Source organism: Pholcus phalangioides, unplaced genomic scaffold, assembly GCF_987345545.1.
Source record: "Pholcus phalangioides strain wild (caught in Gottingen) unplaced genomic scaffold, Ppha-v1.0 ptg000016l_1, whole genome shotgun sequence".
In the NCBI taxonomy this organism is placed as follows: Eukaryota; Metazoa; Arthropoda; class Arachnida; order Araneae; family Pholcidae; genus Pholcus; species Pholcus phalangioides.
The window spans coordinates 10,901,535-11,023,894 of NW_028301609.1; the positions used below are offsets into that span (position 1 = coordinate 10,901,535).

General features: G+C 38.8%; 2 protein-coding genes across 2 annotated transcripts; one reads left to right on the forward strand and one right to left on the reverse strand.

Annotated features, from left to right (window-relative positions):
- The first annotated feature begins 44,781 nt into the window (after positions 1-44,781).
- On the forward strand, positions 44,782-74,010 carry LOC149075036 (CD63 antigen-like). The gene is made up of 7 exons (XM_089246052.1): positions 44,782-45,032; positions 51,506-51,694; positions 60,658-60,732; positions 64,789-64,881; positions 67,456-67,575; positions 69,604-69,687; positions 72,627-74,010. The coding sequence occupies exons 1-7, from the start codon at positions 44,970-44,972 to the stop codon at positions 72,690-72,692; spliced, it is 690 nt and encodes a 229-aa protein (XP_089102178.1). The 5' UTR covers positions 44,782-44,969; the 3' UTR covers positions 72,693-74,010.
- Positions 74,011-78,823: 4,813 nt separating this feature from the next.
- Hr38 (Hormone receptor-like in 38) lies at positions 78,824-108,724 on the reverse strand. Its single transcript, XM_089246055.1, has 10 exons — positions 108,408-108,724; positions 102,297-102,625; positions 101,171-101,627; positions 99,172-99,643; positions 97,688-97,877; positions 97,424-97,553; positions 94,878-95,038; positions 92,106-92,308; positions 91,772-91,950; positions 78,824-88,202 (listed from the first exon to the last, which is right to left on the reverse strand). Exons 1-10 carry the CDS (start codon positions 108,550-108,552, stop codon positions 87,946-87,948), a joined length of 2,523 nt encoding a protein of 840 aa, XP_089102181.1. The 5' UTR covers positions 108,553-108,724; the 3' UTR covers positions 78,824-87,945.
- Between the last annotated feature and the right edge of the window lie 13,636 nt (positions 108,725-122,360).

Consider the following 122,360-nt stretch of genomic DNA (forward strand, 5'->3'; position numbering starts at 1 on the left):
GGGCCTTCCACTCACATAAAAGAAATCAAACGGGCCGCGGACTTCCAAAGGTTGAGGACCACTGAGATAAGCGATTAGCAACTTCAGTTTTTCCGACGGAAAAACGAGTGAAGTATAAGCAGCCTCTTGACTTCTGGGGGATTGTCAGTGGGTGTCTTTAACATGGATATTTGGGGGGGGGGGGGAAGGGCAACCAAGCAAAAGTGTAAAGGGAGCCTATTTTGAGAGCCCCATTACATATACAGTCGAATATCGTTATAGGTGAGGAGGTGATCGGTGAGGTGCAGGTGCAGGTGATAAAATCGAGCAGGTGAGTCTGGTGTCCTGTGCACTAGGGTCGTCGAATTCACCCTGTAACTGCTCCTTCCACATAATACGGGGAGAAGGGAGCAAAATGAGTGCTTTTCATGGCTGATAAAGTATCTAGTTGCGGCCCTGGGGTGTGGGGGGGGGGGCCAAGTCAAACAGCTTTCTCTCAAGGATTCTTATCAACACGAATATGAGAACTCTCTAACATGTGACAGAGTGACCCTGGGAAAACACTACTTTTTGGGAGCCCCATTACATATACAGTCGAATATCGTTATCATGGGTGGAGATACGGGCCGCACCCCCCCCCCCCAGCATCAAAGGTGAAGCTGACTGATCTAATGTATATATGCATATATGAATTGACATCATCATCAACGTGTCCCCCCCCCCCAGAAATAATGACCGTGCCTCCACCCCAGACTTCCAAGTCTATCTCCGCTTATGATCGTTATAGCGAAAATCTCGTTTCAACGAACACTTTTCTAATTCCCCCGCAAATAAGTTAACATAGGAACAATGAAAAAACCTGGAATTCCTTTGTAAAGAAATTTTGTTATAATCGTTATGACAGTGATTTCTCCGGTCTCTTGAGTTCGTTACAACGAAATTGAAGCAGAGGCGTACGCAACATTCCGTACGGAGATAGAATTGAAAGTCTGGGAAGGGAGCACGATGATGATGATTGCTGGGGGGGGGGGGGGCATGATGATGATGTGATGATGATGATGTCCGTTCACATATATATACCGGTATATGCATATACATTAGATCAGTCAGCTCCACATTTGACGCTGGGGTAGTCTCCGTGGCCCCCACCTCCACCCACGGTACGCGGGGGGGGGGGGCATGGACCGTCTGTGTCCCATCCATGGCCCCCACATCCTGAACCAGGGCCCCCTAGGCTGGGATCGTTCACGGGACCCCCTTAATTTATAGCGTGAAAAAACAAAAAATGATTAAAATCCTCCCGGGCCCCAGGGCTGGAGCCTTGTCAGCCCACCCCTTGTGGGGGCCATGGTCCCATCCCCCCCCCCCCCTCCAAGACAATCAAAAAACAATGTAGAAAAAAAAAAAACATCGACAGAAGATGCCAATTTTGGCATCCGCGTTCCCCCCCCCCCCCCCGAAAATTTGTGGGGGGCCCTTCGCTCATGAACTCTGAAAGAAAATAATGACAGCAGTATTATATTTAATTTTGAGATGGGCCCATCCCCAAACACTGCATCTGTCGATTTGGCTGAAAATGGCGAGCGGAGGGGGGGGGGGAGCGAGAGAAAACATCCTATCGCCATGATGGGAGAAGAGACTTGTTTTGTGTAACGTGCTATCACTCTCTCTCTCTCTCCCTCACACCATGCACAACAGGACAGGGGTGAGGGGGGGCCACAGAGGGCCCCACAAACGATCCCCCCGCCCACCCTGTTCGATGTACGTATATGATCTAGGTATAGTACTACATCGAGGGACAAAAAAGAAGAATTTCTGGTAACTGGGTCCCCATTCTCTATTCATCATGAAGCTACATGAAGCAATTTCCGCTCTGGTAAATCCTTCTTCTTTGGTTTTTTTTGGACATTGGGTACCGGGAGGGGGGGGGGCAGGCAAGGCAAGGCAAGGCTGGTCTAGGCCGGGCTCTTTTTCACCCAGCTTTTGGTATGGGGTTTCATTCATTACAAACGGGAGGAGGAAGGATGTAAGGGGGGCCCCACTCCCCTCCCTAACTAACTAACGACTTCGACTTCAGTGCAATGACGAATGACAGATTTGAGTGATTAGCTGCGAAAGAAAAAGTGCCAGTACAAGAGGTTTCCCATTTCAAGGAAGTCGGTGTCCACCCTACCGCCCCCCTTTTCCCCCCCCCCCAGAATGGCTTCTGCTACTTCGTGTAATGTCAATCAGTTTGGGGGGGGGGGGTGGAAGGGCAGGCATATCTCAGATTAAAAGGACCCCCATAAAGCTGGTCCCAAAGTCCCAACTTTGGCGGGCCATTAACCGACAATAATTAATATCTTAATAAAGCGGAATGATAGTGAGATTTATTGTGGGGCATGGGGTCCCCATCCTGCTGCAGCGCCCCCACCCCCTCCCATACAGGGCTTGTTTCCCTCCCACATGAGGTATTTTGTATTTTAAACACGGGCTCATCCCCCCCCCTTCCTCCTTCTGCGTATGCCTCTGTCTCAAAGAACACCGTAATACAGGGATCCCGCTTATAACGTATTTCATAAAACCGTCAAGAAAAAAGTGTTATCAGCGGGAAAACGCTTTAATCGGTAAATCTTAATGAGAATTAGCTATAGCAGGAACCACGGAAATAAGTCATATTAAGTTGGAGTACGTTCTAAGCGCGAACGTTATAAGCGGGATCAAGACCCCCCCCCCCAAAAAAATTCATATTTGCCTAGGGTATGAACTTATTTCATGCCCCCCCCCCGAAGGCTGGGATCTGTGGCAGGGCGAGACTTTCCACGGCCTTTTAAAAGTGATTTTTTTAGTCGGGAAAAAAAACACAAAATAAGAATCACCCATGCCCCCCCATAGGCGGACAGAGACTTGGAAGTCTGGGGAGGGGGCATGGTCATTGCTGGGGGCACGATGATGATGTCAATGCATTAGATCAGTCGACTCCAGCTTTGACGCTGGAGGGCGCCCCCTACGCCCCCCATATCCTCGCCCATGGTCCCCCCCGGGCTGGAGCGCTGTCAATAATATACAGGGTCTTTATAATTTAAGTTCCACTTATATTATAAAATTTCAAAGTGGAACTTCTATAAGTTCCACTTTGAAATGGCCATAAAAGGAAAACTACCGGACAAAATGTTATCAAACTTGGTGATAGTTCACAGGAGGTCATGGCAAGGGCGTAGCGTGGGGGGGGGGGGGGACTTAAGGGTCTGGTCCCCCCCCCCCCGAAATGTGAGAAAATAACCAAAAAAGGGAAAAAGATGGCCAAATCTATTGTTCTACCATTTTGGTCTCCGCCCCCCCCCCCGCACTAAATTTCTGGCTACGCCCCTGGGTCATGGGAATGGCACTGCATGCAATATAGGACATGAAGACATCGGCTTAAAATGCTTTTAATCGTTTCAAAAACGAAACTGTGGGGGCTACGGCAAATCGCAATGGTTACATGGCTCTTACGGCAGGAGGATGCGATACACACCGACATGTCCGTAACATTCCTCCTGATACGCTACTGTTGAGAACGCAGTAACGCGATTTAACTTGCTTTCAGAAAATAGTGGATGCCACATTGAACATGCTTTGTAACACGTTTCGAAAACGATTAAAAACATTTTAAACCGGTGACTTCATGTCTTATTTCGTTCAACAATATTTCATACAGCGCCATTCCCCGCTGGTGGTGAGTTTTTGAACTTTTTTTTTTTTTTTGCGGAAAATTGAATCCCACTCCTGTAAACTATTACCAAGTTTGATAACATTTTGTTTTCTTTTTGTAGCCATTTCAAAGTGGAACTTTAATTGTAAAGACCGTGTATAACAAAGTTATATTCTGGCAGCCCCTGCCTGGCTTGAAGTGCTTGCTGAATTTACATACGGGGAAAATATTATCAACTCTCGAAAAAATTATTATTCCAAACAGCAATATCACGAGGTCTTCCATGCACCTGAGGGCCTCGCGCAGGTAGTTAAAACTTCCCTGCTGGAGTCTTGTTGGTATCTCCCCCATGTTGGGGCCCACCAAATACGTCTATTATTCTCGTATACCAGTGGTTCTCAACCAGTGCTCGTTGTGCACTCTCCAGGGGCTCCGCGGCAGCTCGAGGGAAATTTAAAAGAAGCAGTAAAATTTAAAAAAATAATTATAAATACTTTTAAGTAGTAAAAATAAATCAGTAACTTTGATGAATAATTCAAAAATTGGCCTACGGGGCTCCGCCATAGAATTTTCTTACTAAGAAAGGCTCCGCGAGTCAGAAAAATGTTGAGAACCACTGTCGTATACAAACATTTTTACTATTTTATGCCCCGCCCTACAAATACGGATGGGAGCCCCCCCCCCCCCACTTCCCAATTCTCTTGGCCGTGTCCGGGTGGACCTCGGACGTGAGACGATACTGGGATTCTGACCAAAGCCGCTTGAAACTCTTAATGCTGCTTTGGATTCTGACACTTCCAGTTTTTTGAGGAGGGCCCTCAGAGCAAATTCATTTCCCAGGGGCAACGTGATTTCGCGACGGCACTGCCTGCAGGGCCGTCTTAAAAGTATCATGGGCTCCCGGGCCAAGTGGTTTGTCGGAGGCCCTATCTGGTAAATCCTAGAAAATTTGAACTGGATTTCATTTTTGTGAGGCCCCTCTTCTCTTGAGGCCCCCCGGGCCGTGTCCGGGTGGGCCCATGCGTTAAGACGGCACTGACTGCCTGTCAGTGTCTCTATGGGGGAGGGGGGGGTCACCTTGGAAACTTGAAGGAATAACACCGTTGTGAAAAGATACGAAACGGGACGATCAAGCTTATCTTTGAAAGACGGACAAAGGATGAAATACCCTATTTACTTCTCAATAGATGAGCCTACGGGACCCCGCCTACCCTCCTTCTGGAACTGGCTCAACATCTGTTGAAAATCCTCTCCCAATGGACAATTGGACTTTTGGATAGGGGTGGGAGGTCACACGGATGACCGATCTGCATTGACTTCTCCGGCATCAAATGGACCCATCAAGCCATCAAATGGACATTTACCAAACCCCAAAGCCGCTTGAATGTTTGGTAGACCGTATTGGTAAACGTTTGAGCGACGAAGTGAATTGTCAGTTGAGTAACCAAGTCAGTGACAGTATGAACGATTAAGCGAGTGAGTGACTATGAATGTTCAAGTGACTGACCATATGAGTAATCAAGTGAGAGTGACCGTATAAATAATAGGGTGACTGTGTCAGTGAGTGGCCGTATGAGTAACCAAGTGAGTGTGTGAATGACCGTATGAGTAACTAAGTGAGTGTGTATGTGACCGTGTAAGAGACCAAGTGAGTCATGGCATGCGTGACCGCATAAGTGGGTGACCGTGTGATTGAGTGAGTGACCGTATGAGTAACCAAGTTAGTGTGTGAGTGACTATAAATGATCAAGTGAATGATCATATGACTGGTCAAGTGAATGTCCGTATGAGTGACCATATGGTCACGCACTTGGTCACTCATCCGGCCACTAACTTGATCACTTATGCGGTCACTCAATTGGTATCTCATATGGTCACTCACTCACTCACGTTGCCACATACGCACTCACTTGTGTACTCATACGGTCACTCACGCGATCACTTAATCACTCATACGGTCATTCACCCACTAACTTCATCATTCTTACTAAAACGGTCAGGGCAGGCGAAATTCCAAAAAACCAATGTAACCGACATTGAATTTTTCAATTCATTTAAAGTATGAAAAATACAATCAGATGCAATCAAATACATGAAGTTTGTAGTTTCACTTATTTGATCACATTGACCATATTTTAGCGGAAGAAAATGGTAAATAGCGAACATAAATATGGAACATCGCTAATTTTCACCGAAAATATTGACGATCAGCGGTGATCTTCAGCTTTGATCAAACCCTGACTCGTTTTCCGTTGGCGCGGGAAAAATATAAAATGAACCCCTACTTTGTAGTTATCATATGAGATGTTCGTGGGCTTCCACACTGATATATATCTAGCCTGGGGGGGGGGGGGGGGGTTAAAACTTTTATATTTTGTCAATGTAAAGTTAGATGACCACAAAAAATTCGGATCTATGAGAGGAACAAAAACACCCGACCAAGACGGGTGCTGAGGTTACTCTTTTTCCGTTCAAAATAACGGGGATGGGGACGCCAAAATGTATACTGCCCCGGGCGACCACGACCTCCTATGTAGGAAGTTATATAGGAGGTCAAGGGGCGACGCACACAGAGTAAAGTTTCATTTTTAGTTGCGGTTATAGCTTAAGGATTGAGGCCCCTGGGATGGATGCATGTGCTGTTGGCAAGCGATCAAAAACACACTCCAAACCAGGGCCGCAACTAGGGGGGAGAGGAGCAGGCCGGTCTCGTGCCCCAGGCGCTGGACCAGAGGGGGCGCAAATTTTATTCTTAAACCTCTCCTTCAACATTACAAGGGGGGTGCCAAAATGCGCACTTGCCCCGGGTGACCAAACATCTAGTTGCGGCCCTGCTCCAAACTGTGGAGTGTGTATCCCGGAGCCAGGCCCTATGTTCTGGGATCTTTGGTGGGCTCCATTTTAGAGTTTCTCACGGGGGCCCCTCTGCAGTGAATTTATTTTAAATATGACTGAGAGAAAATATAATGGTGTTCATCCCGAGCCCCCTAGACCTGTCTGCAACGCTCTATTGCAGCGGTTCTCAACCGGTGCTCCGCGGAGCTTTTGGGGCTCATTGTGCACTCTCCAGGGTCTCCGCGGCCGCTTGAGGAAAATATGAAAAAAGCAGTAAAATTTAAAAAATAATTATAAATATTTCTAAATATTAAAAATAAATCAGTGACTTTGATGAACAATTAAAAAGTTGGCCTACGGGGCTCCGCCATAGAATTTTTTAATTTAAAAGGGCTCCGCGCGAGTCAAAAAGGTTGAGAACCGCTGCTCTATTGTATAGGAAGAGGGAGGGCATACATTAAACAAGAAATTATTTGCATGCATTAGAATCATGCCCCCCCCCCCCCAAGAGTGAGCCCGGTAGACCGAGATAATTCTTATAATATTTTTGTTTTTCACACTATAAATTAACTGGTCGGACCAGTGAAAAATTTGATCAGGCCCCACAAATTTCCTAGCCTAGGGCCAGGCTCCATATTCTAATGGCAGATGCAGAGACGGATTCATAGTTCAAGTGCCCTCACTTTTTTTTTTAGTTGAACTTACTAACTACTCACCTACCTCCTCCTCAATTTTCAAAATCTGCCACCCTTACAAACTTGCCACCCTAGGCTATGGCCCGCTTACTTGCTCCCGCACCCATCTAAATACCACTGAACGAATGTTGAATTCCCCCGAAAAGGATGTAGGCTATATCCTCTGGTTCCCACGTACAGCCTAGGGAACTGCTCCATGATTGTGGGCGTACCTCATCAAATAGCATCAAGGGTTCGAATCTTCCCCTCCCAAGCCAAATATCTTCAAATTTTCCGAACCCATGACAGACCTCAGATACGCCACTGACCACAATGGACCATTCAATGGTAGGCCATTGAATGTAGGAGGCCATAGAATGATCCTCATTGAAGGAATTGTAAACGGAAGTTGGACAAGGCCCAAAGTGGGCCCTTGAAGATACTGACTTATGTCAGGATGAAGTGTTTGTGTGTCTGAATGGAGTCAAGAAACCCGACACTTCAAGCCGAGCCACTTTAGACCTTCATTCATTTCAAGTGGCATCTTCAAACATGGCACGTATGAATGGATGCTACTGTTTTGATGGCTTCCACAAGATGGCGGTGTTACAGCGCCCTGTTGCGTATTATTAGAGGTCAAATTATTTTGATCATATTTCGAAGAATCGAAGCTTCGCCCCCCGAATTGGATCTAGAGTTGGGTCATCGCCCCTCCCAAGAGCCTGATAATATGAGAAAAATGTCTGACCCGTTTTATAAGAGATGGAGTCATCCTTCTTGACACATCGTCTTGGATCCGCACCTGCGCAATATTTCAAAAGACTTTTTACGATGGAAAGGGGGCGTCCAGAGCAAAATTGAGGAAAGGGGCCACAAAAAATTCACACTGATTTTTTTGCATATTTCTTTGAAAATTTTGAGTCTCTTGTTTGAAGTAATCTTCAAAATGAGAGGAGAAGGGTTCAAACCCTGCTTCCCCCCCCCCCTCAGCATTTTGTCATCAAGGAGCCTCCAAGAAAGATCTGTTTCGGGGGCTCCCGAGAAGACACGCCTGTTGCCCGAAGAAGATCCCCCCCCCCCCCCCGTCAGGCCTGTTGGTTGTATTACAGCAAGGATTCCTCAAACTTATATTTTACTTGATGGCACCCTTGGAATAATAATGTCCATGGCAATTCGGTGACACAACTCGAAATCAATCACATCATATGCAGCCTGTGTGCACCCGGAAGCCTAAAATATTCCGCGGTATCCTTGCCCATGTCTCCGCATCCTTCATAATGGCCCAAGTCTGGGATCTTTGGCGGGCCTCTCTCTAATAATGAATAAATAGTATAGAAAAACAAAAATAATAATAATAATAATAATGTGGGGGAGGGGACTAATCCCGGACCTCTGACTGGAGACCTGTCAGCCTTTGTGGGAGGAATTAAATCAGAAATCGCAACTTCTTGCTTCAATTTTACTCTGGGCACCAAGAGATCTGGAAAACTTGCGGCGCCTATGGTACCAGAAGTATGAAGTGGTCATATTGCTATTTTTCCATGGATCCAATTGGTCAGGGGCCGTCCGATGTGTTTTGGAACTTGCTCATACTGATCTTTACGTAGAATCAATTCAGTGCGGGTGCTTTGACCCATGCCATAAATTACCGTGCTTGTTCGAGCACCGCGTAGACCTTCCCGGCTCCGACGTCACTGCAATTGGTCGATGGCGTTCAAGTCCCAACCGAATTATTCCTTGGGGAATCCCATCAGGAGTGTCGTCTTAACGCATGGGCACGGCCCAGGTCTGGTTCAAATTTTTAAGATTAAGCGTGTTAATTGGTAAGTAGGCATTTCTAACCAGGTGGGGAGAGGGTTCAGAAAAACACTTTGCCCGAGGGGGGCTTTGAGACGGATCAAGGAAATTGCTAAACCTAAAAGGGGGCCCTCAGAGACAAAAAGACGAGAAACACCAGAGAATTTTACACTCGCCTATTTATTGAATACATTCCGCCTCTGTGCATACTTATCTTGCACTGATACTGGATAAGCCACAAGTCAAGTCTGATGATCATGATGGCAATTTCGTGCACACATTCTGCCCAAGTATTTCCGCGAGTATACACCAAGTACGCCATGTTGTATGTCTTACTAATACAACAATAAAAACAATGATTATAAAAAAAAATTGCGTCCCAGGAGGATGATGATTATCATGGTGAGTGCCCAAGAAAGTCTGTGGCCCCTCCTTTGATCCTCCCTGTTGATCTGGGAACACGGAGTTTATTCGGGGACCAGCAGCATCGGCACGGATTCGGCTCTCCTGCTGTACCTGATGCGTCCCTTGCAGAGCTCGCAGCGACGCTTCTTGGAGGTGAGCTGCCACTTGACGACGCACTTGCGGTGGGTGTGCATCATGGAGCCCTTGCAGAGGCAGGGCCGCCTCAGCACCGACAGGTCACATTCCTCGAGGCATATCCTGCAGATTCCTTTCGGGCGGTTTTCGTTCGGTGCCGCTGCTTCCTCATCGCCCATGATCGATCCGTCTTTTACGTTCTGGGTTCAAAAATCGAATTTCCTGCGGAAGGACCTTCCAATCCCCAACTAAGACCAATCGCTGTCGTCGGCGCTAGTACTGAAATACGGCGCTGGTGGTGGTGCTCGAAGATGGATACTACGCTAACGTCGTCGGTTCGGTCGCGCCGCGAGAGACAAATTTACTTGTTTTATTTCTTTTTTTTGCTGTTGCAGGTACAGCTTATGGGCCCCCCTCACCTTATTAACTAAAAAAAACTATCTCTGTTGATGGGAGTACCACTGTTGGGGTTTTCTTGTAAGGCATACGCCACTGTTGCGGTCGTCGACAATCGTGGTCGACATAATCCAATGTTGGTTATAATCGATAATTTTTTTATCAGTCGATTCAAGATCGATTCTCTACTACTATTACTTAACCATTCATGCACTTCATGCTCAGTGGTTCTCAATCTAGGGCCATATGCGCCCCCCCCCCCCATGGCCCTGCGATGTTCCACGGGTGAAAATCAGATGAAAGGGGACCCATGAAAAATGGTGAAAGGGGGGGGGGGAGGATCATAGAGAGATGGGAAGAAATAAAGCTTTCAAGTGGAAAAAAAATGTGACTACAGTCGAATCCCGTTTTAAAGAATACAGTTATAGCGAAAATCTCGTTTTAACGAATACTTTTTCTAATCAATCAGTTTCAGTAAGTTTACATCGGAACTATACAAAAGAACCAGGAATCCCTTTACGCAACGAAATTTAATTATAAAGAAGTGATTTGTCTCTTGGAGTTCGTTATAGCAGGATTTGACTGACGATTCTGAAAAATATATATATACATATTTTCAAAATCCAGAGCAGAGCCCATGGAACCTGGGCCATCTCAACTCATGTGGATACGACTTGGTGGGGGAGGGGGGGGGGCAGTGTCCTCATATCCATAGGGAGCCTACATGATATCTGGAGTGTAGTGTGCCTTCTCTGGGTCCCGGGGCAGACCTGAAAGGGTTATTATGCCAAATGAGGGAAAAAATTTGTTGGGGACCTACCTCTATTTTCGGCTCGGGGCCAAAGAACAGTGCTCCGGTTGCCCCAGCGTAGTTACGGTCCTGATGTAAGCTCTGTTGCGGTTATCCTAATGTATCTAGTTGCGGCCATGGCCCAGGGCAACAAATTTGAAGGATTAGTGGCCAAGAAAAGTTTGTAAAATGGGGGGAGGGTGGCAAAATTTGTATAAATCTCAATAAATTCGCCTCTGCTCAGACAGCAAGGGACAAAGTTAGGGAGTGATCAAAAGAGTGGCCTAGGAAGTTTGCAAGCACACAAGTGAGCGAAAGAGTGACTTAGAGTGATGTGAATAGCCAAAATAAGTGATATACAGATACTCGCACTTAAAGGCAAAATAAAGTGATCAGAAAACGTGACACGGGTCGCTTGAGTACTCTGAAACTTTGCCTTGGCGAACCGTAAATATGCTGCGGGTCACTTGAGTGACCTGGAAATGAGCAGCGAGCAACTTGAGCGGCCTGTAAGTGTGTCGCAAGCCACTCGAATGAACTTTGAATATGCCACGGGCCACTGATGTAAGCGCTATGTAAGTGCAGTGTGGGCCACATGAGTGATCTGAAAATGAAAAACGTTCAACTTCACTTTTAAAAAGTCGTGTTTGAGGTCACAGGCGGAGAGGAGGGCCATATTTGGGCCATGGGGTGAGAATGTATGATCTAAATAAACTAAAGCAATATTTATTAAATAATAACTGAAATAATTTTTAATAATTATAATTGAGTATAATATGCACAGGATATAATTCATAAAGGATATTATTATTAGAGCCCGGAAGTTTAGGCACTAAAAATGGTCGAAATAGGCTCTAAAAATGCCTAAAATAGGCTCCAAAAAAGGCATTTATAATTTATGGGGAAAAAGGAAAAATAACTAAAACTTCATACTAAGTTAAAGGAAAAACTTCAAAAAAGGCATTCTTACCAAAAAAGTTTGAAAATAGGCAAAAAAAAGGCATTTATATGCAGTGCCGTCTTAACGCATGGGCCGACCCGGGCGTGGCCCGGGGGCCCCAAGTAAAAAGGGGCCTCACAAAAATTAGAACCGGTTCGAATTTTCGAGAATTCGCCAAGTATGGACTCAGAAAAATCACTTGGCCCGGGGGCCCATGATGCTCTTAAGACGGCCCTGTTTATATGGCGTTTTGCCTGAACTTCTGGGCTCTGGATAAAATGTTTTTAAAAAATTTATGTATTAAGGATTGTAACTGGATATTATTTGATAAAATTTAAAAAAAAATACGCAATTAAAATGCAAATTATTGTTATCTCGATTATCTAATTAAAATAATATCAAATTATAACACTCTATTAAAGAACTTCGGGGGGGGAATAAAATTCATTGCATTCTCCGAAATGGCATATTCGAACCCCTGGGCGTTTACAATAACTAAAAGGATGTAAAACGCGAAATTTATGTGTAAAGTTAGTGCTGACATCTATGAAGAACAATTCAAAACAATGACGATAGATATGAACAATTTATTGATTTCAATGAATTTGAATATTGATATTATTTTCCAGCTTAAATAAAGACTTGCAAATAAAGTTCATTATTAATTTAAATAATTTTTTTATTCGTTACGATTATGATCAATTAAATGAAGTTTTTCCTCACTAAAAGATACTTTAGGTAGGGAAAAAATATAATTGATTAATTAAAATCATGGGAAGTCAAGTTTGTTAAATTCATCATAGATGGCAGCACGTCTCATAAATTGACGACTTCGATCGTTTAGTATTGATTCGGGAAATAGCGCATTTCCGTATCGATTCGCTGCAGCTAGGGTTGCAGCCGTTCCTCCTTTAGAACAGTGTTTCTCAACCGCTGGGCCGCGGCCCGGTACCGGGCCCTGATATCATTCGTACCAGGCCGCGAATGGTTAGCCGTTTCATTTTCCGTTGGTCGTGTGTTTGACAATGCCTTCGACTCACAGAAATGAATAAAACCGGGCCGCGGGCTTGAAAAGGTTGAGAACCACTGCCTTAGAAGGACACACATTTCGTATTTTGATGTTATTTCAAGCGTCCTCCGACGTTTTAGAAAAAATTTCCTTCTTTCCCGATTTTCAAAATTATTTTCCCTTCTTTTCACTCTTTATTGGCATGAGTGTGTGTGCTTTTTTACCAACAGACACAGAGAGTGGCGCGTTTACGGAGTGGGGGGGGGGGGCTTAGCAGCTCTAGCTGGTGTTGACTTCGCGGACTATAGCCCAGGGCAGGGCCACGACTAGGTGTGAGCAGGCGGGTCTGATGCAGCTGGCGCTGGACCAGAAGAGGGGGGGGGGCAAATTTATCATATTTTACTGCTTCTTCTGCATGCAAGGAGGAGCCGAAATTCTATCTTACTCCGGTCAACAATGCATCCGGTTCTGGCCCGGGACAGCAAATTTGAAATATTAGTGGCGCAGAAAGTTTGTAGAGTGGGAGAAAATTTGTATAAATCTTAATGAAATTCGCCTCTGCCCAGACAGCAAGGGACTAGGTTAGGAAGTGATCAAAAGAGCGGCCTAGAGAGTTCGCAAGCACATGAGTGAGCAAAAGAGTGACTTAGAGCTTGAGCAAACTTGTGAACAACCACAAGAGAATACAGAGCCAGGGTAGAAAACTAGATATTTTGTCACCAGCGGCATTTCGGCTCCCTCGCCATGTAGAAGAAGAGGTTAAAGAGTGAATTCGGTGTCTTTTCTGGTCCAGCACCTGGGGCACCAGACCCACCTGCTCCCCTGGCCCGGTTTCACAACTCTGTGACCCTGTACAGAGCAAGGGACTAGGACCTAGAGATTGCGAAAGCATGTGAATGACCAAAAGAACGACCTAGAGCATTTGTAAACATGCAAATGATCAAAAGCGTTACCCATAAAGCAAGGAACCATGTCAGCGAGCGACCAAAAATGTGACTTGGAGAGTGTGTGAGAGCAGAAAATCAGAGTAGAATCGGAGAAGGGTGGCCAAATTCCTATATACCCCACAGGCGGTAAACCATAAATGCACCTTTGACCACACATGTTCACATGCTTTGATCAATCGCATTAGTGTTTCAAGCGAGGGTGCAGTGCACCTGGGTGGCAGCGTATCCTCCAGCGTGGCTTCGTTAACCGCTTATGTCCTTATCTTGGGACAGAGTGGGAGCCATGTTCTGGTTTGGTGGGCGGCAGCGTAGGCTTTAGTTAGACATAAACTTTTAAAGAAATCTTTTGAAAGTTTAAAAAATTGACCGCTTTGAGCCGTACCTGGACAACGGAGATGTTGAAAAAACTTGAGGGAATAGGCAGGGTCTGAAACCATAATACGAGAAACAGCAATGTAATCTATCAGGGTTGGCTCCAGACAGAATCTGTACATGTGCGAGACTTATTTTTTGCGCTTTCTGCCTATACCCTCCCCATGGCACTCCCTTAACTTCATGCGTAAGGGCCCCCAGGTTGGAATCCTTCGTGGAGAGTGACCAAAAGTGTGACTTAGAGATACATGTATACTCGCAGGAGGGGGGGGGGGGGAGAAGTGGGTTATAGCACAGGGTGTGAATTTGAGGAATGAGTGGTCAAAAATCTGTAGCCATTTCCAAAATGACGCCCGCCATCTTGGAATGTCGTCGTCACCTCAATTTCCAGAGTCACATTTATGGTTTTGTCACATGTGGGCTAGACGAATTTCACCGCCCGATTCTAGTCTAGACGCCCGCCATCTTGGAAATGGCTACAGATTCTCTGATGTGTAACTTTCATAGACTCCCTCTATACACGCTTTATGTCAAAATAAAGTCCTCTTGATGACGGGCGAGACCAGCCCCAGCTCGTCAAGTGCCTTGTTCACGCGTCAGAGTCGGTTAATACCCAACCTACCCAGGGTTAGAGGGTACAAAGGAGTGTTGGTTAAAATTCAATGAGTTTGTTGATGTAAAAAAGAATAGCGTAGAAGTGCTCTTTGAACCTTCCCTCACAGGTCATACGTTCGCCATTTCGGAGGGTTATCATTACCGTTTCTGTTGTTGGCCGAGGATGAGGAAAGCAGCTGCGTTGTCTTTCTTATCTTATCGACAGAATTCTCTGATACGGACGCACGGTGTATCGGGTTAACGCGTGATTCCGCGAGAGTGGGAAATAAAATGAAATCACGTAGCTATTAATACATACCGAAAAATTAATCGTTATCGTCTCAATTAGGATTAAGAACCGAATTTGTCGCTTCTTGACCAAAAAAGTGTGCAAGCACGAGAATGACCGAAAGCGTGACTCAGAGAGCAAAGACCTGAAATAGTATACAAGCATTTGAGCGACCAAAACTCCAGCATGTGTGAATGACCAAAAGAGTGACCTATAGATTTTGTGTGTGATCGTGGGAATGACCTGAAGAGTACGCAATTATTTGAGCAGAGGCGCATTCACGGTTTATCCGTATGTGGGCTGCCCGAATTTCGCCGCCCTTTTCCCACTCTAGTCTAATTTTCTTTCCTCGAATTTGCCTCCCTGTACCCGCTCGACCTCTCCCCACTCCAGCGAGTGTCCCAGTCCCTAAATCACTGTTTTGGTCACTCCCATTCTTACACACTCTTCAAGTCGCTCTTTTAGTGATTCACTTGCTTGCCCACTGTTTTCGTTCGTCACTCACATGCTCACACATTGTTTTGGTTAATTATAGTTTACTTGCACAAGCAGTAGGTCACTATTTTGATCATTTACACATTTATACATGCTCTAGGTCATAGTTTCCCAAACTTTTTGTTCCATCGTCCCCTTCTTCAGAATTTTTTTTTTCTCATCGTCCCCTAATTCAAGTGAACCCATAGGATCCTATGTTATACTCGTTGCTTCTATCGCCCCCTGGACCTGGATGGATTGCCTACTTTGGGAAACACCTGCTCCATCTCTCTCTTTTGGTCATTCACATGCTTGCAACATACGCTCTATAAGTTCACTCACTGACCTGGTCTCTCACTCTCTAGGTCAGTGGTTCTCAACCTTGGCAAGCCCGCGGCCCGGTTTCATTTATTTTTGTGAGTGGAAGGCCCGGTCAAACACAAGACCATTGGAAAATGAATGAGGGGAAATGAAACCGCTGATCACTCGCGGCCCGGTATGAATGATGTCAGGGCCGGTACCGGGCCGCGGCCCCGCGGTTGACAAACACTGCTCTAGGTCACTGCTTTGTTCACTCACGTAGTAGCTCACGCTCTAAGAAACTCTTTTGCTCACTCATGTGCTTGCAATAGCCACTGTTTTTGTCACTCACTCACTCACCCTTACTGTACCGGATCGTCTTAAGAGCATCAAGGATAGGCTGATCATATTTCCTCTAGAGAAATACGGGAAATTGGGATTCCAAATACGGGAAAATAAGAGACATCGCCAAGAACAACGCCAAAAATTCACAAAGTTGCTGAAATTACGGAAAAAGTCGCAATGGTGGAAAGCGAAGCGTTACTACAAATTGCAGTGGATTAAAATGAATTCCAGGAAGTTCAACAAAACGAATGTGAGAGATTAATGTTCTTATTTATAGTTGTAATTATCATAATCTAATTTATGAGTTGAAAAATATTTTCAAACTTTGACTTAATTGAAGAATAAAAATCCAAGTAGGCGTCATGTAAAAAACGGGAAAAACCGGGACACTTTTGCAAAAAGTCGGGACTGACAGAAAAGAAAGAAAAACCGGGACTGTTCCGGGAAATACAGGACGCATGGCCACCCTAATCAAGGGTAAACTGATGTATGTATTTGGGACTCTGCCTGGCTAGAAATGGTTATCCGTAACCAATTTACATACATAATCTCTCGAAAATATTTACCGGATCTTATTTTTATGAGCACCCCCCCCCCCCCACTCTTGATGGGACCTTGGGCATGCCCGGGTAAGCCCATGCGTTAAGACAGCACTGCTCGGCAGACGCAGATTTATTTAGGGTAAGATAAATTTTGTCGCCCTTCTCCCATTCTGCTAATTTTCTCGGCTACTGATTCCACAAATTTGCTACCCTGAGCAACCCCCCCCCCACCCCCATAAATACGCCACTGGATTCTTCCACTTCGAAACGAAAGGAGGTTCAAGACCGTCATCGGGAAGCTAGGGCTCTATGCTCACCCTGTATCTGGTCTCCTGAAACTAGAGTGGTTGTCAGAGAACACTGCTGGAACCAGAAGCGGATTTATGGTTTTACCCGTGGGTCACACAAATTTTGCTACCCGTCCCCCATTCTAGTATATTTTTCTTGAACCATTCATTACACAGATTTGCTGCCTTGGGCAAATAGTCCGCTCAGCCACAACCCATGTAAAGTCGACTCTGCCTCTCGGTCGCTCTTTTTTGTACACACTTTCTTAGTCACACTTTTGGTGGTTCATTGACCTCCTCTCTCGCTCTCTATATCACTCTTTTGGTCGTTCACATGCTTACGAACTTTCTAGGTCACTTTTTTGGTCACTCACCATATCACAAATTCTCTAGTTCATTCATTTGGTCACTCTCCTATGCTTACCAATTCTTTAGGTCACTCCTATATATGCTTACGAAATCTTTGTTTTTACACACCATTTTTAGGTCACTATTTTGGTTACATTTTGGTTACTCTGTTACTCATATGCTTGCGAACTCTCTAGGTCACTCACATGGGGAACTAGGAAGCAAGGGACCAGGTCAGTGATCGACCAAACAAATGACTCGGATGGTGTGCCATATGCGTGACCAAAGCAGTGGACAAGCGTATGTGTGGCCAAAAAATAGTGCAAGTATGTGAAGAACCAAAAGAGTAGCCTATAGAGAGTGTGCGTGTGTGATCAGCAGAAGGATGACCAAAATAGCGACAGACAGCAAGGAATCAGGTCAGTGAGCAATCAAAAAAGTGACCCAGATCGTGTGCAAGCATATGAATGATCAAAGAAGTGACCCAGAAAGTGTGTGAGCATGAGACTGACCAAAATATCGACCTAGGGAGCAAGGAACCACATCAGTGACCAACCAAAAAAGTGACTCAGATCGTGTGCCATGTGTGTGTGGCGAAAGCAGTGTGCAAGCATGTGAATGATCAAAAGAGTAGCCTAGAAAGTGTGTGAGCATGAGATTGATTAAAGAACAAACGACTAGAGAGCAAGGGACCAGGTCTCTCTCAGTGAGTGACCTTTGACCTTTGAAGACCCGACACAACCCGCTTCCCATCTCGGAGAGATATCGAAGCGTTCCCGAAGGATGGGTGTATCCGGAAAGTTTTATTAAAAACAACGTGACATGACCCCCGCAGATGAAGGTAGCAAAAAAAAAAAAAATAAAATCAATTGCATAAAAAATGAACGTCAACCTGAAGTCATATAACAGATAAATCAACGCCAATGGGCAATCAAAATTATAAACGGGATTATAAGATGGTGGTGTATAGCCGTCCATCCCATAAGAATGCAGTAATCGTCAATGGGTCGAATGATATTGCCGATAATCTTGGAATATAAAATTTCGAATCACGGTGAATTAGTCGCAGTCATCATCGTCTTGGCCGCAAGTCGCTACCGGAATCGTCACCGGGTGAACTAAGATCAGCACAATTCACTATATAGTCGAGTAAATCACACTTAATTCGTCCTTGCCATCAATGACTTGATTTATCTCCTCCTTGCAGGTGAACTTGCTTCTGTTTTCCATTCATCGGTTACTTTTGTTTTGACGCCGACGTGGTCGAAGATCATATTTCCTCTTAAGATCAATCACTGGGGCTCTTGCCAGTTTGAACTCGTCATCGCTCCCACCCAGGGCCGCTACTAGATGCTCGGTCACCCGGGGCAAACGCGCATTTTGACGCCTCCTTTCAATGTTGAAGGAGAGGTTTCTGAATGAAATTTCCGCCTCCTCGGGTCCAGCGCCCGGGGCACGAGACCCGTCTGCTCTTCCCCCTAGTTGCGGCCCTGCTCCCACCGCTCAGAAGCGCACTGCCAGTCTTCTTAGTATGTATTCGGTGTAAGTTGTTATCGAGGAACAATATAATCCACCGCACCCGAGCAAGGCTCATAGGGCTCTTCAAAACTCCCCTTTTGAAACACAGTATCATATTTCCCCCTCTGGCGGTCGATTCTGACCGAATCCTTGCATTTAAATAACGTCAGACTTCCAGACTTAGGTCAAATCGATCCGTCGATGTTGTCCCTTTTCTGAATGTTTTCCCTAGAGATGTCTCCCAGACATCAAAACATTGCGTTTCCTCATTCTCCATGACCGTTTTCGGGGATAGCACCAAAATGAAATTTTTTGTATGTGGACAAGATGTCAGGTAATGCCATAAAGATCCAATCCCACCACAAGCACACTTGGCGTTGTCCGACTTCTTGAAACGTTCTAGATACGTCGGCAATGGGCCGTGCTCCATTATCATAATCACTTTCTCTCTAAACCAAATGATATTACTCCAACGGACGCGTTTCTGTAACTTGTAGGCATCTTTATGTGCATTCTTGTCCCATAGCAGTTGCCACTTTTGTAACATGTCACTTTTTAGCATCCTGTTTGATGTGACTGCGTGGCAGCAAGAGTTGTTCTTCCGTTGAGAGATTAAGAGCCTCTTTGGTCAAACTGTCCGCAGTTTTCATTCCCCGCTATCCCTGCGTGGCCTTTGACCCATTTGATACTGATAGACGGATGGTGGTATAAATGCTTGCGTATTCGCCGAGTATTTTCATGTGGAGTGCGCTGATCACGAATCGCATTAATGCTAGACGCGCTGTCAGTATATATCGTTGTCTGCTGATTTTGCTCAATCGCTCATTCTACTGCAGCTAGTATGGCCAGAACCTCTGCCTGAAAGATGCTGTTCCCTTGATGCAACCATCGACTCCAAGCCTCTTCAACAGATCCATCTGCATTCATAACTACATATGCACAGGCCGTGGCTGTCTCTGTTTTTGAGCCGTCCATGAATATACTAAAATGTATGATCACCCTACGTATACTTGTTTTTGGCCCTTCAGTGTAATAGCTTCATCCAATGAGCATTGTTCTGCGGAACTTGATTCTGAAACAAGTGCACACTGGGATGATGAAGCCAATTCCTATTGTTCCCTTCGTAGGCATCAGCTGTTATAAGAATTCCGTCCATCCAAACCTCTCTGATCAAATGCAGGATTGTAGATCGACGTGCGTCATATTCAACATATAGGCTGAGTGGAGGGTTTCCCGTAGCAGTATACAGAACATCGTTGGCCGTAGTTCTGTATGCACCAGTTACATACAATAATAACGGACGTTGGGCAACATCTAGTAATTTACGGAGTCTCTGTGTCGGGTTTTTATACCAGATGGCGCTTGCGTATGAAATTTGGCGTTGTACAACCGATCTGTACAAAATGTTTCTAAATTTTTGGTATATACCCCACTTTGGGCCTGCTATGCGTCTTAATTTCGGCATGGTGTCTTGAACCTTATCGATTTGTTTCGCCACATGCACTCCAAGATATTCCATGCATTTAGATATTTGCAGTCGAACACCATTGATTCTTTCAGTGACGCTTTTTCTTGTGGTGTGACCATAGTAATTTAGTTTTAGTCATCTCCACGCTAAGACGATCTTCTAGCCACTTCGACAGTTCGTCAAACGCAGCATCCGCAGTGGTGCCAATGTCCCGCTGGGGGTTCTCGCCAAGATCACAAAGACCAGATCATCGGCGAAAGCTTGGACATAGACATCCGGTCCCCTGGTCTTTTTCAGCAGTGAGTCAAGCGGACAGCTGCATGAGCCTTGAGGACAGCCCATGGCCTGATGCTTTTCCGCGTTTCCTTCATCAGTTGGCATCACAACCGTTCGATCTTTTATCATGTTCTCCACTATACAAATGAGGTTGTGAGGAATCGGTAATTTTCGTATAGTATTGATTATTATATCGTGGCGGACAGAATCAAAAGCACCGCGAGCTTTGATTCTGCACTGCGAGGCCGCAGTGAGCGACCAAAAAAAAAAGTGACCCAGAGCGTGTGCAAGCACGTGAACGATCAAAAGAGTGTGTGAGCACGAGAGTGCTGAAAAGAATGCGCAAGCATGCGAGTGAGACTTGTTTACTGGATAGGGGTGGGGATCAAGCGGGTTATAGCACAGGGTGACGAATCCGAGGGAGGGGGGCAAGCGGGTATGTGAATCCGAAGCCAGAATGGGAAAAAGGCATCAAAATTCGTGTGGCCCATAAGCGGCAAAACCGTAAATCCCCCTCTGGCGGTCGATTCTGACCGAATACTTGCATTCAAATAACGGCAGACTTCAAGACTCAGGTCAAATCGATCCGTCGATGTTGTCCCTTTTCTGAATGTTTTCCCTAGAGATGTCTCCCAGACATCAAAACATTGCGTTTCCTCATTCTCCACCCGCTTCCTAATTACCTGCTAATGGATATTCATGCATATGTAGTTGCCGTTGGTGATTATACAGACACACCTTCAGAGAAATGTGGGTGTATTTTATTTTTACGAGAAACCGGGTCGCGAGATTCTCGATTGACCCAATTCGATACTGCCCGGACTGAAACCCCTATCCACTAAAGCAGTTACATACTCTAAAAAAAGCAAGGGGTTTCTTCTTAACCTTCTTCAGCCGCTAAATTAACAAGATCAGCTTCGTGACCCATGGGACAGTTTGTTTTTCGAAATATGAGTGAAACCAGTAACCAATAAGTACATTTATAACAGGCTGCAAGCGGATTCCAATGACTCGTCTGGAAAGCCTCTGTGAATCAAGTTTGGGTCGCGACTCATAGCTCAAGAATTCCTGTCTTTAAGAGAGTTTGTATGACCCATTTCAGAAGCGACCCGAACTTGGGAAGCAGGAGTTGCGTCGTTTTTTCCAAGGTTAAGAATCCCTACTATAAACCAGTAAATAGCCACTGAAGTCAAAAACTTGCCGTTTCGAGCATCCAAACCTTGCATATTTTGCGGTCTTGACCGCGTCGTGCACCCCCCACCGTATTGTATTTCAAAGTGACGGGGACCCGTGTTCGTCTATCATTTTAGGAGGTTCCTGGGCAAAGCAGGCATTACAGACTTCCGCAAGGTCTCACTCAAAGATTGTTTGGCTAGTCAGGGGAACGTTTTGTCCGAATTTGAGTCACCAAATTATGATGACAATGAAATAATGCCGAACTTGCCCTAGTGTAAATCAGATTCTAGCAAACTATTTAATTTGTTCACCTATGCCAGCGGTTCTCAACCTTTTTGGACTCGCCTTTTTAGTAAAAGAAATTCTATGGCGGAGCCCCGTAGGCCCATTTTTAATTATCCACATTAAAGTTACTGATTTATTTTTACTATTTAAAAATATTTATAATTATTTTTTTTAATTTTACTGGTTTTTTTTATTTTCCTCGAGTGGCCGCGGAGCCCCTGAAGAGTGCACAAGGAGCCCCAAGGGCTCCGCGGAGCACCGGTTGAGAATGCTATCAGGCCCCATAAAAATTTGTAACTTTCCCGCCCATGTGGAAATCGGGCCTTAAAGAAAATGTTTCACTTGCTCATGGGGGAATCAGGGCCCTAGGAGAATGTTTCATTTGTCCGTCCTTGTGGAAATCAGGCTTTAGGAAAAAACTTTCACTTTCCCGCCCATGCGGAAATCGTTCCCCCCCCCACCTAAAAAATGTTTCTCAACTTGCTCGCCAAATACAGCCGGCGCCTGGCGCTGTATTCGGCATTATTCTGGTAACAAATAATGTGATATACCCCGTTTATATTATGTATAGCTATATCTGCACGGCCGCAATTATAGATATTTTGTCACCCGGGGCAAGCCGGCATTTTGGCGCCCCTTGTAATGTAGAAGAAGCAGTTAAGGGCTAGTTGCGGCCCTGTATATCTGACACTCCCTCCATTGATGAAGTCCTCTGGAACCGAAGTTTCTGCCATAGAGACAGAGTTAGAGTTCGCCGCTTAATGTGATAATTTCTGAAACTTTTCCCCCCGCTGAATCGAATACTAGAATTCACACGACAACTGTAAATACATATCAACCACTATAACATTTTATTGAATGAAGCACTGAGAAATTCAGTAAAATATGTGAACAATCCAGAATTGGTGCCCTATAATGTCAATTACATCTCAGTTATCTCTTCATTACATTTAATTATTTTATTTTTTTAGCCCATAGAGGACGCTAACTTTTCAAATGAAAGAAAAAAAATCATAAAACCTGCATAAACGCCCTGGATTTCATATGCAATGTCCCTCTCGGCTCTCGTCGGCTCCCCTCCCGATCCAGGAGGGCGCACCAGACCTGCCTGCTTCCCCCCCCCCCCCGCGGGTGTATTATACATTACAAACTGTGAATGAAATTGAAGAAGATTTGCGAGAGAACGGAACTTAAGAGCATCATGGGCTCCTGGGCTAAGTGGTTTGTCTGAGGCCCTATCTTGTAAATTCTATAAAATTTCAACCGGATCTCATTTTTGTGAGGCCCCCTCTTCTCCTGAGTCCCCGGCCCGGGGGGGGGGGGGTCCATGCGCGACACTGTGATCACACTATATATTCTAGCTGCCTTTGGCGCTGATATTGGTATATTATTGAGTACTTTAAACTTAAAATCTGATATTTAATTCTATTCTGCCCTACTTCCTCTCTGGTACTATGACAATAATATATACAGTAGGTTTTGGAGACGCTTCGAAATACAGCACAAGCTACTCCTAGTGCTTATGGGATTATAGTTCTTTTCACGGAATTTCCCATAAATATGCATAGCACATGACTAAAACGAAAAGGTAATGTAAATGTGATAAATTGGTTATTATACATCGGTTATAATAACCGATTTGTGATAATCGGTTATTTATTGTGCATACTTCCCAATCTTCTTGGTCAGTTAGATAAATTTATCACTTTTACCGGCGAATATAAATAATGACCATTAAATACGGTCATTTTTTTATATTTCAAGTATTTTAAATTACCATTTAATGGTAAATTTGATAAATACTTGAAATTCATCGCCATTTTATGTGATTATGCATAATAACCTAGTGTAATTGGTGAATTTGGTAAATATGAAAAAATTCCAAATGAGTCTAGTGTGTGTGTGTGTGTATGTTCGTGTTGAATATAGTCAGTACCCGATACAATGATAACAAATTTTATGATCTTACCCCGATGTGATGATACAATACATGTATGAATTAACATGAATAATATATCATATATTAATTTATCATGGTTACCAACAACGTGACGCTTGGATTTTAATCACCGGTAAAAGCGATAAATTTTGGGAAACTTATCAAAATGCTCGGCGATTATGCATAATGACCGGATTTATTACATTTAGCGTAACATATGTAAGGAAAAGACGGAAACAAAAGTACCAGTGAGATGTAATCTGAATCATGAATCAGATTGATATGAACGAGGGGAAGAGAGATCATCGATTGTGGGTGATCACTGTGTAATCATCTGCATCCGTGCAATAAGATTGTGACGTGATAATCCATGAATCATCGGCTCAGCGGGGAAAAGAAACGTAACAACCATTTGCTGGGAATTTTTGTCACGTTTTGCAACGGATGTCTCTTGTAATACTTGCCGAAAAAAACAAACAAACAACAATTTACGAACGAATCGAATTTTTCGCACGAAATTTTTGTAAATCTTTCAACGTGCAAAGTGTCCAGCTCCAGAGCCATAACTACACTCCGACTACGTACTACTACTACGTTGTGGGCAGATTTTTAGAACTTTTGACCTTCCCCCCCCCCCGCTTGTCAGCAAGTCAGCAAAACACTGACCCCCCCCCCCCCCCCCGAAAAAGTTTCAAGCACAAGTGGGTTAATAGGAATATAAAAAAAATGAATATGTAGTGGAAACTGTGTGTGTATCCATCTATCTAATGATTGATAATAATAACATAACATCCACAATTGCAATTTTTGTTTTCAATTTTTTTTTTCATTTTTTGCCATTTCCACCAATTTTTGCCTGGATTTTTCTATTTTTTGCCACTGTCCCGGCAAAAACCCAACCCTTGGGGGCTACACATATACTCGGAACACGCATTCCGCCGTGTACAATCTCGTTTCGCTTCAGAATTTGGAAGGTAGATGGCAGCATTAGTGGAACATGAAACACTCATAACTCTGATCGAAAAACACATTTGGATCCCCGCATATGCACACGTATACAACAAGTTCCTGTATGTATCAGTTCGTTTGAAATTCCGTGGAGGAAGTGTACGGGATGCGCCCATGGCAGCATACCAATTCGTTTGGACAGGCTATGGATGGCTTTGCCCGTCCTGCCAGTCGCATATTATCTGAGATGAAAGACGACAGAGAGTGCGTGTCAACGACCACTACCAAGAAAAATGACATATTTACTCCGTTCAGATGTCGCGTGATATGGCTTTTAGAGCGACACCTGTATCATAATATTTGTTCTATATATATACATACGCATGTAAATCCTGGAATCATTCACCAGATGTCACGTTTCATAAAATGTGTGTTACAGAAAACCGCCATCAATTCGCCGCCATGAATCTCGGGTTGCAGCTGCTTGTAACACTCAACTCATCGATCATGGCGGCGCACGATCTGGGACAAGGTTAACGACGTATGGAGCCGTTGATTCTTCACTTTTGGAGAAACAAGGTGTCTCTTCCATACATACTCTATGCTTTGTTATGGAAACATATTCCGTGGGCTCTTAGCGACCCCTTCTCAATACTGTGAGGGGGTTCCGCCTACTCACTACTTCACCAAACTCCATCTCTGGCCATATCGCTTTATTGCAATTTACTGCCATTAGTGAGATGGGTTGGAAGTGAAGGCGCTGTCTATCGGTGGTCGCCTTGAGTTCGTTAGGGAAAATATCTTATCTATATCCTCCCTTGGGTTCGAACCCGTTAAGTTGTGGAGAATCTTTGAATCATAGTGAGAGATGTCTCGTGTCTAACTTAGAGAGCGATTTGTCCACATTTGACAGTTAAGACCCTAGACTAACACAGCCCCCCCCCTTCCTTCACTTAAAAAAAATTGTATTATTAGCATGCCCTTCCCACCACACACACACAACCTGCAGCAGGGCTCTCCTAGGCTGGGATTTTTCACTGGCACTACAATAGTGAATTTGTAGTAAAACAAAAATTAAAAATCAGAAGAATCGTCCCGGGCTTCCGGACTGAAGCCCTGTCAGGCTCGCCCTTATGGGGGCCTATGACTATTGGCATATAAGGGTGGGGATGGGTAATCCCCCCCCCCTCTTCTTTACTATAGAACCCTCGGTGATCCACCAACCCACTTGTCCGAAGAACCCCTTTGCGCTCATAGTTACGGCAACTCACTGCCGATAGTATGTGAGGTGCTAACGGTACCTCAACCCTTCAAGCGGCATAGACGAGATTTCTCGTCTCCTTAAGCCTTTAAGCGGCAGAGTAAAGGCTTAAGAAAGCTTAAAGGCTACTTCATTAAAAAAAGATATGACATTTTGGGAGTTTAGTGATTTCTGCTGAACCGGTTTTCAAAATTCTCTTTATCCGCATTTATTATAAATGTCATATTGAAAATACGGTAAAATCTCTCATTTGCGGTCACCAGTGGGACAAAAACTTTGTTCGTAAAAGAGGGGGATGACCGTTAATCAGGAGTTCGAAATGTATACTTTTGTTATACAACGAGAAATTATTATTTGGCCGTAAAGGAGGGGTGACCGCATCTGAGGGGTTGTCCGTTAAGAGCGGGGTTTGCTGTAAAAGCGTGTTAAGAACAGAGATATTTTGGGGTGACTGAAATAAAGTTGATTACAAAAAGTTGTTTTCAGATCGAGTTTGACGAGATATCTCGAGATTGCCGATGTAAGGGTTAATATAGTAAAATTTCGAATCAGTAATTTCACAAACATGGATACTTCTAAAAAGGCCCTTGGAACGATCATTCTGGTAACAACACTGCTGTCATTTCACGCACAAAACGGCTAAATACAGGGTGTCCCATAAATTCGTAAATAGTTTAAAAATTCATAAAAATTGAAAGAGAACAGGCAATTTTTTTGAATGCAGTTTGCAAAAAAGTTATTCTCACGAAGAGGTTTTTTGGTACTAAAAAAATAAAATCAGTTCAGATTTCTGCCGATAGAGAGCGTGTGAAACCAGTCCGTCAAGAGTGATTGCAATTCAACCCTTCTGCAATCTATTATGTATCCGAGACGTTCGTAAATCTTCAGCCGGTGATTCGTGACTGAGAAAAAGCTACTTCACCAACATTGTGTTATTCACCAATGTCACAATGAAAGCCTTATGTGAGCGTTAGCAACAGGAAAATTGAGAAATGACCTGTTAATCGTACACCCTGCATTTTATAGGACTCTGATTTGCATATTACCAGTGATTTTCTTTCGTGCAGTGCCCTCTATTGAACAAAAGTTTGAGCTTTTTTCCTGTACAAAAAAAAAAAAAACAAGAAAAAAACGGAGATTTTCGTATTCAAACCGCATTAAAAAAAACAAATTCCTTCAATTTTTGTGAATTTTTAAGCTATATACGAATTTATGGAACGCCCTGTACATCTGTAGCCGAACCGAACTGAACGAACCGAGTACAACCAGGCTCTGTCGCCATTGCGATGTAAGCATTTTTTACAGTTGAACCCCGTTATAGCGCCACCCCCGCTTGGCACCACAAATTTTTTCAGTGAACGAATCTTCCAAATTTATGCAGACATTACAATAATTTCAGTGGTAAGTTATTTCTCGGCAACGGGATAAGTCCAGTGGCAGAGTTCCTGGCGTTCACGTCAGTGGTAAGTTAATGTTTCTGACAAGTTTTATATTCACAGTGTTTACAGAGTTTTATCGATTTTCTTAACTTAAAATTGAATGCGCGCAAAATAGGTTATTTTATTAATGGAGTAACACCAAAATAAGATATTAAGATATAGTAGTTCGTATTAAACCTGTGAATTTATGTAATGGTGCTTCTCTGCAACACTATTCCGACCATGTTCTGATATAACGCCAAACTCTTTATAGCGCCAAAATTCTTTAGTACGGATGGTGGCGTTAAATCGGGGGTTCGACTGTGTATCTGTAGATGGATTTCGAACAGCTGTGTTTCCATGATCGAGCTCCCATTACAGTTTAATAGAGCCCCCTCTGGGAAAACTACTGATTCTACTGAGGAAACTACTGCACCAGGAAAGCTGCTAATACAAGATTCATCGAAAGACTGGTTATTTGTGGAGATGAAGATTATCTTCATCTCTGTTATATGTGGAGATCTTCATCTCCACAAATAACCAGTCTTTCGATGAATCTTGTATTGACAAGTGGAGAGGACATTTCTATATGCATGTATCCATCTGGTTGACCTATGTCATTCACGAGCTATTAGTTGATTTTGTTGACGCCATCCATGTACGGTGCCTTTCAACATATATATACTCTCCAAGGTTGAAATATTCTATCTGCTTCCATAGCTTAGATGGTAGAGCACTCGTCCGGAGAGACCGGGGTTCGAGTCCCCGTTGGGGCAGTGATGAATTTTCTTCCTTCTAATCTTCATCTCCACAAATAACCAGTCTTTCCATGAATCTTGTATTGACAAGTGGAGAGGACATTTCGATATGCAAGCTGCTAATAGTTACGTTTTCTTTCACAATATTTCACTGAAGAGTGTTTTCTTCCCATCTGAATTATTTTTTAAAGCTCTCTTTGTCCTCACTCCCTAGTCCCCCTATCCTAACTCCCCCTTCAGCTTGATGGCCGTCCTTAGAATATCCCAGGTTGTGAGAATCACTGGTTGCTCACGCGTTGATGGTTCTATCCATCTACACAGAGACTCGAATTTGACGGCTAGTGCAATAACAACTCGGGAACAAGAATTTCGGGGTTCAAACTCCTCATAAAGTCAGGCCGAGTTATTATTAAAGACGATAAGAACCTGTACATTGTTTTGACATCAGGTTAAACGTGTGCACCGAATCTTTTGTTCTCCAGCTCAGAACGCGATAAGCTGTTTCAATAATAATAGGCAAGAGCGAGAGAGAAAGAAAGATATCGTGTTTTACCAGATAAGCTCACGAATACTAAAAAAATAGATTGAAACTTATCATTGGAAATGAAGCTGGGGAAAAAAGCGTCATCTGTCATCAGTGCCGTCTTAATGCATGGACCCGGGGGCCTCAAGAGAAATACAAATACAACGCCACAATAGGCAAAATGCCAACGAGGTGGCTGAGAAAAAGATGCCCATAAAAATATGGATGTCATATATTTCAAAAATACAGCAACCCAATTAAAAACTAAAATTAATAAAAATTATAATCAATGCATACACATGATAAAATATTATACAATGCCCATAAAGAATACTTATGGTTGTCTTATTCTTAGTATGGATAGTTTCTCGATTTACCCCAACATGTTTATCGTATTTCTTTTTAAACGTGTCAATTGTGTTACAATTTACTACCTCCGGGGGTAAGCTATTCCATTTATTAACAACCCTATTAGAGAAAAATTCTCTGCGACACCATAGCCTTGCATTATCCCTCACCAATCGATGCTGGTGTCCCCTTATAAAAGCAGTCGATTGGCGGTGTACTAAAAGTTCATGGTCCATCCTATACATCCCATTGAAAATTTTGAAAACTTCGATCATATCTCCTCGACACCTGCGTTCATCCAATGTAAACATATTCAAAAAATGAAGTCTCTCTTCATAACTCAAGCCCTGTGTGCCAATAAGGACACGCGTAGCTCTTCTCTGCACCCCTTCAACCAAGTCTATATCCCTCTGTAGGTATGGTCTCCAAAACCTTACAGCATACTCCAGTCCAGGACGAACTAAACCTCGAAAAAGCGGAAGAATGACTTTAGGAGAACGCGAAGAGACCTTTTTGAAAATGAGACCGAGCATTCTATTCGCTTTTTTGACCACCGCTGAACAATGTTCACGAAACCTAAGCCGCTCGTCCATGAGAATTCCCAAATCGGTGACCCTAGTTGCATCCGGGATAGTGACACCATTCAACTCGTAAGAGAACCGTGGGTTGTTCGAACCAAAATGAGCGACCACACACTTGTCAACGCTAAAAGTCATGCTTCATTCATTTGCCCATGCTGCAATCCTGTTTAAGTTGGTCTGGAGCCTGACCCCTATCGCTTTGATTACCGCTTTAATTGAGAAGAGGGGCCTCACAAAAATGAGATCCGGTTAAAGTTTTCTACGATTTACCAGGTAGTGCCTCCGAAAAACCACTTGGCCCGGGGGCCTATGATACTATTGAGACGGTCCTATCTGTCATACGTAACTCTTCCAGCGTAGCTTCGTTAACCGCTTATATCCCTATCTTGGGACAGAGCCATGTTCTGGTTTGGTGGTGGTGGTGTCATACGTAACCAAAGAACGTAAAATATTTTAATTTGGTTCTGCAAATATTTGGTGAAAATTTTGGTGGTATTTAGTGAATTGGCAGTGTTTGGAAAGAATTAGAAGAATCAGTATTTCTCAACCCCTTTTTAGCCCATGGGGCCCTTTTTTTGACCACATCTTCTCGTCGTCGTCCCCCGTCTTATCCGGGGCCTTTCTTATCTCGGGACTCTACCCCCTCATCCAGGAGCGAGACCCTATCTACTCATCAAAGTGAATTTAGTCAAAACTGGATTTATAATAAACAAAAATTTTATAAATTAGGTCGATCCAGTTGCTTGGGGGAGAAGCACGGATCCAGATCCCTCCCAAGAGCCTATTTATAAGAGGAAAATGTGTCTGTCCATTGAATACTGTTCAACGAACCTACACAATTGATCACCTCTTCCGACATATTACCCTAGATCCGCGCCTACCCTGGACTAGAGCTCAGTGAGCTTCCAAGTCATGTTGGTTTTATGCAGGGCCGTCTCAACATCATTGGTCCCCGAACAAAGTGATGTTCTGGGAGATCTCATACTTGGATAGAAGTAATAGATTTGCATACTCTGTGTTTGCATACTTACTCGCGAAGATCATAGCACCAGAGCTCATCATAGGCATGAGCACCCCGTATAATGCCCGACCAACACCTTCTATAGCAGAAAGCCTACACGCGAAGCTTTGACGTCACTGAAGTCATCCATTTCACCTGTAGCCATTGGATATAGAGTCCGACGTATGCGAAATCTTTGCCTTTTTTGCAGTATATCCAATGACTATAGGTGAAATGGACGATTTCAGTGACGTCACGAGCTTCGCGTGGAGGCTTTCTGCTATAGAAGGTGGTGGTTGTGCTCGGTGTGAAAGAAAGGAAAAAAAGGACTATCTTAAGGTCATCTTGCCATCGTTTCTTTCGTACTTCCGATTTCAAGGAAGATTCTACCAGGACTGAGCGCGGTGATGATCTCTGGGCGGTCAGCGGTCATGTCTGTCTGTCTGTCTGTTGAGAGGGTTGACTAATTGTGTAGGCTCGGAGAATCATACCGTATTTTACGGGTCATGTCATTTTTATAAGGGTGGTTGATAACGTAAGCATTATTCAACCCCCCCCCCCCCCCCGTCATCAGAAGTCGGCAAATCTGAACCTTCCTATCGATGCTGACGTAATACCTAAATGGACCCCTAATTAGCAATTTTTTGATGATGGTTAGTATTGGCACGTATGGCAGTAATTTTGGTTACATTCGGCGATATTCAGGGTTTTATCTCTTGTGTGTCAACTTTCTTTCTTTCAAACCGATTCCGGTCACAATTCTAGCCTATCCCTATACTCACTTCACTTCTGAAATATAGATGTCGGCACTGAAAAATCAAACACAACGCTACATACGCATTCAGACCGTTAGGTTCACACACAGTTACATTTCCGGCACAATTCACTACATTGTAAATCACCCATAGATGGTGATAGACCTGAGTTGTGCTCGGTTTAAAAGAAAGAAAGAAAGTCTATCCCTATGTGCAATTTAGTAATGAACGAGTTGTTCCGGAAGCATATATACGTACCTAACAGTCTTAGTGCGTATCTAGTTTCTATATCAACTGTCGCCAAATCCCATATTCAATTTCATGAAGCATGATCACCGAGTCATGTCATCAACCAATGGAAGTTTCCAATCATGTTTTTTGAAACTCTTACTAATTTTCGATTCAACTTATAGGTCATTTCCGGCGAAATGACGTCACCGGAAGCGACCACAAAAAAATTTTCAAAAATAACTCAGGAATAAATAAATAAATCAACGGCTTGAAAAGAAAAGAAAATCATGACAATGAATAATGAGGGGGAAAAAAAAGAAAAAGGTTTCTCTTTCTTAAAGAAAATTTCGAAGAGAATGGCAGAGGGCGGCAGGATTCATTACAGTCAAAGACGTCCTTGAAGAGAGGCCTGAGCCTTTTCTTTCTTTATTATACATGGCATAATATAATCCATGGGCTTGAGAACAGCTCATAGCATGGGACAGGAAAAAAAAAACGAAACTCTTTTTTTGCTTACATTTGTCTGTATATCAAATGTATTTTCTTTTTTTGCATTACTAGTGCATTGCGAAACGAAATTACCGTGTCTGTGTATACGTTCGCGTGTTTATTGTGGCGGCCATTTTGTCTTTCTTGTGTGTGTGTGTGTGTGTGTGTGTGTGTGTGTTCCGTCTTTCTTTTTTGAAGGACTTCCTCTTTTGTGGTCTTTCACGAGCTTACATCTGGGATTTTTTTTTTTTTTTTTTGTGTTTTATGTCATGGTCTTTGAATAACATGAAAATCACTTGAATGAAAGGTAACTGCTAAAGAGGGAAAAAGAGGGTAGACGGTTTTTCTCACCGCGTAATTTGATTTAGAACGAATTGCTTGTTCTCAAGTGGTTGCGTATCATATACATATTTATTCATTCGTCATTCCAACAACAAATAATCCAGTTAAAGCATCCAGTTTAATTAATCATAATGCATCGTGTAAAAAACACTTCATAGATAAGTTGGATTCGATTTAAACAGTTTATAACCGATTCTGTGTGACCATGACCTCCATGTTTCTTTTGGGACTGGACACACTTGTTAGCGTCTGCAGCGGGCCGCTGTGCGGTCGTGTGTTGACGGACAACTTTTCCATCGCACAACTCCGATCATATATCGTCAATTTCCTACCAATGGAGTTGGGTAGGAAATGAAGGTGCCATCTATCGGTGGTCGCCCCAGTCTCAGTTTTTTAAAGAACTTGTTTCAAATGTTCTCACCCGGATTCATGGCCGCAACTAGATACTTTGTCACCGGGTGCAAGCCGGAATTTTGGCACCCCTTGCATGTAAAGGAAGCAGTTAAAAGGTGAATTCCGCGCCCTTTCTAGTTCAGCCCCCAAGGCACAAGACCCGCCTGCTCCCCCCTAGTTGCGGCCCTGCCCGGATTTGAACTCGTAGACCTTGACAGGATTAATCTTCATAGTGTAAGACATGTTGCCACTCGGACGCTATAGTGATGGACTCGCATTGCGGGGACCCGAGTGGCACAGTCGGTGGTTGCGTGAAATTGGTTTTTCTATGGTTTCCAACTTCGAGGTCAGAATGTGAACTGATCTCTCCGTTAAAAAGTCTCACCATAGAGCAATAGGCCTACAACGATACAAATATTAAATCATTACACGTCACTCAAATTAGAAATAAAGATGGCAGCACCAAATACTCACACACATAACACTAGATACGCATTCAGACATGAATGAATGAACGCCAGGGTCTCTGCCACCGGAATTATCCCGTTGCCGAGATCTCTTCCAGCCCAACTTCGTGGCAGAGTCTGGAACAAAGTGAGTGTGTACACCTAACAGTCTGAGTGTGTAGCTAGTGTTGTGTATGATATTTCAGTGCTGTCATCTATACTTCAAATTGTGAGTGAAGTGTAATGATTGAATATTTGTAACGTTTTAGGCCTGCTGCTCTCTGTGGTGAGACTTTTTAACGGGGAGATCGGCTCGCATTCGCTCCTTGAAGTTGGGAACCACAGAAAACCAACTTCAGCCGACCACCACTGTGGGGTTCGAACCTCGCATCGCGAGTCCGTCACTATAACCACTCGACCACCACAGCGGCTACGCATTCAGACAGTAAGGTACACTCATTTATACCTCCAGCAGAACTCACTCGGTAGCAAATTGCCCATGGCGATAGGCCGGAGTTGTGCCTGGTTGGAAAGAAAGAAGTGCCCATGCAGTGGCTCAGTTGTAAAATATCCTCCAAAATCAAGAATTTTCAACCGGTTTCCTCATAGCGGCAAACAAGAGTGTTCGATGCTTTCACCCGATTTCGCACTCACGAAGTGAAAGATATCTGTATTGAACAACCTATTCAAGGTTTGTTCTGAGTGGAAGCATTCCTTTAAATTTGTCAGTTAGAAGAATATTATTAGAATTGAATACGAAAGGAACGCCAATTAGAAAGTTGATGTCCTCTGAGCCTAATAAAAAATATCATGTTTTTAAGTGCAATATTTGCTGAAATATTTGAATTTAAAAGGCCCTGAGAAAATGAGGGAAGGACTAGCATAATGAGTTTGTCCGTTAGATTATGCTGTTCTTTCCCTCATTTTCAGTGGATTTTGAATGCAAATATCTCGGCAAATATTGCATTTAGAAACTTAAATATATTTTTTCCTCAGAAGAGAGCCGGAGTAGCAACTTTCACTCTCTCTAATTGGCTTTTCTTTTTTAGCAAAAAGTGACTAAATAAAAGTTACTTTTTTTTATAACTATACAACCCCCTTGCAATATGAATGGCGTATTCGAGGTATACACACATTACTTGGACTCTTTTTCTTAATTGGGAGTATGCCTCAAGAATCAACGGTATACCAGTAATTTGTGGCAAATGGACAGCGTTCACCCTGTATAATAGAAGAATATAGTATTACCTCTCTTCTGTGTTTGTGTCAGAGTTATGCATTTGTAGGGTTCTAGTGGTGCCGTCACCTGCCTTCCACATTTTGACGTGAAAATCTAAGATTCCTGAATTTTATTGGAGCAACAAGACTGAATTCCCCGATCCAATGACATTGAAAGCCACTGATGACCATTGCTCTTCAAGGAGATATCGAGAAGCTTCCTCGTGACAGAGCATTATCATACAAATGTGATTACATAGCAGTAGCATGGTTCCCCTTAAACCACCATTTAAATCCTTAATAACTACTCTTTATCTTCCTACGCCATTTTTCGTCAACTTCCTTCCGTGCGAATTTCGTTTCGCGGGAAGCCATTTTTATTTTATTTTTATTTTCTCTCTCTCTTTCGTGATGATATCATCAACACACATTACGCTCGTATTTTTTTTTTTTCTATAAAAAAATGAAAGAAAGGAGTGACGAGAGAGAAAAACCGCAATAATACTCTCGTATATGTATGTAGTATAACGTATATATACGCCTACATAGGGCTACATCATCAGAGGAACAAATAAACCGGTTCTCGTTCTTCCCAATTTCCCTCTTTCACCATCACCACCGAATCATTAGTTGCGATATGATGATAATAAAAGAGAATTCTCTGTATTTATAACGAGACATTCCGTGAATTTTTGCGCAATGTCATAACGAGAGCAGATTAGCCAAAAGAGAAAGAGCAGGAGAACGGCTTCGGTCTTATTTCCAAGCGAATGAATGACACTGTCTTCAAGTTCAAAATTCAAGAAAATTTTTTGAGGTCTTTAGGACTTGAGCAATTAAGGCCCTTTCTTGAAGTCAATTTATGTAGATCAAGGCTGCCCTTATCAGACGCATGGGCGGGGATACGGGGGGGGGGGCCCCATGGGGCGGGGCATACCCCACCCCCCAGCGTCAAAGGTGAAGTTGTCTGATCTAATGTATATATGCATATATGAATTGACATTATCATCATCGTGCCCCCCCCCCCCAGTCTTCCAAGTCTATTTCCGCCTATGCGCGTGGGTCTATGTAAGAGACCCCCCTGCCGTGAAATTAGTGGCTTCATATTGGCCATTGCATGATATGATGTACACATTTCCCTCGTAGAAATAATAGATAAGGTAATAGCTGGTAACGAACGAGCGAGAGTGGAGGAATAGTGGCTCATGGTGGCACTCACATTATGCGGCGCAGATCAAGTATCTGCGGCGGGGCAAAATATGTTCAGAAGGTATTCTTCGAGGTCGATACCCTCGAATATAATAGTAATTAGGGTTTAGAGTTTTTAATATCAATCGGAATAGTAAATACATAAAAGTAACTTCAATATTAATTGGAAGAGTGTTTTTCTTAAATTTGAAGAAGCGCCGCTCTATTTTCGAATCACGCCCGGGTGGAAATCGTGAAACACTTTCATCATAGGCGGAGATAGACTTAGAAGTCTTGGAGGGGACAACGGTCATTATTGCTGGGGGAGGGGGGCGCGGATGACGATGATGTCAATTCATATATACGTATATAAATTAGATCAGTCGACTCCATCTTTGACGATGAAGAGGTGGGAGCATGCCGATGCCCCCCATATCTCCGTCCATGATTTTCATTAATAATTAATGTACGCGCGAGTATATGTTTAAATCAACTTTCATTATCTTTTTTTTTCATGATGTAAAATAACGTCCATAGGCTCGGTTACAGTTTGATGCAATTGAATAACAGAAATCAAACCGAAACAAGAATCAAAATGAATCTGAAATTGAAATCAACATGAAACTATTGAAAACTACCTTCTTTATTCTGAAAAACAATATTGGTGTTTATGGCGATAGTTAGATATTCAACATATTTCACACATAATAGTTGAAGTTTCGAAGGCAGGGAAATAGGAATATGCTGGGTGATTGTAATTTAAGTTCCCGTACTTTGAGTGGTTTTTCTCAAAAAGTGCTTATCCTAATACAGATAAAGTTTTAGGATTTATGAAATTTAAAAAAAAAAAAAGTTCAATTTTTGGCCACCAGATGAAAAGTGGTGCTTTTTTTATTTCATTTTCCTTTTTCTCCCTTTATAAAGCGTATAAACCAAGTTTCAATGGAATGTGTCCACCAGAACGGACGCAACTGAGTTCTGAGTAGTTTCAGTATGCTTACTCTTTCGGTATATTCAGACCGATGTCGGTATACTGACACTACTCAGACCCACGTAGCGCTTTTTTTTGGAGGACGTATTCCTTTTAAACTTTGTATATAAGCTATACGGTTCGTGAGGAAAATGAAAATTCAATAAAGAAGCTCCAATTTTTAACCTGATGGTCGAAAATTGAATTATTTTTTATTGCATAAATCTCTCTTCCATGATCTCATTTAGATATCCTGAAAATTTGGCTGTGTTCGGATGAGTAGTCTTTGAGAAAAACTATTCAAAGCACGGGAACTTTAATTGCAATCACCCTGTATATACATCTGTATGCAGGAGGTAAAGGACACTATGTCCATTTTCGACAATATCGGGTAACGCTATTAATTTGCTGTACTGTCGTTGCACTACAATAGGTATAGGAGTCTTATTTCAATAAATAACAGAAATATTCACTTTATAAAACACAAGCGAGCTCCTGAGTGCCCTACCTCTAACACACAGTTATACGTATAAATGGCAATATTATGCGATTACATATTGTAGAAATATATTGCAGCAATACATCTCTCGCCTCCTTAGAACCTTCTTGTTTTTGCATTGGCAAGCCCCAATAGTTTTATTCTTGGCTTCATATTCAAACATGTTTTACTGTTATGGTGCGCTGGGGATCCATAGCCACAGGACAGAGTCAGCTATTCTTCATGTTTTGATAGTAGACTCTCGCTCTTATCAGACATCAGATCGCACGTATCAGACTAGGTCGTGCCGTATTGTCGAAATCGCCGGATTATTGGGAACTAGTAGGTAAAATTTTTGGTCCAATGGGTATCCGTTATCGAGAGGTTCCTCTGTATGCGGTTATTTGTACAAACTAAGTTTCCGGAATTCTTTCATACGGATCAGATTTGAGAAGTAGGCCTCCCTCATATGAGAGAGTCCTCGGCTCTCTGTAATCTCGTGAATAGCTAGCAGATACTCTCTCTCTCTCTCTCTCTCTACATCGGATATCTCACGATAATTCAGTTGAACGGCGGTACCAACTGCGCCATTTGATTTCAAGTTCATCCAAGAGGTTATCACCGACCCACGTAGTAATTCCACGTTTTGAGATAGTCTACGTTTAGGTGAACTTCAAGAGCGGCTTCAACGCACACACACACACACACACGTGCATAGGTGCCGAAACCTGGGACTCATTAAATTTTGTGGGGGGTGTCTAAATTAATGAATATGTAATGCAGCGCATCCCCTTTTTTTCCCTCAAACGGGGCAATCAGAAACTTTCACCCCCCCCCCCATCCCCTCGCCAATGTTTTCCTCATGTAGGCGCTTCTGCACAAATGGCGAGTCTTTGAAATCCTGGCATGGCTCTGCACTTCTGGTAGAATTATTCGGCTTTCTATGATCTCGCAAACAGTTAAGGCCGCTGCACACTACTGTGATGTGACATGTGATGACATTCGACATGAGGGCAAACATTGGGGCGGGGGGGCGGGGCTGAAAGTTTTCAGTTGTCCCGTATGAAGGACAGGACTACATCACGTCAGGGTAATGTATGCAGATGCTCTCCTTTTCTACATACGATATTGCAGTATTTCCCGCTCAGTGGCCCACGGACCTCCTTGGGGGTCCGTGAGTACTCTTTGCGGGGAGGCCGTGGGATTATTTATATTTGCTACTACTGCATGAACGACACATTTTGTGCTGTAAAATTGTAGCTTTTCAATTTTTTGATATGCAAATTAGAATAAAACAATATATTTTGCATTTTATGGGAGGATGGGGAGGGACTTCGAAATTGACTTTTGGACGCTACGGGGAGGAGAGGGTTTGCATGACGTCAAAAAGGTTGGGATACACTGGGATATCCGATGATGACTCAGTTGAGAAGCGGTACCAGTTATGCCATTTGATTTCAAGTTCAACTAAGAGGTCATCACCATCCCAGTTTATACTCAGTAGTAATTCCGTGTTTTTCAGCCAGTCTACGTTAGGTGAACTTCAAGGGCGGCTTCACCGCGCACACACCCGTACGTGGTGACGCTACGCTTGTCTACATTCATCATATCATGCCTTCATAATAGAATAGAAACGCGATTGCTGTTGTTCCCGCGTAAGGCCTTGGCGGCATGTAACAAGCGGGTCGAGATATTTACTCTTTTCTCCCTGACATTTCAGTTTTAAAGCGATTTCGCATGACCACAGCCAAGTGAATGACAGTGGATATTGCATAATGATAGAGATGTGTTTTTCGGTCAAGGAGCCTCTACATAGCCTCTTGATGGTCACTCGTATTTCTAATGTTTTGGGCCATTCAAAGGCTATTACAATGATATACAGACGTGTTTGGTAACAACCAATTAGTGAATAATTTTCTCTTACACTGACGGCAATGTATTATGAAGTTTCTTTGAGTGATAGATTTAAATTAGGAAACGTTTTTTAAAATAATTCTCAACATTGCTCCCTTTGTAAGAAATTTCTCTCTGTCCGTGTATTGCTCCACATAAGATCAATAAAGTTCTTCGGTTTATCTCGCAGAAACGAGCCTCAACTATGTTGCAATTATCTCTTTGTTTAACAGTAGAGAGAGATATCACTCTCAGTTGTAGGTAGGTAGATAGATACTGATTTCAAAGGGAAATATAGCTACAATATTACTCTTCTCTGGAAAAGACGTCACAACTAAAAGTGGATTCGATGTCCAAACACTAAGTGGGTCCCTCTTTCAGAAAAATCTCAACACAGCAAGCAGAAAAATACATTCGTTTGCCGATTTCCCTCTTCCGATTCTGAAGGTGGATCGGAAGGTGGATAAAAGCAGGCCGCCTTAACCATTTGTCTTGGATTTGTCCTTCTTTGATATTCACCCGTTGCCAAAGCTGCATTAAAAGCAACCGATTTACTTTCAAGCGACTTTGCCCGTGGCTCCCTTTCGATTAGGATATCCTAGGATTTTGAGGGATCTTTACAAAGCGCATTGCAAAAAGAAGAGGCCTACACTAACACGGATCTAGCCGTCAGCCCAGAGAACATTTAATTAATATTTGTCACTATGAATTCACTAGAAAATCGATATAAGGGAGACCTGCTAAAAGTCTTTGTTTGAGGGCCTACCAGAAACATTTAATCAAGGCAGGACAGGGTTGGCTCGGGAAAAAAATCTATGCCCTTGCCGGGCCTATTTTTCCGTTTCTGCCCACGTTTCTTTCGATCGACAAAGCCTTTTTTCACCCTTTGAAAAATCGATTTTGGCACCCCTCCTAGAGTGGTGCCCCGTGTTATTATGAAAGGTGAAGATCACTCACCCCCCCCCCCTTCTCAGAAAAATATTCTGAAAATAATATATAAATAACGCTTAATTTTTTTTTCCTCATTCAAGCCAACAGATATCCTCCTGAAATTTCTAAGAACCCCCTCAAGGTAGTCCATGGACCCCCTCGATAAACATCCAGGAGTCCATGGATCCCCCGCTTCTGCCTAGGGGTTCTACTCACGGATTAGTTGGGGAAGGGGGGTTCGTGAAAGTGAGAGTATTTTCGGAGTAGCAAGTAGCCATTTATTTGGATGTATTAATTTTTTGAAAACATTCTCTAAAAGAAGAGATTTCCGTGGATATCCTCTTTCCCAGAACGAGATAAAAAAAAACTTTCAGCATTTCTTCCTGAAGAAGAATAACACGTATCTGGATGCGCATGAATTATCTTTTCCAAGAAACCGATACGGAAATCATACACATAACCTCATCTTTAACATTCCATTCAGAAAAGAAAGCAATATCCTGAAATTGATAATCTTTATGTTATATATGGTGTATATAACCGCGTATACGTCTGTTATACGCGGTGAGGCCGCTTTTTTGAATTTTAATTAGTACACTGGCTGTCATACTTTAAACATACAAAAAAATTTGTAAAATATCCCTCTCCATATACCTTTTATACCTCAAAATAATCTTCCTATTTTCAAAGATTATTTTGAGATAACTGATCGAGTGAAACAGGATTATCACATGTTAAAAAATAGTACTTTTCTTCTTCTTAAAGCAATTAATAAGAATAGTGAAAGGAATATCAAGGAAGCATAGAACAAAAATGTTCCGAAATTTCCTGCTTTTATAATCAATGGATTTATAGTGCAACTGAATTTCTTAATGTGGATTATAGACCGATGCATATTGTATCTGTAGTTTTTTGTTGTTGTTTTTTTTTTGCAGTGAGGTCAGAATAGAAATAAATGTTGAAAAAAAATTAATTTTCGAAAAACAACTTTACAAAGATTTGGATTAAGATTTGGAGATATAGATGAGAGTAGAAAAAAAAAAAAACTTTCTACATTTTTTTTCTCGACATACTGTATATGGTGTCAACAAACGTGGCCTGCAACGGAATAACTACACGTTATTTGGATACTTTTATCTAACTCGAAGTATGCCTCTAGGATCAACGGTTCGCTAGTAAAATGCGGTGCGAGCTGTTAGCTACACTCTCTGTGTATATTTTCCCAACAAATGTTTATGAAACCCTATACTCCTGTGCTTTCTTCGAGTAATTTTTAATGGGTTATGAATCAGAGCAAATTAATGACAATATCATTCGTAAATGGATGAAAGCAGTACCAGTTCCACGACCCAGGGACCTCAAGTTCATAAGGCGCATGTAAATCTGCAGTCAGGCATTTAGTGAAGGTAGGTGGGAGGGTCTGAGAAAAATCACTTTGCCCGTTTGTCCATGACTCTCTTGAGATGGCCCTGAGCACTACACGCGGTGAATAATTCCACAAATATTTTACGAATTAATTTCTTTGGGACAAAATGAAGAAATACAATGCGTTACGGATGTGTACACAAAATTGCGACTGATGCAGAATGCAATTTGCTATTTGATAAAAAAAACAACTTTAAAAAATTAATCACTATCACCCGACAACAGTTTTATTGGAACGGAAAGTGGATCGAAAGCTAAATATATACAGCTCAGTGACCTTATAACTCAGTGAATACATATTGCTTCAGCGTGACGTCACAAAACCTATCGCCGTCACTCGTGAGACATTATTTCTAGTATGGCAGCAGAGTTACCAGATCATTGAAAACATTTCTAGGCAAGATCAGGTAATTGTTATAGGCAGAGACGGATTTATTATGGTTTTGCCGTTTGTGGGCGAAATTATTTTTACCCACACTAGTCCAAGGGTGACAATTATTAGGACAGTGAGAGAAATTTCATTGGTTTGGAAACTCGCCACGGGTCACTTAATTAAGTGATCTGGAACAGCCACACAGGTCACTCAAGTGTCTATAAACATGCCGCGGCCCTCTGAAGTGATCTGGAGTTGTACGCGGACACTTCAGTGGTGCTTTGTAAATATATCGTCACTCAAATGATCTAAGAATGCGCTCTTAATACTCACTTAAGTGAAAATGTGCAGCGGGCCACTTGAGTGATCTGAAGATGTGCCGCGGGTCACTTAAATGATCTTTAAATGCGCCATGCGTCGCTCAAATGTTATGCCGTGGTGATTTAAGAATACGCTGGGTGTCACTTAAGTGATCTGGAATTGTTCCGTGAGGCAAGGGCGTAGCCGGGGCCCCCCCCCCCCGAAATGTGAGAAAATGACCGAAAAAAGGGAAAAAGATGGCCAAATCCATTGTTCTGTCACTTTGGTCCCCCCCCCCCGAAATGAAAGTGGTCCCCCCCCCCGAACGAAATTTCTGGCTACGCCCCTGCCGTGAGGGGAGATACGGGAGGGCATGGGACATTCCCCACCCCCTCCAGCGTCAAAGGCAGAGCTGACAGATATAATGTATATGAGTATACACTACTACTGTCAAACCTCTCTATCTCGAAACTGACGGGAAAAAGAAGAAAATTTCGAGATAGTTTTTTTGGTAAGAAAGAAAAAAACCACGTCCAAAAAATGGCGAAAAATTCCATTGATGAAACTAAACATACCGTACTATATTTTACTACATACTATTGAAATTATTGGTTACATAAGCAAAATGTTCAATCACAGTGTATGCAAATACAGGGTGATTCAGAAAAGATGGGAAAAACTAAGAGATTTCACATGTTAGACACTGCATTTTTTGATGACAATCGTTTGTATTGGTGCGTGCTATCGCCTCAATTCAATTTGTCCAATTCAATTTTATTTACATAACTTTAAAATAGTTTGTAAGCTTAGATTGATGCATATTTTTTGCTCTTTGAGAGCCTTCACAATTTCATCTGTACTAGCAAGAGCTGCAAATATTTTTAGCCCTATTCTCAGTTTGCTCCAGAAAATGGCACATGCGTTCAGCATTTTTCCATTATTACTTTTTCTTTTCTAATTCCTCTGGAGCATCTTCTCTCTCTGCTGTATTTTCGTCACCCGTGTCATAAATACATTTGGCAATAATTTCGGTATTAGGCAAGTTACTGCAAGTTTGTATGTAGTGAACTGTCCATTTCCACAGAATCAGAAAATGAAATTTCTAGCTTCAAATGTTTTTAGTAATGCCCAAATGTTCTGAAATTTCATCAGAATTCGTCTGAGAATCGTTGAAATTCAAGTGAATCGCCAAATCTAATCTTCATCAATGAGACGAGTGATTCCAAACCTGCAGCATTCTTGGAGCAATTTTGAATTGCCTGTTGTCTCACTTTTTTCCATGCTGACCACGCCATCTACATGCCCCCCCCCCCCGTCAATCATATTATCCGCTTAAGACAGAGAGGTGAAAATGCATTGATTTACAGTAGTACAGTTAATGCAAGGATTTTTCATTTTTGAGATATAGAGTTTTTCGAGAAAGAGAGGTTTGACTGTACATTTCCTTACCCCTGTGTAAGGAAATTTTTCTGACAAGGACGAACCGGGTATCGAACTTGCGACACCTCTTGGTACTTTAGGGGAGCATCTTATCGACCTGGGCTACCGGCCCCCCCCCCCCCATGTACAGTCAAACCTCTCTTTCTTAAAGGGTAAGTTGCTTAAAGGGTGAGTTGCAATAAATTTCTTAAAGAGAAATTAACAGAAATCGATTATAATAACATATAAAGGTATTTTCTTTCGGAATTTTTAATTAAAACAATTTTTTTCGTCTGGGGGGGGGCACATAAGCCTCCTATGCTCCTCCCCCTCCCGCGTACGTTTCTGATCCCACCAATATGCGTTAGGAAGTTGGGGGCAGCGCTGACTGGGGGGAGGGGTAAAAATACCCCTCCCCCCTAAAAATTAGCTTATGTAATACTTGAACGTCCCCCAAACACACACAGAAAATCAATTTTATATATATAGATTTCTAGAAGTGCTGCACATCATTACGAAACACATCACATTACGAAACAAACCACGTGACAGGTCCGTAACTAGTCTGTGGCAACCGAGGCAATGCCCCACGGGCCCCAAACCCTCCTTTTTTTAGCATAACCATCCCAACGGTGCCCCCCCTCCCCCCCCGTCCAAAGAAAACAGTCTGCCTTAGAGCTCCCGAGAGATAAGCCATGGCCCTGGCCGCCCCTTTCACACATCCCTGTAGGCACCTCTATTTAATTGTTGGGGAATGAAATTCGCATATGTTGATTATATAATCCCCCTCCCCGCCTCTAAGAAGCGAAATTGGCGCCTACGAAATTTTCCGCTGATGCGGGTTCTTACGCAGTAAAAATTACAGAAACAATTAAAAATAAGCTAAACACCGACCGGGAAACGGCCATCGCAGTTAAAACCACGTATAATTAGGTTAGAATTAATCGTGCAAGTGTTTCATTTATCCACAAAGTATTATGAACATGCAGACGACTTCATTTGCATATTAATTTAAAAAAAATAGATATATAGTTTCTTTTTCTTCCCATTCAAAAATCTCGGACTGATATTAAATATGGAAAACATCATGTTTCGGTGTAAAAAAAAAAGAAGAAAGAACTAATCATATTTTTTTTATTTGCCTATTTAAGAGTAATTCCGATCACGAGTTTTTTGTTTCCTTTTTTTTCCCGAAAAAAGGTATAATAAATAAAATCATAATAGCATGACGTCATCGGACACCCGTGATATGACGTCACGGGGTTAAGTCATGTGATGCTAGAGGCGCTGTCACGTTGTTAAAAAAAAAACATCTACATTCGCCATCACTGGAGTCGGTCTCTTTCTTTGTGTCGACGCGTCTTTTAAAAGTCGGAGAAATAATTCGCTCTTTTTAAAAAACCATTTATATATTTACGCGAATATATAAATTAACTTCATCCATTTAATTTTAAGTTTTGTTTGAGTATAATTTAGTTTTGAATTCAAGATGGTGCAAGGCGGGATGAGTGTCGTTAAATACCTTATGTTCATCTTCAATTTCGTGTTCGTGGTAAGTTTTAACTCTTTTTAAAAAATGTCTCTTTTTCTTGACTGCGTTATTTATTGAGTGTTTATTTTGTAAATGTTATTCTATGGTTTTTCATGTTGGGAAAAGATGTTTTGTTTTTTGTAATCATGTTGACACGTTTAGACCTTTTTGTTTTCGCTTTGTGACGCAACATGAAATGCCATATCGGGCGGAAACTGCAACATCATGATTAGAGAGGCGTTTCGCGGAAAGAAAATTTCTCCCTTTTTTTTGACGTGTCGCGTTTTATTTTAATGTTTTTAAGTTAAATTATATGCGTTTCTATTTCATTTGTTTGTTTTTAAAATCATTAAAAGTTCGTTTTAACAATACAAGGCGTTAATTTTGACCACGGTTGGGAATTTGTTTTTCATCCGGATTTTAAATACACTATGAATGCATTTTTTTGGGAAATGAAATTGATTGGCTCTTCTAACAATAGACTATAGAATCGTCCATGCTCCGTTGCATTTCGGGCTTAATGTCATATGACAATATTGCGAAACACGCAAATTTATTTCTTATGGCACTTGGTTTAATCTAAAAATAAAATATATCGGCATTCACAGCAGTAGTATCGCGAATGTTTGTGATAGCGGTTAGAAAGACAGCTCTGGTAGTTGTGTTAAATCATTAAAATTAATTTACCTGGCAGGGTCCTAGCCAGAAATTTCGTCGTGTGGGGGGGGGAAACCAGATCCCGAAGTCCCTTGTTACCTGGGAATACGAAGGGGTGAATTACCCCTTCAACTTTTTTTTAAATTGAAATTTAATAATGAACCTGTTCCATGTACTGTATTTACTCGTATTGCAATAGCTATAGTATGATCTGCATCCAATTGACTTATTTTTGGTTGCGAAACACGTCCAGTGGCCTAACGAAGAAGTCACCAAGGCCATAACTGATGTTATCGATGCCTAAGAAAAAAATCGAAAAAATCGGCAAACGGAACTGAAACCAACAAGCATAATAATAATAATAAAAATATCACTTTTGGACTGAACATCAAAACATAAGGTATAGAGATTAAACATTTTAAACTAGATAAATAAAAAACCCCAGACTCTTTAAATAAGCAACTGTCTTAACAGTCTTTCCTGTTACATAAATAGAAACTATTCTCTTTTAAACCCTTGTCCTGGGACTCTTTAAAGTAATAAACTGATCAAGACATAAATAACTAAAGTTGAACGATACAACTTGACTTTGGAGTCTGAAGAATCTATGGAATGCGCACACATAAAGAAAGAACAACGCAAAGGAACAGTGTAATAAAATCTCCAAAAAGAATTAAATCTGAAAAAACCAACAGAAAAAGGATATTAGCTCAACAGTTTTTCAAAGCACAGCAGCCAAACAAAAGCACATCCCAGCTAGTAACATTGGGGGGGGGGGGGGTAAGACATTATTCCGACGGAAAGAGAATGCTCAACAAATGTTCTGGAAAAGTGATTGGCTACCAAGTGTTATGTCTGCCTTGGCGACATATCGGTGAGAAAAAAGTATTTAGAATTAGCGGCAGATTATACTATAGCTGTTCCCTAGTATTTTATATTAATGGTTAACTTTTTCACTGATGGTTCCCTTTAAACCATATTTTTTCTAGTGAACCCCTGTCTTATCTAGCCCCCTCTTCCTATGTATGAGTGAGATTATTATTGAATTGAATTTAGACAAAACTGATTTTATAATGAAAAATTCTACAAATAAAATTGATCTGAACCCCTGGGCCAGAAGCTGAACCAGAGGGGAACCACTGTCCTTTCCAAGAATTTAAATGGGGAAAATTTGGAGTGTTTGGTAAGATACGGGACTATTCAAGTAACACCTACACAATGAATTGTCTTTTCTCACGCATCGCTCACAGCCTTTGTCTACCCTGGGCTAGAGTTCAGTGGTGTTTTTTCTTGCGTAGAAGGTATACGCATGGCCGTCTCACAGTCAGAAATCCTGGGACAAAGTGTGATACTGGGACAACCGTACTTAGCAGGAAGTAATAGTTAATATATTTGCTTACTTTGCTACCTTTTTCTTTGCACCAAACACATCCTGAGAAAAAGTCGCCTAGGTTGTGACTGACTATGGATGCCAAAAAAAACAAACGTAATGAAAGTGGAAACCAACAATATTACAAATAAATATTCTCCATATGTAATAAATAAAAACCACTCTCTTTCTAAATAATAAATCGATCCGGGCATAAGTTTCTCTGGGTATCCAGACTCTTTTGGGAATTCCCTCTTGAATAAATAGTCCTTCTAGTTGTAAAAATATTCCTTAAGAAAAAATAAAACCTGGACTCCCTTTGAAAAATAAACCGTTGTGTCACTGGGTATCCAGACTCTAAAATAATAGTAAACTAAAATAATATTTCTTTACGGCACTGAAAATGGAAAGGCAGAAGTTACAAAAAATAAGAATAAATATATCTGAAAAATACAACCTGACATAATTCTAGTGAGACGATAATGAATGACACTGATAATGACATGTTTAGACAATGGGAAACTAAATGACGTTATTTTAAATACATTATGCGTAAAGGGAGACCCCATTTGATTAGCCCGCGTTACTAGCGTCACCTGGAATGGAAAATTTAAAAACATAATATTAACCTGGCATCATTATACTTGCCTTGGCAGTCTGGATTACACTGCATCTGTATTCCCAGATAGGCCCCCACATTCTGAAAGCAGAGTGTTTTACATTGTTTGGCAATGAGCCCTTTTCTCGGCTGAGTGGAAATGTTCTGTGGTAAAAATCCCCATAAAATTGTTTTCTGCACTTTTTGTTAAAATTCTTCCAGATTGATCTCCAATGGCGCTGATTGTTTGTGACTGACGTCAGATTCTGGCATAGGCCTACTGCGCTTTGGAAGCCTAGACCATTGAGGTTTTAAAAGACTATCGGATTCTGAAAGTAGCCACATTTTATTTTCCACCATATTTCACTCGAACAGTTTCTAATTACGTTTTGTGACTCGCATTTCAATTTGTTTTCACCCGTGGCCCCCTATGGATAAATAATAGCCCGGGGCAGCAGGTTGAGGGTACTTTACCTGGAAGGATTTTGTAGGGTGAAAGTTCACGGATGATAGTACTCTGGGGTTAAGATCAGATCATGCGCTTTTTCAGTGCGAGACTCGTCAAGCTGAACAGTCTGGGCGATTATCTTTTCCATCTTCGTGTATTAGACTCTGAAATGAACTGACAAAATCACAAATGGATGGGGAGACTTATGAACTAGATTGGATTGTGTCAACATGAGTTTTATAGTCGATTAAAGCTGTGTTGGTTGTGTACTTTTTGGGAAAATAAGTCTTTAGCATTTCTCATTTTCCTGTATATGAATCCTTCCCAAAAAAGTGTACATTCCACACTTTTAAAATGAAAAATTCAAAATTGAATTTTCAAAATAAAATTGATCTCAAATTATAGCCAATGACTTGAAGTTTAATATTTCATAAATGTTTTTAACTTTCATTTTGTAATATTTTATTTTTTGCATTTTATGACTGAAAATCATGGATCTTGTCTATTGTTATAAGAACAAATATAACCTAACACAAATTATTTGTTTTATCTCGTAAAATAATGAAATTGGCTTATTTCTTACACATATGTTGAAAAAGGCAGTTAAAAAATTTTTAAAACTTTTTTCATTTTGATGGTTTTTCATGATTTTTTCGAAATAGCACATGGAAAATTTTTATTTTTTACATATATTTAGATATTTAAAATCGACTTCATTTCTGACAGAATGGGTTGGTAATTTATAATTTAACATCTTAGTTTGTAGTGTTCTTAAATTTTCCTGCCTGTGAACTCCAAAAATATTTCCCGTAACAGAGTTGACACCATTGTAACAGAAAATGTACAGAAATGTTTAACTTAGAGAAAGATATCTCGTGTTCGAAATAAGCTATGCAAATATATTTTTATTTTCCCCAAAAATTATATACAAAATCTGATAGGTGACCCAGAAACTTCTAAAAAAAGTGCCTTTTATGACACATTCCACGGATCTGTGCCTGGCAGTAATTTTAACGACATGTACTACTTTACTTTCATATTTTACTGAAAAAATAACACTATGCAGAATGTGGTGAAGGGTTTAAATTGAATAGATAAGTTTTTTAATTTAATTTAAACCTCCCAAACCTTTTTTTAACTTAAAAAATTTACTTTAAATCATAGTTTCCATTCTTTTGTATTGCTTGAGTTTTTGGAAGATGTAACAGAGTGGACACATAAAACAGTGGACAAATTATCCTAAATTATTTTTCATTATAAATTTAAATGGTCGATGAAAACTTTTTTTCATATTTCGAAGTGTATTTCCATGCACCATCACTTGATGCTACAACAGATGAAAAAAAAAATCTTTATTTATGATGTAACAGAGTAGACATCCGACATAGAAAAACCTGGTACTAAAGATATAATGTAAATATTAAGTCGTTTTGCAAAAGCCAAATCCAAAATTGTTGATTAAAGCATTAAAAGTAAACCTTTCTATAAGCTCAAAAGTGTTATCAGATTTAATCTGGCATAAAAATACATTTTCGAAATGACTGTAACAGAGTGGATATTTTAAAATGAAAAAATTTCGAGACACTAACAAAAATTAAAAATTTTATTGTCAGTTTTATTTATCTGTGGCACTTATATAAAATGTGATTCCAAGTTTTTTGAAAAAAAGTCCAGATTTGCACCGCCTCTTTAACATTTTTTTTGAAGCTGGAACAGTCGGATTTTGAGGTTTTGTTACAAACAATAATTTTTTAAAAAAAATTCGGATACCATCTATCTAAAACAGTTCTCATGAGAGGTACTTGTAAACTCTTTCTCTTAAATTCTCATACTCGATCAATAACTTAACCATATCCCAAGTTTCTCAATTTAAATATCTGGAAGTCATAATCTAAACATTTTACTTGTGACGTCAGACTTCTTTGTTACCAAACTTATATTTCTCCCGTTCTTTCTTATGCAGCTGAGGTCTCTAGTAACATAGACAAACTTGAATCTATCCGAAATAAATCCACCCGCTTTATTCACAACCGCTGGTTATATTTTAGTTCAGTTTTCGATCTTAAACTTGAATGTAATCTCGGCCCACTCACTACTTACGGACTTATCTCCTGCTTAGCCATGCTTTACAAAATTATTCAGTCATTTAAATGATCGATCCACTATCTTGGATTTCTTGTCAAATATTTCAAAGCCTATGTGTAATCTACCGCGTCCTCTTGTACAGGCCTTGGACCAACAATATTGCATAAATATAAATAAATCTAAAACAAATTAAGAAATGCCATATGACAGAATTGAATCAAGTACTAGAAAAAAACTTTAAAAAACTTTTCTTAAAATATTGGGCAGAAACTGGAACTAATCAAAAAAATTTCCACAGCTATGGGAAATCATGTTTCGGCTAACGAACGTGATTCCGGAACGAATCATCTTCATTGCCTAGGTACCAGTTTTAATATTGTAATATTAAATCACTATTTATCCCATCCTTATATGTTAACCCTAGAATACTAACTTCACGTCTCAGGAACATAGTGGGTAATATAGGTAACATGTATTTATCGTACTTAGTATTGTAGGGTTAAGAATAAGGGAAAAAAGTGATCAAACAAGTCTACAGAAATTGTTATAAGGAACCATAGGATTTTTTTTTATAAAGCTTACGAAATCGGCACACAACACTGGCCAATATTTCTTCAGAACAATGCTTTGACAAAAAGTTGAAAGCAGTCACTTTTTGATTTCGTGGATTGAAAATAGATATATATTCATGTTTTTGATGGGTGAAATTAATCGTGTTAACCCTTACAGTGACAATCCCAAGATCTCGTTAAATTTGATTTGTTTTATTACTGTCACCTCGAAATAACTCAGGTTCTTGAAACACTTTTATCGCCAATGTGGCAGTTTAATGCAGATCAGGGGAATTTTAAAAACCGTTTAAAGTTACGAATACCAGGTATTTAAGAGTTGTATGTGATGATCACTGAGTTGGGCACCATAAGTTTTTTTATAGAACTTGACAAATGCAACAAATAAGCTTGTTGGTCGAATTCGCTCAAAGGTAACAGATTAGCTTGTTGGTTGTATTTTGCGAGTGAAAATAAAAACTTTATAAAAGTTTATAGTATTATACAGTCTTTAAAATCAATTTTTATTTGAATATTTTTACATCCAATGTAGATGGACATTTGATACACAGTAAAACTCCTATATAGGTAATTCTCAAGAGATAGGAGAACATCGTTATACAGGAAGTACTGCCATATGTTAGGTCAATATTATAACAGGTTATATGTGGACTTGACTAGTTTCTCTCATCAAATGTAACATTTGCGTATTTTGCTTTTAAACTAATTTTAAATGTTTTAAGTTGTGGATATTTTATGTATGAAGTTAATTTTATTTTGTTTTATTAGATTTGTGGTCTCACATTGGTTATCATTGGAGCTATTGCACAGAGCTCTGGAGCTCATTATACGGTTCTTCTTGATAGCAAATTTGTCACTGCTCCAATACTCATCATCATTCTGGGAGTCGTCATATTTTTTATTGCTTTCCTGGGATGTTGGGGTGCCGTGAAAGAGAACCATTGCATGGTTACGACTGTGAGTTACGTTTTTATAAAAAAATACCTACTGTTATATTAAGACCATTTGGTAAACTATGTTGATTTTAGATAAGGTCTGAACTTCAAATAACTCAAATGTTATTTTGATCTTTTGTAATAAATGGCCATATGAATGATTTTGCGCTTTATGAAAAAGCTTGTCATGTTAATTTAATAAATGTTTTGCCACATACCAAGGGTCTGCCAAGCCTAAGTTGGGGCTCGTTTTCAGGACCCTTCACAAAATTCTGGATATTGCATACAGACCCTCTTTACAAAATTCAAATTAACAAAACCATAAATGTAGCATTTCATTTCTTTTATGATAAATTGACCGTTTCATTTTCCTTAAAATTATTTTTCACAAAAATAAGGAAAATTTTCATAAAAACAGGACCCTCTATTTAAAAAAAATACCCAATCCCCTGTGTACAATATCTATCCATAGGTGAATCAAAGTAAGTTGCGCTTAAAATAATTCAAAAGAAATACATGCATTATACATATTAAAGGATAAAACCTTTTTGTTCACATATTTTTTTTTCTACACAATCACCTGAGAAATTCAAGCATTTCTTCCAATTCCCGATTTTAGTTTTTTTTTTTTTGTCTCCATGAAAAACATCTACCCAAGAGATATAACATTCAAACCTGCATTTTTCATGTCATCAATTTAAGCTCTTGTTGCATTTAAAATCCAGTTTTCTGGTAGAGACCAGATTTTTCAACTTTTAGTTCGAGAATATTCCCAGAATATTTTCTCTTGGTCAAGGCGCGAGGTTTCAGTTGGTTCATTAAAGCTTTTGTTGCAAAGATTTTTGAAATCTTTGAAGATTTTTAGAAATTTTTAAATTATTTTAAAAGAATTATTATAAATAAGTTAAAAGCAAAGAAAATCAAATTTCATTGACAAAGTGGGATATTCTTAAGGCGCATATACACTAGCGCGCAGATCGTGCAATGCAAGCATTCCCAAGCGTTCGCAATGCATTCAGTGGGTACGATTTCCGAAACGAATCATCATCAACGATGGCTCCATCCGAGAGCTGTTTCAACGCCATCTGTAGATTTTGAGCGGCAGTAACAACTATCGAGGAACATGATATGATAAACGAATTTAAATGGCTATTAAAAATGACGAATTTAAATGACTGTTAATGACTAATTTAAATGACTCAAAAATGACAGATTTCAATTATGACTATTAAATTGAATGACTTTCGCGAAATAGGACGAGGGAAAAAGTATTCTCTAGATAGGCTCAGAAGCAAGTACAAACATGCAAACCGATAACGATGCCGTCCAAACTAGAAGGAAGAAATCCTTTGTGTTCGTCGAAAAAACCTACTCCTATTGAATCGGTTCAAACAGATCAAGAATGATTTGTTAATCGTTCGCAACACCATACAAATTACTGAACAACCGATTGTGAACACTTGCATTGCACGATCTGCGAGCTAGTGTATACGCGCCTTTATGATCACCTTCATTTTAAGAAGGTACAGAATTTATTTTCGTCTATGAACATACGCTCAAATTCTGTATCTCTCCTATTTCTTTGCAAGTTGTTCTTGTTGATTTTATTTAGTTACTTTAATACTCTGGGCTGAATAACTTGTAAAACTTTAATTTTCCACTTTCTGTTGACAATAGGTTAATTTCTGTTAGGCCTGTATATTATAAGTGGAGCCCGGATTATATGCATATGAATTTGCATATTTCGGCATTTTTTAGAATACATTCATATTTGTAAAGGTTTATTTGAACTTGCTCTATTTTTTTTTTATAATTTATCAAATATTCATAATATTTTCATAACATTGGTTTTTTTTCCAAAGGTGGGATTTAGTGAATTAATTTGTGAAGTATGTTACGAATATTAATCGTTTTATTAATGACTTTCTAGAGATATGTCAACCCATAAAATTTTTTTAGAAATAGTGCCAGAATTTTTTTTACTAGTATTTTTGTTCGTTGCCACAGAGTTGGTCGGCTGAAAGTTGGTTTATGTAGTTTCCAACTTCAAGATGTGAATGCGAGCCAAACTCATTTAAAATTCCCGCCACAGAGAGCAACAGGCCTACAACGATTCAATTATTCAAGCAATACACTTCCTTCAGTTAGAAAAATTGACGGCACGTGGCAGCACTACATATAATAGAGAAACAGACTTCACACTAGGTTTACAACACATACATGCACAGCTTCCAAGCATGGCCCAGGTCTTTCACCACCTGCTAAAATCTATTCATAGAGACAGAGGCGGTCCATGATCTGGTTAGGAGGAGGTATTTTCATTACTGAGCAGCTACAACAAACTGGAAATTGAGAATGTCGGAATAAAAAACATGTAAAAGTTATTTGCATATGCGTTATATACATATGTGGGATATTTTTTCTTCTGTGAAATGAATGTATATGCACTAAGAAATAGAAAAGATGTATTTTAAAAACACACCTGTTTTTTTTTTAATGCATGGTGCCTATTTTCTCTTTGTGCATATTTTGGAATTTTTAATATTTTTAATGTATATTTTGGGAGGTTTATTGCACATTTTGGCAATTTGTGTGCATATTTAATTAAGTGCATATTTGTATAATTTTAAAGCATATTTTGCCACTTTTTTAGTGCATATAATCTGTTCTCTAGTTATAAGGTATCAATTTCTTGCTGTTGTACCAGTTTTAGATGGTAAGTTTGCCAAGCTCATTTAAATAGGCTACATATTTTTTTCATTATGTGACATCATTAATGTTTTCTAGAGATGAGACAAATATTCGGCTGCTATTCGGTATTCTACCTATTCAGCCTTTTCAACAAATATTCTGTTCGACCGAATATCTGTGTAAATCTAAGCACACAGTAGGATAAGTAAAACATGAAACTGAAAATAGAATCCTGCGATAAGGTGGAAGTGAATTACAGAAATTCACCAACATATCTAGACAAGAAATGTATAGAGCTACTGAAAGTGTGTGGGGCAAAGAATGTTTAGAGTGAAAAAATTAGTTGTAAATTTTGATGCATTAATACTTCAGAGTAAATAATAGTTGACGTTTTCTTAATTAGAATTCTGTAAAAAGTGATACCTTATCTAACAAACACCTCGGCTTACAAATTTTACAGATAAGATTTTTTTCTGCTTTGGATAATAAATACAAGGCTCCCACTCGTCTTTTTCTACTTTTTGGTAAAATGTCTTACTTTTGTCTTACTTTCTCGGTTTTGTAGTATGTTTCCTATCTACAAAATTTGTGTAATTGGTTTTAATTCAGCAGGGAATCATCAATGTATTGCCAAACAGTACAAATGCTATAGATCACAATAATACAATTTCTGCTTTGGCAGAATCATTAGTTTTCATGGTTATTTGGGAGGGTGTTTGCGGACCATTTGTTTTATTAATTTTTCATTTGCTTAGTTTGAGGGTTCAAGTAATTAAAAACTTCTGGCTGGATGGAAAAAATAATTTTGTATTTACTTTTCATGTTTCTTGGACAGTAATCAGCAGTTATCAATTGAAATTATGGTGTACATTTGGTGTATAGGTGAAACAACAGTTTGCATTACAAAGCAGTTGGATACATTGGCCTATTCTACGTTTAGTGATTTTGATGCTATCCAATAGCATTCCATTGTCTTCTGTATTTTTAGGGCATGTGCAGAGGCATAAACAATGTATACAATACTTGGCAAAGAGCACACTAATATTGAACAACAAAACGTAAGCAAATCCCTTTAAAAAAGGGATGGCAATGCAGTAAAACCATCCAGTTCACTGTGATTTATTTACATCTGAGCTTGTAATTTACACACTACTTTTGAAAGTGGTCTTGAAGGAGCATCATTCTTAAAAATCTTACATGCCTTCATAATTTGCTGTACATTGTCAAAGAGAGTTGACTGATTCAACTCTGGAAGACCTCCAAAAAAAAAAAGTAATTTATATTGTGAGAACAGAAAATTATTTGATTGCTAGTGCACTGTTTTGGCTGAAAAATGTTTTTGCAACAGTCATGTCTGTCATTTTGACTTCAGTCAATCTTATAGGATATTGAAATAGTGCTATGGGAAAAAGTATATTAATCAAATTTTTAAAATAAAATTTTTTTTGTTGTGCTATGATTATGTTGTCTGAGAGGGGTACCCTCTCCATCCTATTTTTTATTCCTGCTTTTTCTTTCTTTTTTTGAGTGGGAGCTCTGCAAATACAAATTCGGCTAACATATATTTTTTATGAATAAATGCACACATTATAATGAAATAGCCGCCACATGAACTGAATTTTCTCAATCATTATTAGAATTACTGTCACTAGGACATTATTTACTCATGCCTACCACTGAATCTTTTTTCAGATGTATCTTTCTGAAATTCTTTGAACCATTTTATGTAAAATGATTCAGCCAAAATAGAAAATACATTTAAAAAGGTACCTATGTTTTCAGAGCATGCATTCTTTCAGTTCAAGACTCTTAGCATCAAGCTGAACAGTCTGGGCATTCTAGATCATCTCTATCAGCATGTATCGGACATAAATGAACTGACCGAATCACAAATGGATGAGGGTACTTATGAACCAGATTGGGTTGTCAACATGAGCTTTACAGTAGATTCAAGCTGGTGTTGGTTGTGCACTTACTGGGAAATAAAAAGATCTTCAGCATCTCTCATCTTCCTGTATAGTCTCAATTACACAGAAATTATTGAAAGTTTTGGGCAGAAGTTGGAACCAATCAAACGATTTTCCATAGAAACCTATAGGAAGTCACGTTTCGGCTAATGAACATGATTCCGGAACGAATCATCTTTATTAGCTGAGGTATCTCTATAATATTAAAATATGATAAGTCTATATTGTCATTAAATTTGATTGTCAGTGTCACAGCAATAAGAATCGGTTACCTTACCAATAAATTATATAATTAAAATTCAATATATAGTCCTCCTACCACGAGATGAGATTTGGCTATGGTACGTCATGTCACGTCAAACGATTCTGTTTTACCCTAGAAGGACATGCCAATCATGAAAGCTCAGTCACTGATGAGCTTTTCTCGATGTGCAATCGTTTTACCAAAAAAAAATTGAATAAAATCATCCGATGTGATGTGACATGATGCAGCAAAAATTCATCTTGTGGTCGGCGGACTATATATCAATCATTTGAAACTACCAATTTTATTTTTTAATTAAAAACAGCAATTTTATTTATGATTTGAAGAAAATTCGTATTCAGCCGCCAAATAGTCGCTATTCTGCCAAAACATTAGAGTATTAAGCTCGTCCCTAATGTTTTCTGCTGGAAATGGCATACCTTCCTGTTTCTAACTGGTAAATAAATTCTGATTCATGCTCATCTTTGCTTTGATTCACACCATAGAAAATTTAGGATCCAAAATATCTGAAGCATGTTGGATAGATTTTAGTGTCAGAGCTTTTCTTTTCTAAAGCTTCAAGTAGACATAAAATTTCTTTTCATTTTTCAGAAGTGAAGTTAATAGAAAATTTTTCACTTTCATTGATTTCAGAAACAATGTTTCGACGATCGTACCAATATCCAGATTCACAATAAGACTCAGCAAATCACGTTCTTTAGACATGTGACAAAAATATCTATTTGAAATGCAAGGATTAATTACTATTGGGAATAGTTAGGTCTATTTAGAACAGTTCTGTGTCCTATAAGAATGGCTTAACAAATATTCCACTTTGATGTTTTATTGTTTTGCAGTCACTTTTCTAAAAACTAGCCAATTTCTGGCATTTGTCCTGCTCTGACAAACTTTTAAAGTAGCCTATCATTGATAAGTTGTATCCCATTTGGTATATATGTAAAATTTAGTGACGATAGATTTAAAAATTGTAGATTTTTATAGAGAACAGACAGAAAAGAAAATCAATTTATATATATATAAATATATATAAATTTTTTTTTTTTTTGTAAGTAAAATCCTTGATGTGAAGTTATTTAATTTTAGCCATTCCAGGGAATATTTTCAAATATTCTCCTCCATGAGAATGTTCTCCAAAAGATTATTAGAGAATTTTATATCTAGTCGGTCCCATGTGTGACTATGCACTTATTATTTATCAAGTTTTAATATTTTCTAATAAATGACAACTCATGAGTTTTATCAATCGTGCACAGTGGTCAATAATAGTCATTCTATTATCAGATTTTATTTTCAAATTGCTATAGTGCGGAAAAGTTGCCTCTTTTTAATAAGAAGAAAAACAACAAAAATTTAAAATCGGTTGATATAATTTTAAAATCAACACACAAAAGTTTGTTATGCTTATTTTATGGTTCAAGTAAAATAAATTAAAACATAATTGATATTTCAATGTTTATTGGAAAATGCAATGTGTTCGAAAAACGGGAATGACCAAATTTTTATAAGTTTCGTAGTTCTTTGCCTACTTTGTCATAACAAAATTACTGAGAACTTACCACGAAGATGTGGCTGCATGTCGAATTCTCCCTACACCCTATCCCATTAACCATCCAAAGTAGGGAAGAGTGTGTAAATTACATTATATTTAAAAACTATTTACCAAAATTGACACGTTCAAAATCTGACGATTAGGAGAAATCGAGAATAACTGATCTTGATAATAGTGTAGATCTGATGTAGCCATCTCTAGCTTCATGTTTACATACTGTAGTTGAGAGGCCTGTGTAACAAGTTTTACACATCTCTGGACTGTGAGTGTGGCAGGGAAACTTTTTGATGGCTCTGATGTTAGTGTCGGAATTGATGAATTTAATATCATTACATACATCCTGTAGCATTGGGGGAATCTCTCTGTGGCTTTAAAGTTAATCTTGGGTAGCATGAAGTGTCTGAACAGAACAAACCGATCACAACCAGGCTCTTTCACATTAGTGATGGTTGCACGCCCAGTTTTTTTTTTGGTAAAATTGAATTTCCTTTTCCCCCACAACCTCAAAATCTAATTTAAATATGTATGTATATCCTTTATGTTGTCTGAATATACATTTTTAGTGCATGTTAAACTATGTATTTGATTAATAAAATTGACCATACTATAAAGGAATAATTGTTCACACAAACACACCAACTTCTTTTTAATTGTATCTAAACCTTGAGTTATATGCAGAACTGCAGCAAGAAGATTGTTTGTGATAAACCCCAAAGTAGAATGTGCCGAAATCTGCGACGTACATTGCAGAACAATTTGGAAGAATTTTAAGAAAAAGTGCAAAAAACACATGTATGGGGGATTTTTACCGCAGAACATTTCCAGTCAGCCAAGGGCTCGTTGCAGAACAGTGCTAAACATTCTGCTTTGGGGGTGATTAAAATAAATGAATTTGGATAATGAAAATTCTGAGAAATCAGGGAATGTTGTCAGAATTTTTTATCTCCAAATTTTTCAAACCCCGCAGAAAATGTATCCAAAAGTGTCCTGATCCATCAAAAATAAAATCTTTTAGCTATGTAACCAGAACCATAGTTTTTTTTTAAATTGAACTCTTCATTAAATTAAATTTAAATATTTTTAAAGGAGCAGTAATAATTAAAAAATGATCTGGCTAAGAGGAGGAGATAGCAGTCATTCTGAGGATTCATTACTCTGGAGGTGTTTTCCACTAGTCATAGCCACTGGTTATTTTTGGAAACTTAAAACTACAGAATACAGTGAATTATCATTAAATACAAATGTCAATAACATTATTGTATATTAATATCCCTTTATACAAGACAACCTGTCATGTATAGCAACAGAATGCCTTCATCTGGCTGACGATTTTAACAGGCTAATTTTCAGGCCTTAGCTTGAAAAATCAAGCTAAGGCTTATTTTCTGGTTAGGTCTTATTTTTGGAGAAAAACTATACTTGGAGACTATACTTTGGAGAAAACTATACGTGGAGAGCGACATTCATGTCGTATACTTTTTGTTCTGTTTCACTTGAATGTGTTTGTTACCAATGTTCAATTCAAGAATTCCACAATGTTGTTTTCTTTTTGTTCTGAGATAATGTTATTTGTCTCGACATTTCAGTTATGAAAGTTTCGTGTACCTGTGTAAACCTTATAAAAAAAGTAATGCAAACATGTAAACATTTTTTCAATGATAATTCAGTTTACATACATTGGTTTACTTCTTCACAGAGGCTTCAATTTATTTATACAAGGATTTGTGTGTGTGAAAAATTATTGTATATTATAAATAATTTCTGTGGGTATGCTTATTGCATATATCAGGTATATTTGTTAAACTAAGGTCCATGGTTACATTTTGTGTTTGCGATTTCTTGTAACATATTTTAATATGTGAATCTCTTACCTAAATGCTTACATAAAAAAGGTAGAAGAATTATAAAAAAAAGTGTGTGATATTCCAAAAAATTACCACATTTTTGTTTCTAAAAAATCATTTAAAAATATACATATTCTAAACACTGCACTATGCAGCAAATTTTTGGAATAACAAAGCTCAAATTAAAATTTTAACCTGAAAACACATTTTCTTAGAAAACAAAAAATATTCCCCAAAAAACCCGGGTTTTTTAGGCCAAAAACCCAGCCCGGAGGAGAAAATGGGTATCTACCCGGGGAGCAAATCTGACAATCCTGATTTAAATGGGAATCCCTTTCTGATACTGAATAAAACTCAGGCAAAATTGATATTTAGTCATGACTTGTTTTCTTTATCAAATTTTCATCCACATTTCTGAACTATGTACCTGGCTCATATCTATAGAGGCCACATGTCTATAGAGGAAAAGGGGGTTTTTTATATATCCTGCAAGCAGATTTTTTCTCAATTTTGAACAAAATTACCTACATAGGCGTTTCTGGGTGCTGTAAATTGGGTTGAAGGATCCATGTAAAGGGGGGAAATGGTTTGTTTTGAAAATCGTGATTGAATATGTATATAATCTTCAGCTATCATGTGAATACATGTCTAATTTTTTTTTAAATGTAGTTTGGAATCTGTATGTTCATCATCTTCATCGTGGAAATTGCTGCTGGAATCACTGCTTATGTCTACAGAAATGATGTACGTTGTTTTTTTATTTCTTTAAAACTTGTTGTCTAATGAGTAATTAATTTTTATAATTTCTCATTAATTTGTCTAATGAGTAATTACCTATTAACTCACTGTTTTGTCTAATGAGCAATTAATTTTTTTAATCACTAAACAAATTCAATTTTTAGTCTTGTATAATTTTTTTTTTTGATTTATTCTTAAAAAAAGTCTTAAAACATCAAGTAATTATGTCAAGACAGGTTTCAGTACCCAATATTTAAAGACTTGTTAATTTTTTTTAAACAATAAATTTTCATTGGAATATCACTTTATGTCACTCGATCAGGGTATCGATGGGATTGTTAGCAAATTTGCAGATAACGTGAAGCTAATAAGGGGGTAATCGGGAATCAAAGAGATAGGGAGTTGATGCAGACCAACTTAAATAGGATTGCAGCATGGGCAAATGAAGGGAGCATGACGTTTACCGTTGATAAGTGCGTGGTCGCTCATTTTGGTTCGAACAACCCACGGTTCTCTTACGAGTTGAATGGTGTCACTATCCCGGACGCAACTAGGGTCACCGATTTGGGAATTCTCATTGACGAGCATCTTAGGTTTTCGGAACATTGTTCAGCGGTGGTCAAAAAAAGCAAATAGAATGCTTGATCTCATTTTCAAAAAGGTCTTTTAGCGTTCTAAAGTCATTCTTCCACTTTTTCGAGGCTTAGTTCGTCCTGGACTGGAGTATGCTGTAAGGTTTTGGATACCATACCTACAGAGGGACATAGCTACGCGTGTCCTTATTGGCACACAGGGCTTGAGTTATGAAAAAAGACTTCATTTTTTGAATGTTTACATTGGATGAACGCAGGTGTCAAGGAGATATGATCAAAGTGTTTAAAATTTTCAACAGAGTTGGATAAGATGGACATGAACTTTTAGTACACCGCCAATCAACTGCTTTTACAAGGGCACACCAGTATCGATTGGTGAGGGACAACGCGAGCTTATGGTGTCACAGGGAATTTTTCTCTAATAGGGTTGTTAATAAATGGAATAGCTTACCCATGGTTCGTACGGTCCTTGAAAACCTTGAAAAGTCCTTGAAAAAAAAAGTTCATTTTCAAGGCCTTGAAAGTCCTTGAAAATAAATAAGAGTCCTTGAAAATAAATAAGAGTCCTTGAAAATGAATAAGAGTCCTTGAAAAAGAATTTTATTTTAAGAATTCTGTGAGAGTCCTTGAAAAATTTGTGTTTTCCGAAATAGTTTTCGCCACTTTTTTCTTACGTGACGTCCTTAAAAAAGTGCAAAGCACAGGGAAAAAGCCTTAGTAGCCAATAACCCTGGATAATTGGATTTAAAGAACGTTTTTCCCCATTATTATAAAGCCGGGTTTTCGTAGGAGCAGGTTTTTTGTGCCGCGTGCAAAGTGAATCGCCCAGCGTGACACGCCGTCCACTCACCAATAATAAGAAAACAAGTTCGACTGTTTTCCTAGAGAGCGCAACAAGCCTCACACGGCAGTGTTTTACGTCGGGCGTGATTGGCCGACTGTTTCCGGAGGAGTCAAATGCGTTGTGCGCCACTCGTTTTACCGATCTTCTCTTCATTTTTGTACTTCATTTTTTACTACCCTGAGGGTAATACCCTCAGGGTAGTTGATTGTAACACAATTGATACGTTTAAAAAGAAATACGACAAACATGTTGGGGTGAATCGAGAAGCTATCCATACTTGGAATAAGACAACCATAAGTATTCTTTATGGGCATTGTATAATATTTTATCCATTATACATTAAACCATAAATACATTAGCATTGTATAGTATTTTATATGTATATATTGTTTATAATTTTTGTGATTGTTTTGTCAATTGGGTTGGTGTATTTTGAAATATGACCTCCATATTTGTTATGGGCATCTTTTTCTCAGCCACCTTGTTGGGCATTTTGCCTGTTGTGCCGTTGTATTTGTATTTAAACCTGTGCTTTCCAAAGTGGACTATATTGTCATTTAGTGGGGGGTGTGTGTGTGTGATTAAAATGGTCCAGGAGGGGATGTTGGTGGAAGCTAAGAAGTTGGTGGGTATAACACTGGATCCTTATGGGCTGACTTGAGTTGGGAGGGCTGTGATAAGAGGAAAAATATTTACAAAGAAGGTTCAATGGAAGTAAAAGTTTGGGAAACTATGCTCTAACCACGCAAAAAATATTGAGCAGTTTGAGGGGTGAAAATGTTTTTGAATGACAAGTTCTGAATAAAAGTTTTTAGTTTTTATTTGTTGTCTCTAATAAAATTTTTTTTTTACATTCTTAACGCAACTAATACCAGTTTTTTTAGTTTAGCGTTTTTGATGAATTTGTATTGTAAGGTTCAACATAAAGATGTTTTTTAAAAAAAAGTTGCCCTGGGGTTAACAAGTTTACACATGTAACTGTTTTTACCTTTTCTACCAATAATGGAATCTTGAATTATATTAGGAGTTGGGGGAGGGCTGTGATGATAAGAGAAAAAATATTTACGAAGAAGGTTGAATGGAAGTAAAAGTTAATTTTTTTAAATTATCAACAACTATAATTTTTCAATTATTAACTTCACAATTTTTTATTTGTTTAGTCTTTTATGAGTGTTGTCATTCTTGAAAGGTCTTTCGGCAGAAAGCGAGCAGGTTAAACATTTAAAATTTGTGCATAAAATAATTTATTTGTCCCCAGTTATAAAGTTCAACATGTGGGTAATACCCTGTCAATTTTTTTGCTTTCAAATTTGAAAGACATGGCAGTTCATCTCAATCTCTATAACTGTTGTATTTAGGTTTGGTACAGCAGCACTTTCTGGCATGCACTGATTTATTAGAAATTCCTTAGAAGAATGTTTACGAGGTGCATTGTGTGGTCTAATATATGTGTACTTTACTCATTTTCTAAGAGTATGAGAGACATCAATCTTTAACCTTTTAAGCGGCATTGACTAGATATTTCGCTTCCTTAAAATCCTCTTATTTTAGCAATACCAATCCCAGATATCTTGAGATTGGCAAAAAAAAAGTGTTTCAAAGAAACAATTTTTCCTAAACCCGTAGGGTGCACTTGCTGAAATTAATAATAAAGCGTACTTCATTAAAAAAGACATGACATTTCATTGGGAATTCAGGGGTTTCTGTTATCGCACTTGAGTTGACATATCGCAGGCTGCTGAGTTATATTAACCCTTTTTATCTGAAAAAGTGGAATAAGAAAATTAAAAAAAAAAAAACTATAAATGCAATATTTATCATGTAAATTATTTGGTAGGTAATATTAGTTCTAATTAAAGACAAAAGTGAAGTAATTAGTTTAAAACAAATTATTTAACCTGGTACCTTAAAGTACTGTTAGGATATAAAGGGTTAAACATATGATCACAGAGCTCGACTGATCATGCATTGAAAATCTGTGATATTGATAAGTGTACAGTAAAGAAAAGTAGTAAAAGTTCTTGGGTTACATTTTATGATTGATCCTAGAGGCATCAAATTAGAAAAAGTACCCAAATAATGTCATTCATATTGCAAGGGTTGTGTAGTTATTAAAATACAAAAATTAAAAACACCCTCTCAAAAACCCAATTAGAGACTACCTCTGTGAATATTGAACTCAGATTTTTTTGTTTTGTTGTTGGCCTGTGAAGAGGCGGAACTATTTTTTCATTGGGTTTATGGGGGACAGGGTGTCCATATAGAAAGTTTTTTTATTTTGATAACGATGCTACCCTTGCAATATGAATGATATACAAGTTCTACACATTATTTGGATACTTTTCCAATTGGAAGCATGTCTCTAGGATCAATGGTTCATGGATCCATAAATGCAAACATTAAAATCAATAACATGTGGCTCAGAGATTTCCTTTACTACCCTGTACAATGATGGGGGAACTGTTATTTCAAACGGGTAAATAATTATTCATAAAGTTTATGTATTCTAATTTGTAATTATTTATATCCTTGACAAAATGTGTGGTTTTCTTATCGGTGAAGAAAAAGTGAAAATTTAGTTCTCAACTTATGCAGACTAATTTTTTTTTCCTTTTTTTTAAAAAGCTGGAAAATACCCTTCAAAAGAGCATGAACAAGACTTTTCATGAAAGAGACCTCAACATCAACAGGGATTTGTGGGAGGACATGCAAAAAGAGGTTTATAAGTTTTTTATTTTCTAATAATTAAATTTATTTTTGGGACTATGCCAGATTATGTAGAGTAAGTTGTTTGGACAGTCATGTTTTCCTGTAATTTTTTTTTAATCATTATTTCTTATCTAATTTGTGATACAAATATTAAATTATATATCATTGGATCATTTTTCATAAGTATCTGGCAAACCCTTGTCTTTGAACATAAAAGAATTGCCTCATGGATATATTCTCAAGGATTTTGTTACATTTTCACATTGACAATCCTTGAATGTTGCAGCTAACTTGATTTTATTACCATTACTTGTAAAATAAGATTATGTATTAAAACTGTGGTTTATTTTTTTACGTAGATGAAATTTAATGATTCATAGGATGGTGTTTGTATTTTCAGTTTGAAGTTTTCAGAATTTCAGTAGCTTTTGATGCAGTTTATTGCCTGTAGTACTGAACAGTTACTAATATGGTGCAAAACGAGCAATTTTCAATATTTTAGTAGTCTCTATATGTATCCATAGACAGGATACCTGAAACCATGGATAGTAGAGAAAAGCTTGTGTGCCCCTCTTAACAGACTGACTCCAGGCTCGTCATCTCATTGAGATGCTCTTATATTCTTAATTTCTATTAATTCTTATAGTTTCCTAATTTTTTTTTTTTAATTGTGCCCTATTCCTCTGTGTGTATTGGGTGAATAGATTTTATAAAACATTGTCACTTCACAATATAACTATGTTAAAATCAGAGCATTTACACATTCGAGATAGAAATAAAAATATAAGCATTGATTAAAGTTCATAAAGGCTTAAGAGCTTCTACCCGTGACTGAAATGTGTTTATAGTGATTTTATCATTGTTTTTTGTTCATATTTGGTCCTCATAGAAGTAATTTAGCAATGTACCGACAGCAAAAAATACTAATCATCGGCAAAATACCGTCTATGTTGAAAAAATTTGAAAAGTTATGTTGAAAAGTTTGTACCCATTAAGGTTGTAAAGAGTTGAAAGAAAAATTGACTTTCTATAAAAAAAATATTGTATAGTTTGTTAATCTTCTGAATCTGAACACGTTTTAGAAAACTAACTTGATTCCTGCGAATCAGCAATTTAGGTAAGATTTAACAAGATTTTGTGCCAGTTCTGTATAAGTGCAGGCCGTGACAAACTGAAAAAATATTTAGGGGACTAATTCGAATTTCTTAGGAGCCAAGCATGGTATTTTGCTGAAGAAAAACTGTCTTAAATATTTAAAATAAAATTCTTTTTACTTTTCGTATGTTAAAAGATGCAGCATGATGAAATCGAAAAATTTTGTGCCGTCCGTAGTATCTAATTTAGAAATTTATTCCAATTTAACAATAGCATTTAGAAAATTTTAGGCTCTAATAATTTTGTGTAGTTGCTATGGCAACCTGGTCAGTCCTGATTTAAAGTGTTTGAACTACAGATAAAATACAAACAATAGGTGATGAGAACAATTTGAAGTACTGCCTTAATTTCTGCTTCTTGTCCCAGGAAAATTGGACAAACTCTGCTTAGATTTTTCTGAAAATATTTGAATTTTCTTTTACTATTAATTTCAGCTTGTATATTATTGTAAAACGGGAATGAATATTTAAAACCTTTTGACTACTGACAGTACTTAAAAATTACCATAAATTTTTTAACCGTGTAAAACATCCCTTAAATACATTGTTGGGTGCTTGGCATTTTGAGTGTAAAGCTATGTAACTTTGATTACTAGGTGACAGCTGAAGTGTGGGATAACTGGTTTTTTTAAATGTTAATAAAATTCAGATCTTTCGCCCCTGTAAAAGTGTTTATTTCATTACACTTTAGTGTAATGCAGTAAAGCACTGCTTCCCACTAAATCTATAAAACAAATAATAATTTTCTTTGTAGTGAAATAAATATTCATGCAGTTGTATTATTTAACATATTTGAATTGGTATTTTGAAATTTTATTGCAAGCATATATAGTGATGAAACTTAAGTACCAGGTTAATTCTGTACTCAGATGGCAAAATGTTATAACTTTCTTTAAATTTCGTGATCGTAAATTTGTAAATAATGTTTTCCCAACGTGGAATAGGGTGGCTTTTTTTTCAGCTTATTACAATTTGCCTCCATTGTTTCCTCATAAACTGAAAGACAATCTTACCAGCTTCTAAAATTTTAACAAACAAGACTTTGGAATGAGAATTTAATTTTTTGGGAAAAGTGACTTAAAACATTTTGCCATCTGAGCACAGAATTCGTTGTGCACTGAATATTTGTTTTTGTTTTCAGGCTTTGATTGGAACAAAAATAACCATTCGATCTAAAATTTTATTTTCTCATAGTGGAAGGGTTAAACTAATATTTTTTTCTGAAGTTTTTTCACCCATTCTGTGAAAATATTTTTGAGCGTGACGTGTGTGTGTGGAAAAAAACTACTTATTGGTAGTTCTAATGATCGGTCAAGTGACTGTACATACTAGTTTTGAAAGCCATATCATATTTATATATTTGTTTGAATATGGTCAAATACAAGTGTTCTGATTCTTCCCCCCCCCCCTGTTTTAATTTGAAATCTAGTTGAAATGCTGTGGCGTCGTAGGTCCAAACGATTATATAAATGACACGGTGAAAGTAGTTCCGAAACAATGCTGCAAAGAACAGGTTGATCCATGTCTACCTGGACAAGCATATCAACAAGTATGTTATATTTTTATAGTGTTAATACAAAACCTGTTGTTTTTAGATAATAAGTGTGTGTGCAATGGATTCCACTTATGTTTTCGAAAAGGAAATGGGAGGAATATTTCAAACAGGAAATGTTAATGCGAATTACAGTTGGGACCATGAAATATATATAGGCCATGGCCTCAACTGACCTTAATTTACCTTTGCCAGCACAGAATCTTGAAGTCAAGTCAGAGCTTGACAAATTAAAAGAAGAAAAACTTTTTCCTTCGGTCGAGCTATTAGGGAAAGGGTGTTGAACTGATAATTTCTGCTTATGCAATCTGTTACAAATTACTCATTGTTGTCAATGCAGGGCATCTTACAACTATCGCTCCTCTCATTGTGTGTGGTTTTTTTCCATGCTTTTATTACATTGGGTAGTGTATTATGATCACACTTTTGTGATCTTTTTATCTTTTTATTGCCATCTTATTTTTGCATAAACAATTAGAATTGATTTGAAATTGCATTGTTTATTGTGAATACAGGGGTGCAAGAGCTGCACCAAAAGAGTTCTCTTGTTGCAAGGTGCGTCGAATCCCTGCATATTTGCGTCAATTCCGGTTCGTGGTGTGGGTTGTTTCGAAAGTGCAGACCAAGTTTTCTGATTCCGACAGCAGGCATAGATCCAAAAGGGTGAGATCGTCCATCCCAAGAGCTGACTAATATGGGAAAAAAATTTTGGCCTTAAAATATGAGTCAGTCGAATGAACCTACACAAAATAGATCACCTTCCGACACATTGCTTTGAATCTGAATCCACGCCTGTCCAGCAGTCAATACTGATTGGAACAGTGAAATAAGTGTGTGGTCATTCCTTGTGCTGGTAAACGGTGTGCTGGCTGTCGGAATCTAAAAATCTGCTTGCACTCTGACACGATGGCTTCTGCTCTTGTAAGCAACGTTCCCTTTATTTTTTTTTCCTGCTCCGTTATTTTTTGTCTGTTTACAGTTTAAAAAAAATGCAGTCTGTGTAAAGAAATTATTTCATTTATGCACGTTCTATTTGGATGGCGTTTTCTTCTGACGCGGATCACTACTTAGCGCTATGATTAGTCCGGTACTAGTGTTTTTCACGTGGAATGAAGTGCACGATCACTTGCACCTCCTCATTCCATTTAACATTGTTCTAGGCTTTTCTGCTCTGATTTGAGCGAGCCTATTACGCTACATGTGGTAGTGCTTTGCAACGCAACAGGGGTCTGTGTGGGCTCAGGTTAATACAGATCAATAGTGTGCTTAGTAGTTTTTCATATGCAGGATGCGTTTTCAACGAGTGCACCCAGAGAGCTTGTTTTGGAAAGTTTTGTCATACGTGCTGAAGGAACTCTGATACGACAAAAACATTGGTAGGGATCTAAGGTTGCCAGGTGACCATATATACGACCCGAAAGAACATGCAGAGGGTTGGATTGGGATGGATTGCATTGAGGGTTCAAAGTCCATTTTTACTCCTACTTCAAGGTTTCTGCTTCAAAAATGAAAGCTTGCTGTTCCAAAATGGACGAGGGGCATTTGCATCCCTGTGAATAGCATCCATTATGGTTGTAGGGGAAATGTCTATCTTTGTTATTGTTTTCTACTCTCAAATAACACATATTTTGATTTATCAGACTTAACCCTTTAAGTGGCACAGGAATCTCTAAACTTTTTAAAAATGTCATTTTTTTTATATTTCAGTAGGCTATTTTCAGCACGTGTAAAAGCAAGGAGTATAGGGAAAATGTTTTATTTAGAAATCAGCTTCAAAAAATACCTGGGTTTGTCAGTGTTAAAATAAGAGGCTTTTTAAAGAGTGAAGATATTTTGTCTGCTGCTTAAAGATTTGATAAAAGTTAGTTTTTCAGTTCTGATAAAGGGATTATTCTAATTGAAAGAGAGATTGGTTTTTTACTTCACTGAAAAGTCTTCGTAGGAGTTACTTTTATTTGATCCAACAAATGATATAATTTCAAACTGTTAAACCAAGTCATTTAATTTTTTTTATTTTTGCTCCAGGGTTGCTTCAAAACACTTGAAGAGTATTTGAAAGGAAAGATTACTATTGTTGGAGGTGTTGGCTTGGGTATCGCAGCAGTTGAGGTAAGTTTTGTATGCAATTCCAAAATGGTTCATTTATTGATAAATTTTAACATTGACTCAATACCATGTAAAAAAATATGTTCTTGACGAAACTTTAATGGCTTTAGGCAGTGTTTCTCAAACTTTTGTCTCTCGTGCCTCCCTTGTCTAATTCACGGTTTATCTGTGGCTTCCCCAGACTAGTTTAGCAGATATTTTCATGTATAGAAGAATCATTTCAAACCGGTGTCAGATTCAAATCAGCACCCCAAAATCATCCTAAAATCACTGAAATATCTGAGGATAAAATCAGTGTTGAGCAGTGTTATCAATAATATCTAGATTTTCTGGTGAAATGCCAAGAGATGAAAATAAAAATAAAATTGTCTGCTGGTAAATATGGCTAATGACAACTGACATATTTATACCTGAATTTAATAACGAGATAGCATGTCATCGGACAATCATTTAGGTGGTTTATCTAGCTATAATTTGGCCCAGACACCGCACATATTCATTTGGTCATAAAATTTATCCTTGAAAGCAAATTTTAATAATTTTAAGCATTTTAGAGTCCACAAAATGTTGGAAATCTTGTACATCTTATGCAGATTTTAAAACATTTTTTGTAATCACCAGCTCAATAGTGATTTTAAGAGCTCCCTAGCAGTCAAATGATGAATGACCAACGGTTTAGTTCAGGGTAAATGACATGGAAGTATTGCATGAAACTGTAGGTACTGGTCTAGTTTCTATGTACATGAAAATGCCATGGCATAAACTTTTTGGAATGAAATGCAATTCCGATTTTAGTTGGAATAGTCAAGTTCAGTGGTTCCCATTGTATTTCCTGCAGGAATATATGGGGGGAGATAAATGAAGTTTATGAAGGTTTATTAGGGTAGTGGTTTGAGCCACATGACAAGTTTGGTTAAACTGCTGGTGTAGTTAAATTTTTTCCAGACTTGGACCAGATTTAAAAGTAATTTTTGTTTCTTAAATGAGACTATACAGTCAGACCCATTTATAAACAGAGCACTCATTTTTAGTGAAAATACTCGTTAAATCTGGTCATTAATTAAACCATTAAACCCATTTTCAAGTCAAGAAAATCAAATTTCAGAAGTTAAGTACTTAGGAAGTTAAGCATACTAAGGAGTTTTTATCAGATTATCTCAGTATGACATGTAAAATATTTAACATTTTTCTAGTAACTCGATAATTTCTATTTAACTTTTTGATGGTGGAAAGTTTTGCTTTTGGAAACTTTTTTTCTGAACAATAAAGAACATAACACATAAAGAAAAAATTTCACTAGTGATCGTCACACAGTCTGTCCGGAAAGTTGAGCTAGGATTAAATTAACCATTTTTAAAATTTATTGGTCAGTTTCCCCATCTTTATTTTCCCATGCCCATTTCTCCCTTCTAGATGAAATGCTGCTATTCCTGCACATTGACAAGCCGAAAGGGGTGCTAAACCTTTTTGTCAAACCAATTGATTGGCAGTTATCTCTCGTCAAGTGCATTATTACTATTTTATTAGAGCAGTGAAAGAAACTCCTAACAGTTTGCACAATCAGGTGCAATTCATCTCGCAGATTATAAAGAAAATAATGATCAATATCACTGAATTAGGGGCTGGAACATTAGGTACACAAACTGTTACAGGTAGACAAAAAGAAACATTAAGGAAAATTTAGAGTATTCAGAAATCAAATGCATACATAATCAGATGCAACTCATCTACCAGATTAACATGCCCTTCACAGAGACCAACAGTGTACTAGAGAAGAAACAATACCCTTGTGTGAGTGGTGGGAGTCGTGAAGCTTCTAGAGACCTATTTTTCTTGATAAACCTCACTCTTTGGCCAGGAAAAAAAATAGGTGCTTCATTTCACAGATTAGGGCCCTTTCACACGGAGCGGATCCAGAAATTTAAACTATTGGTATATACGGAGCCTTTCAGACGATGCGGAATGCGTCCGCAACTTGGAAATGTTCGTGTGGGTCCAGATGGCATCCACATGCGTCAAAACCTAAGTGCGGGCTCCGCATCCACACAGAGCCCGCACATACAGGCTTTGTACATAAGGTCATATGGAGCTATTCATACGACGCTGGTCTGAGTCGAACTCACTTGCATCTTTGACTATTAAAGATGATTTTGCATCGAATTTTTTAATTATTTGCCATAAATATCCTTAAAAACACCATATAAAGGTCCCCGTTCATCAAAAGGATTTACCCACATACGTGTATCCATCCGTTTCCTTCTGAGATAAAGGAGATATAGCGACTTTAACTGCCTATGTGTTACATATTTTAACAAAGATTTTTTATTAAAATTATTTTAAAAAATTTTATGGCACAAAAAAGTTCCATGTTAAAGTTAAATAGCCATCAATTATATATAAATCCTAAAAGCTCCTGTTAAAGTACCGTATACTGGGATGACTTAGTGCTAATTTTTGAGGCTTTTACTTGGTATCTTCCCTTATGGTTTGCCTAGGCTGCTGGGGATTTTACTAAAGATAGGCTCACATCTCAGCTTTCGATTTCTGAAAACGGGGTGAAAACATGAGTCTAATGATGCGGTCAAAACGCCGGCAAATATGTGCTCATGTGAAAAGGGATCGGCATCTGCTCCATGTGTAAGGGGCATTAGATGTGCCTGACGAAGGGTTGAATCTGAGCTACTGTAAGCCCTGCTCGTTAAAAGCAATAGAATTAGCATGAAACTGAACAAACTGATTACTGCATCAGTTTGTTCATTAAATCCAGACCAGGTCTGACCGTGGTTTAAAAACCGGAACAATAAAATTTTTGAGTTCGGCCAATTTTCCTTTTTTTTTTATGACTGTTATTAACCAGTTGGTAATGCCATGCAAGATTTTTTATTTTAAATCTTCAGTTATTGCATCTTGTAGTTTAATTTTTAAAATGTTTGTTTTTACAGTTGCTCGGAATGATATTTGCCTGGTGTCTGGCGAGAGCCATCAAAAAAGAATATGAAGGAGTGTAAATTTGCTTTTTTCTCTCCCACTCAATTTTTTTTTTCTGCCAATACAAACGAGATTGTGTTTTTGAAATGTAATTTTTTTTCTCTCGCTGTTTAAGGTGCTTCAGGAACACGAGACTGTGTATAAGTTTTGTAAATTTTACATGAGTGGACTTTTTTTTTTTAAATGGTTATGTTAACATGTGCAGCCAGTTGGTAATCAGTTCATTATTATCTGTAAATGTATATTTTCTATTTTTTTAATGCTGATACAATTCTGTTGGCTTAATATAGTTTGGTTACCCTTCAGAGATGTTCAAAATGTTTCATTACTTCTGGTTGCGGTCCGAATCTGTTTTTTCATCCAGAAGTTTCATCCTTGCCACCTTCCAAGTTCAAAATTTTCTTCCCAATAGCAGTAAATGCAGTGCCTTTTGGAAAAACTAGGTACATATGCAACCCTTTTCTGTACACGAGACCAGTCCAGTGTTGTACTTATACCAGTCGATTCTCTGTACATTGGGATTTTATGTATCCATATATTATTCCGCCACTTCCGTTACTTTTAGCCAGTGATATCTCTGACTATCAAATCGCCAGTTTTACTTATGGGGAGCCTTACTTCCGTATAAGAGGTATTTAACGATTTATATGTACATACATCTGCTCAAAAAAAACCAAAGTGCACCTGTTCTATAACCACATTTTAATAACTATAATTCTTTCTCGCTATCATTCTGCATTGTTATTGCTTTTCTTTTTCGCCCATAATGAAACGGCCCAAGAATATTGCACAATTATATAATATAAATGTATATTTGCATCTTTGTCCATTTGTACTGGGAAGATGGGGAAAATGTTAATCGTTGATGATAGGCTTGTGTAAAATCGCAGTCTATTTTTAACATGCCAAATAAAAGTATTAAAACGCTAATTGCGAGGAAGTCTGATACTCATCTGGGACTGATTTTTATTTTTAAGCATTTTACCGAAATGTGTTTTGTGATTTATTGGACTGAAAATAACGGCTTTTAGTGCTTTTAAGAGGGTTCCTTCTATTTTATTTTGACACCTTTTTCTCCTCCTTCTTGTGCCCAATTAAAATTTTATGGCTTGGATTTTTGATGTTTATTTAAAAAAAACCAGTGAACAAAAAAAATTCCCGCAAGCCCTCCACGTGTGAATGTATACACAAGCATCAATGTACTTATTTCATAGTTGTTTGTAAGTAAAAAAACATCTGTATTCATAGTGTTTGTAAGATACGTATATTATTCATCATATGCGTATATTCTTGAAAGTTGATCGGAATGTAAAAGGTAATAAAGGTAAATTTCTGTAAGTTCTTTTTTCCCATATCTGTCTTGGTTTTTATTTTATTTACTCTATTTTGTTTGGCTGAGACCTATACAAGAGGATGTGGAAGTTATGTATATGATTGATGCAGGAAAATTCTGAAATTGCAGTACAATCTATGGGGCTCCCACTCGTCCTAGTTTCTCGGTTTTGTCTTACTTTCTAGTTTTTGTCCTATTTTTTTTACCAAATCCTATCGACAAATTTGTGTAATTGATTTTAATTGAACAGGAAATCATTGATATATTGCCAAATATTATAAATGTTAAATGCAATTAATGATTATGCCAAAGTATATTTTATCATTTTTAAGGTTATTTGGGAGGGGGGGGGGGTGGTTGTATGTGGACCATTTGGTTGATTAAATTTGAGGGTTCAACTAGTAGTCATTAAAAACTTCTGTCTGGATGGGAAAAATAATTTTGTATTTATTGCTTCATGGTCTTGGACAGTAACTAACATTCATCATTTAAAATTACGGTGCAAATAGGTGAAACAACAGTTTGCATTTCAAAGAAGTTGGATACATAGGCCTATTCTAGATTTCTGATGCTACCCAATAGCATTCAGTTGTCTTCTGTATTTTTAAGGCATAAACAATATTTACAATGCTCAGCGAAGAGCTAGAAATAGAAGTGCTTCGTTTGTCAAAAATGGTTACACTGGCATTGAGCAGTAAAATGTGAACAAATCCCTTTAAAAAATTATGGACAACGCTGTAAAACTATCTGGTTCACCTTGCCTTATTTATATCGGATCTTGTAATCTACACATTTTGCACACTGTGCTTTTGAAAGTGGTCTCGAAGGAGCGTCATCTTAAAAAACGTATGTCTTCAAAATTTGCTGTGCATTGCCGAAGAGTCTGCAAGCTCTGCACTTTGGAAGACTCCAAAAAAGAATGTAATATGATTATATGAGGGGGGAGAGAGAGAGCAAAGAATTATCTGTGGTTGATAGTGTACTGTTTTGTTAAAAATTGGTTTTGTAACCGTCATTTATCATTTTGCTTTGGATTGAGTCAATCTTATAGGAAACTGAAATAGTGCTATGAAAAAAAATTAAAAATTAAATTTTTTTAATTTGAAATTTTTTTCAAAAAATAATTTTATTTTAGGGATTTTTTCATTATGCTATGATTATGTTGTCTGAGGGGGGGGGGGTGTTACCCTCCCCCATCCTACTTTTTAGTCCTGTGTTTTCCTACTTTTTCTCATTTCTTGAGTGGGAGTCCTGAATCTTATATATAAATGTGAAAGTATGTATGCTCTTTATACAAATCTACAGTTTTAGACCGATCGTCGCCAGATTTTGCATATATACCAAACAGGTCCGGGATTGAACTGTAGGCTACTTTAAAAGTTCGTCAGAGCTGGGCAAATGCCCGAAATGGGCAAAAAACTGTTGGGCAACAATGGTTTCGTGGCCTGAACAATCACTTTCGGAATGTTTACTTTGGTTACCAACAATGTGTTTCAGACGGGAATATATGCCTTTACAATGGTTTGTCACACCTTTAATTCTGTTATTGTAACAGTTTATTTATTTATAACGGTTTGTCACATTTCCAGTCCTCCCAGTAATTGAAGAAAACCCGGGAAGTGCGCTGGGTATTTCTGCTAGCCTATATACAGGGTATCCTGTAAGTGCTAATGTGGCCTTTATCTTATCAACCGCCCATTGTAGAGGTATAGTTTCAAATTAAAAATGCTTAAAAGGCGTTTGAATAATATTTGCTGCACAAACTGGACGTATGACGTCGCTAACAAGAGGACAATAATTACGATGACAAAATTGGGAATAAAAATGTTTAACGCCAGCTGATGAACTCAATGCTTGCCTTAAATCATCAACACTCTGGCACAAAGTTAAAAAAACTATCATTATCCACTAACATGCGAGTTCAACTGAAAAATGACTCGGCACTGCTATAATTTTCACGTCAGTTGATCAAACTTGGCAATGGAACAATTCCCGTAGAGACCTAAGCACTGGACTCATTACATTCCCAAATGGATTTTACTATTTTTTAAACTCGGTTCAAGAACTTGCAGACAAAGTCTTCCCAAACATTGAACAAAATCACAGAAACCACGAGTGGCTTTGTGAGAAAGCAATTCTGCCATCAAAAAATGACAGTATGAACAAGATCAACGAAAAAATCCTAAAAATTATTCCGGGAGACTCCACATCTTACAAATAGGTTGACACAGAGCAGACAGTTCTGTATTCTGCAGAATTTCTGAACTCTGGATATTCCGGGTGTGCCAGCACACAATTTGGCCCTCAATGTCGGAGCACCTATAATGCTTTTAAGAAATTTGGAGACACCGAGACTCTGCCTGAAGAAATTGCCCAATTACATCATTGAACACTGATTCTAACTGGATGTGTCAAAGGAGAAGACGTCTTCATTTCACGTATCCCAATTATCACTGAAGAAATGCCATTCACTTTCAAGTGATTACAGTTCCCGATTCGTTTAACTTTTGGCATGACAATCAACAAAGCGCAAGGCCAGTCGTTAGCAGTGGCAGGTATCAACCTACTTGAGCCCTGTATTTCTCACGGACAGCTTTTAGTTGCCTATTCGCGTGTTTGTAATCCCAAAAATTTGTACATCTACACACCAGAGGGAAAAACAAAAAATATTGTGTATCCACAAGCGATTGCTTCAAGTTTTTAATTAAAATATTTAAAAACAAAAGTAATTTTTTCTTACTTGATGCAGAAATTTTTTTGATTAAGAATTAATAAGCTATATATACGTATATAAATTTTTTACGGGGCGGGCAACGTCGCCGGGTATCAGCTAGTCTATAATATTTGGTGGTAGGTTGTTTCAGTCGATAAGAGTTCTTGGGAGAGAGATATAGAAGAAAAGTTCTTGATCTCTAACATAGAACAGCGTGTAACAAAATTTCAAGTTAGCAATGTAGTGGTTGAAAAGTACAGTAGATGCCAGTCTTTATTTTTTAAAAGGTGGCATGATGGGCATGTGCCAGTACGCATGGCCTCGTACTTACCTTCGGTTATACACTCAAATAATAATGGTATACTAAACGTGTTGCATTTAGTCTAATGAAATGAAAAAATGAGATGGTTCAATTAATTTTGTGAAAAACCACTTGCAGGATTTTCTGTGGTTGTTGAAAGTCATGCTCTAGATGTAATCTGACATATGCTGGTCTCTCGCCTACCTTTTATTTCTGTTCCTTTGCTATCACATCTTAATGAAACATCTTCCCTCATTAAAATGGCCCCGATGGTCTGGGAATTTGTCCTAGCAATAATGAATTCTCCAGGGAAGCTTGTTACAAAGTTTGGCAATTATTTGTTTAAAATTGGAGCAGGGTATATGCGATTTAAAACACTATTTTTAAATCGCAAAATTTAAATTTCATGTTTCCTCTACATAACTTTAATGATATTGAAGTAAAAATAACGTGGCATGGTATTGATATGTTTTTATTATGTTTTTCATGGGTTGATATGGTTATTGATATGTGGCAAAGTTCTTAATTAAGAGAAGTATAGATCTTTGGGGTAAATATAGACTTAATCCGTAGATACAGTGCAGAAAGAAAGCTGCTGTATATTTCTCTAGATTTTGTGCATGGAAAAAATGCAGAAAAATATAGGGAGCTAAACTTATATCACTTAGCTAAATTGCACAAAGTATTCTCAATTCTTTAGTATATGGCACTAGGGTTCTCCCGATGAAAAAACAGCGAAATTATTTTTTGTATGAAGCCTTGAGTTCTATGCCCTAATTGCTTATTCAAAGTAATAGATGTACCAACATAAGCATCGTTGGACTTCGGACATTTTATTGAAATTTTGAATTTGATCCTTTTTTTTTTTACCAAAACGCATTAAATCTGTGAAATGTGTAAATTAATGTGTCAGAAACACGTCATATTAAATGCATCCATAAATTCTGCAAGAAAGAATCTTGCTAATGGAATGCTTTTATTTAGTTGATACTGAATGGGGCTTTCATTGTACATCAAGTAAATCGAGAAACCTGCATCATATGCATGATACTGAGTTGTCATCAGGCATTCACTTTAATGGGGAGGCGGGGGGCTCACGTAAAAAAAATTCTCTTGGAGAAAAATGCCAATCCATGAAGTTAATTCAGGCTCAATGACCTTTCGTGTTACTCAAACAGATTTTTTGGTGTTCATATTTTTTGCATGTAGTTCATTTGTAGTTTCTTCGTTAATGCCGAATTACATTTGAGAGATTAAGGAGAAAAAAAATTGCTAGGTGATATGAAAATATGCATTCTTAATGATTAACAAGATTTGTTTTAATCCTAGATAACAACACATTCGTCTAATAGACTTCCTAAAGCCTCCGTCCCACAAGAGTGGGCTAGGGGACCATTGGTAAGATAATTAAAGATAATAAAAGTCTTTGTTGAACATAACCGCAAAAACCACAGCCGGCGTGAAGCAATCCCTACTTGTTCAGTTATTCACAAAGGAAGACGCTTGTTCCGCTGCCTTTGTATTGAAAGCCATAAAAATTATTGCTTCCCTGAGGCGACAGCGAATCCTGACAAAGACTTTAACTTTAATTATCTTACCAATGGTCCCCTAGCCCACTCTTGTGGGACGGGGGCATAATTGATTAGATACAGAGTAACACTGATTTAAGTCATCTATGGTTAATTGTTAAGCAGTCAGTTAAGTAAAAAAAATTGGATTTTTTTTTTCCCCACACCCTGAATCAGTAATTTTATTGTGAACGGTCAGAATTTTTTTCAAAAAAGAAGTCCTTTTTTTTTTGGTTTTCTATAAAAGTTTATTCGCACCAACTTTAACATGAAATAAAGAGAACGTTTACATCCAAGGCAACAAGAATAAAGTTCTTTTTTTAGAATATTTTTTCTTCCAAATAGCACAAAAGCTAGTTAGAGACACGAAGCTGGTCGTTCACTTTAATTGTCGTGAACATGTAATAATAATTTTTCAACAATGAGAAAAAATATCTTGAAGGTGGGATAATAGAGCTAAATATTTTATATAAAAAGAAAACATACAATGTATAGACATGGTTTTTTTTTTATCACTCGAAACATCTTGATCATCTCCTTCATGAAGCAGATAACATACACACGCAACAACACACATACAACGAGAATCAATAGTTCTTTTGAAACATTTGGAAAGTAGACTGGCCCGCAGTTAAAAAATATGAACCATACAAAGCCTTCGGCGGCGCTGGTAGAATAATTACATTCATGGAGATCATTCGCTAAAATTCTCTCGGATAACATAGAAGTGCATTGAGCATGCTTTACAGTCAGTAGTGGAATTGGCCGTGGGATCTATAATTTGTATAGAGTTTTCGATCATTTGAATTGAACCTTTTAAATAGTTAGTGTGTGATTATGTGTATTCGCAAATGTAGCGGAACAAATTACTAATAAACATGTAGCTTAAATACTGTATATCATTATAAGGAAAACATTTAAGTTAATGTGGAAGAATGTTAAATATATCCGTTACCTTCATTAATTGAACGTGTAATATTGACAATATCGTTTCTATCATGATTAATATAATAGGGTAAAACACAGTGGATTATTTGTCATATTTAGTAATTATGTGTCGATTTCGTGTTTGTCCAAAAGTTGTCATATCGCTCCATTATATCTGTATTTTTGCTTGATGCTGTCACAGAATTTTTACTTTCTAGTAATTTTAAGTTGAATTTCACTTGCTTCCAGTTTGGGAGATGGCAACATTCGGAACAAAAGACACACCTCAGATATTAGAAGACGGGTCCATAAATAAGGGAGGGTGGTTCCAAATTAGGAAGGACGCAAACTCTTTTTCCATAAAAATTATAGTGAAGGGACACTCCCAAAACGAGTACTGGTCCCGGAGGACATTGTAAGTTTTTGTTTCTATTTACAGCCCCGTTAGGAGACCTACATATATATGTGTGTGATACTTTCCACCATGCACCAATTAATTTGAAATTTTTCGGTGGAATGTTTATGAGGTGCATAAGTGGTTTAATCCATTAAACAGCCTAGATAGCAAGTATGTGTGTTTTAGAGGCTTTTGTGAACCGTGGGGAAGAAGATGAAAGCTCTTGTCAGAGGTGGAAACTAGAAAGATAGGTCCAAGTCCCTTTGGAGGGTAAGGGTAAAAGGAAGAAAGTTAAAACTTGAACATTTCAAGAAATATCCGAGTGTTAAAGGGGGGTTTATGATAGTATTCAAACACTCAGGTTTTGCAATGATAAACGTCAACACAGTCACATCGATAATAAGGCAATAAATAGCTTTTACCAGTTATATACAATTAGTAATTTAAAGTTATAAATAATTTGTGTCATTTTGTGGATGGAATTGGGGCTGGCGAGAACGCATAGTTAATTCTGTGTTTTCTCAATCAGGAATATTTTACTACGAATTATCAATTTCTAGCTAGGCATTTTGTGTGACACCCATGATCTATTTTTTCCGTTTCTATGCTACATCTAGTGCAGAGCTTGACTGATGTCAGTCGCCATGGTGACGGAAAATTGCAGGCTCCAAGACCAATTTATTAGAGACTGCAATTTTCCATGATAGCCAGCTCTGTCAAAGGAAAATAAACTTGGCTCCTAAAATATTCAGTTGGCGCCCTGATCTAGTGGCAATTCTGTTGGTAGGAATCAACAATTACAAAATGAAGATGACAACTTATCCACAGATTACGGAACGAAATGTTTTTCCAAACAATACATGATATTATTTGAACTGGGCAAGGCATTTTGCCCGTTATGGCTCTTGAATTTGGGTCTTGTTAGTGTTAAACCTATTAAATTTTATGAAAATCGGATTCACATTGTGCTTTCAGAAGTTTTTCCAACTGTTTCAGCAGGAATTCACGGAACTTAAATCAAAAGAGCATTGTTCCTGGTAGTGAGGGAAAGCTACTAAACCTAAATATCTGTTGGATTTCAGCATTTCATTAAATGCCATCGCAAAAAATGTTTAAGGTTATTTAAATTTAGATTCTCGCACGAAATACCTGTAATTGACAACGATTACTTTGTGGTGTATTAGTTCATCAAATACAACCGAATGCTAATAGATTTAAGTGTGAGAAGCGAAAAAACATTGAAGGAAATTCAGGGAGGAACGAATTATTGTTTCTGGAATGTGTAAAAGGTGTTATAATAAACATGCTCAAACGTTATCCGGAATGTGCATAAGTGGAAACAACGAATAATAATAAAAACAACTCTCAATTTCAACTAATGATTGTAATCTAAAAAAAACAACAAAAACAAATCGTACTACAATGAACGAGAAAAAACAAAGAAATAAAAACGACTAGTCTCACATATGATTACAACACATTTAAATACAGAGTCTGGGACTCTACATTTCAGGACGTGCTTTTGCAGGGATAAAAAAAGCACAAAACTATCTATAAACACAAGCATAAAGATAATCATATATATATATATATATAACTTCCATGATAATTCTTTGAAATGCGTTAAACACATGGTATAATCCTTTAAAGCTTATATGACACAAGACTAAGATGAATCTCTCTTACTCTAAAAACATTATGGGAGATAAATTAAAGGCGAATCACACATTAATCTCTATCGGCAACCTAGTATTTGAGAAGACCTAAATTTCAAACATTTTTGTTTCAATGGCGAATTTATCAACATTTGGATCCCTGCGGCTAAAATACAGTAAATGATGGCGATTTCTCAAAATGTTATCCAATGTATTGATTCTTTTTTAAAATATTGGATATCGCTATAGATTATGGAAAACAAACACGGCCCTAACAATTTTTTAGCAATAAGTTGCATAATTCTCCAGTACAAATAGGCCATTTTATCAGTTTTCAGATAGATACGACTTATGTTGTTATCCAGACATTATAAAACACTCGTACGGCCTTCCGAGCACAAGATGAGACTTGGCTGTGATGTTACACCATGTGGGACGATTTTATTGTTTTCTGAAAGAGAATCCAAATGTGCAAGCTTAATTGCTGGCGAGTGATTCTCGATGTCCAATCGCTTTACCTGGAAGAAAAGAATAGAATCGTGCGACCTGATGTAGCCGAGTCTCATCCTGTGTTTGGTGGACTAATTTTTTGTCAGCTAACTGTTACGGTCCATTCAGGGGTACTGATAAAAAAATCGCTATGGAAGCAAGTTAGACATCACTTTCTGGACAATGATCCTGAAGTGTGGAATTTTCGTCAAAATGCAGGCAGAGAAAGCTTACAAAACTGTTCAAGCAGAGCTGTAGCATGCTTTTTCGGGGCCCCGAGCAGACTTATCCTTACGGGGGGCTCTTGAAAAGGTTTTTTATTATGCAAAAAAATAAATGTAATTTTTTTTGGAGCCCCCAATTCGCATGTGGATTAGACAATTGCTCTTATATTGGGTTGATGCATGTACATTCGACAAATTTTTTCTGGTTTTTTTCAGCCACCTAATCATACATTTTACCTATTGCAGCTGTTGGCAGAATTACAAAGGTTGCGAATACAACCATTTTGTAAAAAAAAATTATGGCTAATTAACACTGAAAAGCAATTGAATGAAAATAATTTTGATGGAGCCCGCAGGCCATTAAGCTATACTGGTGTATATTTAGTGTTGTAAGATCCATTCCAGAAGTAACACTTCTAGTGAAATGGATTTTATATACCATTATAATCGCAAAGTTCGGAAACTTAATAGGGAAGAATGAATGCAAATAGAACCTGTTTATTTTGTTTGTCAAGAAAGTCACATGGGGCAAGATCAGGGAAACAAGCTGGTTGTGCAAGTATCGGAATCTGATGTTTTAACAGATAAACCTGACACCAGCCTACGAATGTTGAAAGCTTGCAGGATTCTGTTAGATGCAAGCAGCCAGGTCTTTGAAAGGCCAAATCACGAGTGCTCTATCAGGATGATGCACCAGCTCACAGATCCCTCCTGGATTACATGTCAAAACATCATATTCCGATACTTCTACAACCAGTTTATTTCTCTCATCTTCCCCCATGTGACTTTTTCCTCGAATAAAGAATCAGCTTAAGGGGCAACACTTCTCAGGTTCAGAAGCAGCGACGAAAACACTGGAGGATGTGACAAAAAAACAAGCTTGGAATCTGCATTTACATCTTTGTATGAAGAATGGCAAAAATGCACAATTGCACAGGCTAGTTACTTCGAAAGAAACACCAAATAAACAAGTTGTGTCTGCATTTATTCTTCCGTAATAAAATAAGTTTCGGAACTTTTTGAACAGTATGATGCAGGCCAGCGAGCTTCATTCAAATTTTGAACCTGGCCTGCAATGGCTGAAAGGTTAAAGAGAGCCCCCTCATAGAATATAATACACTGAGCCATTTTTGTACCAAAGAATTATTTCACTGAGTTATCCAGTCCAATAACGTAGGCCGAAAAAGATGTAGTTTAGTCATATGATACAGAGTAAATATTCATTACTATTTAATCCTATACCAGAGTTTATCGCCAATCATAAACCAAAGAGTAAATTTTGGTCTCTCTTTCACACACTTTTCAAAATACTGGGAAAATTTGGTTCCAATAAATGCTGAACATATGCATAAACAAAAAAGGAATTTTTTTTTTGCATTCAATAACAATAAGCTTCACTAAAACACTTCAACAACTATTTTAGATAATTATAACAACACTGCATGTATTCATATAATGTAAAATATAGACAGGTGTGTAATGAACCATCATCGATTAATAAATAACAATAAATAATCATAATATAGATCTACACTGATGGGTTCATAGACACAATTTCGGACCCCCCCCCTAACTTTTTCGGCTAAACTGTATTTGGCCCCACCCCCGATCAACAAACACTTCTATAATTGGACTCGCATTTGTGCATGGCAGAACAGCTTTGACATTTTCCACGATAGGCTCTTTTTTCATTATGAGGAAATGATTAATCATATATCCTACATGATACAGAATTATCACACATATAACAAATTGATTTACGGATGACTAGTCCTCACCTATACCTATATTTATCAAGGTAATGTGTATTTTACCCGTTTTAACCATCCACAAGACATTTTGTCTGGGCGAATTTACACCACCAGTTTGGCTCGGCTTTTGGAGTCAGTTTGGTTCTCTCATACAATCACATTCTCGTTACTCTTCATATAAAACCATGCGGTTTTCCCTAATAGGTAACTTGTCTCTGTTGTGACGCTGGAGGTGTTGCTTGATTCAATGGAACTCTGTTATTATTGACGTGGAGATGAAGTGTCAGCTAAAGGTGTATTATCTTTGATACAGCCTTCATTTCAGCAGTGCTGGTTTACATTCAGCAGAGTTTATTGGAATTTCATAATGCTCTAGCTAAATGTCATACCAAGAAGCCAAAATATTACGTCAACAGGCCTAGTGTCATGTGGAAAGAATCAAGCCAAAATTTGCCAATTCAGTATCAAAAATATGTGGATGGTTATAATGGAAAACTATTAGTTAATGTAATTAAATATTTAAAATGTCTTTCAAGATTATTATAGCTCGAGACAGCCATATATATTCATATTATTAAAATATGGCAGATAACCTAGTTATATTGAAGGCTATAACGAAAACTATGTTGTGCGAAATCTATGTTGGGACGAGATCAGGAACGTTTCTGTTCAATCTATAAATTCAATTTAACAATATATTCAACTCCGGGAAAGTATATTATACTCGTATAAGAATATATCTCTCGATAACAGAACTTGTGACACTTTCTGTTATCCTATTTTTGGGCCCGATAACTAAATACTTTCATATTAAAACTTTGACTTCGTAGGAAGAAGAAAAAGAAAAGCATTATCCTCTGATTAGATTTGAAACTTTCGCTCATATTTTAAAATTATTTCATCGCCGGGGAAAATAATTTTTGGTTTTTAAGCCTAAGAGATGAGAACATCAGATTTAAGCACAGTCTTCATATAAATGCATTAAATCCTGCACATTATTGCACAGTATTATCACATTGAATTCTGCTCACGCAATTGGTAACAGTTTTAAAACATTCAAAAAACTCTTAGTCATTAATATATTATTTCAATTTGATGAATATAATTATGCATACGTATTAGGGCTTGACAAATCGAAAAAAATACTTAGGCGCCAGTCCAATTTCTTAAGAGCCAAGCATGGTATTTTGCTCAAGGAAAGCAGTCATAAATTAATGTTTTCTCATACTTTTCCCGTATTAAAAGACAGAGCGTAAGGAAATTAGAAAATTGTGTGTTGCCCTCAGACTCAAATTTACAAATTTACTCCAATTTTGCAACCACGTTTGTAAAATTTCAGACACCAATAGCGATTTTCTAGTCGCTGTGGTGACCTGGCACCTGGGATTTGACCAGCCCTGATACATATGTAAGCCAGCAATCATACTTTGGTATAAAAATCATGCTTCTTCTCAGCTATGCAGACTTCTCTTTAAAAATTTAACTCTAGATTAACAGCTCTCGCATCTCAGCCTTTCCCCCCCTTTACAACTCGGAAACTACTACGCGAAAAGAGCGATGAAACATTTCAGTGATTAATTTTCATTTGAATTCTACTTTATGCATTAATGCCTCAAAGTTATCAATGAATCAAAGGTAGTTTCCGTAAACTTTATGGCATGTTCTAATTTTAGTGTTACATTTAAAGGTGGGGTGGGGGGTCTTCAAGTTCAGTTATCTAAAAGTAGGCATCTTCAACCGATTGCTCACCAGCACCCATGAATACTCAATGATTTTGCCTAATTGTACTTGCGAGGTATTGACATACTAGCAAATTGAATGCAAGTTATATTCGAGCATCTGTATAATACTGATTTGAGTCGGAACATACATTATCTGATCATGAGTATCCAGACATTTGAAATTTGGTGGATCTGACCAATTACTATGTAACTGTTTCTCTTGGTATAGACTCAAACCTTTTACTCCTGAGCATCAGTTTGGCATACCATGGCTCCCCACAACTGGGGGGGGGGGGGTGTCAGGATTTTCAATGCAAAGACAATTCATATCCTCCACTCGTACTATAAATTGACTATTGAGGGGGGTGCATGACAAATCTGGCCCGCGGGCCCTGTAGCAAGATGCGAGAGCCATGTGGCAAACCACGTACTTTAACTACTGTGTTATATTGTGGATAACATTTTATGTACAACTCTGCTCTGCTCGCACTGTGGTGACAGTTCAACAAGGGTCATTTTCTGTTTTAGCATGATTTGTCACTAAGGCATACTGCTCATTCTGCATACAATTTTTTTTCTCATGAAATGTGTGCACGCCTTTGGGACGAACCAGAACATTGGCTCCACACGCCAGACCACAAAAGCCGAAAAATCTGTGCCAGTAGCCCCAGTATCTGCTGTTTTCTGTACTATTGTGATCCAAAAATTGATTGCAATTGCCAGTCTTTCCATTGCAGTACAGAAAATGCATCAATTCATTATTAATTTCTTCTATATGGCTGATAACTTGAAACATTGGTGTCTGGATACTCATCATTCTGATAGTGTATGCCTGGTTTCCCCCATTTGCATACTCTTCTTCCGATGATCAACATATATAGATGGTGCTTACGACTCAAAAAAAGGTTGAAGTCCAGTAATTTAATACTAAGAAACTTGGAACCTACAAATTATGGGGGATTCGTTAATTTTTTTTATTCACTCATGTTAACCATGCCAATTTAAATATTCATGTTCTGTAACAATATTTGTTCTAGAATAAAACCCATAGAATTTTGAATACATGTGAAATTATATCTTGTCAGATTTTAACAGTCATTGGTAAACAGTGTTTTTACACTTTTCAGGAAGGGGGACGCAAACTGCTACAATAACAAAGATGACTCTATTAACCAGAATAATACTTTGACCTCTGCATTGTAGAGAGAATGAGACCCCCCTCTGTTCTGTAGGCAAAAAAAGAAAGGAGGGATTGACCGATACTGCCAGAAAACCTCAGCAGGACAGTTCATTTCTAGTCAAGCCAAGGATCCCATAGAAAAACCACCACCGTAGTTTCACATGGCTAAAAAAATCTGACAGTCGGATACAGTTGGCAAAAATGCGATATTCAAATCTACGAGCCTGAAAAACCATCCAAAACCTCTCTCACTCTTATTCAAGCTTAATGATCAATATCTTCTGGTAAAAAATTTTGACAATGAGTTAAAACAGTTTTTTCCCGCAAGCTGAGATTCGAGAGACCTGGCAAAAAAGCTATGACTTATGTTACTATACGTTATCGATTTTCAACAAATAACTATGATATTAGATACTATGTAATATATATATTTCAACGCCTATGACCGAATAATATGCGTGTAAACATGAAAATGCATATATATAATATATAATACAATGTATTTCACATTTTAAAGCACATCAAAGAGTTATCTTTAAATCTGGATTTTTTTTGGTTTCTCAAATCAAATCCAAGGGTGGACTCTCCTCAGGGTGCGAAAGAGAGGGGTCGTGCAGAGGGGTCATGCCCTCATTCCACGCAGAACTTCAGACTTGGCGCGGAATGTGCACACCTTTCCCCGGACTCGGCACAGGGTCTTGTGCGATTGAATCGGGTTTTATCTGCACTTGTCCCTCTTTGAATACATGGGTAACAAGGTAGATCTTTCTCTCTGTCTGTCTTTCAAAGGGTGGGGGAAATGATGAAATTTCCATTCGAAACAATCTATGGTCAATTTTTGCCGACTAGTTACCATAGAACGAGGGTGAGTTCTTTTCGCACCCTGTCAGCCACCCTGAAGCCAATCAAGACAATTAGATCAGGCCAAATACTTTTTTTCCCAGCTTTCATCACGAGCAAAACATTTTTTTCGGGAGAAGTTGGTAGAAGGGAGATGTTAAAGATGGGAAGGGACTAGAATGGCAAGCTCGACACAAACATGTTCTCGATCTGGGGCGGTGCAGGAACGAGGTCCTCCAATTTTAAGTAGAAAATCCTTTGCAGGCCTTGCATGCTGATTGTCCTTAATTCCGGCAACTGGGTTAGTATGCGAGAGAAGTAGTGGCGCTTCTTCTGTGCCTCACTGTTGTAAGTGACGTGGTCCCGCAGCGAACTTATGATTTTCATCTGCAATGCCTCGACTCTCTGCGGCTCTTTAAGACCATGGCGTTCTAGGAACAAAAATAGAAGGAAAACATTTGTAGGTGATGGTCGACACTCATTTGTTTCTTCTTTACAAATGTATCTCTCATTTGAAACATCTATGTTAAAATCTACCAGGACATTATGAAATTGGTTGTAAAAAAAGCCAATATGGTAATTAATTATAAGGGTGGATCAAATGAAAACGGAAGAATTGTTATAATTTGGTTTATTTTTGTGGGATTGTGGTGTACAGGTAAAGCAAGATATAAGGAAGGCAACCACTACTATGGAACTGGTAGTCATGTGGAATCACATGATATGTGCTGATGGTCCACCGAAAAGTATCGACCAACAGGCGATTATTTTTGTTTTGTTTCTGCATCCATACAATGTTTAGGAGTGAAGAAGAACAATATGGTGTTATTCATTTTTTAGTAGCAAAAGAAGTTTGATGTCGTGAAGTGCATCGGCTAACGAAGTATATAGAGAACATGCATTATCACTGATTTGTGTGCAGGACTGGAACAAGCATTTCCGCGAGGGATGGGAATCTGAATGATATGTGTCAGTCACCTTGTCATCACGGATGCTTTGGTAAAAGAAGTTGACCAGATAATACCTCCCCCCCCCAAACAGACGACACACAATAAGAAATATCAGCAAGAAGGTGGGAGTGTGTTTTGGTTTCATTAATGCCATCATTGTAGAGAAACTCCACTACAGGAAAGGGAGGGAACAGCGGGAAAATCTTGTGCCAGTCCTGCACACGAGTCAATGACAGTGCATGTTTGCCGTACACTGCCTTTGTTCACCTATGCATTTCGTGAATTGAGGTTGAAAAAAACAACCAATTGCCTGTTGGACATTACTGTCAGCCATATCAGGTGATTCTGCGTGACTACATTGGGGAAGTCTATTCTGCAGTAGGGGGGGGGGTTGCTTTCCTTATATCTTGCTCTACCTCTATGCAAACTGTTTCTACACTCATACAAAAAATAAACCAAATTACAACAACTGTTCCGTTTTCATTTGATCCACCCTCAGTTTTCTCTCGGGTAGAATGGGTGTGTTGGATTATACAGTTGAATCCTGTTATAGCAAACTCTAAGAGACAGGAGAAATCGCTTCGTTAAATTGAAATTTCGTTATAAAGGAATTCTGTGTTTTTACATTGTTCTCATGTGAACTTATCTGAAGGATTAGAAAAGTGTTCGTTAAAACGAGAATTTCGCTATAACGTATTCGACTGTACAACATTTCTTGTCAATAACAAAAAATATTCACCATGAAATTTCAGGATAGAGTTTCTATAGCAAAAACACTGATCGCTTTCTCTTCTGTGATACATAATTACTGTTTCTCACAAATTGCATTCCTTTCCCCCCTGCACCACCATTACTGTTGGAGATACAGGGTAACATAGGAGGGAGGGAGATAGCTCTGTTAAGCAGTGGTTCTTAACCAGGGATCCTGGAGAGGTTTCATGGGGGGGGGGGTCTATAAGCACGGCTCTCTTAAGAGCATCACAGATCAGGCCAACTGATTTTTCTGAGGCCCTACCTGGCAAATTTTTGAGAATTCCTACCAGTTCTCATTTTTGTGAGGCCCCCTATTCTCTTGAGGGCCTCTGTGCCATGCCCAGGTGGGCCCATGTATTAAGACAGCACTGTCAGTGAGCTTGGATAAGAAAATAAATTATTTTAACATTATGTGCTGAATATTATTCTGTAAAGGTACCAGCATTCATCTCATTGGCACCAAGGATTTGTGAAATACAAAAGGTTAAGAACGCCTTGCTTAAAAGTCTATCTCAGAGCTCATGGCCCCTTCCAAAAAAATTTCAAAGATAACATCCACTACAAAATCTATCAGTTCATAAGTCCAGATATTCTTATTCTGCAATCAAGATAACATTACACAATGGGTTGGTTTTGAAAGATCTTTCTTCTTCTTATTGGGTCCATTTGGTCCAAGATTGAAATATGTTTATCCAGTAATATAAACACTGGAAATGTTATCATGTGTATCCCAGTGTCACATTCCCTTTACCACACAACAAGTTACGAAACATTTTTCCAAAAATTTGTTTATAGTGACAGAAAAACATTTCTGATATTCAATCTCTGCTCATCAGTAACAAAAAGAAAGGAAAAAAAAAAAAACAACATGCACAAATGTCATAGACTAGGAATTTCTCTGCCCGAAATCCAGACAGATAAAAACAGTCTAGTCAAACACCAAGCAGATAAGAAGTGTCTAGAAAAAACCTTCCTAACCATTATGTTACTGGATGCTTGTCACTGAAGTCTCAATAACAAGCTAATGATCAGTCACTGTAACAGCTGAGCCATGATAAACAAAGAGGCACATCTTCCCTTCCTTCTCTCCCCCCCCCCCACTTCCTTTTTCCTCTAGCACAATCCAAACAGTTATGCAACACTGTCTGCTCTTTTTCCCATTTTGTCTGGGCTTCAGATAATGCTGACTGTGTTCCTATGGCTCTATGCCAATGTTTCCAGAACTTGTATCGCCCAGACATCACCTTCCCGAGGGTACTTTGGGCTATTCAGAGGGTACAGCAGAAATCAGCATGGCAAAAAAACCTTAAGTAATAAATAAAGGCAAAACATTAATGACCCATTAATTATTTATGATGCAATATCCAAGGAGATTGTGCAAGCTTCTTACTCATTTCTATGGGATACCTTCCACATATTTCTAGGGATATAAATGTCATAGATGTATTTTTAGACGGATGCAAGTTTCCCACACATACCCACGGTCTCCTATACACATACTCCCCCATTGCTATGTCAGTCTCCCCATGCATATCTATAGCTGTGCAAGCCTCCTACACATACTCAAGGCTACTCAAGTCTCCTACACATACTCAAGGCTACTCAAGGCTACTCAAGTCTCCTACACATACTCAAGGCTACTCAAGTCTCCAACACATAACACAGGGTGATGTATGTCTCCCAAACATACCCAGACTATGCAAGTCTCCTATAATATTCCCTCACAACTACACCAGTCTCCCATACACATACCGACCATTGATAAGAGGTCTCCTGTTTACATTGCTTGCATAGTCCTGGGTCTACCAAGTCTCTTATACACACTCCCCACCGATGGCTGCATAAGTCTCCTACACCAGGGCTATGCAAGTCTCATGCATACCCATATCCCCATTGCTATTCCAGTTTCCCCACATACACCCAGAATTATGCAAATCTCCTACACATACCTAAGACTGTATAAATGTCCTACACATACCCAGAGCTGTGCATGTGTCCTGCACATACTCCCCTCTATCACTATGTCAGTCTTCCCTGTATATCCATAGCTATGCAAACCTTCTCACACATACACAGGGCAATGCAAGTCTTCCAAACATAACCACGGTTACGCAAGTCTCCCATACACATACCCTCCCTCTACAGCTACACCCGTTTATTATACACATACCAACCATTGCTATGCAAGTCTCAGTGAAGGGAATATGTATAGGAGACTTGCATAGTAGTGGTGACAGGACACAGATTTCCTCTAAAAAAATTTCATAATTTGAAAGATATTGATAAATGATGCTTACCTGTGACCAAAGTCAGTGCACAGAGACAAGCAAATGCCGAAATATCAATCTCCATGGCATGAAGGCTGTTGGAAAATTTCAGGATGGCACTCAACCAATCGCTGAAGATCTGCTGACACTGGCCCTGAGATAAGACTACTCCATTACAGAAAGTGTACTTATCGTCATTTGGTTGGATTCTATGGTACGAGGAATATGGATAACGTTTAAAAAATTAATCTTGAATACGCATATATTCCATGAAAAAAATAGTTCTTTAACACATCAGAATTATATTCACTTTATGCGATAGAAACCATCGATAATTTGTAGAATCTAATGCAATGAAACATACCTATACGCTAAACGAAGTGAAAACAGCTCCAAGCTGGCAGATTGAAACAGAAGTTCCTGGTCATCTTTATCGAGTTCAGTGAACCCGGGAATTTTCTCAGCAAACTGGCGAATAACATCAATGGAGGTGGTCAGGAGATTGTAGAATAGCTGGACACGATCTGCCTCAGTTGTAGGCGTATCCCTGTCACTCGGTTCCTTATACTGCATAGGAAACAAGAAAGAAACCCATCTTGAAAATATATTCCCAGCTATAGAGCAATGAAGAATGAAATATAATAGCGCCATATACACATTGAAGGTAATCCTAAATAAACTAAATCTATTGTCAGAGATTTGATGGCAATCATTGGGAAAATTTTGATTTGTGGGATTTTCATACTTTCATCGTGATTAAAGTCTCAGTTGGAGACATTTGATAATGATTTGATCAACATCTGATGGTGATAAAAACTGTCGTTATAGACCCTGATCTAATGAACACCCCCCCCCCCACATGGCAAAATATTGACCCAGATTCATAATGACGAAAGATATTAATACATGCTCGAAAAATGAATGTGCGAAATCACTGAAAATAGAGGTATATAACACTTGAAATATCAGGGATGTTCAATGTCATTAAATGGAAAAAGCAATGAACATCATTATTAACAAATTGCCCTAAATCATACATGTTCAACATTTATCAGACACATGACAAATGGGTTCTGCAAAGCCGAATCTATTCTGAATATCTCACTACTTAGGACTAGCAGGTCTCCCACACATACCCAGGACTATTCAAGTCTCCCACACATACCCAATGTGATGCAAGTCTTGTGACATCTGCATTGCTATTCGTTTCCTACCCAGGGCTATGCAAGTCTTTATGCAAATGGTTATGCAAGTCTTCTACACCCATATCCCTATTGCTATTTCAGTCTCCCACACACACACCCATGGCTTTGCAAGTCTCCTATGTATACCCAGGGCTATTAAGTCTTGCTATACCCTGAGTCACTTGTATAAATATCCATGGTTATGTAATCTATGTATCTGAAATTGTAGATAGGCCTCAACTGGGGGTGGGGAGGGGGGCCACCAGGTCTGATGCCCTGGGCGTTAGAGCAGAAGGGGCACTGAATTCACCCTTTAACTGCTTCTTCTACATGACAAAGGGTGCCAAAAGATTGGTTTGCCCCACGTGACAAAGTATCTAGTTGTGGCCGTGATTGTGGATCTAACAAGGGTTTGTTCTATAAAAAACAATCACTTATATTATTGTTATTTGAAATATTAATTATGACATCCAATTCAAAATTCTGAGCAACCTAAGTGGCCAATAACAAGATCCTTCAAGCGGCCTCTGTTCGTCAAAAGAAACCTGATTCGAGAACTTTTTTTTAACTTGACCAAGTGTCATAAGTTAACCTCAATTTGTAGTCAGGAGTCTCTTTGAATAGTTTGTAAGCACAGAATCAATACATCTCATTATCGAATATTTTTCAGCTTCCACCCCCTTCTTCCAAAATGATTGCTTTCTTACCACCCCCTATAAGAACTGAAAAAGTGGTAAATTTTGAGGTTGGGGGGTGACCGAGAAAAAGGGTGAAATATTTTGCTGCACAGGGATGCAAGAGAAAATCATCCTAAATACAGTCCAGTGCATAGGTGGGTACAGAGGGATACTGCTTCCCAAAAAATTTGTATTATTTGCATAAGCAAGAGGGTTTAGAAGGAAAATCCTCTACCCCCACTATCGTTCACTATACACACCTTCAGTGATCGCCCCTCACATTTGAATAGCCAGTATCTGTTTATGGTCCATTGCACAAGTGACAATGTTGGGACCCGATTTTCTGCATAGCCCATGAATTTATTTCGCTATACTAGCCTAACTTAGTGTTTCTTTAATTGGGTGATATTGAGTCCTCCCTGAAGGGCAGTGGAACCCACATGGTAACGAAAGCTGAAGCTACGATAGGAGTAAATAAAGTAAGTTTGAAAAACTCTGGATTAAAAACCAAATTGTAACCCCCCCCCCCCCACACACACACAAGGACAGGTCTGATAGGGTTCCAGCCCTAGGACAATTACCCACATTTTTTTTCCATGCTATAAATTCATTGTAATAAAAGGGCCTGTGAAAAGTCTGGCTTGGGGGAAAGGCACCAAAGATCCCAGCCTTGGGGCCCTGGTCTATGATGTGGGCACTCCCTCCCTTCTTCAAGTCAGTCCAAATCACACATGGGCGAGTCACATGGATTCGTAATTGAAATTTTTTTCTCACAAGAATCAAATGTTTTTTTCACATTTTGTGTTACCCGATTCCTCTCTAAATACTGATAGTGCCTTAATGCATAGGCGCAGCTTAACTAGTACCACTAAATTGCATAATGAGGAAGGGGGCATTACCATTTTTTCGAGGTAATGTGATCTAGTAGTACTAAGATTTTTCAGAGTGAAATGAAATTGTTAGGCAAATACTTCCGGGACCCAGGGCCGTCTTAAGAGTATCATGGGGGCCTTGGGCCAAGTGGTTTTTCGGAGGCCCAACCTGGTAAATCCTAGAAAATTTCAACCGGATCTTATTTTTGTGAGGCCCCCGGGCCGTGCCCATGCGTTAAGACGTCACTGAGGGGGAACCCCCCCCCCCCGGGAATATCACTTGGCCCAGGGGGGGGGGGGTCCACGATGCTGTTGAGACGGCTCTGAATACTGCACCATGTAAATCGATTGCTATGTAAATTGAATATTTATTATATATGGAATTAATAATGAATTAACTCACCAAGGAATAGTCGAGGTTGGCAATGTCCGGAGTCGTGTCGACGTGAGCTCTGACTAGAGCGGTGACTGTGCTCACCGGAGGAGACGGTGGCGATTCCTGGGGCGACTTCGGTTTCGACGGGAGTCGCCCCCGACGTCCCTTCAGGCTGTCCGTCCTGACAACTGAAAATAACGAAAGACAACGACGACCATCAAATTTTAGACCAACGCTAACCATGCTTAAGACGTAGTCGCTCGTTCGTCGTCTGCTTGCGACATTTACACAAAAAATCAGACACAACAACAAAAAAACATCTGTATGAAACTGCGCAGTATTTCCGGAAAGAGAGATCGTTCGGGTGGTGGCGTCATCTAGGAGAGATCGGGCAAAGCAGTAACGGGAGCGATCTCATTTTTCAATATTTGAGCCCTTTTCCGTCACAGCCTTTGATTATTTTAGAAATCTCGCAGTGTCAAAAGCCGATCTGGAGGAAATTCGGTGGCACCCCGAATTGCCGTGACGCATTGCAGATTAGGAACCACAATTCCTGGGAATTGATCCCGGATTAGGCACTGGGGGGTACATGGCAGTATCATCTTAACGCATGGCCCTACCCATGCCCCCCCCCCCCCACAAGGGGTGGGCTGACAAGGCTCCAGCCCTGGGGGCCCTGGAGGATTTTAATCATTTTTTGTTTTCTCACGCTGTAAATTCATCATAAAGGGTGCCCCATGAAAGATCCCAGCCTAGGGGCCCTGCTTCAGGATGTGGGGGGCATGGCCCTACCCGGGCACGAGTGGGGGGGGGGAGGGGCTCAAAAAAATTCACTTGAGTTTTAGTTGAAATTTCCGAGAGGGAGCGTGCATATTTGCCAGTGAGGGCCTCAGATGTTCTTAAGACGGCCTGGAGCAACATGGGGCCCCGGGCCAAGTGATTTTTCTGAGGCTCTAATTGGCCAATTGTCGAAAATTTCAACCGGTTCTCTTTTTTGTGAGGCCCCTCTTCTCTTACGGCTCCCGGGTGGACCCATGCGTCTTAACGCATGGGCCCCCGGGGGACGTTTTAACAGCTCTAAGGGCCTCCAGGCAAAATGATGTTTTGAGGTGGAGAAAGCCTGCCTAGCTCGTAGTCAAAGCCGCAACTAGATGCTTCGTCACCCGGGGCAAGTGCGCATTTTGGCGCCCCCTTGTAATGTTGAAGGAGAGGTTTGTGAATAAAATTTGCGCCCCCTCTGGTCCAGCGCCTGGGGCACGAGACTCGGCTGCTCCCTCCCTCCCAGTTGCGGCCCTGCTCGTAGTACCTGCCTACCATTGTCTATACTTGCAATCGAAAATCATATTTCCATATCTCATTATCCCGAGGCTCCTCCTGTCCTGTGTAAATGAAGACCCTGGGGCCACGCCCGGGGTAAGCTTATACGTTGAGCCTGCCCTGCCTATCATCCGGGAGAATGACACATCGTCTAAGACAGATATCTTTACGCTCTCTCTCTCTCTCTTATAACCTGTTATTCACTTAAACATCCAAGAGTGCTCGCGAAGTCTTCATTAGGCCAGTCGTCCAGTGTAAGCTACTAGGAGATAAACAAGTCTCATGTTCTTGTTTCGCGACTCATTATCGCTCCGTAGTAGCTTCCAGTGGACGACGTTAATGGACCTCATTCAAGTTGCGTTTAGGGTCGCTTGCTGGTTTTAACGTACAGTATGCGCAGGGCCGACTTAAGAGCATCATGGGCCGTGCCGGACGGGCCCATGAATTAAGACAGCACTAAGTATGCGTCGCGTCAGAAATGCCATATGGGGTGATTGATACTCTTTCGTTGGTACTGAGCCTTTAAACCAGTGATTCCCAACGTGGGTGATGGAAAGTTCCAGGGGGGGGGGCGGTAGAAACTACGGGAACAACATAGAATCCTATGGATAAGATTGCGTTGGGGGGGGGGCGATAGGAGAAAAAAATTTCTGAAGAAGGTGGCGATGAGACAAAATTGGTTGGGAAACTGTGCTTTAAACCATAGTTTCCCAAACTTTTCATTACATCGCCCCCTTCTTCAGAATTCTCTCATCGCCCCTCAACTCAAGTGAACCCATAGTATCTCATGTTAAATCCGTTGCTTCGATCGCCCTCCCTTGGACCCATTCCATCTGCTTCGAGGATTTGATCCCGAACAGAAAGACTATATACAAAGATGACGTCACTCTCCGCTACCATACGAAGGTTTTTTAACAACTGGCTGTTGCGAAGATATATTGGTAGCGGAGAGTGACGTCATCCTTGTATAAGTCGCCATCTGGTGGCAGCGTCAGCAGTTGTGAGCTTGGCCTGAGTCTAGTCCGGCCGTCCATGTATGGTCCCATTCAGTGTACACGAGCTCCAAGGAAAGATTGAGAGATTCGGTGCCTCTGTAGTCTAGTGGTCTAGGGCGTTCACCCGGAAATTGAAAGGACGTGGGTTCGATTCCCCGCAGGGGCAGTTGAATTTTCTCTCTTTCCAATATATATCTTCGCAACAGCCAGTTGTTAAAAAACCTCCGTAGAAAGACTATAGATGAATTTGTTTTCACTCACCTTCCTTGACCATACCGACGGCGAGGCATTTCTGGAAGCGGCAGAACTGGCAGCGGTTTCTGCGGCGCTTGTCCACCGGGCAGTCCTTGTTGCCGAGACACACGTACTTGGCGTTCTTCTGAACTGTGCGCTGCCAAAAAAAAAGAAAGAAAAAAAAAAGATATTGGAATGATTGTGACAATTTGATTCTTCTTCCGAACAATAATAATAATAGGAGTAGTAAATAGGGAGTAGGGTTATGTGTGGACTCGTTAGATCTCTTACCTTGAAGAAACCTTTGCAGCCCTCGCAGGTGCGGACCCCGTAATGCTGGCAGGCTGCATTGTCCCCGCACACTGCGCACAACATCGACGGCGGAGGAGGAGGCGTCGTCTCTGACACGACCGGAGACGATCGGCTCGACCCGGGGGTCCCGATCGGTGTGGTCGGAGTCGAAGGCTGCTGTATCCGGCTGCTGAAGAGGAAAGAAAACATGAGAAATATAGTATTCATACTATCTATCATAAGTTACAGGTCGGGAGGGGGATAAAGTTGGATACCGATATTGGTTTGAGAACAGGGCCGTAATTACTCTGTAGGGCTGTGCTCTAAGGGTCTTGAGCTTTACGAGGGCGTCTAGGCAAGTTAATTTGAAGTGAAAATGCATGTTTATTAAGTCTGCGGGCCCCAATTCCTGATTATGTGATTGACCATTTCTATCTTCCTTTCCATTTCTATAACCCGTGACAGCTAATTTGGTTTCTAGAAATCCCCTCAGCCTAAGACTAGAGGGGTTTGGCCATTCCGCTTCAAACTTGCTCGTCTTGCGAGAAATAATTTATTTTTTATGCAGATTCTCCCGGACTTGCGATTTTTTTCGAGTTACGAACCGAAAGATTTGGCATTCTTGGTAAAATTATAGATTGACGAACGTAGGCCGTGTTTGGCGCAAAAGAATTGAACCAGACTTGCCTAGCTCCTTTTCTGTTTCTGATCCCAGATTTGAGCATCGAAACTTAATTGCCGTGATTTCGACTCAATGAATGATTCGACTTTCGAACGATGCTCGAAACGGATCCTTTTCGTAAGTCTGGGACTGAGTGTATGAGGTTTCTCCATCAAAAAATGAATGGGCTCTTTCTCTGATCTTGCCAGCGATATTGATGTCCACATTAGTGTGAGCCATGAAAGGACCAAGTGATGGGTGCGAGGGAAATTTTGTGGCCCTCTGTAATACTTGTATGCACGCCCCTTCCCCTCCCCGAGCAAGAAGCTGAAGGGTCCAGTGAAAAATTTTACTATCATGTTTTTACTGTATACATTTTCTAGAAATTAATGAAGGAGGACGCGCTCCAAAAAAGGTTTGGGGAGGGGGGTCCTTCAATCACCCTTCCTTTGAAGGGGGTGTATTAAATGATCCAAGTCAGGATACATGTAATCAATTTTAATTTTATTTTGCGGCTCTTTGTGGCCGCTACCTTCGCACGTGCTCAAGTCTGATCTTTGCAGCTAGTGTCAATGAGTGCGGCACTACTACAGCCAGGGCTGTCTTAACGGCATCATGTTGATGTTCTGTGGCCCACACCTAGCTGGAAGTACGTACGTACCTACCAATTTGTGTTGTTGTTGTTCTGGGAAATCATAGCACAAATTTCATCATCGCGAGACCGAACTTACTTGGAGCCCCATGTGTTAAGATTACCCTGACTTTACATTATGAGTATAATATACAACCATATACAGTAAGCCAGTATTGTAATCATACCAACCTCGCTTCGGCCACTCCCGTCACGCCTTTGATAGTCAGAGATGGCCTCGAACCTCTGGTGGGCTTTGGACTAGACGACGAAGTCGAAGCGGAGCTACTTCCAGCAGAAACGTCCGGCATCCCCACAGACGAAGTTGAAGGCTTGACAACCACCGGTTGCTGCTGCTGCTGGCCGTAACCGGTGTCGGCACCAGTCGTCGTGAAAGACTGCGGCGGCGGTGGATAAGGTGCGATAGCGTGGGCCACCTGTTGCACCAGGCCCAGCTGGTGGAACGTCGGTTTGGCGGCGCTCTCGAATGACGGCGGCAGGAACGGCGAAGACGATCCCGAACTCTCGTGGGAAGCTGCCGCAGCGAAACTACTCGGGGACTGCCCCAGGACGGGCGTCGCCGACGTCAGAGTCGTTATGGTGGGCACGTCCTCGGAAAGAGTTTGTGAAAACGTCGCCATCGATATCGAGAAGCGATCTCCTTCTGTATCGGGGGAGGGAAGAGACAAAACACAAATATCAAAACACTGTACAAATTGACAATTATCATTCGGAATGTAACAGAACTATCGCTGAAATGGGGGGGGGGGGTGATAGTACAAGCCGATCCAAGCAATTTTTTTTCAATGGAAACAGGTCGCAAATGACTATTATTTTCAGCGCATTGTTAACATGTAATTTGAGCCACTGGCACCCAAAAAGGGAGAGAGAAAAGTTCTTAAAGTAACCCTGGGATTGAAAGGGGAAAACGTCCCTTTTTCCTTTCTTTCTCTCTCTCTCTCTCTCTCTCTCACACACACACACAGAAAACGAACGATATCCCATTCCCCTCTTGCTCCCCATGATGTGATCGAGGTTGCCATACTTTGGCGATTTCTGAAATGAGGGTAATGGACGTATCCCTCGAATAAGTGCGTTGCAACTGTTGGTTCCATTGGAAAAAAATTTCGTCTTGGCGTGTACTATTTCTCCTCTCATTTTAAGGGTAGAGTTTTGGGACACCCAGTATATTCAAACACTCATTAACCATTGTACTAGGTTAACACTACACTGAATTGTGCGTCACGAATCTCGGGGGCGTCGCCAAACCTTTTCGAGTGTGCCATTCTGAGCAGAGAATATCCATGTGTATCTACATAGTGGTAAAGAGGAATTAGACCTGTACAATTGGTTACTGCCACAAGAACGTCTTGGATAGATGACCATAATCAGTAATGTCGGAATCGGGGTGCTGCAGGTGCTCAATCACAAAACACCATTCTATATCACAGGGCCGAGCAACCCCGAAATCAAAATCTCTAACAGTATTTCGCAGCGGGGGGGGGGGGGCGGCCCTCAGAATTGATTCAGACTTGCAAGCCTCCTGCAGTATTTTGGCATGGGCCGCGCACACACAAGTCAAAACTCGCCCCTGACACACAAGGGCGAGGGAACTGCAGGTTGATGTTCAACATGGCAAGGGAATGACGATCGCCAAAAATTTGAAAACGGAACCACTTCCCAGCACAACAGGTTCACTGGTCTGTCAGGTTTGCTACTTTAAATACCGATATGGCGTTACAGTGCTTATTGTTTAGATCCTTGGATCATTTGGGAACAGGGATTCAAACACCAGGTTCTTGTTTTTCCTCCCACTAAGGTAGGGATTCTCAACCAGGGGTCCTTGGACAGATTTTAAGGGGGCCGCACGTGTGAGCTTATCCATAACAATTAACTCATTGTTTTTACATTGCTATACACTGACTATTGTGTATTATGTTGTATCGTGGCCTTCACTTTACTGGTACAGGGGTCCGTGGTTTTCCTTTCATCGGCACAAATGGAACTAAAAAAGTTAAGAACCTCTGCTGAGGACTTGTATCGAGAGAGAATATCAGTCCCTATTTCCTATTCAACACCCACAGTCGTATTTTGCGTATTTCCAAGTTCTTTCATGAATCCAGCCTCCATGTTTGCTATAGCTTTAACAGTGCATTGTGTGTATTAAGATTTTAATAGGTCACTGACGAACCTGGTTCTTCCTCCATAGGCACGTTCTCATCGTCTTCGGGTGGAATGTCCTCGAACTTGAACGAGAAGACCCCGCAGACGTCCGATCTCCGGTACCTCGGCGAGTAAGTCTCCTGGAAACTGGGCAGCGCGGCCGCGGTGACCGTCGTCGGAACCGTCAGTATCGACGTGACCGTGTCCTCAGAGGTGGTCGCCGAGATGACCGTTGAAGCGGACGCTGTGGTCGCGAACGGGGACGAGTCCTGCTGGAACATGTCCCGGAAGGCGTCCTCTTCTTCCACTACTCCTCCTCCTCCTACCGGGCTTCCGGTCCCCGCCGTAGCCTCGGACGTCAGGAAGGACTCGGTCGAGACTCCGAACTCCAGTGGAGGCAACTTGAACTCGTCCAAGGATTCTTCCGAAAAGGGCAGGCCTATGTATTCTGAAGCAAGAATTCCTGGGCTGCTGAACTGCGAGGCCTGCAAAAGAGGACAAAACACAACGGATATTTATTAAGAATTTGTGATCAACGAAACATTTATGACAAGGGCGTTCAACCTTTAGGAGAGTGCGGGTCGCTTATCTCATTGATTTGGAAACGCGTCGCGGGCCACTTAATTAAGTGATCTGAAACAACGCCGCTGAGTATTTAAATGATCTGTAAATGTGCCGTGGGCCGCTTGAGTGATTTGGGACACCGCCTCAAGATACCCAAGGGATTTGTAAATATGCTGCAGGTCACTTAAGTGATCTGTGAATGTGCCGCGATGATCTATAAATATGTCGTGGGTCACCAAAGTGATCTGGAAGAATGGCGTGCGTCAGTAAAGTGATCTGGAACCATGGAATGCGTCACTTAAGTGATTTTTAAATGTGCCGCTAGCCGCTTGAAGGATTTGAAAAAATGCCGCGGGTCATTTAGATCTGTGAATATGTAACGGGCCACTTAAGTGATGTAGAACGGCACCACGGGTTACTCAAGTGACCTGGAACTGAGTCGCTTAGTTCATTTTTAGAAATTAGGTTTGAGGTAACGGGCCAATCGGATGACTCCGAATTGACCACATTTGACCTGCAGGCCATGGGTATTGAACATGTCTGACTTATGATAACACAAGTTTGAACTTGGTGTGTTCGCATTCGCTTACCTGTGGTGGTTGGATTAGAAGCATGGCGGCTTCCCCAGTCTGTGTGGCACTCTGTTCTACGTTTGTGCTCCTGCTGCTGCTGCTGACTGTAGCTGCTGAAACCAGCTGCTGCTGCTGTTGTCGTTGTTGTTGTTGGTGGTGGTGGTGATGGTGGTGGTGGCCAGGCTCCGACGAGCTGCTGGCTCCTGGCTCGATACCAGCGGCTGCGCTGCTGGAAGAGACCCTGCTCGCTGTTGTGGTGGTGGCGCTTGCCGCTACCGACTCTACGGATATTGAGGACGCGACCGAAGTGAAAGTGGTAGCTGAATCTTGACTCGTCAGCTCGGGGGCTAGAACAATACAGGACAGACACAAAAATATCAAAAACCACGATGAGGTCCAGATTACAATTTCATAAACACTGCACTGTCGTCACCAAAATAAAATCCCCAAAATTTGTCACACAACTTACTAAGTTCGGTGTCATACAGGTGATCAAAAAACCAACTGAAATCTTTAGGTAACTGGTAGGAAACGGAATACATCTTAAGATAATTAGAGATAACAATTATACGACAACTACGATGCAAATCATATAAGCTTGGCTGTGATTCGTAGCTCGCTGTGATTTGAAACGGTGGTATTCGAAGAGAAACTTTGCAATTTCTGGCTATCCAAAGACATAGGCTCTGGCTTGTGATTGGCTGGATGGGGGTTTGCCGGACATGGTTTTTATTCCCAGCAGAAGTAGTCAGCCAGTCTTTCTGGTGAATTTGGATGGGAAATTGAAAATTTCCCCATGAAAAATAGAGAAAAAAAAAAATGGTGGATCAGGGAAACGTAAAAACATTGACTAATCAGTTTCTGCCATACTTTTATGTGGTTTCCTTACATGAAATTCGACATGGAAGATTCTCATGAAATATTCCCCCAAAATGAATTTCACAACAAATTGAACATTAGTAAATTTTATTTTCGTATTTTTTTAGAGTAATCAAACACTCGTAGTTTCAGAGGTTCGATCGCTGAGAATTATAGTTTCGATTTCGTTGGCGGAGATTTCGAATTCTAAGGTCAACATCATAGTTTGTTTCGATTCTAAGGTCAAAATCATAGTTTCGATTCTGAGGTCAAAATCAGTTTCGATTCTGAGGTCAAAATCATAGTTTCGATTCTGAGGTCAAAATCATAGTTTCGATTCTGAGGTCAAAATCAGTCTTGAATCTAAGGTCGAATTCATAGTTCGATTCTAAGGTCAAGGCCGTAGTTTTGGTTTCAATTTTTCGGGTCAAGAGACTTGGGATTTCAAGTTTAAAAATCATAGTTTCAGTTTCGTGTTCCGATTTGATGGTTTCGGTTTCCATTTCTCTTGTCTAGATTTACGGTTTTAGTTTTCTTTGGTCGATTTCAAGGTCATGGTCTCGGTTTTAAATGATAAGCTCAAGGTCACGGTTTCGGTTTTGATTTCAAAGGTCATGTGTTTGGGTTTCGATTTGAAAGGTAATAGTTTCGGTTTTAGATAACATGACCAAAATTGAAATTTGGATTTCAATTTCAAAAGTCATGGTGTTCGGGTTTCGATTTCGAAGGTCTGGTTTTGTTTTAGGTAACACCATCGAAATTATAATTTTGGTTTCGCTTTCAAAGATCATGACCTTGGTTGTGAATAATGCGGTCAAGATTGCTATTTGGGTTTCGATTTCTCTAGCAATATTTGTTTTAAATATCTCTAGTCAATATTTTTCTTTAGATTTATCTGATCAATATTTCAATTAGGATTTTTTAAATACATTTTTTAGTTTCAATTTTGAATAGTAAGCTCAAAATTATGATTTCGATTTCGATCACTATTATCAAGATTATCATTTCGTTTTCATTGTGTGGCAATGAGTTTCCTTCAGAGAGGTAAAAATAATAAAATAATTTATTCTTTCCACGGAATTCATCACATCATCACGGAAGTTTCCCCCCTTTGAATCAATAAAGCTTTCGAGTTATAAATATCGGTATTACAAAGCAGCCGTGGAGACAACCTTATTTTTTTTCTTCTTCTTATGGTCAATGCTGAAGCACTACCCTCGTCCCATCCAATGGAATCCGGGAATTGCGTCAGAGATATTGATCATTCCAAAAGATCTCATATATAATAGTCTAATGGAGTTTACGGAAGATACGGGACGGGACGAGAGAGAGAGTGAGAGAGAGAGATCAGGCGAAAGCTCCCGAAATAGCCAGAATAGCAGCTTTTCAAGGCAATGTTGGGGCGAGGGGGGTTACTAAAAATAGCCCCCGTGTTGGGAATATGGTATCGATCTGAGGCACACCGAGAGAAAGACAGAGTACACAGTGACGTCATTGACAATCCTCTCCTCCACTATTTATGGATCATTGCTGACGTAGGTTTTCCCCCCAGATAGATCAGATGGGAGAGAGTGGGACATTATCTGTGTGTATGGGTATGTATGTACATCATTCCTCTACTAGAGTCGAGGCCACGAACCTCTTCTGTACTACGTATGTGGAGATGGAGTGTGTGGAAGGATTTAAGAGCCAAAGCGCCGCAAATACAGTCTTCTGACGTCATGAGGCACCTGTGAATTCCTTTAGTGAAGAGATAAGAAAGGGAAGGAGTAGTTCGTTCGTTTGGTGTTTGGTGTCGGTCGTCGCTTGTGTCACGTCGTGATATACTTTTTCCAATATTGCTCATCGACAACCATGCTTTTTCCAGTTGGACATCATCCATATTTACATTTAAGATCCCCCCTTTTTTTGGCTTCCCAGAGGAGAACTAAGTTATCATTCTTTCATGGATATTTAATTTCTCTGCATGATATAAAAATGATCCGAGTAGAGCAGTGAGTTACTAGTGTTGTGAAATTAATTTGGCGATCTCACACTGGAGCTGTGAGAACTTCCAAATTTACAAAAAATATTGAAAGACCCGACACACACCACTTCCCATCTCAAGGAGGTATCGAAATGAAGTGAAAATATTGAGTAATAGTTATTTTTTTAAAGCATAGTTTCGATAGGAATGAGGTTTAGGGTGATATGGACACTTTTTTGAAACTCGGGAGGGTCTCTACAGCAAAAAGTTAGATAATCCCCGTTAGCCCATGAGCAACAACATTTTGTATTTAATTCCTTTATGCCTAAAGCTATAGCTTCGGTTTCGGTTGCTGAAGGTCATGGTTCCGGTTTTCATAGCTAAGGTAAAATTGACGTTTTAAAACTGGGTATAGGAAGACTCTAAGTATATATGGAATCTAGTTTGAGATTCGTATTTGTACAGAAGTAGCGCGGTTGGTCATTCCAGGTCGTCAGGATAAGAGTGAGATATTTTAACCACTAGAGACTACACAGCACGTCTGTAAACTGGGTTTAGGAAGACTCTAAGGATATTTGGAACATTGGAATCAAGTTTGAGTTCCGTATTTGTACAGAAGTAGCGTGATTGATCATTGCGGGATTCGAGCCCGGGTCGTCAGGATAAGAGTCAGATATCTTAAACACTGGACTACACAGCACGTCTTAAAACTTAACGGTTTCTATCAATAACATCCACTGTATAGTTTCAATTTGCTATCTTCAACATTCAATTAAAGGTTTCAGTTTCCACTGCCAAAAAATCAAAGGAAAAGTTGTAGTTTCTATCACCAAAAAAATCAAGGTAAAGGTTTCAGCTTCCATTGCTGAAAAAAAAAAAAAATCAAAGTAAAAGTTTCAGTTTCCATCACGAAAAATCAAAGTACAGGTTTCAGTTTAAATCGCCGAAAAAAAAAGGAAGTAAAGGTTTCTGTTTTCACTGCCAAAAGAAGAAAAAAAAAATCGAAGTAAAGGTTTCAGTTTCCATTGCCAAATAAACATGGTTTCGGTTTCAAACACCGAAAATTAGCGTTTCCGTTTCCATACTTGAAATCAACGCTATTGTTTCAGTTTTTATTGCAAAGATCAATACTATGGTTTCAGTTTCCATCATTAAGGTCAACTTTATAATTTCGATTTCCACTACTCAGATCAACGTCATAGTTTCTATTTCCTTCTCTACTAAGGCCGTAGTTTTGGTTTTCATCGCCAAAATGAAAGCAAAGGGGTTTCGGTTTCCATTGCCAAGGCCCCCCCCCTTTAGGGTTTCGCTTTTCTATCATCAAGATTAGCAATCTGAACTGAAACCATAAAGATAACCATTACTATGTCAAGATCATAGCAATCATCAAAGCCAAGATTATGATACAGATTTCTTAGGTCAAGGTTACGCGTTCGGTTTTTTTTTCTTTCGGTTTCGATTCATCAGTTTCACACTTTTGTGTCTACTTCGTCCCAGTTATTTATTAAAATATCCTAAAATTTTCCAAAAGGGACTCTGAATAACAATTTTTAAAAAAAATCGGAAGTTCGTTAGTTTCCCACTACGAACTATTGAAAAGTGCTGTTACATAGAAACCAGGGTTCGTTTTCCATATGGGCATTAGGCCAAGACCCTATGATTCGGGACCCCACTATAAACAACATATATTCGTTGATTGATCAAACATATTCAACCGTGGATTTTTCTTAATCCCTGGGGGCCCTCAATTCCAAGTCGGGCCTTGATAGAAACTCAGTGGTCATATCGAAACCTTATATAACATGTAGTAGTCACGGAATCCTGCATTCCGAGTGGAATACAGCGAACTAGATTCGTTCTAACAGTTCGAACTAACAGATTCGTTCTAACAGTTCGAACTAACAGATTCGTTCTAACAGTTCGAACTAACAGATTCGTTCTAACAGTTCGAACTAACAGATTCGTTCTAACAGTTCGAACTAACAGATTCGTTCTAACAGTTCGAACTAACAGATTCGTTCATTTTCCGAATCAAATTCTTAAAATTAAAAAAATTAAAGTAATTTAGAAATGATTAAAGAGCAAAAAAATTAATTTTTACTAGTATATAGAAAAGTTTCGATATTTTTTCGCTAAATTTTTTTGTATAAAATTTTTTTTCCGTGTATTCGATTTTTGATTTGTTTTCGGTTCCCTTTTCCCGCAAAAAAAAAAGAAGCAAAAACAGATAAATCCACGTGAATGTTCGAGAGAGCAGAAAATATCTTTCTCTCATGCACTGTGACGTCTGAAGACGTCACGGGCGAACGTCAGCCAATAGCCGAGCAACAGCCGCCCACGTCATCCGGTTATACGTCATTGCCTTTAAACGCGCATATTATTGACGGCACAGTGGCGGCGACGGCGGTGGCGTATCGCACACAGCTGGAAAAAAAATAAGATAGAAAAGGCGGCAACGTGCGTTTCCCCCCCTCCCCCCGTATATATCCATACGGTATTACACGAATTTCACATTATAATTTTTGAATTAAAACTCATAATTTACATTTATATTACATTTATAATAAACATATTAATATATATAAATTGAAAAAAATTAAAATTAAAAGTTTCAGACATTTTTTGTATGGATTTTTTTTCAATTATTTTAACTTAATATGACAATACACAAGTTTTCAGTAACTGTAAGCGGATTTCCGTACACTTCGTAGAGTACAACCAAGAAAACAATGCGAATGAGATTATATTTAGAAATTTTATTGATTAAAAATTGAAAGTTTTTGAAAACGAATAATAAGAATGTAAACTATATTCTGAAATGTATTTATTTAAATATAATTTAATTTATATTTGATCTAATATAGTTCATTTAAAAAAAACGACGATTTTTATTTGATTTCCAAGGTTAATGAAATTGTTTACAAATAAAATTAAATACTGTACTGATGTGAAAATTATAATTATTTTTAAAGTTTATATTTAATTTATAAAATTTATAATTTATTCAAAATTTATGGTAAATTGAGAATTATTAATTAATAAGTGATTATTTTCTGACGAAGAAAATGGGAAATCACGCTTGTGGGAAACACGTGTTCCACCAATTTATTAAATTTATAATTTATTTAAAATTTACGATCGATTGAGAATTATCAATCAACAATAAGTACTTTGTTTTGTCAAATTGATTTTTTTTTTGAAAATGATGGAAAATCGCTCGTGTGTGAAACACGTGTTCCACCGACATGTGTCGGACGTCACCTTGAAAAAAAAAAGACAGTGGAGTATGTAAATGGTGTACTCACATGTCACTAGCAATCCGTTCCGGAGCCCAGGGGCATACCAGCAGGTGCTAGTGCCTCCAGTAAACAGGATCACGACGACGGAATTCACAATGGAATGTTTATATCTTTCCGAATTAAAACAGGTAAAGTCCCTTTGTTTCCACATACATCCTAAGTAATGTTGTTTACGTCCGGTTCCGGTTTACATAAATGTACGTCACTGACTTTGTGTTTCGGAAACCAAAACACCACAACACTTATCTTATCTCTGTGTGTGTTTTCTTATCAGTTCCTTAAAGATCCCAAAGTCTTGTCTCTTATCCCGTGTCTGAACTGGACGGTTGCTTTCCCGATACTACGCGAGATCTTCATATGGCTGTCGACTATATATTTTCCCAGTGAAACGTCAGGTTCCCGGGATTCGCCCGTGACGTAGGACGTCCCTGACGTCATCATGGAGGCATATACACCGCTGCCGACCAATCGCGGCTCACGGTACGTGTGTGTTCGGTTTTTCTCGTGACGATGCGGCTTCTGTGACGTCAGAGCTGTGTCGTGACGTCGGAGGCAGGCAGCGGCGTAGTCGTGTGGCTTTGGCGAGCTGTTTGGCAATTTTTTATTTCGTTTTCTTTTTTTTCAGTGCAGTAGCTCGAATTCTTTGAAGGACAATAAGGAAAAATAGAATGAAGGTCCACACACAAAACCTATTTTACCGCCATTGCCAAGTTCAAGAACGTGGTAAGAAACGTGGCTTTTACATATACGAAAAAATAAATTGAATTTTAACATTTTAAAGAGGCCATGGTTCTACCACATTGTTGTAGTGGGGCCCCTGGAGGGAAAAGACTCGTGTATCTAGTGAACACAGTAAATACTCTTGAGCGTTTTTCTATCAATATTTGAATTTTTAAAGATGGTTTTTGGACTTCAGCAATAACCTTTTTGCATTGGTTTTCTGACGTCACTCTCAATAATGTATATTTTAACACTGTTTTTCGAGCACCCCCCTATCAAGAATGAAAATTTTTACATTAGTTTTCGGCTATTTCGTCAACAAACTTTTAACTTTAATGTTTTTAATGTTTTTCCCCCATCAACAATGCATTTTAAATGTTTTTTCTTCGGTCATTTTTCGTACAATGGTTTTTTCCAACATTGATTTCTTGATGTTTCTCTGTCAACAATGTGTTTTTAGAGTTTTCTCTATCACAGCAATACTATTTTACAATTGTTTTTCCTCTACCAAAAACGGTTTTGTTTAATCAAAAATGAAAATTTTTACATTGACTTTCAGGATTTTGAACATTTTTTCCTACAACGTTTTTTTACCTACAGTGGTATTTTTCAACATTGATTGATTAACGTTTCTGTGTTATTCTGACATTTTTCCAAGTTTTCTCTGTCAATAATGTGTTTTTCGAAATTAGCTTGCTGACGTCTTTCTCTCTCAACAATGGGAATTTTAACGTAGTTTTTCCGTTTTCCTCTAACAAAAAATAGTTTTCTTTAATCAAGAATAAAAGTTTTTATATTAGCTTTCAACTTTTCCGCTATCTATAAACTTTCCAATATCAGTTTTCGAAACTTTTTTCATCAACAATGGATTTTAAACACATTTTTTTTCCAACATTGTTTTCTGTCAACAACGTGTTTTTTTTTACATTTTTTTTGGAATTTTCTCTATCAATAATAGATATTTTAACTTTGTTTTTATCCTACCAAAAACGGTTTTCTTTAATCAAGAATGAAAATTTTACATTAGTTTTCCTTGTTCACTATCTACAAAATTTTCAACATAAATTTTTGAATGTTTCTCCATCAACACAATAGATTTTAAACTTTATTTTCCGTTCAAGACATTTTTTTATCAACAATGAATTTTTTTATATTAATTTTCGACTTTTTTTGATACCTATTTTAAACTTTTTCAGTATTGATTTTTGAATGGTTCTTCATCAATGATGGATTTGGAAGTTTTTTCTATATACAATATAGTTTGTTAACATTGATTTCTAGACGTTTCTATCCTTCAACAATAAGTTTTTCGCCATTTTTGGAACTTTTTTGTGCAACAATAGTTTTTTAATATTGCTTTTTAACCGTTTTTCCATTGGCGATAGACTTCGCAGCATTGGTTTTCTGATGTTTCTCTGCTAACAATATATTTTGCAGCATTTGTTTTCTGACGTTTCTCTATCAACAACGAATTTTTCAACATTGTGTTTATCCAATATTTCTTTACAACCTGCGGTTTTCATATGCATGTTTCCGCATCAACAATGAATTTTTGGACTCTATTTTTCAGACATTCCTCTATCAACAATTTTTCCTTTGGTACCCTTGAATAAACTCTCAGTGGACCCCATTCAATAGTTTTTTGTAAATTTCTAGAATTACTCCTCAGCCTGGGGCCCTATCAGCCCAGCCTCCCCGCTGTCTAGGGAAGGGGGTTGCAAATTTTGAAACAAATGCAAAAATTAATTTCAACACATTTTGCGTGGGTTCTCGACAATTTCCAAAAATAATTTGATCCAGAGAAACATCGCCAAATGATTTTACCAATACAAAAGTTATTATTACGTCCAGAGAAATGTCGCCAATCGAGTGAAGATTGACCAAGTATGTTAACCTTGAATAGTTTACTATCGGCTCCCACATACGTCACCAATACGTAAATTATCGATCGGTTGTCGATTAGGTTTCATAGAAGAGATTCCGGGATATTTTTACATGTACTGTGTTCTCCCGGACAAAAAAAAATTTTCTCCTCAATTTCACCTGTCCCGGCGATTGCGTGCGCCAATGACGTAACGGGATAGAAGAACATATCAATGCGATGTATTCTTGAATAAAGGGTGCCCGGTGACGCTGTTTTTTTGTGTATCGATGACGACGCCCAATGAGCTACGTCATCAATATATTGACTTATCCTATTAATAAAATATGATTAAAGACACAAAAAGAGTCCTCTAAAAAGGCTCTAATTTTAGTCATCAATTTTTTTTGTTTCTATATCCGGAATTAAACCCGGAAGCTCCATATCAGTGGTGGCCAACTTCTCTCTGTTCGTGGTCAGCTGCAGCGTCGCGGGCTGCACCAGGAGAACCACTCCGGCGTATAAGCCGCACCTGGAAAAGTCGGAGATCGTAAAATTACCCTGGCATTGTATTCCCTTCCGTCTTCATAAACATATTCATTGCTTATCTGGTTGTGTTATCAGATAGATGCCGTGCACTTGCAGGTCACTTAAGTGACCTGCGGCATTTTCACATGTCACTTAAGTAACCTAGGGGGCTTTTCCAGATGAATTATGTGGCTCGCACTCTTCGAAAGGTGGAGAACCCTTGGCTTAAATAATGATCACAAATTTAATTTGATACATAATATTTTTTCGTTGTCGGAAGCCGCACAAAATCACCTCGCAGGCCACCTGTTCCCCCCCCCCCCATACTCTATAATAAGAAGATACAGATATAATTTATAGATGGTTTTTATATCATGCTCGACCATGAATTTGACATGAAACAGATTTTCTTTGCATGTTCTGGTGTGAATTTTCGGAAGTTCCAAGCCTTTCATTTGCGACTTTGTATGGTCCTTTATAAAAATATATCAATTATCGCCAATATAACAAATATTTGTCATTGTTTGGCTTGTCTGCCGTGTGAGAAGTTGATATTTAGCGAGACCATCATCAACAACAAACATTTTCAATCCACTGTTGGATGAAGGTATCCTCTAAATTTTTCCATTTTACTCCGCCTGGTTTTTCCATTTTATTCCTGCCATCCAGTTGACTCCAGCTACTCTTATCGGATCTCGTCGATCTATCTTGTTTTTGGTACGCCTTCTCGGACGTTTAACACCACGGGGGTACCGATCTAGAATACTTGTGGTCCATCTGTTGTCCTGTCTTCTTGCAATATGTCCATCTGTTGTCCTGTCTTCTTGCAATATGTCCATCTGTTGTCCTGTCTTCTTGCAATATGTCCATCTGTTGTCCTGTCTTCTTGCAATATGTCCATCTGTTGTCCTGTCTTCTTGCAATATGTCCATCTATTGTCCTGTCTTCTTGCAATATGTCCCTCTGTTGCCCTGTCTTTTTCAATATGTCCAGCCCATTTCCATTTTAAACCTTTAATTCTTTCCATGATATCATACAACTTTGTGGGGCTTCTTCTCCAAGTGATTCGTTTTCTGTCTGTCCTTGTGATGCCTAACATACATCTTTCCATGATTTTGTTGTCTGTGGCCTTTGTATGGTCTTGCTGGTTAGTGCCCATGTTTCAGCTCCATAAATCAGTGCTGGTAGCACACACTGGTTAAACACTTTTCTTTTCAGGCGCAACGGCATGTGCCTCTTCAGAATTACACAGTTTTAGCCAAATGTGCTCCATCCGATCCTGATTCTTCGGTTTATTTCATTAATGATTCTGTTGTCAATGGCAATTTCTTGTCCCAGGTAATTTAGTGAGATATAAGTTTCCGTACGTTATATCATTCTCTAAATTGAATTTTATCTTATTTTGTAACTCATGTTTTTTCAAAGAAAATTTTTTTGATAGCGATTTCAAGGAAATTTGAGAAGAATACTCTTTAATGATACGTACTTCTAAATACCTTTTTGATTAATAATTGTTTTAAAATGGCATCATAAACAGCAAGTGGTTTTTAAAAACGCTATTGAAAATGGTTTTGGAAAACTGCTAAATATTCGATGTATAAACTACCATTCTCTCCCTCTCAACAGATGTAAAAATCTGTCAATCAACAATCCAAAAAAAGAAAAAATAATCCAACCAACAATGAGGTAAAGAAAATTTCAACCAATAATCATTGAAAAAAAAGTCCAATCGACGATCATTCGAAAATCAAGAGAAAAAATTCCCAACTAACATTTATTTCAAAAAAAATTCAAACAAAACAATCATTTGAAAAACTACCTTTGAACAATCGGTTAAGACTGTTTCAAACAATCAATCATCGGAAAAGATTTTAATCAACAATGAGCGAACACTCTAATCAACAATAGATTGGCAAATGCTCTAATCACCAATGAACTGACAAACACTGATGAACTAGCGAATGCTTTTCAACGATGGACTAGCGAACACTCTGATTAACAATGGAATAGCAAACGCTTATTAAAAATTGAGTAAAAAACACTTACCAACAATCAGCGTATGCCGTCAGGGGTGGGGTGCTTAATGCTTTTGCATACCCGTGATCAACAATTGACTACTACTACTGAACCACACATGTACCTCGTCCATATTCCTCTGCGGAACCTCTAACGAATTGGTACATGGGAAATGCTTTAACCGATAATTGTTAGAAAAACGTTCTTGTCAACAATTCACAAAAACAAAAACGTTGAAGGCAATTTGAAAAAAACCATGGCTTAAAGCAATATATCCAAGAACTGTTAGAAAAACTACGGTTTCACAACATTTTACAAACACGCTAACCAACAATGCTTTAATAGACACTCTAGTCGACAACAATTTAAAGGAACCACAATCACCAATGTATTGATACGGTTTACTCTCATCCAAATCACCTGAAAAAAAAAAAGTGTTCCAACGCGCGCTCTAATAAGGCTGAAATAATAATTACATAAAACCCTATCCACACGCACAAAGAAGAAGAAAAAAATTAACAAGCAATACACAACAATGCTGAAATAGTATCAATTCAATGACTCACCCGGAACGAGATAATTGAAATCCAAAAAATCCAAAACATTATGAGGAAAGTATCCTTTCTTATAATCCGATGTAGCGCATTGCATCACATTCGTTAATTAATTAACGGCAATCAACAACAATCACCAATCAACAACACATAAAAATTAATCTCTTCCTTCACATTCGAGCAACACATGGGCACGATCAGGAAACTCGTACTACACGGACGAGCACGAGAAAAAACGACCGGCGTTGTCCCGTCCGCTATTATAACAATCCTTTCACTACTCGACATCTCAAACATTATTATAATATAATACTATTTCTTACAACTCTGGGTTTTTTTTCCCCCCACTCTCAATGTATCGACACAACTGCACCCCTTGCCCCGTCCCGTAATTTTAAGGTTGATACGTCATAAATAGGCCCCGCCTACCTACTTCCGATTACTGAATGGAAGGATACGCACACACACGTTGGATTCGAATAAAAAATAAAAACAATAAATAAATGTTTCTATTAAGAATTCGCCTCTAATTGGTCGGAAACTCCTGACCACGTGATCTCGATTATAGCGATCTGTTGTTGCTGTTGTAATATTTATCTTTCTTTTTGGTCTTTTTGTGACGCAAAAAATACGTATCCGTGACGTTTGGCAGCTGAAGCGACGATGATGTCAGCCTATTTTTTTTGTATGTTTTTATTGTTAAGCTCGACATGTTTTTCTTCGCTGTTTTATTTTTGGGAATGTGTAAATATTGCGAATGGAGATTTAGTTGTGTATTTATCTATTCTTGCATTTAGTTATTTATTACATACAGTTTCGATTTTGACCTTCACCGGTGTCTTGTATATTTGATATCAGTGAAAGTGATTGAACGTTTTTTTTTTCTTTCAAAATATGGATTTTTGGTTTTTGGATGTTTTTCTGTCAACAATGGACTTTTAGTCTTGGGTTCCCGAAAGCTTTTCTGTCAATAATGAGTGTTTTAGAGTTGGTTCTGGACGTTTTTCCTCTCTGTCAATAATGAATTATTTTCAGCATGGGTCCCAAATGTTTCTTCGTCAAATGTGAATTTTTTTAAAATCTTTCTGTAACAATGGGGGAAAAACTTCATTGTTACAGAAATATCTAAAAAAATTCATATTTGAATTTGAATTTTTTTTCAATTATAAGTTTTTAACTTCCACCATTTGTTTTCGAACATTTCACCGTCTTTTTTTCCGAAAGCTTCTCTATCAATATTGGCTATTTTGACATCGGTTTTCGGACGTTTCTATCAACAATAAAATTTTCAAAATGGGTTTTTGCCTTTTTTTCTTTGTATTAACAATGAACTCTTTCCAGCATAGATTTTTTGGACGTTTCTACGCCAAGTATAGACTTTTCAATACTGGTCTTTGGATGTTTTTCGGACGTATTACCATAAACAAAGATTCTTACACTTTTCCCTACATAGACCAATTTTTTGTCCACAACAGTATCTGATGTTGCTCATTTAAGAAAAATGCATTAACATGCATGTGTAAGATTCTCTTTGATATTCTTTCTTACCATTTAACAATACAAATACAAAGGCTACAACAGACAAAATGCCCAACGAGGTGGCTGAAAAAAAAGATCTCCATGAAAATTATGAATGTCGAATTCTAACTATATCAAAAATAAGAAGAGAATTCACAAATATAATTGAATTGAATACTCACAAAATTTTTTGAAAAGTTTAAAATGATTATATATTTAAACGGGGGAGGGGCAATTACATGGTCACGTTCTTGGTAAATCTTCGAGTAGATTCCCCCTTAGGTAAGAAATGACCGCTTTGAAGAGACTGGTCATGGTCAGTTGAATCACAAAGAGGAGAATAACACGTACCTATCGGAATAATTTTAAATACAACTAGGATTTGAGTCTAAAATGACAGTTTGTAGTCTTAAATGACTACAAAATTTTTTTTGTTTGTTTTAATTTCCTTGCACTATATGCAATCTTTGATGTCAATAAATTTTGGTTTTACCGGAGATGCCCTGTTCCCCCCTCCCTGGGGGGGGGGGGGCGAAGTGCTTACGTTGCTTCTTGCGACAGAGCCTGGGTGTCTCGCGGTTTCTCCAGTTTCTCCTTAAATGACACCTGATATTTTCAAATGCCGCCCTGTTTTTAGTGATTCCGTACGATCTATTGAATTTTAAAAAGCATGTAAAAATTATTTTTCATTCAAATTATATTGAGAATTATATTGGGATATTGAGAACTTGGATGGATAGTACAGACAAGGGGCTCTTAAACTTCCGTGTTCCACTAAATCCTATGAAGGCAGTGGAATTTTTGTGCCAATAATATGGTCTTGGACTCTTTCTTTGCCAGTAAAAGGAAGGCCCTCTGTGAATAGAATGAGTCTCTGTTCCGATGAGATGAAAGTCTTGTACTCTGTGTACCAATAAGATGAGGGCCCTGTATGTACTGTGTCGATAAGATGAATGCACTGAAATCTTAGTGCTAACAACGCTCTGTACCATCTTCACCGATATTATGAAGGTCCTGCACTTTCTGTGCCAATGAGATGAAGGCACTGACTGTACTCATTTTGCCGATGAGATACAAATCAATTCAAAATCTGAAGCCAAACCAGCAAACTGTTCAACAAGGTAGCTAGAAAAAGAAGCCGCGGGCTATCTTTGCCAATAAGATGAAAGCCCCGGAATCTCTGTGCCAATTAGATAAAGGCTCTACCTCTTTTTGCACAATAAGATACAAATACAAAATCTGAAGCCACAACAGACAAATTGCCCACGCGTGGGGAAAAAAAAGACCTCGGACCTCTCTTTGATACACAGGATTGGTACACAGACCTCTCTTTATTAACAAGATGATTCTAACACTAATATTAAAACAATTTCAGTCGGACCCGCTTAATCGGATATCAATGGTTTCAGCGCACACAATATCCGATTATGCGAGGAACAATTCAATCGATATTTTGCAATGATAGTATAGTCTATATAATGAAAACTGACGAAGGATCAATATTAATAAATACTCTCGAATAAATCGGACATCAAAAATGAAATGAAAATTATATTTGATTACAATGTCTAAGATTTTTACTTTTCATTAGGAAAGTTAACGCCCTCTATTGGCTCAACAGAAAACAAAAATAAAGTAATTAAATGTACGTATTGGAGACAACTTGAATAATTAGAGATCAGCACCTACTATCAAAAACGTATTTTTAAAAAAAATCTTATTTAGAATTACTGGAAATATGTTTACTATTTCCATCCAATAAAAACATTATGTGTATAGTGGTTGATGTGTATTAACAACTGACGCGTGAAGCATAATATTCAATTAAGCGGGGAGAAATCGTGAAATTATCTTATTACAAGCTAGGAACTTTAACATTGTCTCTGTGGAAGCAATTTTGGTGCCGGAGGGTTTGATCCGTTTATCCGTAAAGCGGGGTCGACTGTATAATTTCACTTCCATTCAAACTCACGGACCTTGATTAAAGTCTTCTTCGTTATTAGACTTCAACTTCATTTTTTTTGGGGGGGGTCCGCTCTTTAAAAATGGAAAACTGGAAAAAGCCATATTCCGGAACTGTTGAACAGGGGCATCTCCAAACAATTTTTCCAAATAAAAACCTGTTAAAAAAAAAAAAGAGGCTGATTCTCAAAGATGTGTGTCCCGGATCTAAAATTTACAGGGTTTTATTTTTTATAAAGCTCTCACAACTTTCACCCGAATTTATTTAAGGAGAAAATTGCCGCCGTCTTTTTAACAAGTCCAAGCACGTGTAAATGTTTGATTGGCGGTCTTTTTTTTTTTAAAGCAAAAAAAAAAGCTCATCAAGATGCGCACGTAGAAGATTTACCAGAGCAACGCCTGTCCATTATAGTAAAAAAAAATGGTTGTAAAATTATTGTGAGATTGCGACAGAACCAAAAACTGGTTCCGTCCGAATATCATGTACACGGTTTTTTGCTTTCCTCAAGAGTTGCGTGCGGGGAAAATCCCGTTCTTTACACATCATAAGCGTAATTAATATTTATACATTCATGCATTAAAATTCTTGAGCTTCAAATCACGAATTTTCCCCACTTGTTAGACACAGTGGAAGCCATTACTTTTGGGGGAATGCCGCGTGATAGTGCCAATCGCTTGTTAGCTCTAGATGTCATCACATTAACCAAAATACCCCGATATAATCAATCCTTCATCGGAACTTGAGACCAACATTTGAAATTCTTATCGAATGAATGTAAGGTGAAGTTTTAATTATTTCATTTTTTTTCTTCGTCTAATCCTTCCTCCTTAACTATTTCATGGATTTTTAGAATTAATGAGTTAATTTTTTTTTCATTGGACTTTCCTGGATTAACCGATAAGCTTTTCACTATTGGTTTTTGCATGTCTCGTAACAATACTTTAAATACAGGGTATTTCAAAATTCACCCACATCATAGTTGTTTGATGAATGTTTTTGTAAAATAAATATGAACTTCTTAGCAGAAAATAACGGATTTGGCTTATGAATCGAAACATTACCTTTAATGGAAGTTCAAAACAACTTGGAATTTACTATAAAAATGTTGGAAACGTTGACCTTTTTTTTTTCACGGTCACATTAGACACATTTTCTTTACCAGATTTCGTGAGATTTACGAAGTCTATGAGAATTGCTGCGTGAATTGCTTTAATGATGTTAGTCTTGAGTTCATTAATCGTATGTGGATAATTGCTGCATACCATATTTTTAAGCTATCCCGAAATTTTGGCCCAACTACAAACCCTCATATTGTTCATGGACAGCCATGAACAGCCATCAGAAGTTCTCTGAACCTATGGGTCGCGACTCAAACTTGTGTCGTGGGGGCTCCTAAGATGGGTCGTAAGAACCCACTTATAATCCAGGAAAAATACACATTTCCAAATTTATGGAAAATAATTCCAGAATTGATCAAAAATATTTCTAAAATTAATGAAAATATTTCTAAAAAATTAATGAAAATATTTCTAAAAAATTAATGAAAATATTTCTAAAAAATTAATGAAAATATTTCTAAAAAATTAATGAAAATATTTCTAAAAAATTAATGAAAATATTTCTAAAAAATTAATGAAAATATTTCTAAAAAATTAATGAAAATATTTCTAAAAAATTAATGAAAAATAATTAATGAAAATATTGAATAATGAAAAATAATTGAAAATTAATGAAAAATAATTAAAGAGAGAAATAACTCCAAAATTGCTAAAAAATAACCCAAGAATTAATGAAAAATATTATTATTATTTTTTTTCAAATAACGAGAGTTTCACGTATTGCCTAGAGATCCGTAAGATCTGTTCAGGGAATTTGTCGGTATTAAGTAGACATCCATTCCCATACCGGGATTCGAACCCAGACCAATATTAGTTTCGGCACACATTTAACAACCAGAAAATTCAACTTCTCAGTATATTTCGGGCCGAAAAAAAGTACCATCTCTTAATGAAAAATAATTCCAAAATTAAATTAATGAAAGAGATAATGGAAAATTGAAGACAGAAATAATTCCAGAATTAATGAAAATTCAGAATTTATGACAGAAATAATTTCAAGGATTATTGAAGTCTTTCAATAACCTGAGCCCCCCGTTTGATTCAGGTTCTTCAGCTCAGGCCCTGTTGTTGCCCACCTATTAAGAAATCATGGGGCTGGGTTTAAATAAGTTCGAAAAGTAAACATTTTGTTATACATAATCAAAAATATTTAACCAGAAGTTTTAAATTAAAATAGCCGATGGGTCGCGAAGTACTTGGTTTTGGGTCGCGGCAAAAAAAAGTTAAGAACCCATGCCTTAGATGTTAAAAAGAAAATTGTGTTTGGTGCTCCTACATCACGACGTCGGATTAATGGGGATTGGGGATTATTTTTTCCGATTCCACTGTTGATGCCAAAGTCTACACAGACAATTATTACTCAATTTACTTCACTGATGAACAGCGATTACTGGAAAAATCCTTGTTTAAACAGGTCAAAAGAAAGTTTTCATGTTTGTACTGAATGTTTTGTCGATCATGTCATTACGAGCGGACCTGGACCGCCTCTTTCACCTGACTTATAACCTCCAGGACTTTTTTCTTCGGGGCTATCTTAAAAATGTCGCATACTGCAGTAATCCACATACGATTCACAAACTCAAGACTAACATCATTAATGCAATTCACACATCAACTCTGGCAGACTTTGTAAAGTATCGAGCAATCTAGTAAAACAAAGTGCCTATGTTTGTCCGTAAAAAAAATTCCAACGTTTTTAGTTTATAGTAAATTCCAAGTTTTTAAACTTTTACTAAAGGTAATGTTTCGATTCATGTCTAGTCTGTCATTCTGCTAAAAAGTTCATATTCATTTAACCCTTTAAGCAATTTTTAAAAATTTCCCGATCCACATTGTGACTGCCACACTGAAAATAAAAGCGCACTTTCACTGCGGAATGTAAAATCAAGGCTCTATGTCGCTAGTATTTTATAGCCCCATGACAAAACGCATTGACCGTCAACTGCTGGCTGGAACAAGACAATGACGACGTCACCATGGCGTCACTCGCAGTGAAAGTGAAAGTTAAGAACCCGGGATGGCTGAAATGAAGCCGATAAAATTTGACGAGATATCTCGGGGTAATCACTATAATGATTAAAAAAACATTCGTAAACCATGATGTGCGAGAATTCTTGAAACACCCTGTATATTCGATATAATCGTTCCATTGGAATTTCAGTTTAACCTTTTAACGGCCGGTTGGGAACATCGGTTTTACGTATTTATTAGAAAAAATATTGTTCTTGCATGAAAAGCACTTGATTTTTTCCCCCTGAAAAAGTGTGATATTCCAAACTTATTTTACAAAACAAAAATTTCACGAATTTCAGCGACTGTGCCATGAATTTAAATCTTTTAAATCGCCTACTTTTAAGGAGGAAAAAAAATTATTTTTTAAAATTTCAATGTTGTTTCTATGGATATGGGGGGGCAAATCCAGAAAACATAGGGGAAATTTTTTTTTTTTCGTGAATTTTATAGTTGATAATCCCTAAACTAAAGGATCAGAAGAGTTTTCTGATATTGTAAAATAACAGGGGGGAAAAATATGAAAATCAATTCAAATTCGGCCGCTAAAAGGTCAAGAATGTGATAGAAATATATAGTCAATTTTTAAATTAATTTTTAATCCAAGATTTACAGAAGACTGGATGTTGTGAAGATATTTGTTATTTGAGATGTTAATTTTTTAAGGAAGGAAAAAACTCATCTCTGCCTCTACCGGGAGTCGAACCCGGGTCCCCCGTATTTATTTTCGAACTTGGTGTTGTTATTCACGATTCCCGGAGGTAAGCTATTCCATTCATTAGCAACCGTATTAGAGGAAAAATTCCCTGCGGCACCACAGCCTAGAATTCTAGCCTCCCTCTTCTTAGCTTAAGCCCCGTGTGCACATCAGTAGCACGCGTGGCTCATTTCTGCACCCCCCCCCCCTCCTTCCTCGACCAAGTCAATGTCCCTCTGTAAGTATGGTCTCCAAAACGTGACGGCATGCTCCAGTCCAGGACGAACTAAGCCCCGGAAAAGTAAAAGATAATATTGGTCAGTTCGTCAGTATTGGTTTTCGGGAAGTTCTCCATAATGAACAATGTTTTCAAAAAGAAAAATTTGGACGTTTTTCAATAAACAATGGATTTTTCAGAAAAAATTTGGACGTATTTATTATTCAATACACGAAATAAAAAGATTCGCAACTTTTCTAAAATCAACAATGAATTTTGAATTTGGTTTTAGGACGCTATTCAATAAACAATGACGTATTCGAGAAATAATTTTTTGGGCGTTTCTGTATCATTAGCAGCAGACTTTCAGACATCTTTGTAGAAAATTTTCCTTTTGAGGCTTGTGGGTTTTTATTGTATTCCATCATAACAATGGATTTTTCAACGTTGTTTGCAGACCACCACAACAATAGACCTTTAAATATTTGCTTTTTGGACGTGACTTACTAAAAAACGGATTTTTCGAAATTTGTTTTTCATACTTTCATCTACCGTTTTAAAAAGAAATTTGCCTGTTGGGCATCTCTGTATGAGTTTTTATCCTATTTCATCTATAATGGACTTTTCAATATTGTTTTCAGACTTTTCCTAACAATAGACCATTCAACACTTGTTTTCGAACGTTATTCAGTCAACAATGGGTTTTTAAATTGGTTTTCAGATGTTATTGAATTAAATCGGTTTTTTGACTTTTTTA

What these genes read in the sequence shown, in the direction of transcription:
- LOC149075036 (XM_089246052.1), top strand. Translation starts at nt 44,970, where the DNA reads ATGGTGCAAGGCGGGATGAGTGTCGTTAAATACCTTATGTTCATCTTC. An exon ending in CTGGACAAGCATATCAACAA is followed by an intron (nt 67,576 to 69,603) that starts GTATGTTATATT and finishes TTTTTGCTCCAG; the next exon opens with GGTTGCTTCAAAACACTTGA. An exon ending in TGGGTATCGCAGCAGTTGAG is followed by an intron (nt 69,688 to 72,626) that starts GTAAGTTTTGTA and finishes TTGTTTTTACAG; the next exon opens with TTGCTCGGAATGATATTTGC.
- Hr38 (XM_089246055.1), bottom strand. Translation starts at nt 108,552, where the DNA reads ATGTGGAAACAAAGGGACTTTACCTGTTTTAATTCGGAAAGATATAAA. An exon ending in GCTGCAAAGGTTTCTTCAAG is followed by an intron (nt 97,554 to 97,687) that starts GTAAGAGATCTA and finishes TTTTTTTGGCAG; the next exon opens with CGCACAGTTCAGAAGAACGC. An exon ending in CGTCGGTATGGTCAAGGAAG is followed by an intron (nt 95,039 to 97,423) that starts GTGAGTGAAAAC and finishes CGTTATTTTCAG; the next exon opens with TTGTCAGGACGGACAGCCTG.